The following is a 131,405-nucleotide window of genomic DNA, read 5'->3' on the forward strand; positions in this document are numbered from 1 at the left end:
AAGATCAATTTCACCTTGCCCTCATCAATGGAAATACCATTGTTAGAGACAATGAGCCCTAAGACAACACCATGTTTGACCCAAAATTAACACTTTAAAGGGTTTAAGGATATGCGATATAATTTAACACCTCTCAAACACCTTCTTCAAGCAAGCCAGATGTTCAGTCCATCGTGAGTGGGCACAAAGATCGTGAATGAATATCTCAAGCCACCTTTGCAAGTAGTCCTTGAAGGCCGTGCACATCAATCATTGGAAAGTTGCTAATGCATTAGTGAAGCTAAAAGGCATAACCTTATAATCATAGGTCCCCCACATCGTGTTGAAGGCCATCTTGTGTTGGTCTTCTTGTGTACCTGATTGTAGCCTAAAAACATGTCTGCAAAGCTGTAGGCTTCCTCACCTCCTACTATCCATTCTAATACATGCCCGCATATGGTGATGGGTAGTGGTCCTTCCTGGTAGCTGCATTGACCTTTTTGATATCAACACAAACTCTTAACTTACCATTCTTTTTTGGCACGATTACAATTGGTGATAGCCAATCTGTCTGCTCAATCTCATAGATGAAATCCGTAGCTATGAGTTTATCAATTACCTCCTTTATAATAGCTGCACATTTAGGATTCATTTGATAATATTTTTGCATGGATGGTCTCGATCCTTCCATGATTGGGATAGTGTGTTGAACCACCTCTAGTGGTACACCCTTAATTTTTCATATATTTCCAAGCAAAACAATCCTTGAACTCTTTTAGAAGAGCAATGAGTTCTTCTTCTTCAGCAAAACAATCCTTGAACTCTTTTAGAAGAGCAATGAGTTCTTCTTCTTCAGCAAAAATAGTTAAGTCATTAGCAATGTAGACAGGTTTGGGATCCTCCCCTAGCTCTGCAATGTCTACCTCCTTAACTTCTACTGGCCCATCGTAGGATGTGGATTGGTCATTTTTCTTTACTCTTTTGGCCGTTAATTGAACTACTTTCCATTCATCAATGGTGTAGGTTTTGAAATGGTCCAACATTGAGAGCAGGTATGGCTTGTCGTCCTCATCATCCTCTGTCTGAGAGCCATTGCCTTCCTTGCCTCTCACTCGGCTTCAACCAGAGCCTTATTTCGTTTTCTTCGTCCTACCTTAGTGAGTTTAGGCATACCAAGATTTTGAAGCGTAGCTTTCTCCTCTTGTTTTCCTTCCAAGGTTATCTTACTCAACTCCTCACCCCAGTTCTTAGAGAACTCATCGTGCACCTTAGTGACCTCGAGATATCTTAGCCATTGGACATCCATGGGTTTACTTTGCAATAGGGCATTGCGTCAAGCAATATACCTATTTTGTTTCTGCCACTTCCTGAGGCGTTGAGTGGCCATGCGGTTCAAGTACTTCTGTGCTTGAGGCTTCATCCTCCGTTTCCTCTTCCATGAGTTGCACATTCATTCTATGCACTGAGGTGGTGGAATCGTTCTCGATTCAACATACTTTGTTCCTCTAGGAGGCAACACATCTATGGTGGTAAGTACATGTATCTAGTTTTCACTAAAGTCCGGAGGTGGATGTTACCATATTATAGTAGTGATGTGTGTGAACACACTTAGGACCGCCGGGGCACTTTTTCCCTCACTAGGAGGTTTTTTCCCCCGTGCATTATATATACGCCCATTATCTTCTAGGGCTTGTAATCTTTCATTTTTGGCACTCATAATACACTACTGTGTTGTGCTCAAGCTTCCTCATCTTCTTGAAGTTGTGTGTGCATTCCTGCAACCCTAATTCCAACAATTGGTATCAGAGCAGGCTTCCTCCTCCCGGGCAGCATCACCGGCACTTGCCGCTTCATCTCCTCCGATTGCGACGAGGTTTCACGAGCGTCTGCAGGTTAGTATATGCCGTGGGAGAGCGCGTAGGGCTCGTTCGTTTCAGAATTTTGATCTGAAGTCATTTCGCCCTCCGTTTTTGCATTCCAAGTACTGCGCAGGCAAAATCGTACTACTGTGCAGATTTTCTGTCAAGATTAAAATCTGCAGGACAGGTGCCCATTCGTCTGTTTTGGGCTGTGCTACATAGCACAGGTCGATTTTATACAGGTTTACCTCTTACAGACAGCATTTACATCTAGTAGTACAGTCATTGGCCATGGCTGACAACAATGATGTATTCCGCATGTTGGCTGCTGAGGATAAGTTGGATGGCACCAACTATCCATTGTGGGCATATATGATGCGACATGTACTGGTAGCAAAGGGGTTATGGAACATTGTGCAGGGTATTGATGCACGTCCTATTGTGGCTGGGAATGCTGCAAACACATCAGAAACAGGTACTGTTGATGATGGTGCAGGCACAAGTGCTGTAGCAGCTGTTCGAGAACCACCACTTTCAGCAGAGCAGATTCGTTGGGATGGTAGAGATGCGCAGGCTCATGCCTTGATTGCGCTGTCTGTCAAACGTACCATTATCCCACATATTCGCTCCTGCAGGACTTCTAAGGATGCTTGGGATGTACTTGCCACATTGTATCAGGCAAGAAATGAGGCTCGTGTTGCTTACCTCCGAAAACAGTTGGAGAGTGAGCATATGAACGAAGGTGATTCTATGGATAGCTTTTTGACAAAGATCAAGGATTTCAAAGAGCAGCTCATTTCTGCAGATGAAATCCTGTCAGACAGTTCACTTGTGCAGACTGTTTTGAATGGTCTACCAGATTCTTATCAGGGTTTTGCTTCCACTCTTCGCTTGATGATGAAAGGCAATCCCAATGCCTTATCATTTGAGGAGTTAGTTTCTGTTTTGCTGCAAGAAGACCAGTCAAGGCAAAACAGGAATATTATGCGTGTCGCAGATCAAGCTTTCGTTGCTAGTCAGAGAAGCGGGAAAGGTAAAGCTGGCTTTTCTTCTAGTAAGCAGAAATCTGCAAATGCTGCGCAACCAAAGAAGGAAGACAAAGATGAGAAGAAGGGTGACAAACAGAAGACATTTTGCAAGTACTGTAAGGGAAATGATCATGTCATCAAAGCGTGTCCTAAGCTGGCTGCGAAAGAGGCTAAGAAGAAAGAGGCTGGTATGGCTGTTGCAGATGCCTCTCCTTCTAACAATGAATCTGCTAATGTTGTTCAAGATACAGAATGGGCATTCAATGCGCAGTGCAGTTATGACCCATCTTTGCATGACACATGTATGTCTGCAGTAGATTCAGATGTATGGTACTTTGACAGTGGTGCCACTAAGCATATCACCTCGCAGCGCAGTTTATTCACTTTCCTTGAGTCTGCTCCCACAGGGAATACTGTCACTTGTGCCAATAACTCCTCTTATCCCGTTAAAGGAGTTGGACAGATTGTGCTGAATGTTGCAAATTGTAACACCTTTACACTTTTTGATGCATTGTATGTGCCAGGGATCAAAAAGAATCTGCTGTCAGTCTCCGCATTTGCCAAAACAGGTTTGGTTGTAAAATTTGTGGATGACAGATGTACTGTTCATGATCTCTCTTGTGGTGACATCATTGTAGCATCTGGTTCACTATGTCGAGGGCTGTATAAGCTCAATATGGATGGCAAATGTGTAGAGGATTCAGCATGTGCTATTATGGATACGCAGGCTATTTCAAATGCAAAACTGTGGCATGCACGTTTTGGTCATCTGAATTTTGCAAGTTTGCTGCGCCTGCAGAAATCTGAAATGGTGTCTTCTTTGCCTAAGCTTGAGGCACCTGTCAAGCATGTTTGTGAGGGCTGCATATTGGGTAAAATGCAGCGTGCTTCCTTTCCCAAAGATGGATCAGTGAGAGCTGAACGCAGATTGCAGCTTGTTCACAGTGATGTTTGTGGTCCCATGCAAACTCCATCATTTGGAAACTACCTTTACTTCGTGACTTTCATTGATGATTTTACCAGGCATGCATGGGTATATCCTTTGAAGGCAAAGTCCGAAGTGTTTTTGTGCTTCAAACAGTTTTTGGTTATGGCTGAAAATGTGTCAGAAAGTAAGATGGGCACCCTCCGTTCAGATCGAGGGGGGGAGTATATGTCTTCAGAATTTAATGCATTTCTGGCTGAGCGTGGGATAAAACACCAATGTACAGTGCCGTATACACCACAGCAAAATGGTGTGGCTGAGAGAAAAAACAGGTCTCTCATGGAAATGGCAAGATGTATGGTTAAGAGTCAAAGTCTACCACATGGTTTTTGGCTTGAGGCTGTCATGTGTGCCACTTATGTACTAAACAGGTGTCCCACCAAAGCATTACAGGTTGTCACTCCATATGAGGCTTGGCATAGCCGCAAGCCATCTGTTGGCCATTTACGTGTTTTTGGTTGCCTGGCATATGCATTAGTGCCTGTGCAACATCGCAGAAAATTGGATGACAAAGCTGTCAAATGTATTTTTGTTGGATATAGTGCTGAGAGCAAAGGCTATCGTTTGTATCATCCACAGACAAAGCGCATTTTGGTTAGCCGTGATGTTGTATTTGTGGAAGATGCAGTTCAGCCCTTGGTTTCATGTACTAAGGAGACAGATATCAGCTCACGTGATGTCTATGATACATTGTTGCCTCTTTTCAGTGGTGCACAGTCAAGTGCAATACCTCATGAGGCAGTTTTTCAGCCTATGCAGGTTTTAAATGATGGCACAGATCAGCCTATATCTGATGCAGATGTGCATGATGCACTTGAGGATGAGAGACAAGAGATTGAGGGCTCTAGGAACATGCCTAGATGGCTGGTGCAGACTTTGCGTGACAGCAAGTTGGATGCCCCTTTGTCTAGTCGCACTCGTTCTGGCTCTCATGGTGCCTCTTATGCGTCAGATTGTTATGCATTGGCTGTTTCTAGTATGTGCGATGAAAGTGAGCCTGTTTCATTTGATGAGGCACAAAGTTCAGAAAATTGGATGGCTGCTATGCAAGCAGAATACGATGCTATTATGAAGAATAGTACATGGTCTTTATGTGACTTGCCCCCTGGCAAGAAGGCCATTGGCACTAAGTGGGTATACAAATTGAAGCGTAAGCCTGATGGCACAGTGGATCGCCATAAGGCTAGGCTTGTTGCAAAAGGTTATGCTCAAGAGAAGGGCATTGATTTTGATGAGACTTTTGCTCTCACATGTCGTATGACCACTGTTCGTAGCATCTGTGCATTAGCAGCTCATAATGGTTGGAATGTACATCAGCTGGACATAAAGACTGCGTTCTTAAATGGAGATTTGCATGAGGAGGTGTATGTATCGCAGCCTCGTGGTTTTGTTCAAAGAGGGCAGGAAAACAAAGTGTGCAGGTTAAAAAAGGCTTTATATGGTTTAAAGCAAGCTCCACGAGCTTGGTATGAAAAAATACATGCATATTTGACTGCACATGGGTTTCAGAATAGTCCAACAGAAAGCACTTTGTATGTTAAACGTGTGGATGGTGTACATCTAATCATTGCTCTCTATGTCGATGACATGCTGCTCACAGGACCAAATGAGAGTCATATTGCTGATTTTAAGGCTGATTTGAATGCCTCTTTTGAGATGTCAGATTTGGGGCATTTGCATCATTATTTGGGGATACAATTTAAGCAGTGTGATGGAGGTATTGCTTTGTGTCAGACAAAGTATATTGAAACATTGTTGCGTAGATTTGGCCTTGAAGACTGCAAGCCTATTGCTACTCCAATGGAGACAGGTTTGAAGTTGAGTCTTCATGATGCTGGAGATCACTTTGATGTCACACTCTATCAGACAGCTGTTGGTTGCCTCATTTATGTATGCATTACGAGGCTAGACATTCAGTTTGCAGTCTCACAGGTGAGCAGATTTATGCATAGCCCAGGCATTAAGCATTGGCAGGCAGTGAAGCGTATCTTTCGCTATTTGAGTGGTACTCGGCATCTTGGGTTGTTTTATCCCAAGGGGGGATCATTGCCGCCAGATTTACATGTTTTTTCAGATTCTGACTGGGCTGGTTGTTATGACACACGTGTGTCCACGAGTGGTTTTTGCCTCATGCTTGGAAGCTCATGCATATCATGGTTGAGTAAGAAGCAGCCTACTATGGCCACTTCTAGTTGTGAAGCTGAGTACAGGGCAGCTTTCACAGCTACGGTTGAGTGTGTGTGGCTCAGACGCCTTATGGCTGATTTGGGTGTTGGGCAGCCATCTGCCACCACCATCTTCACTGACAGTCAGAGCGCATTGGCAGTTGCGCGGAACCCAGTGTTCCATGCTCGTACGAAGCACATTGAGGTGCACTACCATTATGTCAGGGAGAGACTCTCTGCAGGAGAGATCAGTTTGGCTTATGTGCCAACACAGGATAACCTTGCAAACCTTTTCACAAAGGCTCTGCCTCGTGAGAAGTTCGAAGCTTTTCGCAAAGCTTTGGGCTTACTCCCTTTTGTGGATTCGTCCACATAGCTAGACACTTCCCTATACATGAGTGCTAGCTCTTGTTCACCGCTCACTCCAGGGGGGATTTGTTACCATATTATAGTAGTGATGTGTGTGAACACACTTAGGACCGCCGGGGCACTTTTTCCCTCACTAGGAGGTTTTTTCCCCCGTGCATTGTATATACGCCCATTATCTTCTAGGGCTTGTAATCTTTCATTTTTGGCACTCATAATACACTACTGTGTTGTGCTCAAGCTTCCTCATCTTCTTGAAGTTGTGTGTGCATTCCTGCAACCCTAATTCCAACAGTGGAAGTGATGCATACATCTCGTTCTCTTCCTATTCCCATGAGTGTTCTTTAACTGGTTGTTGGCAAACTTGTAAGGATATGGTTCATTTAGTTGGGACCGAATCATTCCCAAAAAATTATCCTTCCATGGGGTGTGCCTTCCATTATGGAGATCGATCTTCAGAATTTGTGATTCCTTTCGGATGTACACTTGGTCTAATGCCACCACTTTGGCTTCCCTCATGAAGGGTCTGTCCAAGAGAATATCATCTCAATCTGGTTGGCATAGAAAGTCCATTACAACAAATGTGTGATGGTAATGTAATGAAAAGACCTTAAGCCTGACGTGTTCCATCTACCATTTTAATGATTAGGTCCGCTGTTTCTAACTTTGATTTTTCCCAGTTTTCCCAATATCGCTTGGTGATAATGCTCACACCTACACCGCCGTCTAGGATAGCAAGTGCTTGTTGGTACCCATTACAGTGGATTGGAATTGTGGCGTTTGTATCATCATTCTCATAATACCTCCCTAATTGGACAGATATTTGGATGAATCTGGGTGCTCCCCTTTTCTCAGGTTCTAGGTTTTTCCTTGCCAGAGGTTGCTAAGGCTCACCCTAACCCTCCTTGAAACGCGTCCAAAAAGAGCTTACTTGGTGAACTGCAACTATCGTGAGGATCCCAATGGCTGAGATCGTAACCCTCAAGGTCTCCAAGCTCTACAACTCCTTGAGAAGCAATTCCGACGTGTCTCCCACGAGTGTTGTCACACTGCCGCATTGCACTACGGGTCCTCGTCCCTTCTCTCACCTCACGTCACTCACACACACTCATGCATTAGGGAGAGAGATTAGCAAGAGCAAGCCTCAATTGCACAATGGGAGAGTATATTGTATTATGAGAGAAATTCACTTATATACATGGCCATAAGTGTTCACACTCACCTAAACTATGGCTGGTCGGGCACTTTAGGCGCCTAATGCTATTACAATGACTACTCTCATAATATATCCATGAAGTACATCACTTAGGACTTCATCCTAACTTGCTACCACATGATCTTGAAGCGGATATCGCCATAAATACTCTGTCACACTATTACGGGTGCTTGTCCAAGTTGTAGCTTTGGACACTATTGCTTCATATCATGATGTATGACCCTTTGGTGTATCTACCTCGACTCCTTGATGTAAGATAATGGCAGTAGCTCTTTTTAATCATAGAATTAGATTAACATCCCCCCCTTCTTGATGAGACGATCGCGTCCTCGTGATTGTGTTGAAGATCTTTGTGATGGGGAGAATGAACAAGCTTTGTCGATGGCTTTGATGTTGAATGACGTTCAATGGTCTTTGTTCCTCTGGAAGGAATAAGAAAGGCTAGTTAATGAATGAACATGGTAGTTGTGTATTGGGAATTTCTAATGGGGTGGGGGGTTTTTGCGAATGATTGCATTTTTATATCTGTATGAGTTTTTTTTTAGCTCAATTTGTTTTTGGCAATCATCAGCAAGGTCACATGTGATTTTTGTTAGTGGGGACACTAAGAGATGTTAATAATGGGAGAGAAGAGAGAGAGAAGAATCTGGAGGAATATATACTTAATCATCAGAACGAGATGGTGATTCTCAATTTCTCATTTGATTAAGTATATATTCCTCCAGATTCTTCTCTCTCTTTTCTCATTTGATGTTAATAATGGGAGAGAAAAGAGAGAGAAGAATCTGGAGGAATATATACTTAATCATCAGAACGAGATGGTGATTCTCAATTTCTCATTTGATTCATTGAAGCGACATTCATCATCATTTGAAGTAATTGGCTTGTGATGATGTCCCTTTGTGTGGCAGGATTCTTGTCAAATGTTGTTGAGTAGGACCTAATCCTGTCTTCTTCTGCCCATGTGCTTTTTATGTTTTTATGTTTATTTAAGTGCTCTTAGAAGCAAATTTTCATGAAGTACAAGAATTGAGTCATATAGACTCTTATTGGACTGCTCTATGTTGAAGTAGCGACTTGTTGGTGAGGATTGAAAGAATTACGTCAACTTGTGAGGCTAATATAGATATCTTCACTAAGGATTGAAGATCATTGATTTGTGAAGATGGTGGCATCATTTGGAGAGGTTTGTATTTTGAAGGAAAATTTCAGGCGATGGGTTGTACCATTGACTAGGCTTCCGCCCACCATGGCCCCCCATCCAAAGATGTACCTGGAAGTTGTTGATGGTCAGGCATTGGTGCAAATGTTCTCCAGTGCATGAGTATGGATTCGTACTCATGGAGCAGCTGCTAATAGTAAGCAATAAGCTTAACAAATATATAGTGGCTATTGTGTGATATGGCTTAATCCATAATGAGACTTAAATCGTGAAAGTGCTAGTTCTTAAGCCTTGAGATGGAACTCCTTGAATTTGTAAATTTTGATCTCTTTTTTTTTCACGTGAACTGCTAAGACGTGAAACACTGAGGCGGCATGAAAGACTAGACGTGAATGTCATGACGTGAAAGAGCTGACGTGAAAGTGCAAAAGTGAAATTATAGACGTGAAATTACAGAAGTGAAAGTGTATACGTGAAAGTTATGACGTGAAATTGCAGACATGAAAGTCATGACGTGAAATTGTAGACATAAAAGTGTAGACGTGAAACTGTAGAGAACTGACATGGGCCGTGACTTTACAACTGTGTATTTGCACTTGCTTAGGATGGATCATTTATCATTTCCAGAGGGGTGACAAGAGCATTTCTATTTTGTTCTTGCTGTGCTCTTAAGTCTCCGTATTTGATCTTGAATTTGTTGCTGAAATGATGTCGAGGCAATACGAAAGACTGCTGATTGTTTGCTTTGAACAGACAAGCTCTTGTGCTGGATGCACGAGAGTGGTTGAGGGACTTGCTTGCTGTTTTTTGGGCCTCCATTCTTGTCAAAATATAGGTGAAGTTGTTGGGGTTAAAGTCGGTGGTGAGGTTTTCTTCACATTGTTCGATTTTGGCAACCCTATGATGGAATTACCATCATAGTATCCTTGTTGTTCAAGTACATGCATAGGCACCCATCTTTGATGAACACTGTAATTTGGTTGCCGATGTGCTTGGTGTTGAGGCTTTCTTCTTTGTGCGAGCTTAGGGGACTTTGTGATGTGCTTGGGGACCCAAGCTTTGGTATTTCTTTTAGTTGAGGTTTGTCGATGAAGATGCATAGGATCCGGGGCCTTTCCTTTGAGTTCCCTAGTAGAGATAGATGGTTTGGTTATGAGAATTTCTTCAGGAATAGATGTCGATTGCAAGGTCTTGGCATTGAACTTCGTAGGTGAGAATGGGATTGAAGGAGTAGAGGCTTTATCGGAGTCGGTCGTTGGCGCAAATGGTAGGTCATGGTGTAGAGGGGATTTGTGGATTATATCCTTTTGCGTTCAACATCATAGATATCCATTAAAGTTGGATCTTCTTCCTCGCAGTATGGTGCTGTCAACTTTTTCTCGTTGACCATCATGATGACTCTATCGCTAGCAAAGCACAGTGGTACTTGGGCAGCAATAGTCCATTTATGGCCCAAGATTAAATTTGCTTCCAACACATACTTAACCACAAAAAACTTACAAGTGAGGGGGTTAGTTTCAATATACATTGTATGTTCAAAGTACCCCAGACATGGCATGTTCAAGTGTTGTGTAAAGGTAATCCTTTCAGTATGGGCCGTAGTGTTAGTTGACCTAACAAATCCCATAGCTCTAGGATCATGAGATTGTGTTCTTGTGTGGATAAAGCTGTGCTTGATCTGTGGCGATTCCATTCGCAATTTCCAATCCAACCAAAATCCTAGGGGTCTTTTCAGTAAGATATGTTGGAAGTTCCAGCTCCTGCAAGGCTAGTAATTGTACATTGCATGCATGAGTGTTCAAGGTGATTGTTTGCATGGATTCATCTAGTGAATATAATGATTCACTTATCTAAGGTCTGCCAAGGATGACATCATACTCAAGGGGTGACATGAAATGTAAATTCCATATCGCCACCATCGATTGTTCGAGTAGTGTATCTAAAGTAGCCTGGAATTTTAATGGTTTGTTCATTGGTTCCTTTTGCAAGACTATTGCTTGTCGCGGTGAGTTTAGGTTGTCCCAATGACATCCAAGTGTCTATTGTCATGACTTGCTCGAGGGCTAATCAATGCATGTTTGCACTGAACATCATTTCCTGTAGGGAAATCCAACCATACAATGATAGAATCTTCCAAAGGAACCATGGGTGTTTCAGTTATTGTTTCAGCTTCAAATCTTGTGTCTATTTCATATTCCCATTCACTTTCATTCTTTGTTTGGGTCTCAGCTTTCTCAAGAGTACCCAATGCGTACAATGGCACACTTGGCCCTCTTACAATTCTAAATGAGGACTGTTTGGAAACTTGTGAATCTTGACATTCCTGGTTTATGTAGTTCGTTATGTCCTTATAACTCAGGTTGAGCCATTAAAGGTGCAAGTGTTGATATGATGCTAGCTTTATCATGAGAGAAGAGCATTCCTCCGAAAATGAGGTTTTGAGAGACTGTTTTAATCTTATAAGGGAATTATTGAATTCCTTACATGCTTTCTCAAGCCTATAGTTCATACAATTTGTCTCAAATGACTCTTCTGTAGAGAGTATGTCTTCTTCTTGAAAGGAAAAGCCGTACTCCTCTAGGCTTTGTATCTTGGTTGCTGGTGTAGGTTTGGCATTATGAGGCTCAATCACAACCGGTGACCCTGTAAGACATTCAACCATGCTAATCATGCACTCCTGAGCTCGTTTTTTTGCGTTCTGCATATGTCATGTGATCAATATTATCCATTTAGGGTGGTTGGGTGGATTCTAGTTTCTTGATTGTTCTATGTGGTGCACTGAGCGAAGAGTAAGAACTTGTCTCATCCTCACTTAGTGATATACTAGAACTTATTTCGTTCTCTGACTTTCTTTCGTTTGTCAGTTTTTCACTATGTTTACCCATGCGACGAGATCGAATTTTCTTTTGGGTTTTTGTATCTTGTGTCGCACATATGGGCGTTGAGGTTTGTGTGGTGGTCTTTGAGGTGGATGCATCTGCATCATGTATAGCTTTTGGCTCTTTTGTGTTTATGTCCCCTTTTGGATTTACTTCTACCAACTCCTTTTCCCTGTCTTTTACTTCGACTTTGGTTTTTGGTTGTTGTCCTTTGTTTTTCTTGGGTTTAGAAGGTTTTGTTTTCTCTTTTGGGTTTTGTTTTAAAGCATGTTCTTCTACCCATGTTGAGGTATCGTCTTTTACACTCTTGACTGTTTGTCGTGCCTTGGCTTGTAAGCATATAAGCACATTCAAGGGCACCGTGGCCAATTGCCCATTTTGTACACTTAAGATGTATTAAGAGTTGTATTTTGTGAGACAAGTTGCATTGAAGCAACTCGTCTTACATGTGATCAATGCCACACTATTCACACATTAGTCTTGTAAGGTGTTAGTGACTATAGGCATGGAAGTATTCCAAACTGTGCAGTCTGCCACCTTGTGAGGTCCACGACAATAGAAACATTGAAGAGTCTGATTAACTGCTTCCTGAGCAGTTTCTACCCTTTGGACTATTTCTGTTTGGTGCACGGGAGATGGAGGTTTTGAGTCCATTGTGGATGATGCATGACACTTTTTAGTATCATGGTGAAAGGTTTTACAATAGATGCAGTATAGAAAAACAGGTGCCTTGTATGCACAATGAGGATTGGGATGGTCGTAGTGATTGCATTCAACATAAGGCATTTTGCTCATCACTTTTATAGGTATTAAGGATGTTCGATTTTGAAGGTTTACATCCTCTCTTACAGATGCTGGCTGTAAGGTTTTAAACAAAGCTGCATAAAATTCTAAAAATGTCAATTCCAACATCGATCTTTCTTTTGCCATTAGTTCATTTGGTTTAGATGAGTAACATCTCGTAGCATGATCATTTTCTAGCATGTTGTCATCTAAACATATTGCTTCTTTGCAACATTGATCGAATGTTTCCGGATTGGATACGTTATGTAAGCTATTATTCTTTAAACCCATCATGAAACATCTCCTCAATTGAACATCGTTTAATTTTTCCCATGACTCACAACGTGAGTCCAAGAGTTTTATCCGCAGGATAAAATCTATAATGGATTCATTTGGTTGACATTCAATTAAATAGAGTTCTATTGTTGCACTCCACCAATCACCTTGTCTAGAAAAGCCATGTATAAAGGCTGATTTCAAAGTTTTGAAGTTGGTCTTGATCGTCGGCATCAATGCGATGAACCATTGACTAGCTTTTCCCTCTAAGCATAAGTTCAATACATACACCTTATTGGGACAGTTGGGATTTCCAAAGGCTTCACATCTCTGTTCAAACTTTTGAATGAATTGAAAAGGGTCTATTGTTCCATCATATTTACCCATTATTTTGGAAATTTATACGGTCGTATTTCTGTATGAGTCATTGAGACCGTATGTGAGTGCTCTTGTTGGAAGAGACTCACTAAGTCCTTGCGCCACCCCCCTTCCTGGACTAGTCAGTATGTCGAAGGTGTGGGCATCCAAGTTAGAGTTGGTACTTATAGGATTTGCAGAATTGTTAGGCAAAGGACCAAAGCCTGGTGGAATCGAAGTGACAGGGGGTGTAAAACCTAATGACACCCTTGTTATAGGCATGGTCAATGGCATGGAGAGGTGAATTGGTGGCATGGATCTCAATGGCTCGAAGATGTCAGCCATTGGATTCAATCCTTGTGTAATTGCAAGCAATCCCTCTATTGTGGTGGCCATGTCAGAGTGCTTAGATGCTCCTTAATGAGCAATCACAATTTTTTTTTATTTTTTTTGTTTTTTATACTTTCCCACAACCCGTTTATAGCCTCAAGAGACTTGGCATACTCTTCGTTGGATCAAACGGGTGTCCGTTTGCTCTAATTAGCTTAGGCGCTATACGTACGTGAACACCTTGAGATATTTTTTCAAAAAAAGCATATGATAGAAACTTCCCAGATGGAAGAGGAGGTCCTAAAACCTATTTTCCATCACTGTCTCAAGACCCAAAAAAAAATCGAGAATTTTTTCCTGCTTCGCAGCACGTTTTTTAGGGTGATCCAAAAGGAATTTTGAAAAACTCTGTATGAGGGAGTTGTAGTATTTTTGGAGTACTACAACTTTGTTTCCTTGATTTGTCTATGATTTTGTCGTTTAGACTCTCAAAAAGTAGCCTGAATATGGCTCATCTCGTCGTTTTCGTGCTGTTTTTTGCTATTTTTCATGGTTTTTGGACTGTTTTTTACCTCAATTTTTCGGGTCGAATTTAGAGGCTATTGGTCGGAGGCCAAAATGATCGATTTTAACTTCAGAACAAACAAGTCCAAAGTCGAAGAGCTTGATGTCACCTTTTCGATGAGCCCTAGAGTGCCTTCATCGGATATACGGTTTAGGAGATACGGTCCTCCAAATAGGGGTGGTTTCCAGAGTCTTTTCTTTTTTTTTGTGCCGCGTAAATTGGATTTCACGTGGAAATTAAATTTTAATATTTTTTATTTTTTATTTTTTTACTGCGTGATCTGTTGTTTCACGCCGTGAAACACTCTTCATGCGTGAATTGGATTTCACGTGGGATTAAATTTCAAATTTTTTTTTTTGCTGTGTGAATTGCTCTTTCACAAAGTGAAACACTTTTCACGCGTGAATTGGACTTCGTGTGAAAATTAAATTTCATTTTTTTGGCCCCGTGAGAGCTATTGTTTCACGCCGTGAAAAACTTTTCACGCATGAACCGGACTTCACGTGGAAATTAAATTTCGATTTTTTTTTGCGTCGGATTTTCGCTCACGTGATTTTTTCGTTCATGTGAGATTTTCGTTCACATGAGATTTCTGTTCATGTCATTTTTCCGATCACGTTAGATTTCCGTTTACGTCATTTTTCCGTTCACGTTAGATTTCCTTTCACGTCATTTTTCCGTTCACGTGGGGGGGGGGTTAATCTAGTGGGAAATACGAATTTTTCTTTTTGGGGGGAATATTTTTTGAATTTAGAATGAAAGGGATATGGGCATTTTCCCAAAAAAGGTAAGTGGAATCAAAAAAGTTAACCCTTTAATGACACACCTTACACCCTTCACAAATAACCCCCAAAATGGACAAATTGACAACTCATGAGCATCTTCTCATTGAATGCTCATTAGCCTTAATGAGTTATGTAAAAAGGTGATTAAGGATTAATCCATGATTAATTCTTTTACTAATCTTTCCCTCTTTTACACTAATTAAGAACTCTAATTAACCACTAATCCCTAATTAATTCACACAATTGAGCACACCATTGGATAGAGCAAGGAAAAACTAATCTTTGTGCATCAACAATTGTGTAAATTAATCTAAATTTGGGGATTAATTAGACTCCTAATTATAGTCTCCTCTTTAAGGTAAAATTAAGCAAAGAGAGTCAAATTTCTCCAATTGATCAAACAATTGATGTGATTAGGTGTTTTGATGCTAGATGCTCTCGAAACACTCAAAAACCCCAATTTCGACTATTTATATGATCAATTTAGACCCCAAGTAACATATTTTCTAAATTTTTAGCCTCTTTGAACAAGATTAATCACTTTTAATGACAAAAACCAGTCCATTAAAAGAGATTAGTCAAATTCAAGGGTTTTTTTATGGTTTTAAGAATTTTTTTGAAAGATTAAGCTACTCCTAATGCTTGCTAACACTCTAATCCAAAAAATTTCAACAAAAAACACACAATGAAACTAAAATTAATGATTATAGATCTATGTTTAAACTAAAGAGAGCTCACATTCACTAAGAAATGCATTCTCTTGCATTGTTTGATGCAATGGATGCAAACTAAGCCTAATACAAACTATGTGCAAGCCATAAGAACATGAAAAACCACAAAAACAACAATAAAAACAACAAATTAATCTAAAAATTAAGTTAAAAACATTCTTTTCAAAAACAAAAAAGAGAGCTATTCTATACCAAATCTCACACAAATTACCATCAAATCCACATCTTTTTCATGGAAAACCACTAATCAAGATAATAGGCAATGGGTTATGCGTAGATTAAAGACAAGACAATGGAAAAAGCCAAGGGATGGCTCCCCGGTCGGTACCAAAAATGTTAAGGCTCATCCTAACCTTCCTTGAAACACATCCAAAAAGAGCTTACCTGGTGAACCGCAACTGTCATGATGAGGATCTTTCCAATGGTCGAGCTCGTAACCCCCTCGAGGTCTCCAAGCTCTATAACTCCTTGAGAAGCAATTCCATCGCGTCTCCTGTGAGCGTTGTCACACTGTCGCGTTACACTACGGGTCCTCGTCCCTCCTCTCACCTCACTTCACTCACACACACTCACTAGCATACATTACGGAGAGAGATTAGCAAGATAAAGACTCAATTGCACAATGGGAGAGTATCTTGTATTATGAGAGAAATTCACTTATATACATGGCCATAAGTGTTCACACTCACTTAAACTATGGCCGGTCGGGCACTTTAGGCTCATAAGAGGCCTAATGCTATTACAACGACTACTCTCATAATATATCCATGAAGTACATCACTTAGGACTTCATCCTAACTTGCTACCACACGCTCTTGAAGTGGATATCGCCATAAATACTCTGTCACACCATTACGGGTGCCTGTCCAAGTTGTAGCTTTGGAGACTATTGCTTCATATCATGATGTATGACCCTTTGGTGTATCTACCGTGACTCCTTATTGCTGAGAGACTACCTATGACTCTAGGCAATATTGCTGAGAGACTGCCTATGTCTCTAGGTTCTCTAGCAAGTGAGGGCTCCTTCCATGTGTTTGTCTCATATTCAGTCTTAGGGAATGAATGGTTTGACAATTCCTAATCTACCTCTATAAACATTCTTGCCATCAAATCAGTATGAGCCCTTCCTTGGACTCTTATGGAATTGGAGTAAGCACATCCAATTTTCTTTCCTTTAATAGCTCATTCCGTGGATACACTGTATCGCTAGCCCTCAATTTGGCTTCATGGTTGCACTGACACTTCTCTACAAGGTCCTTAGCTTCCTCAAGCTTCTTTATTTTCCTCCTCAGCATTTGGATATTCTCCCCACCCTTGGGAGTTGCTGGTGTCTCTTTTGCATGCTCATCTGGCTTTAGCACTTGGTCATCTCCTTCCTTTGATTGGGTGGAACCGATGTCAATGGTATCTTCCTCGGATCCATCCTGAATTATGACCAAGGTGTCACCCTTGCCCACATTTTCACTCTTCTTCTTCTCCCAATCTTAGAAGTTGTAATACCTCTTGGGTTATGGTGGCATGGTTAGATGTAGAGGCATTGACGTTGGCTCAATATGGGTAGTCCTTGATTAGATAATCAACACCACACTTAACACATGAAAGAGTGGGCATGGCATTGGTCTGCATTGTTATCGGCTGAGTTTGACCAGCATTAGCCACATTTTTAAGAGGCCACTCCGCTACTCAATGAGGTCCATTACAATGATAACACTGCATGCGTCCCCTTCTCATAGTTGAGTTTATGTCTTTTCCCTTCCATTGTACCATGGTTTGGAACACTTGTACTGGCATGCTATTTTGTAAGACATAATACTCCGGTATGATCTCAGTTGGTTCCTCATAGTAGTTGTTATTCCCTTCTACTTCGCGCATAGCTTCCCCCTCTTCCAAGGGTTCTTCAATCAACACCTGGTTGATCTTGGCTTGTGGTGGCTGTGGTGGTAGAATAGGTCACGCGGCGGTAATGGTGACATGTCCTACATTCTGAACATTCCTCTTGGTAAGTAGGATGTATTTGACTACCTTGCAGCCACATTGGATTGCAATGGTGGTGCTGGTGAGGTTAGAGGCACTTTGGGTGCTGGCAATTGTGCTAAAGGCTGGATCCTCAGGTACCTACACATGGCAGTATCATGGTTTCCTAGTCTTTGACGGTGAGCACAATAAAGTAACTACCTCGGTCTTAGGTGAGGACATTTAGTGTTTGTATGATTTTGTCTACAAATTGAGCACCAAATCAAGTCTCTCCCCGGGGGTAGAGATGAGCATTTCCTAATGCTTCTGTCCCATCCCTGACTTTTAACTTTTCCAAAATGGCAGTGCTGAGTTCTTCAATTGTCATGTTGCCAACGTTCTTATTCTTGGATTCCACGTGCTGATGACTAGAGACTCGTGATGCTGCTACCACCCAAGCTGCCTTGGGTGGTAGCAGGAACTCAAGTCTTCTGGTTGCGACAACTCAAGCATGTTATCTTCATATTCAATGGCCAACTTACAGTACGTATCCAGAGTAGTAGGTCAGGCTACCACTAAATAATCATGCATCTTATGATCTTGGACTCCTCTCCGGAAGCATGGCAATAACTGGTCACATCAGTTAGCCTTTCCCTTACTTTGCATCTTGAGTTTAGGTGCTTGAGCCAAGAAACATAATCCCACATGGATTCATTTTCTTTTTGCTTTATGTCATGGAGTTGAGCCGCCACAGGACTCCACCTATCACCACTTCGAGCAAAGCTTGGTATGAACACATTCTTAAGCCATGTGAAATTGACTTTATCTTCGGCTTTATGGTTCAATACCATCTCGCCTTTGTTGAATTAAGAGTTCCATGCTCTGCAAGAAAGTGGGATTATTGATCATTTCATTTATCTCCTCTCTTGTGTAGAGCTGATTCTCTCCTTTGGTAGATGCCCTAGGTAGATTGTCGACTTCTTCTTGCAATTTGAGGTCTTCCTCACCCTTGGGCTCCTCATTTATAGGTTCTAGGGCTAGTATTCCTCCTTCTGCCATTCCCATCCCCATGTTACCGTGGCTTCTATAGATGTGTCTATTTCCTTGCCACGTGGTCAATAGATTCAAATTACCAATTTCCCTTCGTTCCACCATCATTCTTCACGTATTGAGCTCTTGCCTTTGTAAGCTTAGAATTCACATTTGATGCTCTGTTTCTATCATCTTTATGACAACTTCTAATTCCTCTCAAATGTGGGGAAGAAGATTTGCCCCATCTTGGTAGCATTTTCCTTGTCTCTCCTCACCTTAGGAGTCATTCCACTGGGTCTCAAAGGGTTAGTCTTCTTGGGTACAGACATTAGGGATGTATGTGTTGGGAGGTCCAGTTTTGGACCATGTCCCGCGCTTGTTGATGAGCCCATGCCCGTAGATTGTGCTTCATCTTCTCTATCGTGTTGAAGACCAAAAAATCCCCTGGCCAAATCAAAGATTCCACTGGACTTCATCGGAGAAGCTTGTTTCTCTTCCTCTCCAAATCTGGAGAACCTTAATCCTTCTTCCATAGATTCTTCACTACTAGTTTCTACAGTGGTCGGATTTCTCCAAGTTGTAAATGCTCAATTGAGTGCTCATTGAGAACAACCTGAACTAACAATTCTCTGGTAGGAGGAACCCGAGTGATTAGATGCACCGTCATTGGGGCAAGGTCATCTCCAATAAGTTTCCTTGACCTCAAGAGCATGAGAATACGATTCAACAAGCTAATCACTACTCCAACCGTTAAGCTCGTATTTCTATCAGACTGATGTTTCACGTCGTGAAATATCAGGCTACGTTTCACATCATGAAATGGCAGACTGTGTTTCCCGTCATGAAATGTATTTCACGCCTGTGAACAACTTGTGTTTCACGCTTTGAATTTCTGGTTTAGAATTGCATTAATTTGAGTCGAGGAGACTCCTACAATGCATGTATGACCTTCTCTTACCTCTGGTCTAACAATCCTTTACTTTGTGAATAACCCTTTTCATGTCGTGAAATAGCAGGTCCATGAAATAGCATACTACTTTTCACATCGTGAAATGGCAGATTGTGTTTCACATCATGAAATGTATTTCACGCCGTGAACTGTTTCGCTGCACTTTTTCGAGATAAGACTTTTCCATTTCCTGGTGTCAATTGTGTCAGGATAAGACGCACTAACTTTAGTAAGGCAATCCCAAAATTTTCGGCGCTAATGGCGGCGGTGTTTTATGTCATGAAATGCAATGCGTTTCACGCTCTGAAATGTATTTTTTCACGCTGTGAAAAAATGCTTTCCTGCACTTTCACGCATGAGCAGTTAAGTCAATAGAATGATGTTTTGATTGATTTAGAGTATAATTTCCCTACCCATAAGATCCATAAAGGTTGTGCCTAGCAAAAGGAATGTAATGCAAGTCAACCACACAACTAATGGCTCCTTATTTTTTTGATTTTCGTGATTTTTTGGAAAATATAGAAAAACAAGTGTTACCAACTGCTATCTCACGATAACGAAATCAACAAAATCAAAAGAAAATCCAAGTGTAGCTTTCCTTTAGGCAATACCAAGTACTAACCCACACTTCCACACATACAAATTTTCATAATTACTCTAATTTCTTCATTTCTACACAGTTTTTCACACTGCACCTTCTGAATGCAAAGGCAATAGTGAATCTTACATAATGGGAGTTGGAGCTCTAAGAAGATGGAAGAAACAATGGTTGTTTCCCTAGCAGAGTAGTGCCAAAAATGTTATGGCCTACTACACCTCCCAAGAGAACTCCACACATTCACAATCGAAAAAAGCAATAGACAACAACCATCGTGGGGTACTTACCAATGCTTTGAGCTCATGTACCTTGAGGATCTCTAAGCTCGCTTTTGGAAGCTCTAATCCTCCAATACCACCTTCACTCTTTCACCACCACAGAGTCGCTCACAGCACAATGCAAGGCAATCGTCCTCTCAATCTCCCATACACAAGCATAAAAGAGGCACATGCACTATAGTACACTCACTCTCCCATACACAAGCATAGAAGAGGCACATGAACTACAGTACTCTCTCTCTCTCTCTCTCTCTCTCTCTCTCTCTCTCTCTCTCTCTCTCTCTCTCTCATACACAAGACAAGACAAGAGCTCTCATAGCACAAAAGGGGGATTGTGTGTTTCCATTATGAGAAATTGCCTTATACAATTGGCCCTTATTCACACTTGGGCGTCCAAAACTTACTAAATAAAGCCTTGGCTGGCCAGTATCTCATAATGTACAGCCTTTATAGTGCCTTTACATAACACTTATTAATGTCCTCAAAAACAAAGGAGCATCTTTGTTAATCCAAAATGGGATTAACACTTGTGGATATGAAAGCAATTTGTACTAAGTGGTTTACAAAGTCAAGAGAAAGACTGATAGATCTCTATGGACAGTTTCAAGGCCATACTGGATTGATGACCCCCACCTCTCGTATGATCGCTATCAAATGTTTGACTGCTTTGGCAGACCACCATGGATGGAAAGTGCACCAATTGGACATCAAAGCATCATTCTTGAATGGTGACTTGTAGGAAGAAGTTTACGTGAGTCAACTGGCTAGATCTGCCCAACCTTGTCAAGAGAACAGAAGGTATATCAGTTAGATTTTCCCACCCTATCAAGAACAAAAGTTATACAAGTTGAAGATAGCTTTACATGGTTTAAGATAAGCCCCTAGGGCTTGGTACCAAAAGATTATGCCTATTTGACTGGACAAGGTTATCAAAATAGTCCTATAGAAAGCACTTTATATGTCAACATAGACAAGTAAGATTTGCTTGTCTATGTTGATGACATGAAACCAACAAGGATTTGATTAAAGCTTTTAAGGCTGACCTCATCTCAAATTTTAAGATGTCGGATCTTGATCTTTTGCACTACTACTACTTGGGTATGCAGTTTATACAACAAGTCGTATAAGAAATCTAGGTACATCAAGGCACTTCTCAAAAGGTTTGATATGGAAAGTTGCAAACCAAACTCTACACTAATAGAACCTTGTGTAAAGCTGACTCTAGGATCCCGGACAATCATTTGACATAACCACTTATGATCAAGCTATTGATGCCTTATATTTTTATGCAACTCACAAGCGATATTCAATTTAGTGTGTCCAGATTTCAAAGTTTATACATTACCTAGGCATTAAGCATTGGCAGGTAGTTAAACATATGTTTAGATACCTATAAGGCACTCAAGATCTTGGATTATTCTATGCCAAGGGGGGTGATTTAGAACTGTTGGCCTTCTATGATTTCGACTGGGCAAGTAACTATGATACACGACAATCCATATCTAGAAACTGCTTCTTTATTGGCAACTCATGCATCTCTTGGCTAAACAAGAATCAACCAACTGTGGCAAACTCATCCTGTGAAGTTGAATACATAGTAGCATTCATTGTGATAGTTGAATGTGTATGGTTGAGAAGATTGATGAAGGATATTTGTGTCTCAAAGATACCCCTAGTCCAATTCTCACTATATCAATCAAAGTGCAATGGCATTATGGCAACAGCCAATAATCTTGTCTTTCATGCCAAGACCAAGTCCATTAAACTGAACTATCACTATATTAGAGAGAGACTCTATGTAGGTGAGAACAATCTAATCTATTGCAATACACATGACAATGTGGTTGATCTTTTTACTAAAGTCTTATTATGTTCAGCAAAGCTTTGGGCCTCATCCCTTTCATAGATTTATTTGTAATCTCTATAAACCTCACATTTGTACTACAAGGGAGGTTTGTTATATATTTATGGTAGTACAGCCATGTGACTAGTATACACTCCCTTTCGTCTAACTAATGGTATTGATGTGGTAATGCCTATGGAATTCTTAGTTCCAAGCCTGTGTATTATGGTACAAGAAAGGCTTATAGAAAATGTGTTAGCCGTCGAGAGGTTGATTAACTTAGAAAAACTTGATGAAACCAAGTTTATTACATCACGTGGGCTTATGGTCGAGAAGTTACGGAGAAAACATTGATTTAACCATAACCTAAAACATAAATAACTTGAAAAGGGAGACCTTGTCCTCATGTATGGTGTTGGAAGCACTAAGAAATTGAAATTGAAATATAGAGGTTAGGACCTCTTGGAGTATCTGAAATCACCCCTCAAGGGTCAATCCGAATTGAAACCATCTATGGGGTGGAAATGGAGAGGTATATCAACGGATGTAAGTTGAAACAATATTATGGGCCCCTAACCTAAGAAATGCTCACACAAGAGCATCTTCTAAAACAAAAGAAAGAGCTCGCAAAGGAAAAAATTAGACAAGCTCAGGAGGAAGCCAAAACAAAATAGAGACTCTAAGAAAGAACACTACATGTAAACATGGCTTCACTCACCTTGCTTAAAGAGGATGACCTAGATATTGAGCCTGCATGCCTCAATGTATATATATCTACAAAGGGTAGTCAACAAAGAGCATTGCATTGATTGATATGGGATTAAGTCATGACTTGATTTCCTATGAAACATGAGTAGCTCTAAACAAACCCAACCTAGAGGAAACTAATGCACACATTCACAGTGTGCATCTATCGGTTACGCAAACAATGGGATTTTTAAATGTTAACATCTCCATCAGAAATAATCCCTTGATTGGGAAGGTATTTGTTATGCCTGCATGAACAATGGAAGAGGAGATGATTCAAGAAGGATCCTGGATTTGTGCTAGCAAACTGTAACATCCAATGGGAAAGACGGACAGTACAACTCAACGATGGCAATGACACCATGACGATGCCATTATGGAGTCCCTTGAATAAGGAAAACAAGAAGTTATATATGACATGGAGCCACCAATGCTAAGAGAAACTAAGGAATCCACAGAATAGGTGTCCTCCTCATAATAGCATCATCACTCAAGAGGACCACAACAAAAGCACTATATGTATCTAGTACGACAACAATGGGTTCCCAAATCCCAACTTCAAGCCCAAGGATACTATGATAATAGCAAAACCTCATAGGTGTCAGGGCGAAGAAAAAAAGCTCCATCCAACAACCACAAGAATCAAGCCAAGGAGAGAAAGCAGCAACCCAAGTGTGCCCGAACACCACTAGGCATTCAAAATAGGTGGATAAGGAAAGATTTACTCGCAACGTAGGGCTACTATCAAGGAATGACAAAAGTATGGGTACCAAAGGACAACACAAAGATCCAGTGTGACGTTTACCTCTAAAATAATAGAAGAAATCCATAGGCACAAGCAGAATCAAAGCCCAAATATTTCAAGTGTCAAGACAGCACCAAAATTGGTCTTGAGGAAGAAAGCCAATCACCCAAATGAATAAGGGAATGCACCCCACCAACGTCAACCCAGAAAAAGATCAAACATAACCAAATTCTGAAAAATGAAGTGAACCCACATGCATAGGTAACATAACAGGTTCATGAAGATTTCAGTAGATGTACTCCTCCACTGGGTGGAAGGGAAACTAAGGAGTTCTCACTCATAACTAAAGCATCTACAACAACACATACCCACAAGATCCAAAGTACCAACTTGGTTCCCATGGCAATAAGAAATAGGGAGGGATACAAAAAGTACATAGATACCAAGTTAATCACTTCAATTATTAATGGGTACAAGGAAAATGGTTAGGCGTTCACACTAATGCCTGCCCATTTCACGATGTGAAACAAGTTCATACATTTCACATGCTTCGTTCTACTCCTCTAAATATATATTCCTTGTTGTGAAATGTTTGAGCATATAGGACTCCCTAGGGTATCAACAATTTCATGAGGAAACACGTGCTATTTCACATCATGAAACACTTCAGGCATGTTTCACGTCGTGAAATACTCCAGTCCAGTTCACATCGTGAAACGGTCAAAAAATCTAGCGAATCGTCTCTAGCCACATGGCATGCCCAATTAGGTGGCCATCGGGCCAATGGCTAGAGCATAAATATGTTAATTTCCCTTTTTCGTGCACTCTTGCTCATCATCATCTTGTTCAACGGTCTTCTTCTCTCATAATTTTTACTCGTCATGTGCACTCTGTCATCCTAGCTTTTCGCCACGATCCATTCTTAGGTAGGATCTCTACGCTCTCCTTATGTGTGCTTCCATTCAATTCTCAATTGAAAAACTTCGATAATGCTTGCACAATATGTTTTCCAATAATACCATCCTTGTACTGGTATCTTTCATTTCCTTTTATATCTTTTTCCATCTCCCCTTCTTAAGACACATGCTACTACCTTCAACTTGATTAATGAATAAAAAATTGCACAACATGAAATCGTAGTCTACTATTTCATGACTTTAAATCAAGCCCTGCACTTTTGCGAAATGAATTCTCATACAAACACCTACTAACTAAAAGTCCCTTACTCATTAAAATATCACTAACTTTCTACCATCGTAAACTTTCACACCATGAAACAACAGTCTACTGTTTCACGGAATAACTCTTTCACAATTTCACAATTCACCCCGTGAACAACATTTTGCTGTTTCACAGCCTACAACTTTCACAATTTCACAATTCACCCCATGAAAAGCATTCTGCTATTTCACGTCCTACAACTTTCATGATTTAATAATTCACTCCATGAACAACATTCTGCTGTTTCACGGCCTCTCACGCATTAACTTTTTCACACTTTAACATTTCACGCCGTGAACAACATTCTATTGTTTCACGGACTAACACCGACGGGTGACGAGAAAGACTTCTTTTTCTAGTCACCCAACGTCCCCCCCATCTTAGGAGGGTTGACGACGACCACAATTCTAATTACATGGTACGCGCATCTCCAAGGAAGCAGATGCATGATGAACAGGGCCGCACGCATGCTTTAACCACAAAACAAGATGAAAGAGACAATGCTCATACCTAATTTGATTATTTAAGGGTTTATCCCTAAAAATGAAAAAACTAACTGTATTCTCCGACTGGATCTTGTATCCTAATGAACAAAGATCCCCTGATTTGTCAGATAATCATTTCACGCAAAAAACTATTACGATGTGAATTCTTCTAGTTCACAAAATAATAACTTCACGACATGAAGTTCCTTCTGCTAGTCCACGAACTAACTACTAAATATCTTCTAATTCACCATATCACAGCATTGTCCATGTTTCTCACCATACGAACACTCTTTCCATCATGCACAAAGAGCTCCTACCAGTCAGCGTGACTGGTGATTGCTTGCTAATATTACAGATGGCTACCACACCGAGGACTCTAGCCTGGAGTTCGAAGGGACCTCGGGCGTGACTCATGTTGGAATTAGGGTTAGGGTTGTAACAATGCACACACACACATGATAGAGAAGCTTGAGTGCACACAAACTCACTAGATTAGAATGAACAAATGTGCGCTAGATACAAAAGATAAGTACACACCCCAAAATGAGTAGATAAGAGGGTGTGCATACGCACGGGGGACAAAAACCTCCTAGTGAGGGAAAAAGAGCCATGGCAGTCCTTAGTGTGTTCACACACATCACTACCATGTAATGCTACAAATACTCCTTGGATTGATAATGTGAACATGTACAAGGTATGGCCGATCAATCCTGAAAAGGCAGTAAGCCCAAAGCTTTACAAAAAACTTTGAACTTTTCACGAGGAAAAGCCTTCGTGAATAAATATGCCATGTTGTCATGTGTAGATAGACCAAGCTGATCTCTGCTCTGCAGAGAGTCTTTCCCCGACATAGTGGCAATGCACCTCAATGTGCTTAGTGTGCGAGCATGAAACACTGGGTTCCTCTCGCAATTGCTAATGCGCTCTGGTTGTCAGTGAAAATCGTAGTGCTAGACGATTGTCCAACACCCAAATCAACCATAAGATGTCTGAGCCACACACACTCAACTGTAGCTGTAAAAGCTACCCTGTACTCAGCTTCACAGCTGGAAGTGGCCACTGTAGGATGCTTGTTTGCTGAGCCATGATATACATGGATCACCAAGGCGAAAGCAAAACCCACTAGTAAACACTCGTGTGTCATAACATCCAGCCCAATTTGAATCACTAAAAGCATGTAACTGTGACTCACCCCCTTTTGGATAAAACAATCCAAAATATTGAGTGCCCTATAAATAGCAAAAAACCCACTTAATAGCTTGCCAATTCTTCGTACCTAGGCTATGCATAAATCTACTCAATTATGAGACCGCATACTATATATCTGGCCTCGTGTTGCACACATAAAGAAGGGATCCAACAGCCTACTGCTGATACAAACTAGCATCAAAAGAGTCTCTTGCATCTTGAAGACTAAGTCGAGTACCTATCTCCATAGGTGTAGCCAGAGGTTTACAATCTTAAAGATTAAACCTCTTCTCAATAGCTTTTGTATATATTTAGACTACAGCATAACACAATGCCATCATTGCGCTGCATAAACTGAATCCCCAAATAGTAATGCACAACGGCCCCAAATCTGACATCTCAAACGATGACTGCAAATCAGTCTTAAAGTCTGAAATCTGATCTATATCGGGTCCCGTGACCAACATGTCATCAACGTATAGAACAATGACCAAAAATGTGTCCTTACTCCTCTTCGCATAGAGGGTACTCTCTGTTAGACTGTTGCAAAAATCATTTGTATATATGAATCTTCTCATACCATGCTCTAGGAGCCTGCTTAAGGCCATAAAGAGCCTTTCTCAACCTGCGTACTTTAGACTCTTCTCCTTTCACTACAAATCCAGGAGGTTACAATACATACACCTCCTCATGTAAATCACCATTCAAGAATGTAGTCTTAATGTCCAACTGATGTACATTCCACCCATGATGTGCTGCCAAAGCAATGAGATACCTAATGGTAGTCATACGAGATGTGGGTGGAAAGGTCTCATCAGAATCAATGCCCTTTTGCTAGGCATACCCCTTTGCAACAAATCTGGCCTTGTAGTGATCAATGCTACCATCTGCTTTGGGTTTTAACTTGTAAACCCACTTAGTACCAATGGCCTTCTTGCCATTAGTACTAAGTGGGTTTAAACTTGTAAACCCACTTAGTACCAATGGCCTTCTTACCACCATGAGGTAGATGTGTCAAATACCAGGTGTCATTCTTGAGTATAGAGTTATACTCATCATGCATAGCATGCATCCAATGATCATCATCCTGTGCTTCCTCAAAGGAAATAGGGTCCTCCTCATTACATAAAGTAGAAATGAGAACATGATCCACATGAGAATAACCTGTGTGATGAGAACCTGCACGAGTTCTTATAGGTAAAGGAGCTACCAACTTGCTATCCCTCAATGTCCGCACAAGCCATTTTGGCATACATCTAGATTCTTATGTAGCTTCTCTCCCCTCATCTGCTACATCCTCAATAATTGCCTCATCAAAAGATTGATTTACAAGTTGATTTTGCACCTACAAAGGCTGAATTTCAACACTTGGTTGAGCATTCAATTGCTCTACATATAGCTGCCCTCTATTAAACAAAGGTAGGAGCGAATCAAACATATCCTGTGAGCATACATTTTGTTTTTTTTTTGTATGAAAGCATGGGCTGAACTGAGTTTTCAACAAAAACAACATCTACTTACCAAAATCCGCTTTAAGGCCAGATGGTAGAGTCTATATCCCTTGCTTTTTGAACTGAATCCCATAAATATGCATTTAACAGTCTTATCATAAAGCTTACTACATTGTTGCTCAGGCACAAGAGCATAAGCAAGACAACCAAAAACACACAAATGAGCCACAGAAGGCTTCTAGTGCCATGCCAAGCTTCATAAGGAGTTTTAGACTGCAAGGCCTTGGTTGGTAGGGCATTTGTTCAACACATAGTTTGCGCCATAGTTGCCTCTAACCAAAAACCATGAGGTAAATCTTGGGCTTTCACCATACATCGTGCCATCTCCATGAGAGACCCGTTCTTCCCCTCAGCCACACCATTTTGCTAAGGTGTGTATGGCACTGTACATTGATGCCTTATGCCTTTTAGTCCTTCTTAGACTATATGGAGATGCCCACGGATGCAAGTACATTCCTCGAAGAAAGTATGGAGGTTCTTGACAACTTGCTACAGTTCTAGTTCCATGAAGCAGACAATTAAGCCTCTACCAGCTCATTTTTTTTGTCACAAGAACAAAGAGTGTGGGATGTTGTCACCTCCTTACCACTCATTTGCTGCATGACCAACATGCAGAATTATGGAAGTAGATCCAAGACAAAACAGACCAAGTGCAAGTCCTCAAAGTCCAATTAGCTACAAGCTGACACCACACACAGGGATGTCATCATTAAAAGTTTAAAGACTGCCTAAGAACAGGAAACAAGGCTGACAAACCATGGAAGCGAACAATCAGCTATTAAGCAAGACCATAGTTAGAACAACCAAGGAGAATGAGGAGGTAAAAGCTCAATTAGATCAAGCCAAGGAATAGCTTCAAAAGGAGGTGGCACACACACCAAAGACAAAGAGGTGCAAGACACACAACAGTTGGACACACATGCCACATTCCAAGTCAAAGAAGAGGGATACACAAGCCAAATCAGTGAGCTTAAGGAAGAAATTGTTACCTTGGAACAAAAGGTAACTAACCTCCAAACCAAATGAGAATAGCTGAGCAAAGCACATGCAAAAAGACTAAGAAATCTCAATGAGGTTATAAGTGCCAAGACAAAGGAAATGGATCAGATGTTGGTAAGCCACCAACAGGTTCTTGAGCATGTAAACCAACTCCACAATAGCCAAACCTTGGCACATGAGCGCCTATGATAAGTAGAGGAGGCTCAAGCTCAAGCAACCACCCATAGGAGTGCTAAAGAAGAAGCTGACCGAAGATACACAAAACTAGCAGCTGCTTGGGATGCACGTGAAGCAGCCATCTCCACACTCCCCAATGACAAGGCTTGCCATCCAAGAACTTCTTCAAAGGAGTGACCAAACCGACGAGCTTCGTCAACTCATCAAGCGTGCTTCAAAGATAGGCTCTTTGCTGGTGACTCCTCGGGCCCCTCCTCAAACTCTCACTTTGTTTTTATCTAGTGCTCAACATTTGAAGTTGGTGTCGAGTGTTATAACATTCTATCATTCTAGATGATAGTGTTGACAAACATGACCTGTTAATGCCAGATGACATGCTATCCACACCAGCCAACTAATAGGTTGTTACTTAAAGCTACCAGTGGATCATTAGCCATGGGTGGGTTGAAGTTTATGAGACACACCAATATCTAAATCTATCTAAATCAACCTTATATCATCCCCTGGGTATAATAAAACTATGTAGAAAGATACATAAACATCTAGAGGCAATGCTAACTAATGTTATATATGATTTTGATTGTGAACATATTGAATATCCAACTATAGTCCAAGAAGAGATCAAAGACCTCCATGAGTTTATGAAAACTATGAAACCCACTCAACATCTACCCAGATTAGGGGAAGGGCAAGAGGATAATCTAGGATCATCCACCTATGTAACTTACCCTGTGTTTACTTCCCTTTCAAGTAAAATGCTAAATCCCTATCCTAGTGTATCTCCTACTAACCAAACTGAGGCAAACTATATATTTTCTCGTTACTCTTCTACCCCTGTTGAATTTCCCACTAGCCCTCTAGCCCTCTAGCCCCTGTTGAATTTCCCACTAGCCCTCTAGCCCCCGAGGAGTTGCCGGCAACTACTCTATCTTAACCAAGGTAGCTCGATGAGGTAAACAATCTACCTCCTCTCATGATGATTTACAAGATTTTACTTATGAAAATATCATTAAGTCTTTATCAACTGTTGCAGAATACGAGGGCCTCATACGAGTAGGGAATCCCGTCCTAAAGCCCAAATTGATATTCAAGGTGCTGATGCATATTACACCCTTTGAGCTAACATGGAGAATCTTGCTAGAGGCCTACTCTACCATGGAGTCCAGGCGGTAACCATGTGTGCCATATCCTCTATGATCCCCAATGCCAGACTTAGAAGAGCTGCTACCAATGGGAGGTGATGGCACTTTGTGGGAAAATGTTGCAAGGCACACCAAACTGGCAAACCCACACTTGGTCAACCTATTGAAAATCCGCATCGTCGCATTTATGATCAGTTATTGTTTTTGCAGGTTGCGCTTGACTGGCGAAAGGAGTATCTCACATTGCCAAAGTACAGTTTTCAGTTCTAGTGCTCCACACCAACACAGAGATTGGACCCACTATACATGCCAATCAAAAGGTGGCTCACTCCTTTACAATTCCACGAAGCAAAGCAACAGGATTCACGCATATGCTACAACTTCCCTCAGTTCTCGCCATCAACATTTCAAGATGTAGCCAGTCAAAGAAATCAGATGCTGACATGGATACGAGTATGGTGCAGAATACCAGATCCCGACATAGTGGCTGCCATTAGATTTTTAAAGTTTATCTATTTTCTTGTCAATCAACCAAAAGAAAGGTATGATGGATATGATGGAGAGCAGTTATTCTTTGACATAAACAGAGGCCCGAATAAATGTGGAATAATGCTCTATTACTATCACCTCAAGTGTCTACTAGGATACATGAATGCCACATTCGAAGACATGGTAGGCACCCGATTCTGAAGATCACACTCAACATTTAGAAGAACCCTCAAACAAGCTTCAATCATGGCAAAACTTCTACAGACATAAGTTCGGTGTCCAAGTCTTTTGACCTAGGTAAAGGTTCTAATGATAGAACCTGCATCATGTAGGGGGGTGTTAATCCCATTTTGGATTAACAAAGATGCTTCTCCATTTGAGGACATTAATAAGTGTTATGTTAAAGGCACTATGAAGGTTGTACATTACATCATACTGGCCAGCTAAGGCTTTAGTTAGTAAGTTTTGGGCGCCCAAGTGTGAATAAGGACCAATTGTATATAAGGCAATTTCTCATAATGGAAAAACACAATCCCCCTTTGTGCTATGAGAGCTCTTATCTTGTCTTGTGTATGAGAGAGAGTGTGTGTACTCTAGTGCATTTGCCTCTTCTATGCTTGTGTATGGGAGAATGAGAGGATGCTTGTGTATATAAGGCAATTTCTCATAATGGAAAAACACAATCCCCCTTTGTGCTATGAGAGCTCTTATCTTGTCTTGTGTATGAAAGAGAGAGTGTGTACTCTAGTGCATTTGCCTCTTCTATGCTTGTGTATGGGAGAATGAGAGGATGATTGCCTTGCATTGTGGTGTGAGCGACTGCGGTGATAGAGTGGAGGTGGAGATTGGAGGATTGGAGCTTCCAAAAGTAAGCTTGGAGAGCCTCAAGGGGACATGAGCTCGAAGCATTAGTAAGTACCCCAGGATAGTTGTTATCTATTGCTTCTTTCGATTTTTGTGAATGTGTGGAGTACTCTTGGGAGGTAGAGTAGGCCATAACAACAAGTACCATTATTCTTAATGGCTTGAATTTCATTTTGTATGGCTTTAACCCAATTTGGATCTTGAGCCTCTTTAAAAGACTTGTTTTCATATACATTATTTAAAGAACTAAGAAATAAAAACTCAGTAATATTTGCTAAAGAGATAAATAGTTAAGAGTGACGTCAATCATTTCCTTGTCATCTCCTCAATGTTAAGAAGTCGATCTCTTAAGTCTTATAACTTAAGTGTTTATTCATGGATGCTTTTCTCATTATCAAGTTGTCTTTTGAGAAAAGCAACCTGTCCATCATTTTTAGCCTCGTACATAGTCTAATACATAGTCTCTAAAGTATCCCAAGCAAGTTTAGATGTTTTGTAATAATAAATATGTTAAACAATTTCCCTTTTGACAGACAAGTAATCAATACCAAAGCTTATGCACCATTAGAATCCCATCTTCTTTGATCAATAGTAATTTGAGGGGCATATGTCTGGGTTTATTGGCCCTAACCCCGTTGAGGAGTGGAGTGAGAAATTGTGCTAGGGCGGGGCTTGTCTCACCAACTGATAGACCATATAAACCCTTGGTAATGAGGACATTTCTGACCATGAAACTCTAGAGGGAGTAATTTAACCCATCTAACTTGTCTTCTTTTGAAAGATTACCAATCACTGAGTTATCAACCATACCTTGCTGCTATTGAATCTAAGAAAGAGAGATGTTAAAAAAGCTTAGAATAAAGTCACCATATGTTGATGATTGATCTGTCAGTCTGCTAAAAATCTACAATCTAATGAGATGATTAAAGTCTTAGATTAGACAATTAAAGTTTGCATTTAAATCAGATGATTGAAGTTCTGGATCGGAAGATTCAAGTTTACAGTTAGACCGAACAATTAAAGTTTGCATTAAAATCAAATGATTGAAATACTAGATTGGATGATTAAAGTATGTAGTTAAATCATATAATTGAAGTCCTAGATTGTATGAGTCAAGTTTGTAGTTGAATTGCATGTGATCGAACTACAATAGAATTAGGCAATTGTAAAATTTGGATCGTCGATTGAACCAAATCTTAATCAGTTATTACAAAGGTTGGATCATCGATTAACTTGGACCTGGATCAACGATTGCAAAGATTATCTACCATATGTTAAGTTATTTGTCGTGTGTCATCTCATGGTGAAGCAATGGCTTGAGGCATGATTAGCGACAAATGATGATTGTTAGAGACAGAGTTAGATGTTGTACAATGAATGAAAATGATACCTCTATTGGGAGAGTTGAAATTGCCAGCACAAAAGCTTACCCAGCTTGGTGATGCTGGTTGCAATGACTTCTTCAACAACTTTGCACCATTGTTACTAAAGCTCCAAATATGCAAGAAAGCTTTAATGGTGAATCCAAGAAATATTGCTTCTCTGATTTTGATTTTTGCTTCAATGGTTCAAAGGTATACAAGAAAGCTTCAATGAAAGCTTGTAAGGAATTCAAAGTTCCAACAAGAAAGCCACATCCCCATAATAAACACTCCAAAGCTCTAATACTATTGTTAGCTCACAATGGAGTTGAACTCATATACACACAATGCAATGGTTCAAAGATTGTTTCTCTCATTCTGAATGTTGCTTCAATGTTTTGAAGGTATGCAAGAAAGCTTGCAAAGGAATCCAATGCTCTAGCAAGAAAATCACATTTATAACAAAACCTCCATAGCTCTGATACCACTGTTAGCTCGCAATGGAGTTGAACTCACACACACACACACAAGGCTCAATGAGAAGAACACAAGGGTGTAGAGTGTGAGTGAGAATTGCTAGCTCAAAGGGAAGAGAGATGAAGCTCTCTACAACTACAAAGAAGAAAGTATAAATGAACCCTAAACAATGCATGTGGTTGCTTATATACTAACTAACCTAACCCTAAGGTGTATATCCACATGTGGATGGCCATGGGGAAAAACCTGGTGTGGGACAAAAGTTCCCATGGCATCAATACACATGGCCTCACTATAGTACTACCATAAATATCAAACACATCCATACATCTCCAATCCCAAAAATCTTCATCATCAGGATTGTGAAGGCTTAATTGAGGTATTTGTAGACTATTTGATATAGTTAGAGAATGCCTTATTACTATGGGTACCACCTTTGAGGATGCCATTTGTCCTTTGCTGACTAAAAAGATGAATTGTACACTTGTACCCAATCATCTAGACGTAGACAGGTTCATGCCTGGTCTTCGCATTCAAATTTCCCATAAGGCCAACAATTTGAATTTAAGGTTCGAAAGGTCACATTTCACTGGGACTTCATTGTCTCACCTCTTTTGGGATGTGATATGATTCTTGATATTCAGTGGTTTAGGGAGTATACACCCATTCTTGATTAGAGGCATGGCACTTTCACAATTGTTGAGGGTGTTCCTGAGCATGTCTTGATTTGCAAGGATAGAAGCATTCCTGGCTTTCCACTCATCTCGCATATCTAGGCCCAAAGAGCCATAAAAAAGGAGCTGAATGGCTTTGATTTATGTCCATCCAACACTGTGTTGTTCAACCAGCAAACCCTTTGATGCAAAGCCTAGATGGTCTCCTTGCATAATTTCAAGATATTATGCTAAAGGATGAACTATCGCCTCAGCTCCAACCTAGTCGCCTTGAGGATCATCACGCATTGAGTTGGTCCCAGGATAGAATTGCCCTGTAAGTTCACTTATCAATAGTCTTAAGCAAATATGTACACGAATTCCTTAGACTTTCCCTATTTAACATGAAGCTCATGGTAATGCCGTCTTAGGTGCTCGTTCTAGCACACCTTAGCGGCGATAAGACATGCATGTGAAACCATACTAACCAAACATACTCTCTTCTTAATGGTGACCATGTCATTGTGCCACCCATATTATTTTAATGATCTCTACTACATAGAGCTAGTACATACCATTTATTCAAACTCATCATCCTCATCCTCGAGGAGGTACCAAAGGACCCCAATGGACAAGTAAAGAATGCCTAGTCATTGACCTCAATGAAGGCCCAAATTTTTGCAAGCAAATAGACCTCTATGGCATGGTCAAATACTTTCACGACCACAAGGAGGCTAGATAGGTTTGGTAAATCTCACTGCTGCTATGCTAGGCCTTGTTTACTACTTTCACGACCACAAGGAGGCTAGATAGGTTTGGTAAATCTCACTGCTGCTATGCTAGGCCTTGTTTACTACTTTCAAATTTTGTATGGGCCCGAAGCTAGGGTGCTATAAAACCTTCATGACCTTGATTTCCCAAAATTAGGATAAAAGTTGAATTTTGTATGGGATCGAAACTAGGGCGTTGTAAAACCTTCATGACATTGATTCCCCAAAATCAGGATAAAAGGTGAATGTCAAAGAAGAAAGCAAAATTCAAAGTGTCAAAGAAAGCAGAGAGTTGGAGTTGTCACTCGTATGGAGGAGAATAGGCCATGCATGACACTTGCATTATTCGCAAGGGTTAGATTTACATTTTACAAGCATATCTTACATCCATAGGCCACTCACAATAGCTAACACCTACACCAAGCCTCATCATCATAACCATCCATGACCCATCTCTAGATAGGGGGCCATGGTAAAATCATGGTCCATAGTATGACCCACCATTTGGATCCTCTTCGAGTGTGCAAGACTCTCCAAATATCTTCAAAGAAAAAAAAACATTTTTTGGTCTTCATTGGACCATTTGCCTCTTCTTTACCACCACAAAAAAAAAAAACATGCAGCTCTAGTTTCACCATGTTCACCATGAGATCTAGGAATCATACCTTGCCGTGCCGATTGGAACCACCATCAGTCACATAAAGGCAGTCTTTCAAGGTCTTATTACCTATGTGTGAACAACCTCTAGAAGGCGTGTGTGTGTGAACCACCTCTTAGGGGAATCACAATAATATATAGATATTTGTGTGTGATGTGACATAAGAAATGATGTGAGGATAAAGGGATTACCTCATACTTTGACAAAGATAAATCTAGGTAATGGTTTCTCATGCTAGTTTTCAGGTCAAGGATAAATCACATGACTCTTAGTTTCTCATGCCATTAATGGGGTCCCTTGCTAGTAGTACACATAGGATCATGTCATTGATACAACTGAAAGAAAGAACACACAACACAACACAACACAACACAAGATCATGTCATTGATACAACTAAAAGAAAGAACAGACAACACATATTTTTTTGGACTTTAAAAAGCCCATTCATCCTCAACAAATCTGGCCTCCTGTGTGGAAGGCTCTATCTCCTCAATGATGTTGGCAGCTTCCTTTTTGTGGTAGCAGTACTTCTCATTGTGGTTGTTTTTCCCACAATGTTTGCACGGCTTCTTTAAGTAACAATCTTTTTCTATATGGTTGTTCTTGGCAATAGAGAGCACTTTACATCTTTGAAGTTCTTCTTTATAAAGAAGGAGCTGTCTCTGTGCTACTTGCTTAATCTTGAACTTATTTTTTCTTCTTTGAAGGAGTTGATAACTCCTTCTAGGGTGAGGTTTAGGAGGTTCTTTAGTGTGGTGAGTGATGAGGTTTCCGTAGGAATAGTCAGGCATTGATTTGATCAGGACTGCTACGGCCACATCCTCTTCCACCTTGGCTTTGAGTGCAGCAAGTTGGTTCATCGGGGATTTCATCCGGTTCACATGAGCATCAAAGCTCTCATGTGACTGCATCATCAGACCACCATAGAAATCTATTTGCAGAGATACTTTAGAGTTCTTACCATGCGCTCGAAAGAGCTTATCCAACATTTCATAGGCTTCTTTAGAAGTCGCGAGATCAGCAGCATGACAAATGAAGTTGTCAGACAAGCCTAGGGCTATGAGGCCAAAAGGCTTTATGATCTCGGAGCTTCCAAGCTTTGTGGGCTTCGCCTTCAGCTCTTCAAGCATCTTATCCTCCCCCTCAATGAAAGGCCAAAGGCCTCCTCTCATGAGACTAAACTTGAGTTTAGTCTACCAGGTGTGGAAATTTTTTCCAAATAATTTTTTAATGTAAAGATTAAAGGCCATGATTTAATGGATTTGGGAAGGTCTTATCAAAGGAGAGTATCCAATGTTAGTTTATAGTCCTGTACAAATAATTGGCTAGGAATTAGGGTTTCTATAAACATAGGGTTTTTTGAAATTGATGTTAAAGGAGGCTGTAGCACCCCTTCAATGCTTGGAATGCACCCTCATTTTTTTAAAAAATATGAAAAACTTGAGATTAATCCCTTGATTAAGCTAGATTTTCATAAAATGATTAAAAGCCCCAATATGATTTTACCACTTGTTGGAATGTTGAAGCTTGATGATGCAAACCATTGGAGCAAGCTTCCCCCTTTCTCAAGATGTGTGCTTGTTAATGTGGGCGGGTATCGGACTGGAGATGATTTGAGTTGTCACTTTTATGTTGCTCTTTGAAGCCTTTTAATAAGGCTTTATTAAGTCTTTTAAGAAGGCTTTAATGAGCCTTACACTGAGCTTAAGGCTTAAAGCCTTATGCTGGCGTATAGAAGCCACGCGGCAACATGGTATATCAGGTGGCAACAACATGTGTATGTGGACGATGTAATTAGCAAAGGTGGGCTCGGGCATGGTAGTGCAAGAGCACAGGATGTCGCATAGTGGTTGGCAACTTGCAGCAATCAATGGCATGTGTGTAGTAGCTGCAGCAATGTCAACAGGTACAATAGGAGTATAGTAGAGGAACCATGCTTTGATACCAATTCTAGGAAGCAGTGCTAGGGTTAGCCTATGGTGGCTCAAAGAGAAACATGGCTACGGTGTTGAACTCGACAGTGAGATAGAGAGAGAGGAGAAAACACAAGGCTAGAGTGAGAAGAAGTATACGTCTCAAATGATGTGATTGTATTAGTTATATTTCTTCGATGAAAGTACAAGACAAAGGCCAAAAGGTTATTCTCCTCACGTCGTTGCTTATGTCACATCACACACAAATATCTATATATTATTGTGACCCCTCTAAGAGGTGGTTTACACATAAATAAATAAATAAGCCTTTTAGAGGTTGTTCACACATAGGTAAGACCTTGAATCCCAATAGTCTTGGTGCATGATTACGCAAAGCAAATCCATGAGCCCTTTTTCCCCTTGTATGGGCCCAACCAACTCACAACACTAAAGATAAGGCCTCGCATTCAACCATTTTTTCCCCCACATTACACTAACACATGCAACCTTGACATGCTTCCTAGCTCAAGGGCCAACCAAACTTTTTCTCTAACAGGCCCAAGGCATGTGGATTGGTCTCATCATTGACTACATCTTAAACCATCCATACCATTAGGAAGGGGGGTATGTTAACCATTTTAACATAAGGCACTTTGCCATCTTACCTACGAGTATAACGAAAGCCATCTTTTGTAAGATGGTGCTGGACTTTATAAAGCAGCCTTACCTTGAGCTTAATGCTTAATTTTGTGTACATACTTGCTTAAGACTAGAATGAGTGGCCCAAGGCCATTTTTTAGTTTTGTCCGACCTAGTGTGAAAGCTAGTCATTTGTATATAAGGCAATTTTGACATTAAGCAATAGACATTCATTTCCTTGTAATAGAATTTTGACATTAAGCAATAGAATACTGAGCTCTCCCTTTTCTCTACTCTTTCTTGCTTATGTTTTGTTAAATTCGTGCACACTTAATGTTTTGGTTGCTTAAATAAGTTTAAGAACCCTCTCATTAGCTTCTTAAATAAGTTTAAGAACCCTCTCATTAGCTTCTTCTCCACCTGCCTTTTGTGAGAGAGAACCACTGTGAAGGCCATTCTCTTCTTGCCTCCATCTCATTGCCTTCTTCTCCACCCACCTTTTGTGAGAGAGAACCACCATGAGGGCCATTTCACACCCATAACCATGGAAGCATTCCAGTGTGAGGATGTGACAGGGAACGAGCTAGCGCACGCACAAGGGAAGTTGCATTTACTTCTCTGCCGCAAAGTATCTAATGTTACTTCTTTTGATAAAGGCTAAGGTAAGCTCTTGACTCAAATAAGTTGTGAACAAGACCTAACTGTGGGAGAATGGTAATCATACAGATAAGGGGGGGGGGGTTGGGTTGGGGGGTGTGAATGTTTATGTGTCTTCATCAAGCCTATGCATGCAAGCCTAAGTGTCCTTGGCAATATGGTGGTAGAGGAAGGCAGCCCCACCATCCATTCTACAAGAATGCCAAGGGTAAGCCCCTCTGTGGATTTCTTGATGCCCACATAGCTACTACTAATAAAGGTTGACTCCTCCACACCCACAGATTCCAAGGCCTCTTGTAAGCCCCAAAACCCCATCGTCTTTAAAGAAAATCCTTGTTGAAAGTATTTTCTATAAGAGGATGCTCTTGATAATTTGAGCAATGTAGCTACAAAATTGTTGTATGCACCTTACTTACTCTATTGATGGCCATGTTGCTCATGCCATCAATGTAGCTGTAGCTTGTTAATAACATGCATCATCATTGCTATTGAACCAAAACCATAATCACATGATAGGTTGTTGTTATTGTACAAAAGCCCTAGCCACAGAGTAGGGAATGCCAAGCTCTATTTGTTAGAATGTGAATTACTCTAAAAGGATTACGAACACGGTACCTTTTGTTGCTATTGCAAAAAAGCCCTAGCCACAAAGTAGGGAATGCCAAGCTCTATTTGTTAAAATGTGGATTACTCTAAAAGGATTATGAACATAGTACCTTTTAATGTTATTGAGCAAAAGCCCTAGCCACAAAGCAGGGAATGCTAGCTCTATTTGTTAGAACATGGATCACTCTAAAAGGATTTCGAACATGGTACGTATTTAGGGTAAGGATTAATAATATAATACGTGCTAATATTTAAATATGGCAAATTTTAGCTTGAAACTTAAATGAATACTGACTTAACAATGTTGCCACATTAAAATAAGACAAACCAGTCTTCAATTCAACACTCAAACAACAATTCCATACCTAAAATAAATAAATTGAAAGTTGAAAAAAACACAACCATTCGATCAATGAGAGGTTGACATTTAGAACATGGAAAGCAATATCCCCCCATTATTATATTACTTCTTCATTTTCACTATCTCCACTACCACATGTGGCAGCTCTCCCTCAAGCTACCACGTGGTAGAATAGGGGTTTGACTGAGAAAAAGAGATTTGGAGAGAGAGGGAGGACCCACCACGATGCGTAAGAAGGGAGAGTTAAAGCGTGAAGGATAAGCTTTGTTCCCATTTCAAATTTAAATTTTAGTGTAAAGAGGGGACAAAGCTGTAGGGAGGTCACTTATATGATGAAAACATATCTCTTTCTCTCTATCATTGTTTAAAAATAGAACACCCCACCATTATATGTAAGGTGTATCTATTTGACGATATAATCAAGTGAGCACACCTCACCACACATCTCCACCAATGAAAAAAAAAGTAAAAGCAACGATCATTCCTATTTTTGAAAAATATTTATCCTTAACAAAATTTCTGCATACATGCACAAAGACACACGTGTATCCACACACATGGACACACACCTCACCACACATCTTCACCAATGAAAAAAAAGTAAAAGCAATAATCATTTCTATTTTTCAAAAATATTTTTTCTTGACAAAAATTCTACATACATGCACACAGACACATGTACCCCCCCCCACACACACAAACACATGCAAGCATACATGCACATAGTCTTACACTTGGATATGCACACACACACACACATGACTACGCATACACGCACAAGTCACACACACTCACATGTGTGCACACAGAATCGACACACCCAATCACCCACATACAAGTGTGTGCACACACACCCACACAAGTGCACATGATGCGCGCACACACACACACACATACACACACACACTTGCACACACACACACACACACACACTTGCACACACACACACACACACACACATGTAAATACACATGCATGCACACACATACACAAATGCATGTGCTTACGCACACACATGCACGTATATACACACATACATCTACACACAGAGGCACATAGATGTGCACACACACTCTCTTTTTGTGTACGTGCACACAGAGACACATACACGTGCATACACAGGCACGCACACACACAAGCACACATACATGTGATTGTTGGCAAACATAATCATACATATGCACTCGCAAAGTCGACATGCATAGTTGCACCGTGAGGGCCGCGTTCATTAAGGCTTAAATTAAGAGATGAGGATGCACTCACACAGACATGTACGCGGCGTAGATACTATTGACATATAAAGGCACACACACTCGCATGCACGTGCGCACACACAAAGTTGGCGCCCACATACTCGACACACACATGTACGCATATACACATATACACTTCCACTTGTATCGACACACACATGTACGCATATACATATATACACTTCCACTTGTATGCATTCATAATCGACATGCACACTTACATACACACGTACATGCACACTCGAGCATGCACACATACACACATGCGTATAGATGCACACCCACACTCTCTTGCGCACACGCACACATAGACATACACATGCATACATATAGGTGCACACACACACACACCCACACATGTGCTCGCGCACGCACACACGTGCGCATGATGCACATATACACACTTGCACACAAAACATACACATGCAAATACACGCACATGCACATGCTTGAATGTGCACGCGCACACACACATGTGCACGTATGCATGCGCACATGTACACACAAGTGCACGTACATACATGCATGCATCCACACACATAGGCACACAGATGCACACACGCTCTCTCTTGCATACGCGCACATAGAGACACATACATGTGCATACACATAAGTGCACACAAACAATGCTGTAAGTGTATATACGATTTTTTATTGGCACACACAATCATACGCATGCGCACACAGAGTTGATACACACAATCTCAACATGAGGTAACGTGAGAGCTGTCATCATTAAGGCTTTAATACATAAAGGTGCACTCACACAGATGTGTGTGCACGCATTATCGACACATGGCACACATACTCGCACATGCACATGTGCATAAATAAAGTTGGCATATACACACTCAACACACATATACACATATACACTTCCATGTATGTCCACACATATAAACACATAGAACCGACACACGCACAATCACACTTGCACATGCGTGTGCACACACCCACACACATACACACACATGCACATGATGTGCATACACATAAAGACGCACACAAGTATATACACTTGCATGCTTGTGTGCACACTTGCACACACAGACACATACTCGCACATACACACACACTTGCATGCTTGTGCACACACATACTCTTGTGTATGTGAGCATATGCACACACACATACACACACACAAACATACACATGCACATGCACACACTCAAATGTGCACACACACACGCACGTATGCATGCATGCACACATAAGCATTTGTCTATGTGCACACACGTACACATGTACACACACATGCATGCATATATACACGTGCATTCACACACACACAAGTACATAGATGCACATTGGCCCACGTGCACAAACACACACATAAACACGGGGCAACACACAATCACACGCACACGTACATAGAGTTGACACACATAATCGACACACACACACACTTTGAGCATGAGGGTAGCATGAGCCACCTTTATTATGGCTTTACTACATGATTGTGCACTCACATAGACACATATGCACACACTATCGACACATAAATGCACACACACTCGCATGCACGTGCGTACACACAATCGACACATACATGCATATGTATACACATACATATCCATGTGTGCGTGTGCAAGCACACACACACATTGTCTGAGCACAAGGGTCTATACTACAACAATGTGTGAGAGAGAGAGAGAGAGAGAGAGAGAGAGAGAGAGAGAGAGAGAGAGAGAGACCTACACATGAATGTGCACACAAATGTACACATACATATTAATAGTAGTTTCATCCCAACAAAACATATGCACATCACACTGAGTATTCACACATATAGTTACATTCGAATATAAGCTCACAAGTTGGTACATAGTGCAATTGAAATATTATTGCTGAGTTTTGTTTCTACATTTGCATTGTAGCAAACAATAGCATGTGGGTCCATGACTTGCATGCTCTCTCCTTCCACATGCCTCTTCTACCATATGGAAGGAGGAGAGCACAGCCTCGAGGTGCCTGTGGCAAGAAAGAGGGAGAGCTACTATATTGAAGCATTGTAGATGACAACTGCTCCTAAATGCAAGACCAAAAAACGTGTTTAAAGGGGCTAATAGTACGTTTACAAACCATCACTCGGGCCAGCTTTTTATCCAGGCGGACGGCCGCGACGCATCCCGAGTTCCCGCCCTTTTATACACACATAGCTTACATAGAACTCGAACTCTCTCTCGTTCGCTCTCCTCGCAGGCATGGTTTCTCATCAGTCATCGTGCAGGAGATGGCGTGCCTGTCTGGCTGTGCACAACCTCGTGGACCCACGCGACGGCCGCTGCTGCAAATTGTCTAAGCAGTTTGGCGGTTTTCCTAACGAGCACTGGGAGAGCCTCGGCAGTTTCATCTCCGCCATGGGATCTACGGACTTGGTGCGAATTCTCTGTCTTTCTTGCTCAAAACAACCTATAATCCTCACTGAAACGTTTTGTGGGGCAGTTTTGGTTGTATTTCATCTCGGTTGAAACCTCTTTCGGACCAATTTACTTAGTGTCTCAAATTGTTGGCAGTTTTTAAGCCATCTGGGTGGTATTACTCAGTTCTAGGTTTAAGGTGAATGGCCGATCCAATTTGGGTGGTAAGATTCACCTCGAATATGTGGTCTTAAAACCACCTTTGGACCCTTTGGGTGGTATTATTTACTTATAAGCTTAAGGTTCGGTGGACAAGTGATGATGGCTTCGGAACCACTTTTGGTCCGTTTGGGCAGTAAGACTCATTTTTGGGTCAGACACATAGTGGCCAAGGGTTGATAGCTTCCATCATTTCTGATTTATTGGGCATTTATTTTGCAAGACCAATAAAATAAATGATGGAGGCCAAGCCTAGCTTGCTACTTGATCATTGTGGTGACGATAAAGGTACTGGCCAAAATGTAGAAAACGAGACATTTGTTCATGCACGGAAAGGCAAAAGGGAAATGGTCAGATTGGAGATGCTTTCAAATCTACTAGATTAGTTCATCTTCTGTGGTGACCCAAGATAGTAATTTAGATTAAAGTAAACTCTCAAGTAGAGGATGGGTGACAATCTGGAAGGCTTGGCCAAGGGCTAATAGGTGTTTTCAACATATCTATGTGGACATTTGGTTATTCGCTTTTTTCCCCACGCCTATCTCTAGAGGTTCTTGGTGGCAGATTTCAGTGCAGGAAGAGAATGAATAGGTCATCCGGATTGGTCAGCTAGGGTTGAGATGGTACTGTGGCAGCCGAGTTGCAAGTCATTGACAAATCACTTGGGTAAAATTTTAAGTTTAAGGTTATAAAATACTCAAAACAGCTTTGTGCTCAGTTGTGGTTTAAGGTGTCAGATGCATCCACAGCTGTATTATAGTGGGACTGCTTGAGGTGTAATTTGCTGCTAGGGGGGATGATTGGGTTGGTTGCTGTATTAGCATAGCATTGTAGGCTATATATAGGGTGAGGTGTAAAGCATGGTTTAGACACTTGTTTAGGTGGTAAATTACAATCTTTAAAGGAGTATTTATTTAAGTAGAGGTGTCTACATTAGCAAAGTTGTATTATCTTTAAGGAAGCTTTTTACAAGCAATAGATGGTCGTCAATTTCCATAGAGAATGCTAGAAGTTGTGAGATGGGTCACTGAAGCAGAGGTCCTTGGATGCCTGGCCATGAATTCAGAAGTGGGCTTTTGAAAGTCAGCACAGCTAAGAGCTTGGTGGATACTGAGAGCCATAGATTTTGGGCTTTTTTTGCTATTGTGGAGTCTGTTTGAGTTGGATTACTCTGTTTCAAGAGCCAAAGTGTGAAATTTTAGACAGCTCATGCCTATTCTAGATGTCCCCAGTTTGGGGGTATACACAAATTTATATGGTATTTTGATTTTGATGATAGACAAATATCAGATTTTGGAGAGTCTGTCCTTGAGGGGATAGAACTAGAGGCAAGGTCAGTACCTCAAAGTTCCAGAATTGAGGAATGTATGAAGCCATTTGGCTTGATGAGGGTTTCTTTTAGGGTTATTGAGCAGTATGTTATTTTTTTTGGGTGAGAGATCTTGCACCAGTGAATATTTCCTCGCCTGCAGGCGCGCAGAGAAGGCCCCGCCGGTAGGCATTCTAGAAACTTGTCAGTGGTGGACAGCGGTGCTCGAACCTAGGACCCTTGTGGTCCGAGGTGAGACCTTCAACCACTTGGGCTACACCTTTGTTGCGGTGAGTATCTGGCATTGTGGATGGACAACTTGCAAGCAATGCAACTCCCATCAACAAGCTTTTGACTTTCAACCCGCAACAAAGTAAGGTTCAAATTGATGAATCCAAGAATACAAAGTGATGGGATCGAGTTTACCATTATATTTATTGAAGTTCACCTTGAGTTGAGGAAGTCACCGTGGTACGTCCAGAGAGTTGGAAGGAATCGCTCGTGTTCCACGTGTCGTCTTTGGTCTTCTTGCTCGGTGACTTGAGCTGCTGCTTCACGGTCCGCCTTCATCCGAAGCTCCATCTCGCGCATCTGCCGGTCAATCCCTGAATGGGCCTGTTGTTAATCCCTCATTGGAGTTAGTAGAGGGAGGAATTGGGGTAAGATCTCCATGAGAATTGGCAAGAGGGGGGAAGTAGGAACGGGGGAAGAAGAGGTTGGAAGAGGTAATCGCTTCTCTAGGGACTGGATCATAGCTTGCTGTTCAAGCAATCTGTAACACGCGGAAGCTCTGGGAGTCTTCTTTCAGCCCTAAACACTCTTGGAAACCTTCTGATGCAAAAACGCACCATCTGATGCAAAAACGCAAGTAGAGAGAGAGTAGAGAGAGAGAGAGAGAAGTGCTGGAAATTCAGTATAATCTATGGTACAAAAAGGGTACATGTCTGCAGCCATGGGCTGCCTTGATAAAAAGGTGGTTAACACCAAAATCTGTCCCCTATGGGACCTCTAAGGATCCAAACCCCTAGTGGGATTGAATGACTACAACATAGAGCATGTGGCCCTATTTATATGGGTCTTTGGACACTCTTTATGCTGGCCGACTGCTGGTCGGCCAGTTCCATGTCCATACCAGCTATTCAGCGCTGCCCGACTTATTGTAAATACTGCCCGACTGGATCTACTACTTGTTTATGATGCGCCTGCTGCCCACACTCTGCTGACGTCAGCCGACAGCTCTTCTGGCAGCCAGCATCCTCTGTCCTGCAGCCGACAGCCATATGATCCATGCTTTGCTCCAAGTCCTGCTCCATGTCCACCTCAGATGCTACGCCTGAAGCTCATGCATTTTGGTTCTACCTATCTTCTACTGGTTCATGGTCTTTATCTGTTTGCCTCTTCTGGATCTAGCCCTGAGAATGTCCATGGCATCTGTGATGCACATGACATCCCCCTCTGCTAAACTTGATGACGGGAATCCAACCTGCTCTTGGATGACTGTCATCATCCCAATCCTGTCTCGAAGTCCCTCTGTAATCATCCATGCCTGGCAAACCCTTTTCTCTGAAAATCCGGTCTGTTCTCCAAACCACTCTGTCTCTGATGAAGATCTATGCATCTGGTCTTCCTCTAGTCCACAATCCATTCCTGCCCTGACTCTGAACACCGTCTTGGTCTTCATTCCTGGAACTGAGTCTGGCACTCTCACATCACCCTTGGAGGATCAACCTCCCTTGGGACCGTTACCTGAGAACCTATCTGGCTCACGGAACTGCCATCCCCATCTGGCACTGTGGAACACCACCAACAAACCTCCTGGGAGTTCTTCCCGCTTCTGTGCTCCTTGCCTTGGGTTTTGCATCTGTGTACTTTCCTGTACCTTGGACCTGTACACCATCATATGGGACTGAATCAGTGTTTAGCTTTGCTGAGCCTGATGCTCTGATACCAATGTAACACGCGGAAGCTCTGGGAGTCTTCTTTCAGCCCTAAACACTCTTGGAAACCTTCTGATGCAAAAACGCACCATCTGATGCAAAAACGCAGGTAGAGAGAGAGTAGAGAGAGAGAGAGAAGTGCTGGAAATTCAGTATAATCTATGGTACAAAAAGGGTACATGTCTACAGCCATGGGCTGCCTTGATAAAAAGGTGGTTAACACCAAAATCTGTCCCCTATGGGACCTCTAAGGATCCAAACCCCTAGTGGGATTGAATGACTACAACATAGAGCATGTGGCCCTATTTATATGGGTCTTTGGACACTCTTTATGCTGGCCGATTGCTGGTCGGCCAGTTCCATGTCCATACCAGCTATTCAGCGCTGCTCGACTTATTGTAAATGCTGCCCGACTGGATCTACTACTTGTTTATGATGCGCCTGCTGCCCACACTCTGCTGACGTCAGTCGACAGCTCTTCTGGCAGCCAGCATCCTCTGTCCTGCAGCCGACAGCCATCTGATCCATGCTTTGCTCCAAGTCTTGCTCCATGTCCACCTCAGATGCTACGCCTGAAGCTCCTACATTCTGGTTCTACCTATCTTCTACTGGTTCATGGTCTTTATCTGTTTGCCTCTTCTGGATCTAGCCCTGAGAATGTCCATGGCATCTGTGATGCACATGACACAATCGATCTCCCTGTTGCTTCATGAGTTGCGTGAAACTCTGCAACGTCACTGTCATCATGTCCCCATTGAGAGCAGTGCTCCCTGATGTTGCTGTTGTAAAAGTGACAATCTTTTCCAGATCTCTTGTTCTCTCTCATCGTCAGAGGTCGCCATAGCGGGAGTGGTCAAGGTTCTTCGTTACCGCAAACAAACCGTCCACTATGTGTGTAGGTGTCATGTGCATGAAAGATGCCATGGACATTCTCAGGTGCTGGTCCAGAAGAGGCAGCTAGATAAAGAGTATGAACCAGATAGAGCTAGGACTTGGAGCACAAGGTGCAGTGTTGTACTGGAGAATGGACTTGGATCCCTGTCGGCTATACCAGGAACAGAATAGGAGCTGTCGGTTGAGACTAGAAGGGCTGTCGGCTGAACCAAGACAAAGGCGGCTATAGGCGCATGATGATTAATGAATTTTTGTCCAGTCAGCTGGCCGACAGCAGTCGGCCAGCTCTCCATGAAGTTCTAGAGACTATAAATGGCAAGAGTTGCTCCTCATTCTTCTTATTCATTCCTTTATGGAGTGGATCTTTAGGGTCCATATTAGGACTAGACCTTTGGGTGTCTAACACCTTTTGTATGAAGGCAGCCTAGGGCTGCAGATTTAGGTACCATTTTGTACCATTAGAATATACTGAACTTTCCAGCATATCTCTCTCCCTCTCTACTCTCTCTTCATGTCTGCGTTTGCATCAGCATGTTTCCAGGAGTGTTTAGGGCTGAATGAAGACCCCTAGAGCTTCTGCGTGACTTGTCTGGTCGTGTTCCAGAGGTTGAAAACCAACTGTCCTTCTAGGGACAGGAGTCACGCGAATGGGGATTGCTTCCGATGTCTTTAAACCAAACACAAGCAATTTTTTTTTCTCTTGGCTGAATCTCTTCACCAAAAGGCAAATCACTGTAACATGCGGAAGCTTACAGACGAGGATTATACATTGCAATATAAACAGTTTTCAGCACCTTTGTTCTTGATGAAGTATAGCACAATGTAATGAGAATAAGAGTGCAGAGAGAGAAGAGAGACAATACATAGTGTTGGGTCTCAAATATCCTCTGTAGGGCTCCCACCACGTACAGTGTATTTGCTTTATTGAATGAGTAGAATGACTGACTCTCCTGGCTGTAAATACCCAGGATTGAACTGAGTCTGGGACCTTCACTTGGTTGAGGTAACTCTTAGCCTAGAGATGACCCTTGATCTTCACTTAACACTTCACAAGCGATTTTTTTTTTTCTCTTGGCTGAATCTCTTCACCAAAGGGAAATCACTATAACAACATGCGGAAGCTTACAGATGAGGATTATACATTGATAGACAGTTTTCAGCACCTTTGTTCTTGATGAAGTATAGCACAATGTAATGAGAATAAGAGTGCAGAGAGAGAAGAGAGACAATACACAGTGTTGGGTCCCAAATACCCTTTGTAGGGCTCCCACCATGTATGGTGTATTTGCTTTCTTGAAAGAGTAGAACGAGTGACTCTCGTGGCTATAAATACCCAGGACTAAACTGAGTTTGGGATCTTCACTTGGTTGAGGTAACTCTCAGCCTAAAGATGACCCTTGATCTTCACCTTGCACTTTGCCCTTGGCTCCTACTAGGCTGTCTAGGCCCTTGAACCCTTGGCACTAGCAGAAATATGAGATGACTTATGGACTGAACTGAAGGGCTGAATATATACTCTCCATATGCTCACTCCTATTGCTGTCGGCCAGGTCACTTTAGACAAATAAATGCCAAAAAATCGCATTAAATGCTGGTTGGCCTCTATGTTTATGCCCACGACTGGCTGGACAAGCAGACTATGCAGGTGCTTTCACACAAGTGTGTGTGCTGCATCCTCTATGCTGGCCGACTCGGCATTAAGCCCTTGGCTGGCCCTTGGTGTGACTTGGTTGAACACAGTGCTAATCAATACACTTAAATACACTAAGATTTGAAGGACACTTGCTCATATACAAGAAGTAAATTGCTGAATTGACAAGAGACACGCAATGAGCCGGAACGGCCGACCCCTCCCTTGAGTAAATTGTATTACTATTGGAGAAATTCAATACATAGCTTCACGGGCATCCATTGCCAAATCCTCCATGCCAATGCATATGAAATTCAGCATTTAGAAAACAATGGTATGTCGATGTAGATCACCAAGGAGCTGCCTTGATGCCCGGCCCGACTTCAGTGCCCATATTCTTTACCATTGGCTCTATGTTCTACCAAGCAAGGTAGCAACATCTGTTGGGTATAAAGTCCCAGTTTCGCCTCCGGACCTTGATCATCGCGTAGCTCTTTTTGAGAGCTTCGCGGCCATATATTTACTTGTACATTTGGCCCCCATTTGGGCCTTGTAACGGCATTCTTTGTATTTGGTCCGTCGGGCGCCCCATAAGTTGGGCGCCCGTCCATACCCTTGTATTACTATAAATACGAGGTCTCCCTTGAGCCTCAATAAGACAATCAAGATATTCTTGAGCATTGTGTGAGTTCTCTCTCTCTCTCACTCTTCTCTATCTCCTCTGCACTTCCTTGGCTGCAAGCTCTTGTGTTTGAGTCATTCTCTTCCAACAACTGGTATCAGAGCCATGGAGGGAAGCTGTATGCAGAAGCTATGGAGTTAGAGGTGTCTTCCACCAATTGACTACGGGATCGTCTGCGTTTTTTGCGTCAAACACCTCCCTTCTATCATCAATCTGGTGCGTTTTTTTTTAGAGTGCTGCTCTCTTTTTTTTTAACGCAGGAGACTGTTTTGCTGTTTTTCTTGCTCTTCCCTCTCCTGCGTTTTCTGCTCCACCCCTGCTGCCCTTCTGCTGCGTTTTTCCTCTCCCTTGCTGCCCCCCTTTGCTGCGTTTCTGCTGCTGCGCTGCTGCAATCAGCAGCGTTTTGCTGCCTTGTTCTCTGCCTTCTGTACGGCTGCCATCAGCAGCAGCCAACGCTGCTGCCAGCAGCCCCACGACCACCAGCAGCAGCTAGGGCTGCAGCCAGCAGCCCCACGACCACTAGCAGCAGCCAACGCTGCAGCCAGCAGCCCCAAGGCCACCAGCAAGCAGTCCGGGCTGCAGCCAGCAGCCCCACGGCCACTAGCAGCAGCCGACGTCGCCTCCAGCAGCCAGGATCTTCGAGCAACCCTCAAAAGACAGCAACATACTGCCCCTCGGGTCTACATCGACATTCGGTGATACTCTTCCGCCGTCTCCTTCACTTGAAGTTGTTTCATCAATCTACGAGCATCCTACATTCAACCCATATCTGGTACATAACATCTTGCTATTGCTTACTTTCTGAAGTGTCAGTTTGATAAGTCATGGCGTCTACAAGTGATCTTAAGGGTCTACTAGAGATTAAGAAGTTTGCAGGCACTGGGTTTGATCTTTGGAAGGTGAGGATTCAGAATATCCTCTATCTGCGGGAATGTGATACTGCACTTGAGCAGTTCAAACCCGCTGCTATGACAGATGATGAATGGGGAATCCTGAACAGAAAGGCCGTTGCCTATCTCCAGATGGCTGTTGCTGATGAGGTTCTTGTAGACCTCAAAGGGCTGACAACAGCCTATGCAGTTTGGGAGAAGCTGAGAAGCACCTATGAGATCACCACGCCAGTGAACCAGGTACATCTCATCAGGAAACTCATGAATATGCAACTTGATGATTCTAAGAATGCAGTAGAGCATATTACTACTTTCACAGGGGTGCTTAATCAGATGCAGGATTCTGGATTGCCTGCTTTTGATGATAAGTTGAAAGCTATCTTTTTGCTCACTACTTTGCCTGACTCTTGGGAAACACTTGTGGTGTCACTTGGGACAAATCCCAACCTAACTTTTGATGGAGTCAGGGGTGCTATTCTCAATGAAGATATCCGGAGGAAGACCTCAGAGACTAGCGGTTCTGCAAATGTCTCACGAGGGAGGACGACCAAGCGGGGAAATACTACTACCAATTCAAAGGGTAGAAGCAAGAGCAAGGGCCAGCAATCTGATGTTACATGCTACCAGTGTGGTCGTAAAGGCCACAAGAAGCCAGATTGCAAGTTTTACAAGATGGAGCAAGACCGGAAGAAGAAATCCAGTCATTCAAATGACAAAAAGAAGGAAAAAGAGAGTAATTCCAGCAAAGCAGAAGAGTTCGAAAAGGACAAGAGCAAGGCCAATGTGGCCTCTGGTGTTGTCATAGAGGAACTGTCTGACTCAGATGATGTGCTATGTGTTTTTTCTGCTAATGCTCTTGATGTTCATACCTTGCATGTCACAGAACCAGATGTTATTCATGCCTTGATGTATGAATCTGATGTGCTTTCACAGACTTGGATTATTGACACGGGTGCCTCTTTTCATGTAACTCCTATCAAGGAGTGTTTTGCAACTTTCACTGCAGGCTCTCGAGGAAAGGTGTTCTTGGGGAATGATCATGCTTGCAATATTGAAGGTATGGGCACCGTGAATTTGACTTTGCAGGATGGTAGTGAGTTTGTGCTGCCAAATGTGAGGTATGTGCCTGGTTTGAAAACCAGTCTCCTGTCTGTGGGCCAGCTTGATGCCTTGGGATACACGGCCATATTTGGAAATGGCACATGGAAATTGACCAAAGGCACAAGACTGATTTCAAAAGGATGCAAGAAAGGAACATTATATAGCCTTCATGGTCAGGCTTTGTCTGGTAAGTTTATTGCTTTTGCAGAGGTACGCTCCCACATGGAGCTTTGGCATAAGAGACTTGGCCACATGAGCCATAAGGGTCTCTCCATTTTGTCCTCCTTAAACAAATTTGATGCAAAAGGAAGCAAGCTTGATTTTTGTAATGATTGCTTGTATGGGAAACAGAATAGGAGTTCTTACTCCTCTCGTGCCTCTCGCAAGGCTGAAAAGTTGGACTTGGTCCACTCTGACATATGCAGCATGCCCATTAAATCTAAAGGTGGTTCAAAGTACTTTGTGTCTTTTGTGGATGATCACTCACGAAAAGTATGGATCACTTTGTTGAAATCTAAGGATGATGCTTTTGCTGCTTTTCAAAAGTTTTATGCATTTGTTCATACTCAAACTGGAGTGAAGATTAAATGCTTACGCACTGACAATGGGGGTGAGTTTGTTAGTACTAAATTTCAGAAATTTTGTGATGATAATGGCATTAAGAGGGAACTTACACCCCCTTATAGCCCCTCTTCAAATGGTGTGGCTGAAAGGTATAATCGTACACTGTGTGAAAGAATTCGATGCATGCTGTCCACAGCTAATCTCTCTCAGGATTTTTGGGGAGAAGCCTTGAAAACTGCAGTTCATGTTTGCAATCGATCTCCACACACAGCTTTGAAAGGTGGAATCCCTGAGGAGGTTTGGTCTGGCAAACCGTCCTCATATGACCACTTACGCATCTTTGGTTGTGATGCATATGTGCATATCCGCAAGGAAGACCGGAACAAGCTTGATGCTAAGTCCGAGAAGGGCACCTTCGTTGGCTACGGTGATGAAGGTGAGATGGGCTACCGTGTGTGGTTGCCATCAACCAACAAAGTGGTTCACAGCCGGGATGTTGTATTTTATGAGGCAAAGCTGCTCCGTAATGTTTGTGCCTCTCATGGTGATCAGAAAAAGGTCAAATTTCAGCAAGGGCAGCCACCCATTGATGCTGAAAATGAGCCCCAGGATGCTTCACAAAGGGCTGAACATAATGAGTCCGTGATATTTGAGCCAGAAGAGGTTGGACAGCCGCTTCATGCTCCTGGAGGTGTAGGGCAGCAACCCCTATATGCTGAAAATCAGGCTGTTCGTGAAAACCCGCAGCCTTTTGATGCTGAAATTATGATTCCTCCCGATATTGACCCCCAACCAGCCAATGATCATTGGGTACGGAGGTCTACTCGTTTTCGGAGGGAACCTCAGCGTTTTGATCCCTCTTTACAACATGTTTTGCTTACAGATGAGGGTGAGCCTCTTACTTTCAAAGAGGCTAAGTCTTGTGAACTCCGAAACAAGTGGGAGCATGCTATGCAGGAGGAGATTAAGTCTCTACATGCAAATGACACTTGGGATTTGGTTGAGTTGCCCAAAGGAAGGAAGGCTATTCCTAACAAGTGGGTGTACAAAGTCAAGACAGTTGACGGCCAGCCTAAGTATAAAGCCCGCCTTGTTGCTAAGGGCTATGCTCAGAAGGAAGGGATTGATTTTCAGGAGGTCTTCTCTCCTGTGGTCAAAATGACCACCCTTCGTGTTTTGTTTGCTCTCATTGCTGTTTTGGATTTAGAACTGTATCAGATGGATGTAAAGACAGCTTTCTTACATGGTGATTTAGATGAAGAGCTGTATATGAAGCAGCCTGAAGGCTTTGTCATTCCGGGCAAAGAAAATCTGGTTTGTAAGCTGAAGCGTAGTCTCTATGGGCTGAAACAAGCCCCGAGGCAGTGGTACAAAAAGTTTGATGCTTTCATGCTTAACCAGAAGTTTAATCGTAGCCATGCAGATCATTGTTTGTATACTAAAACTGATGCAGATGGCAGCCCAGTGATACTTGTGCTGTATGTTGATGACATGCTTCTTGCCGGGAAGAATAAGAGCGTTTTGGAAGCTCTTAAGGACCAGTTGAAGTCAGCTTTTGCTATGAAGGACTTGGGTTCAGCTGAACATATTTTGGGTCTTCGGATTAGACGGGACAGAGCACAGAAGTTGCTTTTCCTCTCGCAAGAGAAGTATATCCAGAAAGTCCTTGATAGATTTAACATGGCTGATTCTAAGCCTTTGGGTGCTCCATTGCAGCCCTATGTTAAACTATCCAAGGATGATTGCCCAAAAGATGATGATGCAGCCAGTACTATGCGTGGGATCCCTTATGCTTCTGCTTGTGGATCTCTTATGTATGCTATGGTTGCTACACGGCCTGACATTGCTCATTCAGTGGGAGTAGTCAGTCGTTTTATGTCCAACCCGGGCAAAGCACATTGGGATGCTATAAAGTCTATTTTGAGGTACTTGAAGGGGACACAGAAGAAATGCCTTATGTATGGTAAAGGTCCACTTGAGGTGCAGGGTTATTGTGATTCAGACATGGCAGGTGATTCTGATACCCGCAAGTCTACTAGTGGGTACATCTATACTCTTGCAGGTGGTGCTGTTTCTTGGTGCTCTAGACTCCAGAGGATAGTAGCACTTTCTACTACTGAGGCCGAGTACATCTCCGTCACAGAGGCTTCTAAGGAGGCCATTTGGTTAGCACGCCTTGTCACAGAGTTTGGATTGCCAGAGAGGGCTCCGGTCCTTGGTTGTGATAGCCAGAGTGCCATATACCTGGCTAAGAATGCCATGTTTCATGCTCGTACCAAACACATTGATGTACGGTACCACTTCATCAGACAGGTGCTAGATGATGGTTTGGTCAGTTTGGTCAAGATTGGCACTCATGAGAACCTTGCAGATGCTCTCACCAAAAGTTTGCCAACAGCACAGCTTGATATGTGTCTACAGCGAGTGGGAGTTACATAGCTTGGAGGAGCTTCACTGGCCCTTTAAGTGGGAGGTTGTTGGGTATAAAGTCCCAGTTTCGCCTCCGGACCTTGATCATCGCGTAGCTCTTTTTGAGAGCTTCGCGGCCATATATTTACTTGTACATTTGGCCCCCATTTGGGCCTTGTAACGGCATTCTTTGTATTTGGTCCGCCGGGCGCCCCATAAGTTGGGCGCCCGCCCATACCCTTGTATTACTATAAATATGAGGTCTCCCTTGAGCCTCAATAAGACAATCAAGATATTCTTGAGCATTGTGTGAGTTCTCTCTCTCTCTCTCACTCTTCTCTATCTCCTCTGCACTTCCTTGGCTGCAAGCTCTTGTGTTTGAGTCATTCTCTTCCAACAACATCTTCAAGAGCGCATAGGATAAGATAAATACTACACAGGGCGGCTAAACAAGGAGTCCTGTCCTTCTACTGAATAAGTAATGACAACACATTGTCCAATTAGCTTACCAGTCTTCATAGAAGTTGTTGCAAGCGGAAGCCTTCGCGTTGGAAGCTTTAGAAGTGTTGATATCTTCGATTTGCCGCAATCCTTCGCGACAAAAGTCTTCAAGAGGATGAAGGGAACCCTGGGAAAGCTTCCCCTATGGTTCAACTTGAGAAAGGAAGGCTGAAATTAGGGTTTTCAGCAAAAAGACCAGAAATTACAGCAAAAATGAGAGCTGTTTTGCTGAATTTCAGTCATTGGGAGTGAGTAGGAGAGTGATTAGCCCTTGGAAACACTCTTGGAAGCTTGGAAAACACCCTAGCAAGTTGGGTATGGCTATGGAGAGCTTGGAAATGGAGAGAAATGGTGGAAAAACAGAGTTTTCAGCCTCCATGAAGAGAAAACACAAATTTTCTCTTAATAAGTAAGTGAATTGGGGTCCAATTAGGTGAGGGGACATGGGGAGATGCCCATTTATGAGTAAAAAGGGAGGATCAGGTCCTGGACATTGAGTCTTGTTCGCCTCGGGACTTCAGTGAGTGTGAACTTGGAAGCGGTCATAATTTATAAGTGACTTTTGGGCGTCCAAACTTTAATGAAGTGGGAACGCACTCACTTATAAATATTGGCCAAGTCCTAAAGGCTATTTGAGCCTAGATTGGGTAATACTTACCACCTGTTCACATGCCACACAACCATGTTAGCAGACAGTTTCACACGCACAGTTCACGGGCGGGCGTCCCCTAGCCCGGAACTACACATAGGTCATGCAGGCATGAAAACAGCATGCAATTTCATTTGCAGGCAAGCACATAAAGATGCTATGCAATGCAGCATTGGCATGAGCAATTTCCGTTCATGAAACCATATAAGACCAGGCGTTTCCAGGCAAGTATATGCGATACCAGACCTAGTGGAAAGCCAATCCTCCAGGCGTTTCCGGGCATGTACACAAAGGCACAAGTCCCAGCGGAAAGCCAAGTCCTCCAGGCGTTTTCGGGCATGTACACAAAGGCACAAGTCCCAGCGGAAAGCCAAGTCCTCCAGATATTCCGGGCATGATAACATCAAGTCCCAGCGGAATATCATATCCAACTATACAGCATGACACGTGTCAATCACATGCATAGGCACATTCCATAAGCCATGGACACCAATCCAATATGTACATAGTGTGAAAGCAAGAGTGAACCATTCGGGTGGCCAAATGGTGACACTTGGTGGCTCTTGGACAAGCCCCAAATGGTGACACTTGGTGGCTCTTGGACAAGCCCCAAATGGCTGCCCATGTGCAAGGCTCTTCAAAGCCTATGTCTTGTGAACCTAGACTAGTGCCCATGCATCTAGCTAGAAGCCTAATAAATGTGTGGCACACCTCTACATCATTCCAAAGGGTTACAAAGACGTGGGGGACATGCACTGGTTTCATGTGTGGAACATGCACACGGGACCATGAGCATGTATGGGACCTGTACACTTGACCATGACGCTTTATAGTGGATCTCTGGCTGACGCATCTGGGTTACCACTCTTAAGTCTTGCACCTGTGGTCCTGTTGTACGTACAGATATGTCCACGTGGCATCCAAGTGCGGGAGGCACGTAACATCCCCTTTTGCTTAGCTTGACGGAAGCTACATAGCCTAAAAATAGTCCGTCAATAATGGTGGATAGTCTTCAAAGAAGTTCTTGTCAAGCCAAATTGCTTCATGTGCCCCAGGGTCCTGAAACTTCGTGAGGAATTGATGCTTTCTTTGGCCGAAGCCATGCTTGAAACAATGCCAAAGGATTTTTTCGTCGACAATATCTCGTTGTGGTTCATTTTGGACATTTGAGGGAGGAGGTTTGGCATAGTGCTTTAGCCAAGTGACATGAAATACACCATGCATGGTCCAACTGGAATGTAACTTCAACTTCATGGACACCTCGTCGATCTTCTTTAGGATGATAAAAGGTCCAACACTCTGACGACAACTTTGGGCATCGCTTGTCCACGTGTTTCAACTTTGCTTCATAATCGTGAGATATACTCAATCCCCTTTCGAGAATTTCACATACCTTTTGTCCTTGTTGACTTGTCGAGTATAGGCCTTGGCCAACCTATCCTTCACAGGGTCTAAAATCTTCTCGTAAGACTCCCTCAATGGGTTAGCTTCGGGCTTTGAAGACGGCTTCCTAGTCAACAATGACTAGAACGGTCGTCCACATGCTGTCTCATATGGAGTCCTGCCAATAGCTGAAGAATTGATAAATCTTTGTTTGGTTGTCTGTCTCTAGGTGGAATGCACTGGAAAAATTCAACTTAGTACCAAAATTACCAAATAATGCCCATGCCCTCCAAAAATGATTGGTGAACTTGGTATCATGATATGATACAATGGGCCTAGGAATACCACCAATTGGGTACCAATGCCGGATAAATAGTTCTACATGTTTGGCAGTAACATTAGCCTTACAAGGAATAAGCATATCAAACATGCTAAAACGATCAACTATTGTCAAACATTGTGTGTTATGCTTACTTGGATTGGGAGGTAAATTCATCGCAAAATCCATAGATAAGGTCCTCTCAGAATCGACAATGATTGTATCAAACTTACTTTCTTCCCATGCGACACTTTCAACTTTTGACAATCGGACAATGTTGCACATAAGGAACACGTCCCGCCTCATTCTGGGCAAATAAAATTGCCTCTCTATCTTCTCCAATGTTGAGTTCATGTCCCTATGACCACTAGTGTTGGCATCGTGGAAAAGAGTTATCCGAAACTATTTCGAGACACATAGTCGACTTTTGTAGAAAGGCTAGCCATCCCGCATCAAGAAATGGCATGGGTCCATGGCGTCTAATGCTTGTTGCTAGTGAGTTCCTTGGAATCTGCGTACTTGTGCGCACATGCGCCGGAGGGGGGGTCTGGCTGTGCCATCACTCCCCTCGGTGGCCGTGTCGTGATCCCCACCCACACCCCTTTCGGGCCGTGCCATGACCCCCACGCACCTCCCTTCGGGCCGTGTCATCACCCCCTCCCTAGGTGTCGGTTGAAAGACCTAGATTATGGAAGGTGCGGGTTGAGCACAGAGCGAACCATTCTTTTGCCTTTTACTAACGAATATCGTGTGCTCGGCAAGGGCCTAAGTTATGTACAAACAAATCATGTCACCTTTTGTACCATATTAAATACAAGAAAACTTGACACCAACTATCTCTCTTCTTCTCTCTCCTCTGTCTTAACCATGTTTATATTAGCATCATGTTCTTAATCAAGCTTAGGGATGTGGAACAATATAGCAAGGCTTCCGCTCATGCAACATCGGTATTAGAGCTGATTCTGAGATATTGTTGTTGCGCATGTCCCACCCACCCTTATTGCGTGCATGGATGAAACCATCACCTGGGTCTTGATCTTTTGGTGGTGTGGTGACTAGGCAACATTGTTTTAGCATTCTGGCTCAACCATTAAGCATAGTCCTCCCAAGGAGGTGCACAGGTTCATCGGAAGTGTTAGAATATTGGCATCTCAGTGTATTGGGGGTGTGTCCATTTATTGGGATTTTATCCATTTTTCTCCTTTTAGTAGGTCGTGGAGTAGTCGGCCAGCTTCATAGGGGCAGTCGGCCAGCTCCTTTATCACTATATAAGGGGCCTTCTCATTATCACTTGTTCCATCCAATCCTAGCACATTGCAACACTCTCTGTTGGCTATTGCTGTTGTAAAACCCTCATGCTATAATAAAGGTGATCTTGTCAACAAGTGCTCTCTCTCCTTTGCTCCCACTCCCTCCTTTGATTTGCTTCCGCATTGTGCAACTTTATCATGGTATAAGTCGCTTTGGTTTTGGCATCCACATCTCGTTCCCTCATGCTGAAGTTGGCGCTTTTGCTGCAAGAGGAAGCCTGTGTTTTTTTGCATCATCATCATCAGCAGCAGCAGGCTGCGTTTACTGCTTCATCGGAGGTGGCTGCGTTTTCTTCACCTACTGGTGGCTGCGTTTTACTGTTGTGTTTCCATCCAAGTGGCTGTGTTTTCATATCTGTGGCTGCATTTTCACCCTTTTTGGCTGTGTTTTCAGCATAGTGGCTGCATTTTGGTGGGTGGCTGTGTTTTTCTCTCCTTTCGCCATCTTCTTCATCAGCGTTTCTTCTTGTTGTTGGTGGTGTGTGGGGTGCGTTTTCAGCCTTGGTGAGCAGTTGGTAGTCTTCTTTGAGTGTGGAGTGCCCCTGACTAGGGGCATTAACAGCCTGCCTCTCCTTTGGCGGTTCTACCTACTTCGTGGGTGTTTTCCGGCAAGATTTGTGGGCTTGTTTGCTGCAGTCCCGTAGTCCCACTCTACCTAAGTTCTCAAAGGGGGCTAATCGGTCCTTTCCTTATGTGGCGTTGGAGTTTGTTGGAGAACTTTTGGAGATTGGTGGCTTGCTTGCAGAGGTTTGCTATTGCTGTGGATATGGCTCCCCCTTGTACGAACAAGGCGGACAAGTTGGACGGAACCAACTACGCCCATGGGAAGATGAATATGCGGATCTGGTTCATCCATAAGGGTCTGTGGGAGATTGTTCAAGGCAGTGAGAAGAAGCTCGAGCGTCCTCAAAACTCAAGGTGTTGGATCGAGATTCAGGAGGATGAATTCCTTGCGGAATTACAAGACTGGGAGGATCGTGATTCAAAGGTGTTCTCCACGCTTGTGCGGAAGGTCTCACCGATCGTGCAACCTCTTACCAATTCACATCAAGTGTGGTCCAAATTGGAGGATCTCTATGCTCGAGATTCATTGATGCGGGCCCTTACTTTGTAAGGGAAACTCTACGGTTTGTTATTTTCTATTGGTAGTTCTATGCCTTCATTCCTTATGAAGGCCAAGGTTATCGACGACTAGTTATTGGCATTGGGTGCTGCCTTGTCCTTTGCTCAGTTGGTTGCACATATCCTCATCAAGCTTTCCCCTGGAGTATGATGTGGTTTCTTGGGCTTTGAGGTGCCAAGTCACAACCACTCAATTGTATTTTTGATGTCCTCAGCTCCCTTCTCTTGGACGAAGAGTACGTCCAAGAGTACGTCCTTGTTTCTCAGTGTAAAGATCAAGGTGTCTCTTAATAGTTGGTTGCACATATCCTCATCAAGCTTTCCCCTGGAGTATGATGTGGTTTCTTGGGCTTTGAGGTGCCAAGTCACAACCACTCAATTGTATTTTTGATGTCCTCAGCTCCCTTCTCTTGGACGAAGAGTACGTCCTTGTTTCTCAGTGTAAAGATCAAGGTGTCTCTTAATAGTTGAGATCAAGCACTTGCTTCAGTATAGAAGAAAGATCGGAGTCGGTGCTTCTCGTGTGGGAAGAGGAGACATTTGTCTAAGGATTGTTTGTCCAAGAAGAAGGACAAGACCAAGGGCAAGTTTTCATCTCAGAAGAAGGGCAAAGACACAACATAAGACATGGATACAGATACTTCTAGTGACTCATCTAGGGCTCCTAGGGCTCTTCTAGCTCGGGAAGACCAAGATGTTCTTCTCTAGTATACATGAAGTTTCCCCCATGTGCTTCCAGCTAGATGAGGCTTGTGGGCGGGAGAGGGGGCTGGTAGCAGCTCCATTTTTTGGTGCATGGGAACCGTGAGTTGGAGTTCCAAGCATTAAAAATCTGGTAGGACAAGGTTAGCTTTGTTGTAGCATGTAGTAGAGACGAAGCTCATCATTCTATTCTTGGAGTTCACTGCACACTGGTGTGGGAATTCAAAGCCAAGAAGATTTCTTTGTTGTTCGTACTGGCATTGTGTTTTGAGGAAAAAGGTTGGCGGGTGCTCTCTTCGAGGTGATTCCGGTATTTGCAGTACTAGAGGGTCCATGGTTTCATCCTCACTAGCTTATCTTCTTCAGACTCTTGCACACACTGAGGTGTAGAGGGGGTGTTAGAATATTGATAATCTCAGTGTGTCCATTTATTGGGATTTTATCCATTTTTTTCCTTTTAGTAGGTCTTGGAGCAGTCGGCCAACGACCTAGGCAGCATGCGCCAGTCCATAGGAAGTCAGCCAGCACATGGGACAGTAGTAAAGTCAGCCCAGCCATTTATGCATATATTTTCAGGAATATTCATGGCCACAGCAGGCCGACAGCATTTAGAGCTGGCCAACCAGCACCTTAGCATATATATATATATAAGACCAAGCCATCATTTACATCAATCAAGTCAGTCATTCATCATTCTAAGTAGTATTCAGCAGTTAGCATGTAGAAGGGGCCAAGGTCAACCCCTAGGGGCTGACCAAGGGCCTAAGTTATGTATAGACAAATCATGTCACCTTTTACCATATTAAATACAACAAAACCTGACACCAACTCTCTCTTATTCTCTCTCCTCTGTCTTAATCATGTTTAAATCAGCATCATGTTCTTAATCAAGCTTAAGGCTGTAGATTAGTACAACAAGGCTTCCGCGCATACAACAAGAGGTGTCCTCATAGATGATGTCAAGATGGTGATGGAAATTGATGTGGGTGAAGGTGATGGTGGTAGGGGGTGTGGGCAGTAAGGTGGGGCATGAGATCGTGAAAGAAAGGTATGCATGGTCGGCTAGTATGGGAGGAGGGATGGTGAAGTCTAGGATGTGTGGTATGAGAGCAGGAGACCCCATTAATGCACCGTACTAGTACCTCTATGTAGGAAACATGTAGGGTTGTTTGACTGTGGCCATCTGGACACCTCGTAATATATAACCAACTCATGCATAGCCCCCATCTTCAAGAAGTGTCTAGTATCTACCATATGATGTTGCATTCTCCATGCCCCACATGCTTCATATTCTCATGTACTCCATGATGAGAGTCTCTTGTACTAGTGCTTATCAACGAGCACGACATAAGATAACTGCTCTATCAGTGGTGACTCCCTGGGAGCGCGGTCGGTGCCCTGATGGACCAATGGAGGAGGTATCAAGAGAGGTGTTTGGGCTGGGTTGCAGGTGCTGGTGTCGAAGAAATCTGTCAAGGTCCTCTGTCTAGGTACATCATGGCTCGGCCTCTTGTCTGCCAAGAGCGTCTCTCTGTGTCTCCTGAGCCCAAGTAGAAACAATCCTAGGCATCTCTGATCCTCAAACTCCATGACCTTGCATAACGGCCCAAAACCCTCTCGGAAGAGGTAGTGATATCTCCCTCCGATCTCATAATAGACTGTACATCGGCAGATGTAGTGTTCCTCTATCTCTACCTTCTGGTAGCATAGTTGACAAATGCGGTCATCCAAGATCTGATGCACATATCGCCCTGTCTCAATCTGCAGCTGGTGTGATGAGGTCCGGATCTGTCCAATGGCATAACATATCCCATGTGATAGGTGTACATCCATGTATGCCGGGCGGCGGGTGATAAAATCATCTGGTGAGAGGTGTAGAAAATGGCTCTTGTAATGAGTCATTTTCGTGCCTAAGGGCTCAAGGGGACTAGTCCATGTCCTCTCTGTGTCCACTCTGATCACGCGGTTTTGCTCTGAGCGGGTGAGATCCAAAAATGGACAATCCAGACTATACTGAAAGGGTGGTAGTGCCTCTATCCGCAAACCATGATCTCATATGAGCGTACCAACAATGAGTATCTCCATCCTCTGCCAACTGTATGGATGAGGTCAATGCCAATCGGGAGTACCTCTGCTGAGGGTCTGCTGAGGGAGCTCCCAAAGCTGCTGTAAAAAGCTAATTGCCTGGAATAGGGCCTCAGTTACTATTGGTGGGGCACCCAGCTCAGCCCGAACAATCTCATGTGGTACTGATGATTTGTTCCGAATCATGCGGGCAATCATCATAATCAGTGGTCTCTCCATTTGCCTCCATCCCTCATCTGTCCCACTCTAAGATCTGTGATGTATACTGGGCCCCCAAATTGGAGCTCCGTACAGGAGGGTCGGTGTGACGAGCGTATCAAATAGCCACAATTTGGTGCGTGGCTCCTGAAACTGTATGTGTGCACACTGCCTCTCAAGTGCCCCCAAGACTGCATTTCCTCGAGCTAATCTAGCTATTGCTGCCTCCTTCAGGGAGACACGCGGTCCTGTGAAAGTAACTCCCAAGTAGACATATGACTTGACGTACTCTACCGGCTCCCCTCGGAAAGTGAACTCAGGCTCTGATCTCGTCACCCATGCTTGTGTGGTGTGAAACACCATAACCTTGGTTTTCCTAAGGTTCACTGTCAGATCTCTATCCACACACAGAAAGCGTGTAATGCATCCGGGTGTCTCTGTAATCCCTTCGGAGAGTCTGAGATTAGAACAATATCATCAGCATATAACAAGATGGGTATCAACACCCCTGCCAGGCATGCCCCTGGACCTCCCAACCTGTCTACATAATCAGAGACCGCATGAATGTACAGTCCAAAGAGGGTGGGCGATAGCGGGCATCCCTGCTTCACCCCTATCGTGCTGGTCACCCTATCAGAAAGTTCGCCTAGAGCTCAGACACTGCCTATTCACAGACTCATACAAAGCATATATCCCCCACTGCATATCCTCGGGTATCTCAATGTCATGCAATCTGTGCATAAGCCTGGCACATGGTACGGTATCGGAAGTCCACAAAGCAGTAGTATATCCTTCTCTTCTCTGCCCTGCCCTCTTCAATAAGTGCCCGAAGTGTCAGTATGTGATCCAAGGTAGTAAATCCTCTCTTGAAGCCAGCCTGTCCATGTGCTCGATGACCGTGCCTCTCTGCCCATCAGCTCAGCTCCGACTCCAATATAGAGCCATATAGTTTGGCCAAGTAATGACCAATCATGATCGTCCTGTAGTTGGTTGGTACCATGGGGTCCCCACTCTTAAAGAGTGGTACAATGATATGATCTGTCCAGCTTGTTGGGAAACCCTCACAAATGGCATGGTTAAACACATGAATGATGAGCGGAGCCAAAGTGTCTCGTGCATATGAGAATTGCTCTCCAACTAGCCCATCATTATCATGTGCCTTTCCATTCTGTAACCTGTCTATCGCATCTAGCACCATCCGCATAGTAAAAAAGGTGATGCTAGCCGGTCTAGCTCCCAGTGGAGGGGGGGTGGGGGGCTGTCCTGGTGCATCATATAGCTCTCTAGCATAAGTATGCCATGCCTCAGGTGCAGTAATCGGAGTACCAGGCTGTTTCTCCTGAAACATCTTCCATGCCCTCTTGCTGTTCTTCCCCAGGAAGAGTTGGTAGATCTTCTCTAACTTAGTCAGATAGGCTAGTTTCTTAGTGGAGAAGAGAGCTCCAAGAGTTGTTGAAGAGAGAGAGAAGCATTAAGCTCCCCAAAAGTAGAGAATTTTTAAGGGATAATAGAAAATATGATTATTGTAATGTAATATTGGCATGGTAAGTAGAGGATTTTTAAGGGATAATAGAAAATATGATTATTGTAATGTAATACTGGCATGGTATAGCTCACAGATGAGAATACAAAGGAATGAGGATCTATTTATAGGTGAGGGAGGCCACTAATTGATTCCAACTGGGTTCTAGAACTTTCCAGCTTCAGTTTGACTGAATTTGGACAAGATTTGGACCAGTTTGGCTCCCTTTTTGATCCAGGAGAGAGGAGAGATAAAAATATCACAATGTTTTTGAATTAAAAACTCTCACACATGTGAAGGAGGCGCCTACCTCAAAGGTTTCCCTCTCCTTATCAAGGTGTCAAAAATTCATCATTTTTTCAAAATATCTCATTTTTTTTTAGTAATATCTCTTAATTTTTAACTAATAAACCTTGTACTCAGTCAACTCTTCATCTTATGTGAGCATTTACTCATTTTTGGATTGCATTTCTCCCTTCAATTGGACATATATCTCTTCCTTCAGCGTTTCGTATATCACTTTCCTTTGGGCATGCATGTGCTCGGTCCATTCCTTTTCAAGCTCCTGTCGCATGGTGTTTATCTCTGTCCTTATGTGAAGCTGTAGCTCCTCATAAAGGGCCTCATCTTGTCGGGCCATCTTCGTAATCCTTCGTGAGCTAGGGGACATGATTCCTTCCCTCAGTCTTCTGCGGTAGGCATTTGGTGCCTTCGTGGGGGTGTGAAAGGTTGTCTCACCATCCTATTCCCCCTCTAGGGGTTGAGACGTGTTTTTCCCTACAAGTTGCTGCCTTGGGGACCTGAGCAAGGTTGGGTGGGAGAAGGGGCCAGAACTGAGAACTGGCAATGCACCTTACTATACCTTTTGCCCGACTGTACCTCCTGCACCTTACTGTTTGCACCTGGGTGGGAGAAGGGGCCAGAACTGAGAACTGGCAATGCACCTTACTGTACCTTCTACTCGACTGTACCTCTTGCACCTTATTGTTTGCACTTGCACAGCTTGCCAATAGTCCTCCAGCCGTCTGCGGTTCTATCCGACAGTATTCAGAAGAGAGAGAAAGGGAAGTACAGTCCCTTCTGCGCTTTCTGCAACTACTTGCAAACCCAGGCGCCTCCTGTACCTCCTGCACCTTACTGTTTGCACTTGCGTAGCCTGCCAATAGTCCTCCAGCCGTCTGCAGTTCTACCCGACAGTATGCAGAAGAGAGAGAAAGGGAAGTACCTGAACAGTGCTGTCGGGTTGTTGAGCAGTAAAGTTGTGAGTAGATTCTAGAATCGCAGATTTACAGGCGGTAGAAGTCCCAGGTGACGTTTCGGCTTTAGTGCGTTCTCGCTTGGAAGTACATGTTAAGAGAGAGAGAAATGAAATGATATATTAACGTCTCTAAGAGGCCATAGTGGCCTATGAGACCAAAACTGAGAGTACATCTGAAGTTGGTGTCTCATCAAAGAGAACAAGACTAAAAAGTACAATAAACTGATTGTCCTACAGTTATAAGAACAAAACTGCAAGACTCCAAGATGATACTGAGTAGAAAATACTGGAAAATGTATATCAGGTAGATCCATGTATGTTGATGAGTTGAATTGTTGCCCTCTCCTTAGATCAAGTATCTCCGCCATGGAGCTGTCTAGAATGGAGAGGTCATAGAAGCGAGGTAGGCGTTAGAAGAGAGAGAGAGAGAGAGAGAGAGAGAGAGAGAGAGAGAGAGAGAGAGAGAGAGAGAGAGATATTAACGTCTACGAGAGGCCAAAGTCGGCCTATGAGACAAAAAACAATACAACTGTGTTCTTCCGGTCATCGGAAGAAAAGAAACAAAAGAAAAAGTGTGCATGTGTCTGGATACAACTGTGAATCATCATGGATCGGTGGAGCCCATATACAAACAATATAAGGGGGGTGGGGATGTGGCTGGAGTGCTAAGGCAAGATGCATCTCTATATGCTGAAGGGGTAGTACAAGCATGCTATGTAGATCTATGTCTAACTCCATCCAGTGCCATAAGAGGGATATAAGATATCATACATCGCCGATGCTGAGGCTGTGAATGGCATGAACATGTACCCTGAGTCTGAATGAAAGCGAGCTAGCCTCTCCTGTGTCTCCATCTGGTGTCTCATTCGGATAGCTGCTATCTCTTGGTGACGGAGTCGGGGTGCTCTATGTCCAGTCTGTCTAGGTCTCCTCCTGGCTCTCAATTCCTCTGCTCTCTGTGCGGTCACCCCACGTGGTACATCAGCTGGCACTGGCATAGCTCTCTGGAAGAAATCTGTGAGCTGGGACTGTCTCCCACCCCTACTGGGAGCGGGTGTCTGGAGGAGTCTCTCTCGAGAACTATGAAGCTCTAGTAGTAGTCTGCCAAGCTGTCGCTGGTCCGAGGCCTCCATCAACTGATGTAGTGAAGAATGTATCAAAGAGCCACCCCTTCGTGCGGGGTTCCTGAAAATGTGCCTGATGACACTGACGCTCAAGGCCAGCAAGAGCTGCATACCCTCGGGTCACTCTGTCTAGGACTGCCTGAGCCATGGAGAAGCGTCCAGCTGAGCTAGTAAATGTGATGCCAAGGTAAACATAAGAGCTCACCACCTCGACCCGCCCTCCTGCTAATGTGAGAGTAGTGTGGCTCCTGACTGCGGGTGAAGTGTGGAAGATCATAACCTTGGTTTTCCCAAGGTTCACTGTGAGCCCCTGCTGTGCGTAGAAGTCATCAAGAGCCACAAGGTGTCTTTGAAGCCCAACCTGCGTGTCGGATACCAAGACGATGTCATCAGCATAAAGCATAACATGGACAGTAATACCTGATAGCTCAACCCGAGAGCCTCCTCCCTGTGTGATGTAATCGACCACCTCATCAATATAGAGCCCAAAGAGCGTGGGGGAGAGCGGGCACCCCTGCTTCACACCAATGGTGCTAGCAACTGTGTCGGATAAGCCTCCTGGGCATCGGACTCTCCCAAAGACCTGCTCATATAGCCCGTATATGCCCCACATCATGTCTGAAGGTATGCCTAGTGTCTGTAGTCGCCGAATGAGGCGCTCTCTGGGCACAGTATCAAATGCCTTGCGAAAATCTACAAAGCAACAATAGAGCCGTTGCCTCCGTGCCTTGGCCTGATCAATCAGGCACCTCAATGTAAAAATGTGGTCGATGGTCGAGAAGGCTCGACGGAAGCCTGCCTGGCCTGCTGCTCTCAATCCCCCAACCTCTGCATGAGTGCTCAGCTCTGCCTCCAAAACTGCCCCGTATAGTTTGGCCAATATATGGCCAATCATGATGGTCCGGTAGTTCCCGGGGTCTAGTACATCTCCCGCTTTATGGATTGGCACAATAGTGTGCATCGTCCACTCAGTCGGAAACCCCTCTGACAGAGCTTTGTTGAAGAGATGAGCAAGAAATGGTGCCAATGTATCAATAGCATAGATGAGATGCTCTCCCTGTAATCCTGTATGATCTGTCGCCCGTCCATGTTGGAGTCGGCATATGGCCCTCCTAACCATAGGTGGGGTGAAGAAGGTGGAGACTGTGGAGCATGGCTCTGTGGGCTGTGGTATAGGGGGCTGTGCAGGCACATCATAAAGTCTCTCTGCATATGTCTGCCAGGTCTGAGGATCGGCAATAGGTGGGGGAGGACAGGGCTCTCTGAGTCTCCTCCAAGTAGCAGCAGCATCTCTGCTCATGAGCGTGTGATATGTGTCCCAGTACTGAGCCTCGTCATAAGCTTGCCGCTTACGGCGGGTGAGAGTATGCATCCTCCTGCCTGCCTGCCTCTGGGTGATCTCCCCGCGAGCCCTCTGCACTCGGAGACTGCGGTAAAGGTTTTTGCACTCATCATCATACCATCGGTTCTGGGGCATGCTCCCAGATGTAGGTGGCCGTCCTGTCTGTATGTGGTATGGGAAACTCCTCGCGGCTGCGGAGTGCAGTACATGTGAGAGCTGGGAGGTGAGCATGGCCATGGGTGCCGATGGATCTAAGGCAAATAGCTGATCATGAACATGATAGTCGTACACCTCGGCTAGGTCCTGAGTGAAGTGAAAAATAGTGCGTGGTGGCTGTATGATGGGTGGGTGGGTCTCCAATAAGCTCCTGAAAGTGAGGGATAGGTATGTATGATACGCCCCAATGGGGCATGGTGGTACGGTGAAGTGAGACACCATATCTGCTGCCTCCCGGGATCCCATCACATAATCCACTGTACTACTGCCGCCTCCCACTGGAAAGCAAGTCAACCCACCTGAATCTGGCCATTGAGTCATCCCGTTATAAATAACGAGATGGTGTCGGGCCCCAAGCTCCAGCAAATGTTGCCCATATCCAGTGCTGTTAGCTCCTCCATCAGCGGAGATCCGAGTGGTCCCTGTATCCTCTGTAGCTAGCGGCTTTAGTCTCAAGGGATCCTCAAAGTCATAGATCTCGCACTGTCTGCTCTGAGTCCGTGCATTGAAGTCCCCCATCAAGAAGACTTCTCCCAGTGTCGAATAGTGTAAGATCTCCTCACATAAGACAGAGTATGGAGACTCACTAGCCTCTCCTCCACCCGGCTCCTCCGTGGTGGCAAACCGCGACCCCTTCGGAGGAAAGTAGCAAAGGGCGATATAAATCCATCTGGTCTCCGAGAGGCGTAAGCTAATCCACATGTATCTCGCCTCCGAGTCTCGTGCTACGACTCGAACATGCTCATGTAACCCATGCCTGAAAAGCACTGCAATACCTCCTGAACCTCGGGAGGTGGCCTGTCTCATCCCCTGTCGGTGAGCTGACTATCCCTATAATGTGCCTTCTTCCCTTCTTTGCGTGCCGCCTTGATCTTCGGCATGCATAATCTTCTGTGCTCCAGTTGCATCCATGTGAGGTCATCATCGAAGTAGATGGGGTCCCTTGGCAAGCTCCTCAAGATAGCCCGTCTTCTCATAAAGCTCATCCTACTCTCCTCGTCCGGGAACTGTAGCACTAAGGCCTTGCCTTTGGTGGAGTCCTTTGGGGTTGTCCTCCATACTCTAGTGAATGGGAGCGGCTCATCCTCCTTTAGTCCTAGCTTGGTACATAGGTTCCGCCCGTCAATCTCGGGCGTGGAGGTAGTGCTCTCTGGTATCCCTGTGACTCGGATGTTGAGGCGCCGGGTCCGTCGCATCTTCTCTTCATCAAGAGTAGACTGCATCATGTGTACATCTTCTTGTACCTCCTTCTTGATGTTCTTCTTCATCACTTGTACATCTTCTTGCACCTCCTTTTTGATGTTCTTCTTCATCACTTCTACCCATCCTTCGCGGGCCGCCTCCATTTTCCCCTCGATTGTGTGGGTGAGGGTTTTGGTGATCTCTTCTTTGATTGCCTCTTTGTCCACCTCAAGAGTCTCTCCTTCCTCCCGTGGACGATCGCATAAGGATGCCACTTCGCCCTTCAAAAGGTTGATTTCCTCTTGCATGGCGAGCTTTTCCTTCTCCCACTCCTCTTGCATGGTAAGCTTCTCTTCCTTCCATATTTCCGCTTCGGCCTCCAGCTTCCCCATGCGCGTCAATAAGTCCTTCTTGATGGCGGTAATGGTGCTGTCCAATGTCTTCTTCTGGTCCTTGATAAGATCCCTAAGGATATGATCAAGCTGGCTGATTTTGTCATCTACAGACCCTCCCATTGAGAGAGAGAGAGAGAGAGAGAGAGAGAGAGAAAAGGGGGGGTGGGAGTATATATATATATATATATATATAATTATTATTATTATTATGAGAGAGAGAGAGAGAGAGAGAGAGAGAGAGAGAGAGAGATGAAATGATATATTAACGTCTCTAAGAGGCCATAGTGGCCTATGAGACCAAAACTGAGAGTACATCTGAAGTTGGTGTCTCATCAAAGAGAACAAGACATAAAAGTACAATAAACTGATTGTCCTACAGTTATAAGAACAAAACTGCAAGACTCCGAGATGATACTAAGTAGAAAATACTGGAAAATACTGGAAAATGTATATCAGGTAGATCCATGTATGCTGATCAGTTGAATTGTTGCCCTCTCCTTAGATCAAATATCTCCGCCACCATGGGGCTGTCTAGAATGGAGAGGTCGTAGAAGCGAGGTAGGCGCCTCCGATGCCGAGCAATAATGGCTCTGATCTGGCAATGGTGAGGATGCCGTGGTCGGGATCCTGGTGGGCGTGGCCGACGAGCACGACATAAGATAACTGCTCCATCAGTGGTGACTCCCTAAGAGCGTGGTCGGTGCCCTGATGGCCCAATGGAGGAGGTGTCAGGAGGTGTGTGGGCTGGGTTGCTGGTGTTGGTGCCAAAGAAATCTGCCAGGGTCCTCTGTCTAGGTACATCATGGCTCGGCCTCCTGTCTGCCAAGAGGGTCTCTCTGTGTCTCTTGAGCTCAAGTAGAAACAATCCGAGGCATCTCTGATCCTCAAACTCCATGACCCTGTGTAACAGCCCAAAACCCTCTCGGAAGAGGCAGTGATATCTCCCTCCGATCTCATAATAGACTGTACATCGGCAAATGTAGTGTTCCTCTGTCTCTACCTTGTGGTAGCATAGCTGACAAATGCGGTCATCCACGATCTGATGCACATATCGCCCTGTCTCAATCTGCAGCTGGTGTGATGAGGTCCGGATCTGTCCAATGGCACAACGTATCCCATGTGATAGGTGTACATCCATGTACGTCCGGCGGGTGATAAAATCATCCGGTGAGAAGTGTAGAAAATGGCTCTTGTCATGAGTCATTTTCGTGCCCAAGGGCTCAAGGGGGCTAGTCCATGTCCTCTCTGTGTCCACTCTGATGATATCCATCCTGATCACGCGGTTTTGCTCTGAGCGGGTGAGATCCAAAAATGGACAATCCAGACTGTACTGAAAGGGTGGTAGTGCCTCTATCCGCAAACCATGTAGGTCAAACCATGATCTCATCTGAGTGTACCAACAATGAGCATCTCCATCCTCTGCCAACTATATGGATGAGGTCAATGCCAAACGGGAGTACCTCTGCTGAGGGAGCTCCCATAGCCGCTGTAAAAAGGTAACTGCCTGGAATAGGGCCTCGGTTACTACTGGTGGGGCACCCAGCTCAGCCCGAACAATCTCATGTGGTACTGATGATTTGCTCCGAATCATACGAGCAATCATCATAATCAGTGGTCTCTCCATTTGCCTCCATCCCTCATCTGTCCCTCTCTGAGATCTGTGATGTATACTGGGCCCCCAAATTGGAGCTCCGTACAGGAGGGTCGGTGTGACAAGCGTAGCAAATAGCCACAATTTGGTGCGTGGCTCCTGAAACTGTATGTGTGCACACTGCCTCTCAAGTGCCCCCAAGGCTGCATGCCCTCGAGCTAATCTAGCTGCTGCCGCCCCCCTCAGGGAGAAACGCGCAGCCATACATGTCTTCAAAGTGCCTTTGTACGATGCAACCGTTGTGCCAATCTCTCGGAGCATGTCATCCTTCCATTTCTGCATCTCTTTTTTCATTTCCATGTGCATCAAGTCTTGGGCTAATTCCATCTCAACCCGTACTTGGGCTTGCATTTCTCCCTTCAGTTGGACATATATCTCTTCCTTCAGCGTTTCGTATATCACTTTCCTTTGGGCATGCATCTGCTCGATCCATTCCTTTTCAAGCTCCTGTCGCATGGTGTTCATCTCTGTCCTTATGTGAAGCTGTAGCTCCTCATAAAGGGCCTCATCTCGTCGGGCCATCTTCGTAATCCTTCGTGAGCCAAGGGACATGATTCCTTCCCTCGGTCTTCTGCGGTAGGCATTTGGTGCCTTCGTGGGGGTGTGAAAGGTTGTCTCACCATCTTGTTCCCCCTCAAGGGGTTGAGACATGTTTTCCCCTACTAGTTGCTGCCTTGGGGGCCTGAGCAAGGGTGGTTGGGAAAACGGGACAGAAATGAGAACTGGCTGCGCATAGAGCAGGTGCACGGGTCAACCCGCCAGCCGAAATGAGAACTAGCTGCGCATAGAGCAGGCGACAGAAATGAGAACTGGCTGCGCACAGAGCAGGCGCACGGGTCAAGCCCGCCAGCCGAAATGAGAACTGGCTGCGCATAGAGCAGGCGCACGGGTCAAGCCCGCCAGCCTTCTCACACCAAAAAGTCTTACCACGTGCAGTCCAGACCTGTCGCCAAAGAGAGAGAGAAGATTGTTTCTGTCCTGTGTGCCCAGCCGACCAGCGCGCATCTCCTCGCTCTCCCCTTTCGACAAGCTCACGGGAGGGCTTGCCTGGTTCATCGCCGCCAGCAACGTCGACGTCGATGAGAAAATGTGGGAGGGCTTGCCTGGTGCATCACCGCCAGAGAGAGAGAGAGTCGCCTGGTGCATCACCGCCAGAGAGAGAGAGAAATGAAATGAAATGAAATGTTACCTATGAGACCAAAGTTACAACCATGTGACATCTGATACACTGTCTGGAAAAGAAAAGAGATAGCCCCACAATACATCAGTAGGGGGGAAGCTAATGCTACTAGTCAAAATGGGAGAGAGAGAGAGAGAGAGAGAGAGAGAGAGAGAGAGAGAGAGAGAGAGAGAGAGAGAGAGAGATGATTTGAAAGCATATTGACATTCAAAAGAAACAGTTTATTGTTTTCAGGTCTTCAAAACAGAGGCTCTGCATCGGCTTTCACTTTTTCTCCTTTACTTGGCTCCAACTTCAGAGTCGTCGTTCACTTGTCCAGATGCTTTTACAATTTCCATCCACTTTAAAAATAAAGATCTTCTCTTGCCTCTGAAAGATATTCAGGTCCTTTATAAAATACTATTCTCGGAGCTCACAAGCTATACAGCTTGGTTATTCAGGCAGGAAGCTGGTGCAAAACAATCTGAATCCAAAGTACCCTCCAATTTTTGTAGCAGTGAATGTGATCGTGTACATTTGGTGCTAGTTGTGGGGGTCCTTCAATGCTGCATTCGAATTCTTCCTCTTTTGGAGTTTAACACTGGGTTGAGTCTCGTTGCTGCGGAGACTCTGATCTCAGTTTTGAAACAGTTGTGCTGCCCCACAAATCTTTGTCGGCTCAGTGCCAAGGGCTTTGATGATGTGGTAGGATGCTTCAGGAATCAACTGTTGAAAACATCTTCCGATAAAGTACAGGCTCAGAGGTATTTTGAAAATGGCCATGAGCAATCCGGTGCTGCTGTCCCATGGATTAGTTCTGTGGAAGCAAGTATCAAAGGTCTGCAGGAACACTTTTCCAGCCATAAGAACATGGAAACTCCTGCTTTCCACTTGTTTGGAGAAAATATTATGGCATGTTCCGCCCATGACACAAAAACACATACTGATCGAGCACAAGTTGCTTGTGCACTTCTTGAGGTCAACTTTAATCTCTTTTTGCACATACCTACTGTTGTCTTAACACATTGGGCTAAAAGCATATCCACTCAACGTGTTTGTTTTAGGTGTTTTTGTCAGCTAGTTTTTTCTTCAGATCTGGAGTATAATCTGGAGTTAATATACCTAGGTGCTTTAATATGCAATAGTTGGTAGTACTCTAGGCTCGTTTACATCCCAACCTCATTGTAGACAGAGGAGTCTCTGTGTAAGTATAGAGTTTGGTTTGATTGCAGGTTTTCATGGATGAGCTGCTACTTCAACCAGGCTTAGCTGATGTCTTGTTGGCCAGTAATGTAGATGCTGAACCGGACTCATCATCAAGTATTGGATTCTCCTGTGGAAAGCATGTACAACTGACTATGGAAGCAGCTGCAGTGCACTTCATCCTCTCATTCTCTGGGTTTGATTATGTCGAACTGTTGCAGGGAAATTTCAAATCTAGACATTCAGCCTATTACGGGTCAGGGATGAGTTTACCTTCAGCTGTGATGCTGTTCGACCTGTCAGTGGTTGATGCTGTGTGTGCTCCATACATGTTTCTTGTGCATATCGTGAATACTCTAAGAAGATCATTGGATAGTACTTCATGTTTAACACCCGAGTTGCCTAGAGAGATGGTTCTAGGTTTAGCTGCATCAGTGCTTGAAAGTGCAGTGAATCTTTACTCTAGGTTCTGGACATCTTGTCCCTTGCCTACACACTACAATGAGCTGCAACCTGGTGAACTTATTAACTCTCTGTGTGATAAGTTCTGGGCACTGTGTGATGGAGACAATAAGAAGATTGCTTCAGTACTGGAGTTGCTATTTGGTGAAGAAAGCTGTTCAAAGTCTGGGCAGCAAGAACGCAGATCAACCCACCCTAATGCCAGTTTTTCCTGTGTAGCTGATGCAACTTTTGTTGGGGATGAGAGGTTGGAAAGCTCCTGTCATGTCATTCAGTCTGCTTGTTTCCACACAAGACAAGATGCAGCTTCCATCTACAGTGATCAGGAACAAGAGCAGATCCTGCCTACACATACCAACTGTTTCTCTCCTTCAGGATCTACTTACCTTGTATCAAACACAGCTCTGCTGGTTTCTGTGCTGCAGTTGATGAGTGCAGCTTTGCTTCGTTTGGTTTCAGAGGCCAATAAACAGGACCCGAGATCAAAGGCAGCCTTGCTTGAAAGGGGCACTCAAGAGGCTCCAGATGGGGGCCACCCTTGTGTGAATGCAGAGCTATACATTGACAATGCGAAGGAAGCATTCAAATTTTGTGCCTCAATGGACAGGGATAAAATGTTTGAGGATCTGAAGCTGGACAAGCAGCTACCAAAATTATTCTATGAAGTAGATGAAGTGACTGGACATGCCTTCACATTTTTTGTTGAGAGGCTTCGCTTGAGTTTTAAGCAAGGTTCCCCGAAAGCTTTATGTCAGGCATACTTGGATGTTCTGAAGTCTTTGATAACTCTTCTTGTTTTTATGGAGCAAAGGAGAAAGAGGGAAAATCCAGCATATGACACACATTTGTGTGAGGTAAGATCTTCATCTTAATTGTAAAGTTTTTCAGTCTGGGTGTTGAAATAGAATGACCATCCTTTTATACTCATGCAAGTGTAATGGATCTCAACAATGTTAGCCTAATTAAGGTTCTGTAGGCTTTTTTAGGTGTACATAAGCTTTCTATTTGGGGCCAATGGGTAGGGCTCTGCACATATAATGTCATGTGGTACAGACGGCTTACTCCTAATCATACATGACAACATGATCACTTGTAGCCCCTCTATGCTCCTCCACCGATCCTTCCCTAGGCGTGGCCCCCAGAAGGCTGCACCATACATAGCTGCTGGTTGTACTAAAGTGTCAAAGAGCCAACACTTAGTAAGGGGCTCATGGAAATGTGCCTGGAAACAGTCTCTCTAGACGATCTAGAGAGGCATGCCCCCGTCTCGCTAGTCAGTCAGTGGCAGTGGTGGTCATGCAAAACTAGGGGCCTATAAAAGTGACTCCAAGGTATGTGTATTTTTGCACAATCTCCACTGGGGCCTCTCTGTATAAGAAAGATAATCGTGAGGTGACCGCATAAGATCTGTTGAAGACCATAACCTTGGTTTTGCGCAAATGGACTGTAAGGTCTCTCTCCCTGCAACATCTGTCCAATGCATCCAAGTGTTTTTTGCAAGGGTCCATGAGAGAGAGGGAGGGGAGAGAGAGAGGAGGTAATATTAATGTCTATGAAAGACCCCAAGGTGATACAATGGTACCATGGATATATAGAGCCATGGAAATTGAAAGAGAAAATGTCCAACACTAGTGTATGTACATGTAATTAGTGTGGAGCTCAAACAGGATGAGCCCTAGGCAGTACTGGTTCGGGAAGTCAATGATCTTGGAAAGTGGGCCAAATCTCTGATGGAACAGATAGTGAAACCTCCTGTGGATCTCATAGTATACTGGGCACCGACATATGTAATGCTCCTCTGTCTCAACCTCTGTGTGGCATAATTGGCAGATCCTCTCTCCTTGGGTTTCTGTATGAGCAAAAAGAGAAAGAAAGAAAGTTATATTAAATGTCTTCAAAAGACCCAGTGGGTCTATGAGACCAAAAGTTATACAATAGTGTCCATGTAATCTCATCATGGTACAAAAGAAAACAAAGACTAGAGCTATGAGCTGGGAATGTCAAATCCGAGCCATTTGATACAAAGTGGGACCATCATCTTCACACAACCCATGGAGCTCACCCCTCGGTAGGGGGAGGGGGCCATCAAGGATATTGAGCATGACGTTAGCCTCTAGAAGGTTGTGCAGATCTGCTGGGCGTGGAAAGGTGGTTCCTGTGCCTCTCCAAGATCTCCTCAAGCTGGGGCTGATGTTTGTGTTGTTGGTGAGGTCTAGGGAGTCTGGGGCGTCGGGCTCGCTGTAGTGCTGTGGCCCGGTCTAGAGTCGCACCAGAGTGGGGTTTGGCGAGGGTTTTGATAAAGCTGTGGGTATTTCATCCATGGCTGGTGGGACGTCCTCTCATGGTCAGAAGAATTGAGTGATGGTCTCCTGGGGCCGGGGTGGATGTCTCCTCCTTTGACTCGGCGTCCTTCTGGCACATAGTGCATATCCTGTCTCTATCCTCAAGCGGTGCGATGACACCCTCAACTGGCCCACTGCAATCGGCATGGCATGTGACATGTATATGTCAAGGTATCTGGCCCTCAGTAGGAAACCATCCTCTGTGAGCCTCATGAAAGTATCCATGTAGTACTGCTGTTTGTGTGAGAGTGGCTCATGTGTTGTGATCCAAGTATCCTGTATGTATAGTCCTAATAAATCATATCTGATCACCCGGTTTTTGTCATCCTGAGAGAGCTTGATGAATGGGGAGTCCGGGTCATACTGGAGTGGGGGGAGGGGATCCATCTTGAGTTCCTGCCTTGTGAACCAGGTGCATACTCGGCTATACCATGACTCGTGCCCATCTGCTGCTAGCTGCTGGGAGGATTGTAGGTGTCACGACCCTGTGTTTATCTCTTGACAGTATGCAGGTGTCCACGGGGACATGGTGGACAGTGTGAATGGCATCAGTTTGGGAGTTAAAAAAGCCTCAAGGTTTTAACAAGGTTCTTTTTATATAACCCCATGTGAAAAGGGAGGGGACAAAGGTTATTAAAACCATTAAAAATAAAATAGCACCCCTTTTTGAAGATCGTGGCACTTTTGGGAGGGGTTACACTATTATTTGGGGGAATGCTTTGGAAGGTTGACAGGCTGGTCGGGCTGCAACTCTCGCCCTCTTTTTCTTTGCAACAAACCGGAAGGCTGCCCAGCAGGGGGCACAGAACTGAAGTGCGCTCTCTCTCTCTTAAAAGTCCCAGGCATCTCTGGTCCGGGAAGTCCATGATCTTGGAAAGTGGTCCGAACCCAGCCCGGAAGAGGCAGTGGAACCTCCCCCGAATCTCATAGTATACAGGGCATCGGCATATGTAATGGTCCTCTGTCTCGGGCTCTGTGTGACAGAGCTGGCATATCTTGTCCTCTGGTGCGGCCGCCCTAGGCCCATATCTGGCAGTCTCCACTCTTAGTTGGTGGGACGAGGTGCGGATCTGGCCGATTGCACATCTCACCCCAAAGGATAGGTGTATTTCCATGTAGCGTGGACGGATGATGAACCCATCCTCTGTCCGGCATAGGAGGTGATCTCTATAGAAGGCCATCTTCGTCCCCAGTGGGACGACTAGGTGAACTCCATGTCCTCTGAGTATCCAGTTTGACAATGTCCTTCCTAATAAGTTGATAACCCTGTTCCGCTCTGTGCGGCTGAGAGCAAATGATGGGGCCTCTATGCTGTACTGGAACGGGGGGAGTGCCTCCATTTGCATACCATGCATGCCAAACCAAGTGCCTACCTGTGCATACCAGCACTCTGTATCTCCCTCAAGTGTCAGCTGTCTCGAGGACTCCAGGGCTAGCCGGGGGTATCTATCAAGTGGAAGCTCCCATAGCCTATGCCAGTATGTCATTGTCTGGAATAGAGCCTCTGTCACTATCAGTGCAGCCCCATCTCTGTCCGTACAATCTCATATGGCACTTAAGGGAGCCCTTAGTGAGATCCAGATTAGCTGTACTTGCTCGAGGACCAGCACCACAGAGAGCTCTCACCGACTTTTTCCATACCAGCACTCCGAGGGCCGATCCACCCATCATACCCAGACCACAGGCTAGTGTAGGAGCTTGGCCGAGAGGTGTGACACTCGACAGAGCCACTGAGTTATGCAGAGCTCGATGCCCCAGACCCCATGGCCCTCGCCCACGGCCACGCCACCATAGGAGGATCCGGGCCATCATCTCCCATCATCGCAAGACCTCGCGCTAGCTCAGTTTTACCACCTTGAGCACCATGTCACGGCGGCCCATGAAGGATGTATTAGGGTGATATGAGAGCACTTTGCTCATGTATCTAGATCAGATTTTAAAGTTCTAGATTTTTGTTATCTTTCTTTATTACTATTTTGCATCTAGGATGATGTACCTCATGGATATGATCTAACCTTTTGGTCTCATAGGTCATTTTGGCCTTTTGAAGACATTAATACAACTGTCTTTCTTTCTTTCTTTCTCTCTTTGAGAACTGACGAGCTGGACTGCAGGGAGCACAGGGTTGGACTGCGGGTTGTCCCTCGCTTCGCAATACAGCAGGACACGTCTTTTTCTCTCTTTGGGTTATGGAAAAAGCATAGGGTTTTACTGTGGTTAACAGCCATGGTTTAGGCACCGTGCTTGGATGATATATCTATGGTTTTACATGGAAACATGACATTGGTTCTCGAGAGGAAACATGACTTTGATTTTTGGGGGAAACAGGCCTATGTTGTATGGGATATAGGTCTATGGTTTCAAGTGGAAGCAAGTCCTTGGTTTCATGAGGGAACATGTCTTTGGATTCATGGAAACATGTTTGTTTTTGGTTTCTCCAGGAGATAGGTCACATGTAGGCAGTGGGTACAGGAATGGACACATGTTTGGTACAGCCTTGCTGCTGATGGGTTCGAGAATCCATGGCTGAGATGGATAGTACCCTTGTAAGGTAGAGAGGGTTGGTACAGGTGTGTCGATTGTATGGTATGCTATGCTGTGATGCAAGTTCTCTTTTGGGAAAGAGTTTGGAGTCTTTGTTGTGATGTCAGAGCACTGGATGTGTCAGGGTGTGATGTTGTTCATAGGGTGAGAGGCTATGGATAGTTGTGGCAGCCTTGATGATGGGAGAAAGCTTCTATATGCAGGACTCAATGTGAAAGAGTCTTTTGATGTGAACGATAGCTGGAATTGTTTGTGGATGCTGAGTGAACAAGAAGCCATGATGGAGGATCTTTGCAGGCTTCAAGAGTTCTATTGTGACAGTTGAGTTTCCAACCTTATTGTAATCAAGTCTCTTATAATCAATTAAAGAAATACCGCAAGGGGCGCCACTGCGTTTTGGGGCCAATCGGTGTTTGCGTACTGTTTGCAGGAGCACTCTAGCTCCCCCTATTTGTTTTCCTTTTCTAGGTCTTCAAAGGTGTTGAAGTGTTTTGTGTGCGAGTGTTTGTTTTGCACCGCCCTTTGGTTTTGTCTGAAGACCAAGGCTGGTTTACAGTAGGGCGAGCTTCGACAGTCTCAAGGGGGCCATGGCACTGATCCTGTGAATGTATGTGACTGTCTGGAAGAGTGCCTCTACTACCATGGGTGCTACAACAAATTCTGCTAGGATAATATCACCTGGGACTGATGGTTTGTTGCGTATCATACGGGAGAGCATCATGACCTGAGGCCTCTCTATCCTCCGCCATTTGGCCGCTGTAAGATTAGGCACCCAGAAGGGTGCTCCATAAATCAATGCCGGAGCGACCAAGATGTCAAATAGCCACATCTTGGTCCTCGACTCCTGGAAGTGGGCGTGGAAGTAGTCTCTTCATGAGAGCAAGAGAAGCATACCCTTGCAACAGTCTAGCCTCTGCAGCATGGCTCATCGAGAATACCGGTCTTGTAAAAGTGACTCCCAAGTACACATGAGTGTGCAATCTCCACTGGGCTGCCCATGTAGGTGAAACTCAATCGAGATGTGAAAAGAGGGGATGTGTTGAAGACCATAACCTTGGTTTTCCCAAGGTTTACTGTGAGATCCCGCTGTGCACAAAAGTTCTGTAATGTGTCAAGATGCCTGTGTGGAGAGCCTCTGAAGAATCTGCAATAAGCACAATGTCATCAGCATAATGTAGTATGGAAACAAGGATGCCTACTAGTGATATGCCTCCCCCCCCTCCTCTATCAATGAAGGCCGAAATCTCGTCGATGTAGAGAGAGAGAGAGAGAGAGAGAGAGAGAGAGAGAGAGAGAGAGAGAGAGAGAGAGAGAGAGAAATGAAATGTTATATTAACGCCTTCAAAAGGCCATAATGACCTATGAGACCAAAAAGTTACATCATGGTGGATCTGATACAATGTCTGGATAAAAAACCCAGAAAAGAGAGAGAGAGAGATGAAATGATATATTAACGTCCTCAAAAGGCCAAAATGACCTATGAGACCAAAAAGGTTACAACAATTGGTGGATCTGATACAATGTTTGTGTAAGAAAAAGCTAAAACAACTAAACAACTAATTGAAACTGAAACAACAACTATAAGGAAAAGTAAGGTACTAGGAGCTCCTAATGGATAACATCTGGGAAGGAAAACTCCAGCAACAAAGGTAAGCATCATATACATCACTATCCAAAGATGTCTCTCATCGGTCGATGGCGGATATCCTCAGTGTCCTCCATGGTGAGTACTCTGACTGGAGGTCTCCCATGCCGTGCTAGTATGGTCTTGATCCTCTGTTGTAGTCTCCGTCGGTGTTGGGATGGGCCTCTCATCTTGGGGCGCCTGGACTGCCCCAGCTCTATAGGTATCATAAAATACTGTTTGGTTATGGGCGGTCCTGGCATTGAAGTCCCCTAGGAGAATGATGTCACCATCCCTGGAGAAGTCCCAAATGTCATCATCCAAAATAGAAAAGGGAGACTGGCCGCTAGGTGATGCATACACTGATGTACTAGGAGCAAAATAACATATAGCAATGTAGAGATATCTGCTCGTCTCTGCCGTCAGTCTTGTTGGGGTAAAGGCATTATGCCCACCCTTATAGTGTGTAGTTGTTGGGGTAAAGGCATTATGCCCACCCTTATAGTGTGTACAAGCCCATAAGTTTTATAGTACATAGTACACTTAGTACTTTTAATGTACTAAGTGCACTATGTGCACTAGAGCAAATATACATGTGTGATAGGGGAGTCACACACTCATACTTTGTGAGTTGACTTATCCCCAAATCTCTCTCTCTCCCTTCTTCTCTGTGTGTGTCTCCCACATGAAACCCTAATTGTTTCAGCTGAGCTTCTTTAGCTCCCTTCAACTGGTATCAGAGCTGCGGTTGTGTCCGTGTGTGCGCTTACAGGTGTGCGTGTTCAGGTCTTATTGTTGTGCTCTGTGAAGCTTTAGGTTTGGATACGCTCGCGCAGCTGCAGCGGGGTCGCCGTTTGCTCCACAGGGCAAGGCCGCAGCGTTCTTCCCCTTCTCTAGCAGCAGCGGCAGCACAGGCGTTTGACACCGCCATCAGCACCCCCAGCACTATCGGCAGCGACGAGGTATCTGACGACATGAGAGGCGGTGGCACAGGAGAGGCGCCAATGCGTCAAGGCAAACGCCCCGTTTCCGAGGCAAATCGCATCACCATGGCAGAGCGCCTAGAACAAATCCGAGATTGGGCCCGATTAGAGGTAAAGTCGCGAGGTACTCGCCCAGACCCGGGGTGGTAACCAGGAGCTGACGGTAAGCTTGGCGGTTCGCCTCTGTGTTGTCAAGTCCAATAGATGCAAGTCTCTTGCCACAGGTAGCGTTGGACTCGTCCATCGCCAGGATACCCCGCCCACGAGACGCCACCGAATTCGCGGTCTTGATGAGCTCATCTGCATAGGCTCCCGCGCGGATGGTGAGGGGTGAATATTGCTGAGTTGTTGCAGAGAGGTCGCAGGCTTCAAAGACAACAGTACATAGCAGTTTTCAGAGCTCCTCTGCTACCGCCCACCTGCACGATACAGCATCCGTACCTGCACAGCAACAGCAGCATCAGCACACGAGTCAGCAAATACGACGCTCCCCCCTTTTCTGCAACAGAAATCAGAAATTTTCAAAGGTATTTGCTTCAATTTTGGGATTTGCATGTCCATTATTATCAATTGAGCAGGTACAAGTCCTAATGGCTCAGATTTGAGCACAATTGGCAACATTGGGTGACATTGGTCACATTCCGGGTCAATTGGCAGGAAATTGGGTGTTAACATTTGGGGCTTTTGATGTAATTGTGCCATTGGGCATTCATACATGCTGTATGATGTGAGCAATCTCACATTCGGGGCTAAATTGCAGGAAATTGGAGTGCAAATCAAAGGGCTTTTGTGCCAATTGGGTTGATTTGCATGCAGGCACTGGCATTTGATGCTTTGGGCAATGTGTTGATGCCTGTCAAGCACTCAATGTGCCAGTAAATCAAGGGGCTTTTATGTATTGGATGTATATGTGGCCAGGGGGAAGCATTGTGAAGACTCTGGATGCCTTCATGTGCATTAATGTACCATTCATGATCAGAAATTGATCTTGAATCAAAGGGCTTTTCAAGATTTTGTGCTTGTTGAGCTTGGCAAAGCAGCAGGGAAGATTTTTATGCCTTGAACCCTCAGAAATCCACTTGCAGTCAAGGGGCTTTTGCCCAATTTCTGTCCGGGACTGTTGTATGCAGTGGTGGGGACTGTCAAGGTCTGATTTTCACTCATTTGGACAGCCAGGAGAGCATTTATTGCTACTGTACTTGCTGGTACAGATTTGGTACAACTTTGTACAAGTTTTGGCATGGCTGTACATTGATTTGTGTGAGGAAAAGGCTCATTTTCAGCTGCTGTACTTGCCGGTACAGACTTGGTACATCATTGGTGAGCACTTAGTACTGTTGTACAGTATTTTGGAAAGGGAACAGAGCGCATCTAAGGTGCTGTCATAAATCTGCAGCAACCAGATTTTGGTGATTTTATCACATTCAGTGGGAGGAGAGTTGCATTCGTGCTTCCGCAGTGGGAGATAAACTTTGGGAGAACAACTGTGAGCACTTTGTGTGCTTTGGTGCAGTGTTAGCACATCTTGCAGGGTGTCAGGCATTGATTGTGTCAAAGGTTGCATATTGCTATGGCAACCACAGGTGAGAGCTCTTCATTGCTTCACATCAAGAAGCTTGAAGGCTCACATAATTATGACATTTGGCAAACCCAGTGCTATAATGTGTTGCTCCAGAAGAAGCAGCACAAGTCCATCAAAGAAAGGGGTGTAATGCCCGCTTCTCTTACTGCTGAAGAATGGGAAGATATGGATGAGCTGGCAAGATCCACCATCATGTTGTCTGTGTCAGACTCTTTACTTTTCAGCATACGTGAAGAGAGGGGAATGTGGCAAAGATTGCAGGACTTGTATGCCCAGCAAAGTGCCTCAAGCAAAGTGTATTGGTTGAAGAAACTCATAGGTCTTCAAATGAAGGAAGGGGCGTCTATGACAACCCATCTAAATGAGTTTAATGGTGTTGTCAGCCAGGTCATCAATCAAAAGTTGGCAATGGACGATGAGTTCAAAGCCACCTTTCTCTTATGCACTTTGCCAGAGAGTTGGGACACATTGAGGACAGCCACTAGCAATTCAAATGCTATGTTGTCATATGCAGATGTGGAGGGTGCTCTCCTTCAAGAGGAGATGAACAGGAAGAACAACTCTGTTGGAAAGTCCAATGCAATGAATGCACGTGGGAGATCCCAGCAAAGGGGTAAAAGCCAAGAACGGGGAAGGAGCAAGTCCCGCTCCAAAAAGGACTTGGAATGCCATTATTGTGGCAAGAAGGGACATTTCAAAAAGCAATGCTACAAATGGAAGAATGATCAAAAGGAAAAGGGCAAAGGAAAAGACAAAGACAAAGATGCAAAGCCAAAGGGCAAAAGTGGAGTCAAGATTGAAGAAGTCAATGTGTCACATGCAGGTGACAGTGAGGATGAAGTCCTATTCATGTCTTCACTTGATGCCCATTCACTCCATGGAGGAGATGGTCATGGTATGCACTCATGGATCATTGATTCAGGTGTCTCCTTTCATGTCACAGGTTGCAGAGACTTGTTTGTCATGTATACTGCTGGCAATGAAGGAGTAGTTTATTTGGGTGACAACCACGCATGCCAGATTCTTGGCAGAGGTGATGTGAGGCTTGTGTTTTCAGATGGCTCACAGCTTATGCTCCATGATGTCAGGCATGTGCCTGAGATCAAGAAGAACCTGTTTTCTACTAGACAGCTTGATGATGTTGGTTATGTTACCACATTTGGTAGTGGAAAGTGGAAGATTAGTAAGGGCTCACTGGTTGTTGCCGAGGCTCTAAGGTGGACACTCTTTACTTCATGCATGCTGGTGTTTGTCACCATGCTAATGTAAATGCAACCGAGCTGCCGGAAATCTCTATGTGGCATAGCCTGTTGGGACACATGAGTGTCAAAGGAATGGAGCAATTGTCTCGTTTTGGTTACTTGCCTTCTCTAAAGTTCTCAAGTTTTCAGTTTTGTGAGCATTGTATATATGGAAGGTAAGTAACTCCAGTGTCCCCACAAGAAAGCTCTTGGACAGAAAGATGCTCAGTTAGAGCTTGTGCATACAGATGTATGTGAGATGCCTCGGCTTTCTTTGGGAGGGGCAAAATATATTGTGTCTTTTATTGATGATGCCACACGCAAGAAGGTGTGGGTTTATCCTCTTCGTTTGAAGAGTGATACATTCTCAGTGTTTGAGAAGTTTGTTGCTCATGTTGAGAATCAAACTGGCAAAACACTGAAGGCTTTACCTTATCTACTACAGAGGTCGAGTATATTGCAGCCACAGAGGCTTGCAAGGAGGCATTATGGCTATCTCGGTTAGTGGTTGATTTGGGTTATACAGGGGATATTCCATTGTTGCATTGTGACAGTCAGAGTGCCATCCAGTTGGCAAAGAACCCTGTCTTTCATGCAAAGACGAAGCATGTGGATGTGAAGTATCACTTCATCAGAGAGGTGATAGAGAACAAGCTGATTCAGCTTGTCAAGATTCATACGGATGACAACCCGGCTGATCTGTTGACAAAGAGTTTGCCACCAGAGCGGTTTGCTCATTGCAGACACTTGATGGGCATTGGATGAGGCCAGTTTCAGCCTTGATATGGCCTTATATATTATCATGTACATGTTGAATTTTTCTTTTCCTTCACTTAAGGGCACATTGCCTTTAAGTGGGAGGTTGTTGGGTAAAGGCATTATGCCCACCCTTATAGTGTGTAGTTGTTGGGGTAAAGGCATTATGCCCACCCTTATAGTGTGTACAAGCCCATAAGTTTTATAGTACATAATACACTTAGTACTTTTAATGTACTAAGTGCACTAGAGCAAATATACATGTGTGATAGGGGAGTCACACACTCATACTTTGTGAGTTGACTTATCCCCAAATATCTCTCTCTCTCTCTCTCTCCCTTCTTCTCTGTGTGTGTCTCCCACATGAAACCCTAATTGTTTCAGCTGAGCTTCTTTAGCTCCCTTCAAGTCTAACCCACATGTACCTAGCCTGCTCATCTCTGCGGACTATATGTATCAGTGGCTGTAGCTCCTCTCTAAACAATACTGCCACTCCTCCTGAGTCCCGTCCTCTATGCTCTGAACGAGTCTCCTGTCTACAAGCTGTCTCCCATCGGTATCCACTAACATGTGGCATGGACTGTCCAGGAGCCTAATGCGTCTCACAATAGAAGATGATGTCCCTCCCAGTGAAACTATCCTCAACAGCCCCTACATCAAGGCGAAGAGATCCATTACAATTCCAAGTAGCAACTTTGAGTGTAGTCCCATAGGTCTCGCGCCGTCATGAAGAGCGCCTCTCCATAATCACCACTCTACCATCTCTATAGAAGGCCACTTTCCCTTTCTCTCGGGCTGCTCTTATCTCGGGCATAACTTCTTTCATGTGGGCAAGTTATGAGAGTGTGAGGTCATCTCCAAGAAATATTCCCGTCTTCTTGAGTGTAGGACGTCTCGTCAAGAAGTCCTTCTTCGCTTCCATGGAGGGGGAACGAATGATAAGCGCTCTCTCCTTAGAAGATTCGCCACTACCTTCTCTCTTCTTTCCCACTCTCCATGCCTTTGTGTGTGTGGCTTCAATGCCCATCATAGAGAAGAGCTCCTTGGTTTCCCCTTCCGCATCATCACGGTCTTTTAGACCGGACACTCGTACATGTAAGGCCCGGGTCTTCCTCCTTTGCTCCTCTTCAAGGGTCATGTTGATGATGGTGGGAGTGGGGATGGGTGGCGATTCTTTACCTTTCCCTTTCTTGGCGACCTCGATCCATTTCTCCGCCTCGTCCATCTTCTTTTGTGTCTTTGTGATCACCTCCACCCATGAAGATGTCTTCTCTTTATGTTGCTCCTCCTCCTCTCGAATGATCCTCATTTGTTCCTTGATGGTATTCAGCTCTTCAATAAAGGAGGGCTGAAATTTTCCATCCTCAAGCTTGCCTTTTGAAGTGGCTTCCAACTCCTTTTTGAGGGCTGAGATTTCAGCCGCTTGACTTTTAGCATGCAATTTGGCCTTCACTAGTTCCTCCTTTAAGGCTGAAATCTCAGCCTCTTGCTTGGATGTTCTCTCTTCGAGCTCTTGGATTTTGTCAAATCCCTTCTCGAGTTTGGAGAGACAGTTTATGATTGCGGTAACGGAAGAGTCGACCATCTTCTTGTTTTCTTTGATAATTGTGCTGAGCTTGTCCTCCACCTTCACGAGCTCCTCTTTAACTCCGGTCTTGGCCATGACTTTTTGCAAAACTTCCCACAGCCAATGGTGGACTGGAAATTAATCCATGATACCTGCGCGCAGCGCTAAACAGCTGCAGCAGGGGGGGGGGTTCAAGCCATGTAGGGAAAAGAGAAAGAGAGAAGAGATTCAGCAGAGAGAGAGAGAGAGAGAGAGAGAGAGAGAGAGAGAGAGAGAGAGAGAGAGAGAGAGAGAGAGAGAGAAATGATATATTAACGTCTTCGAAAGGCCAAAATGACCTATGAGACCAAAAAGGTTACAACAATTGGTGGATCTGATACAATGTCTGTGTAAGCAAAGCTAAAAACAACTAAACAACTAACTGAAACTGAAACAACTATGAGGAAAAGTACGGTACTAGGAGCTCCTAATGGATTACATTTGGGAGGAAAACTCCAGCAACAAAGGTAAGCATCATACACATCACTATCCAAAGATGTCTCTCATTGGTCGATGGCGGATATCCTCAATGTCCTCCATGGTGAGTACTCTGACTGGACGTCTTCCATGCCGTGCTAGTATGGTCCTGATCCTCTGTTGTAGTCTCCGCCGATGTCGAGATGGGCCTCTCATCTTGGGGCGCCTGGACCGCCCCAGCTCTATAGCCCAATCAATTAGTTTTAACGTCTACTAGAGGCGGAACTCGACCTATGAGAAATCAATGTACAATTGTCAATGTCTTCTGGATGTCCAAAAAAAAAGGGACAAAATGAACATGAAATAAAGTATGAAAGTACTGAGCTAGTGGGGGGGTGTGATGGATGGAGCACTACTGCTAGAGGCTGAGTATGCAACCTATATGCGTAGGGTATACAAGAATGCAATGCAGATCTGTCTAGCTCCAACCAGTACCATAATGGGGGTGTAATATGTGATACATAGGCGATGGCGAGGCAAAAATACCTCGGAGCATGATCTCCGGGTGTGAGTGTAAGTGAGCTAGCCGCTCCTAGATATGGTGCGGATGTCGAGCCCGTATCTCTGTGATCTCCCTCTGATGTAGTCTGGGAGTCCAGTAGCCTGGTGCTCTCGGTCTCCGTCTGGCTTGGAGGTCCGCAGTGCGCTAAAGTGTAACCCCCTTCTGTGTCAGGGTAGGCAGTGGGATAGATCTCTGGAAGAAATCAGTGAGCTGGAGCTGTCGCCCACCTCTCCCTGTGGTAGGAGTCCGTATCAGTGTCTCTTTGTGGCGCTGTGTCTCTAACAAGAACTGGCAAAATCTGCGCTGGTCTGCAGACTCCATGATCTGGCGAGTGAGGGATTGTAGGCATATGCTCACTTATGGTAGTGCTATGTGTGAACAGGGCTTAACCAAGGGCATTTTTTCCCATGTGGTTTTTCCCCTTGGACATCAAGTGTGAAAGGACATATAATATTTTGTACTTCTATATTATATGGATGTGGCACACATGCAAGGGTTGACTTGCATTTTGTGGATACCACACTTTTGGCTCTCTCTCTCTCTCTCTCTCTCTCTCTCTCTCTCTCATTTCTATGTGTGAGCTTCTCTTCCCTGCACCTAACCGTAATGTGCAGGTTTGTGTGTGTGAGTGTGTGAGTGCAACACCCAACAATTGGTATCAGAGCTGGGAGTTGACCCTGAAATTCTGCTGCTGGAAGAAAGCCTGCGAAATTCCGTCGACACTGTGTTTTTTCGTCGCCCTGCGAACTTCCGTCGTCGTCTGTCCGTGGATTCCGTCCGACGGTTCTGTCGCTCGCTGCTCCACCGTCTAGCCACGAGAAACGGGAGCCCCCCACTGCCGCTCAGCTCGCGGGCGGCTCTTCCCTCTCCCGCCGCCGCCCAGTTCCGCCTGTTGTCCGGCGCGTCGCCTCTCCGTTCTGGCTGTCGCTCCTTTGTTCCGACCACCCTCTCTGCTCCGTCTCGACCTGCCGTCGCCGTTCCTACACCGGCTGCCGCATGCGGCCGCCGTCCGTCCTGCGCCGACGACACCAGGTCCCCGCGAACCTGCTCCGACCTGCGTGCTAGCCCTCTCTGCTCCGTTGCACCCGCCTTCGCTTTTCCGATCCGGCCGGCCGGAGACTCTCGCCGTCGCTGCTCACGTCTGCAACCGTTCGGGTCGGGGTGCAGCTACGCTTAGCGCCGCTTCCGCTTCCACTGTTCGCACCCTCCGACCTGAGCGCTCGACACCTGCAGCTCTCCTCGACACCTGTAGCTCTGCACGGCTCCACTTGGCTGCCACGTGCATGCACCCGCTTGCAGCTCTAAGTGGTGCCTGAGCCCCGTATGCAGCTTTGTGCTCTGTGCTCCTCGATAACAGCTGCAAGCCTCTCGACTGTGTGCTCCCCGCCTAGCAGCTGCTTCCTCACACGTGCTGCCAAAGGTATTCTTCCTGCACATTTTCTTCCGAATACAAATACAGATTTTGCAGCCATTCCAGTGTAGGTCATATGCAGATTTTGCAGACACTTCTGTGCAAGGAAAATTACAGGTGCAATTTGGGGGATTTCTCAATTTGAGGCAAAATTGAAAATTGCAATTTGGGGGTTTTCAAAATTGAGGTCAAAATCAGCAAATTGAACCTCTTTCATTTGCAGAAATTTGGGGCTTTTGTGAAAATTGGCCAATTAGATGCACATTGAAGCGATTGGAGTGCATAAAAATTGGGGATTTTCTGATTGGAGCATGTAATTGGGCATTACAACTGCGATTTGTCGCGTATGTATACACATTGTGTGTAATTGGACAATTTGGTACAGGTTTACACTTGCTTTGGTTTGCAGGCATACATTTGCACAGGACATTTGGTTGCCTGGCAGTGCACATTGGTGCTTGGTTTGCTTGCAGGTATATTTTGTTGACATGGCACAGAATGCTACAGATGTATTTGGTGTGCTCACCTAGGAGGACAAGCGGGATGGATCTAACTACTCCCTGTGGAGTTTCATGATCCGTAATTTGCTGGTAGCCAAAGGGCTTTGGGGCATCATGTGTGGTGATGACACACGCCCACTTACCATATAGCTAGCCATGCCTCAAAGGGGAGGTGCTCAAAGAGCTCCTGATGTAGAACCTGCTCCCACACAAGAGCAGAAGAGATGGGACTCTAGAGATGCACAGGCCATGTAATTGATAGCCCTTTCAGTGAAAAGGACTATTATTCCGTACATTCGTTCATGCAAGACATCGAAGCTTGCATGGGACACATTGGAAGCAATGTATCAAGTACGCAACGAGGCAAGAGTTGCCTACTTGAAGAGGCAATTGGATCTTCTTTCTATGGATGAGGGTGACTCCATGGCAGATCATCTCACCAAAGTGAAAGATTTGCAGGACTAATTGCTCAACATTGATGAGGTTATCCCATACAGACAGATGGTCACCAACACTCTTCATTCTTTACCACCTTCCTACTTGGGTTTTCACACCTCTCTCAACCTCTCAATGAGAGGAGGTGGTGATCCTGATGAATGCAACGCTCGAAGAAGAGGCTAAATGGCGAGCCAAAGCCCTACATGTATGGGTTGCAAGGTGGGGGGAGAAAGGTACTCCTCAAGAAGATGCTAAGACACTGAGTACAAAGATAGGGGCCATAGAGATTCCTATAGCAGAGGCTTGGAGAGTGGGAAAGGATGCCACCAGAGCACGAGCATTGATATTGAAATTTGCAGATATGGATAAGAAGAAGGCCTTTCTCGCTAGAGGACCGCGCTTAAGGGAGAGAATTTATCTAGATGAGGATCTTACGCCGGCCTATGTAGCACACCAAAAGGAAAACATGCCTCGAGTATTCGAAGCCGTAAGGAGGGGAAGTGGGCTGTATATAGAGATGGGCAAGTGTTCATCTGGGAGCGCCGGTCATCGTGACGGGGCGCGGCCTATGGGACTTTGAAGTTATCGGTGTGGAACTGCAATGGAGCCCTACGGGTAGATGCAGGGTACTTCGAGGACACTTTCAAAGGCTGGGATATTGCCATGTATACAGAGACACACCAATGTGCAGGGAGTAAATTACCAGAGGTTCCTGGGTATAGATGGGAATCAGTATGTCGACCCCAACCACGCATAGCAGGGGGGGACTAGAGGAAGTGGGGGGGTAGCAGTACTGTTAAGGGAGGACTTACGGGAGGCAGTACATGTGATGCATAGAGGTGTAGACGCACGCTACATGTGAATCAAAGTGAGCACAAATAGACCTCGGGACATTTACATTGCAGTATGCTACTTCCCACCGACACATTCCAGATACGCTACGCCGGGAGAATCGCCATATATGCCGCTGTACGAGGACATCATGAGATTTGCGAGCTTGGGAGATGTACTACTAACGGGGGACTTTAATGCACGTACAGGCCGGGAACAATCAGCTCTCTATGCTACGGATGAGCCCATGTACCGCAAGCTAGCAGCGGATGAGATAGGGATGCAGAGATCTGCCCAGGACATAGGAGAGGTGACAGAATATGGGAGACACTTCCTAGCTTTGGGGAGTGCACATGGGCTAGTTATCTATAATGGCCTATCCCGTTGGCCAGGTTCAGATGCTCTCACATGTTGGAACAAAAAGGGAGGAGCTAGTATAGTGGATTACCTGATGGGCTCACCTACCTTGATACATGATATACAGGATCTCTCCATTTCAGGCAAACCCATTGGGATAGCAGTAGACCATGCATATTTGACATTTTCTGTGACTTGTGGATATGTTAGAGGCACACCACCCTCTAGTCATACGAGATTCCCAAGATATCACTTTACTCGGGAGACCTCTGGGGTATATGGCAGTGCAGTATATGATGGTCTGTTCGCTCTTGACGTGAGCAGTCCACTTGATGAGCTTACGAAAGAGTTGGCAGATGTATTACATGGTTCAGCAACATATGCTTTCCCGTATACGCCCCCTCTTTCTACCCCTCCTCGCCCTGCAGCGGGAGATCACCCTTGGCATCCACACACATAGACAAGCCAGAACGCTCTTCAAACGCCTTGTGCGGAAGAAGAAACGGGATTACCTGGCACTTTGCTGCTGAATATGCGCTGGTCTGCTGCCTCAAAGATCTGGCGTAGGGAATGTGGCTCTGAATAAAATGGGATATCTCTGAATAAAATGTGGCTCTGAATAAAATGGGATATCTCTCTCCGATGGCTGTATATGCTCTGCATCTGCATACATAATGCTCCTCACTCTCCACCTCCTCTCTGCACAATCTGCATACCCTCTCCTCTCAGGGGATATCTCCGAATAAAATGTGGCTCTGAATAAAATGGGATATCTCTCTCTGAATAAAATGGGATCTCTCTCTCTCATGGCTGTATATGCTCTGCATCTGCATACATAATGCTCCTCACTCTCCACCTCTTCTCTGCACAATCTGCATACCCTCTCCTCTCAGGGGATCCGTGCTGCTCTGCCAGTCTCAATCTCCAATCGGTGTGATGAAACTCTAAGCTAACCAATAGCCACTCGAGAGCCGTGTGGTAGAAAGCCCTCCATGTATCTAGGCCCCTCTATAAATCCATCATCAGTGATACTCATGAAGTGATCTCCGATCCCCTCCCTCTCAAGAGACCCTCTCTATGTCTACGCAGCTCCAGCAAGTATAATCCGAGGCATCTCTGATCCCTGGTATCTCATGACTCTGGAAAGTGGTCCGAAACCCTCTCTGAACAGAGAGTGAAAACGGCCTCGTATCTCATAATATACTGGACAATGACATATGTAATGTAACTCTCTCTCTAGCTCCATCTGGCACAACTAACAAATCCTGGCCTCAGTTTGGTACTCCTCTGAATCTGCCAGTCTCAATCTCTAGCTGGTGTGAGGATGTGCGCATGTGACCAATAGCACACCGTACCCCATGAGAAAGATGAGTATCCATGTAGCTGGGTCTAATCACAAATCCATCCTCCGTGAGCTGGAGAAGATGATCTCTATAGAAAGCCATCTTCGTACCAAGCTCGTGTGTCGGCTCTATCCATGTCCTCCTAGTGTCCAGCTGAGTCAAGTCCTCCTAGTGTCCAGCTGAGTCAAGTCCTGCCTGATAAGTCTGGTAATCTCTGCCTGTGTGAGAGAGAGGGACGGTGCATCTAGCGAGTACTGAAACGGAGGTAGCCTGTTCATACTAAAGCCATGTAGTTGGAACCAAGCTGTCATCTGTGCATACCAACATGATCCGTCTCCTTGTGATGCCAACTGTCGTGAAGACTCCAGGCTAAGAGAGCATATCTGTCTCTAGGGAGAGCCCAAGTGCTATGTATAAAGGAGACTGATTGAGTGAGTGCCTCTACTACCAATGGGGGGGCAGTCATCTCTGCATGGATAATATCATGTGGTACGGAGGCCTTGGCCCTAATCATCCGGGAAATCATAGAAACCAAGGGCCTCTCCATACATCTCCATCCATCAGTGCTACTAGCTCGGCTGTGGTGATCCACTGAGGGTCCCCATATCTCCACTCCATACAGCATGGCTGAAGTGACCAAAATGTCAAAGAGCCAGAGCTTTGTTCGAGGTTCCTGAAATTGAACCTGCGAACACATCCTCTCTAGTCTCCCCAATGCTGCATAAGCTCTGGTCAATCTGGTCTCCGTTGCTCTCCTCAAGGAAAATAGTGGGCCACTAGAAACCACACCAAGGTAAGTATATGCATATGTATACTCCACTGTCTCCTGACCATATGTAAAGCTGGGTATTGACCTCCTAACCCACTGTGCTGTGGTGTTAAACACCATCACCTTGGTTTTACCAAGGTTAATAGACAATCCACTGTCCTGTGCAAACGTGTGCAATGCGTCCAAATGACGCTACATCCCCTCTGGAGAATCCGAGATCAGCACAATATCATCATCATACAATAACAGCGGAATCCATGTCCCTGCTAGCTGCGCTCCTCTGTCACCCTCCCGCTCTACATAGTCCGAAACCTCATCCACATACATCCCAAATAAGGTGGGAGAAAGGGGGCAGCCCTGCTTCACCCCAATAGTGGAGTGAACCATCTCAGATATACCCTGAGTAGTACATACCTGCCCCACAACTGTCTTGTATAAAGCCATGATTCCCCAAATCAGCTCTGTGGGCACTTCCATCTCCAGTAGTCTGCGCATCAGTCTGGCTCTCGGTACTGTGTCAAAAGCGTTGCGGAAATCCACAAAACAACAATAAATCCTCTTGCCATAGAATCTGCCCGCCTCAATAATAGCTCTGAGTGTCAAGATATGGTCAAGAGTGGAGAAACCTCTCCTGAACCCTGCCTGCCCTGATGCACGTATGCCCTCTCTCTCTGCCCATCTACTCAACTCCTGCTCAAGAATAGATGCATATAATCTAGCCAATGTGTGACCAATCATGATGGTACGATAATTCCCAGGAAGCATGGGATCCCCTGACTTGAAGATAGGCACAATCGTGGACATATTCCAAGTCTGAGGAAAAGCCTCACACATGGCTCGGTTAAACATCATAGCAATAAGCTCTGCAAGCATATCTCTGGCATGAATAAAGTGCTCTGCTACCAAACCATCATGATCATATGCTCTCCCAGTCCTCATCCTGTCAATAGCTTTCCTTACCATCTCAGCAGTAAAGAAAGCACATGTCTCTGGGCATGGCTCCGATGGGTCTGGCAGGGGCAGCTGTCCTGGTGCTGTGTACAGGGATGCTGCATACTCACCCCAAATCTCTGTGGAGGTAATGGCTGGTGATGGTGAATGCTCATGGAATAGTCTCCATGCCTCGTGACTCATAAATAACTCATACAAATCCCTCTCTAACTGAGCAAGATAAGCCCTCTTCTTCCGTTGCACTAGGCGCCGGAAGGTAATCCGTGACTGTCTGTGAGTGGTAACACTCATGAGCACCTCTCTCTGTAATCTGATCCTCATCTCTCTGCACTCCTCATCATACCAGCTGTTCTGGGGCATGTTCCCATATCGTCTCCGTGTAGGCTGACTATGGGGATATGCCTCTGATGCTGCAGCATGAAGCGTCTCTATCAATATCTGAGTGAGCTCATCTAATGGCCGTCCCGGCTCCTCGGCACATAAGTGTCTGTATATCTCATCCGTGTACACGGTGTCAGTCTCCGTCGTAAAGGTGTAACGAGTGTGTGTGGAGACCTGTCCCAATGGAGCTGTGTTGAACTGAAATGTGAGAGTGAAGGACAAGATAGCATGATCCATTGCTACTCCAACCGGCCTAGTGCCTACCATGAAATCCTGAAAAGAGGGAATGAGACTGGGCTGAGCCATAACATAGTCCACTGTGCTAGCACCATGCCGATGTGGAAAGCTAGTGAAACCGCCCGTTGTCGGGAATCTCTGTAGGCCATTCAGGATAGAGATAGAGATAGAGATAGAGATAGAGATAGAGATAGAGATAGATATATATATATATATATATATATATATATATATATATAGAGAGAGAGAGAGAGAGAGAGAGAGAGAGAGAGAGAGAGAGAGAGAGAGAGAGAGAGAGATGTATTAATGTCTTCTTGAAAAGGTTTAAATGACCTATGAGACCAAAAGGTTACATCATATCCATGAGGTACATCATCCTCGGTACAAAATAGTAATAAAGAAAGATAACAAAAATCTAGAACTATAAAATCTGAACTAGGTACATGAGCAAAGATCTCTCTTATCACCCTAATACATCCCTCATGGGCCGCTGTGACATGGTGCTCAAGGTGGTAAAACTGAGCTGGTTCGAGAAGGTCGTGCGATGATGGGAGATGATGGCCCGGATCCTCCTGTGGTGGCGTGTCCATGGGTGAGGGCCATGGGGTCTGGGGCGTCGAGCTCTGCATAACTCACAGAGAAATGAAATGATATATTAACGTCTCTAAGAGGCCATGATTGCCTATGAGACCAAAACTGAGAGTACATCTAAAGTTGGTGTCTCATCAAAGAGGACAACCAAATGAAACTGAAAAGTACAATAAACTGACTATCTTACAGTTATAAGAACTGTAAGTAACTGAGAGAGAGAGAGAGAGAGAGAGAGAGAGAGAGAGAGAGAGAGATTCAAAACATCAGTCCATGAACTCTTTTTTCAGGATTTGCATACGTGTCCACATGATGCTACCATGACGAATACCAATGAGGAACAAAATTGGAAGAAGCCTTGTAATAGCAGAAGTGAACATAATGTGGTGGAGTTCATGTCTTCAACATTAAAAATGACAAAGAAATATCAAATTAAACGTAGATGTATCATATCAACACAAAAGAATTCGCGAAGGCAAGTCTTTTTTGTAGTTTTCAAATTTTTAAACCTGGAAAGAATTTGAAAAATGCTTTTGAATGCTACTCATACTGGTAAAAAGGGACATGGGGGACTTTTGCAAGTCATAGATCATGAAACAGAGTTCTTTCTTACCACAATTTTCAGATGATGTGACTTGGATGTGACGATATGCATCGTTTAATACTGGAGGAGATTCAGTTTGTAACTGTTTTGTGGAGGTACGAGGTTGCCTAGACTCGGGTGGCATAGACAGTGCATTGTGTGGGATGCCACATGGGGGGTTTGAGGTCTTTACCGATCAGCAATCGCTTTATGGATTAGCATTTAGCACAAACTCTGTTACTGGAGCACTGTTTGTCTGTCAAGGTGGTAGAGTTTAGTGAACAGTGTCTTGCTGGCCACAATGCGCTATATAACTTTTTATAGACCAGATAAGACTTAAAGCACTGTATTTGCACAAAACGTGACTATGTACAATGATCATTGCAGATCCAAATCAGATCTGCAAATGCATGCTGTGCAAATACCTGCTATTGTGCATGAACTAGAATGACGTACTGCTGTCTTCCACTTATGCATGAGATAAACGCTCATGGAAAGGGCTGCCTTCTTGTTCAGATGTTGTGTATGCTGTCTGGGGGACTGGTTGCAAACCTTGTCTCTGAATATGCAAGATCATGCATGAATGACCCTGAATATGCCTATAAATAGGCACCTGATATGCTGGTCAGTGCGGCCAGCTGTCATGTGCATGCACATGGACATCCCTAAACCAAGGCTAATCCCTGGTGGTGGGCAGCAGATAAACATTAGATTTTGGAGCAGCAGCAGCTGTCACAGGCATGAGGAGGCATGATGTGTAGACTGGGACCATGTCGGCAGCAGTTTAGCATTTATCTGATGGAGTTGCCAGTATATAGATTCATACATGTCCATGGAACCGGCTGACAGCAGATCGGCCAGTTTATTATTCCTCCTAAGGCCTATAAAAGGCATGATGTGTAGACCGGGACCATGTCGGAGCAGTTTAGCATTTATCTGATGGAGTCAACAGTATATAGATTCATACATGTCCATGGAACTGGCCGACAGCAGATCGGCCAGTTTATTATTCCTCCTAAGGCCTATAAAAGGCATCTCCTTGCTCATTGTTGGTTCTCTCTCCCATATGGAGTTTGGTCATAGATAGGACTTTTTGAGGTTGCTAAAGGCAGCCAGAATACATGTACTTTTTTGTACTATAAAAAATATACTGAAATTACAGCACTTCTATCTCTCTATTCCGTGTCTTTGTTGATTAATCTTGCATCAAGAGTTCCTATGCAGTGCTTAGGGCTGAAAGAAGACTACCCGAGCTTCTGCATGTGACACCAGCCCTTTTCAGACCCAAAAATATCAAGGTCATGAAACATGTTTATATTGTGTCCAACTTGTGTCCCATCATTGGTGCACTTTGTGGGAACCTCTTGGCATGTTTGGATGTCAAAACTGTCCCAATCGATTCGAAGGTGGCTACAAGGGGGATCCATGTCCATGTGCATCCTGCTTAGGGCATGCATGTGACATCTCCTCCTACTAAAGATGAACCTTTGCTCCACTTGCATTGGGCTGTGTCACTCCCCAAGGATGGCTCGTGGCGCGTGTATGTCATAAACTAGAGTACACACACATGGTGGCTCAAAAATCAGCATACCGACCATGACATGCCTAGCGATACTTTGGTTGTCACAATTTGCAAGTGCAAGTGCAACTCTGTAAACGGAAGGGGCAACTGAACACGGAAAATCTAATCAATCATGAAATCTGAAAATACACATATGCATGGCATATAAAACAAGAGTACACCACACTAGGGGCCAGAAGATGGGCTGAACCCCCCCCCCCCCTCCCTTTATGGTTAGATTACCAAAAAGGAGTCTGCTTCCAATACAACTTATGCGGGTGCCCAGGGTTCACCACTGGCTGCACCTGTTTCTTCCAATACAATATGAAAACAAGAATACATCGCAAAATCTGAATTTGATAACAATTTTCAGCACAAGTGAGCATTCCCGGCATCAAGCACATGCAGGACAACTATGAACAGTCCATAGCACTCCCACATCAGCCCGGGACAACTCAACATCTTCATCTTCTTTCTGTCTGGCTCATAGGGTAAGTCGACCAGCCCTCCGAGGCTGTTTTCAGCAGTCAACCAGCCCTCAGTAGCCACAGAAGAAAGCGACGAGCAGTTGTGCGCAAGCCTGCACACCTCTGGTCGGAAGGAAAACTATCTAGAAGCCCACGACCAGCTCTTCCTCCCTGTTTTTAACTCTGTTTAGCCTCTATTCAAGCTGTAGATCAGCCGCCCAGCAGTGGAGAACATGCAGCAAAAGTCGGCCAGCTTCTCCCATGCATCCGGTGAACTTCAGTCGCGATGGATGGCTGTAGAAACTTGCCAACAGGCTGAAAACCAGCCGACCAGCCCTCATGCACTCCTGAAAAGCATGCACCCCCCTCAATCTGGAGTTTTTGTTAATATTGGAGGCTCCCCTACTGAAAATAGCCCACACATGTGCTTTTTTGGTCCAGAAAGGGGCGCCTACATGAAGGGAGTCCAAATAATGTCTAGTGCCCGGTCTTTGGCCGCCACGTGTATTAAATAAATCTTTCTCAATGTGTACTCACTTATAAGTTGTCTGGTCACTTATAAGTGAGTGTGAACCTGCACCCATAATTATTAACACGTGAACTCATAAAGCTGTAAATTGAGTTTTTGGGAATACTTACCACCTGCAAAACACATGTAGACCACCTGTCAGTCCCAAACGGGTGTGCACATACATGTCCACAAGGTGCCCAGGCGTCCTCGGCCCCATGGACAACACAGGCTGAAATCTCAGGCATTGTCTAGACAAACAAGACAAGTCATCCAAAGATAAAATCAAAGTCATGCACACACATGAGTGCAATTATATTGGAAGAAACACCCATCTGCTCAGTTGTATCCGATAAAATGTCCAGGGTTCATGATCCTTCCGGAACCTTCCCAGAACATAAATACACAAGATCTCCAAGATAGCTAGTCCCAGAGACTTTCATGTCAGACTCCATGGCCATACATGTACACCATGTCAGGCCCCACAAGCCACACATATACTATCAGGTCAGGCTACACCAGCCATACATGTACTGTCATGATAGGCTCCATATGCCAAAAGATGCTTGGTATGAAAAGATTCATGCATACTTGGTTGCACATGGTTTTTGGAACTATGTCCAGAGGACTTAGGATATTTTTCTTGGTCATCATCTTGTACATTGGAGACATGTTGCTCACAGGCCCTAATGAGGAACAAATTTCAGCTTTCAAAGATGAATTACATTCATCATTTAATCTTTTCTTAAGCTCAAGAGTGCCATTACATCAGGACCAATTTTGGTGATTTTGGATTTACAAAAGCCATTTAGTGTTGAATGTGATGCATGTGGCAATTGCATAGGAGCTGTCCTAAATCAAGAAGGACATGCCGTTGCATATGAGAGCAGAAGGTTACATGATGCCGAGCTTTCTCTTAGCATCTATAGAAAGAGCTATTGGCTGTAATTCATGCTCTTAAAGTATGGAAACACTACTTATTGGGAGCTGAATTTACAGTCAAGACCGATCACCAAAGTTTGCGGGTTTTTCTAACGCAAGCCAAGCTTTTAGAGAAGCATATGAGGATAGCCAATTTCGTCTCTGTGTTTCATTTTCAGATTTTGCACACCCTTGGCACGAAGGATGTGGTTGCAGATGCTCTATCACTTCCACTATGTGCATGACGAGGTAATCGAAGGCTGGCACAAAGTGCGCTGTGAGAGTGTAAACCCGTGGACAACACCACCAAACACGTCAATCATGCCTTCTCCTTCATATCAACACACAAGAAAAGCTCTGCAGTTGCGGTAGCTATACACTCACTCTCCTTGCTACCAGTTTGTCGGTGACAAAGCAAAGAAACACCTCTGGCAATAAAGAGCAAGATAGCCTTCATAACAGCTCCAACATATTCACGAAAACGGCCCAACAATAGTGGACTGCTAAACAGCCCACAATTCTTCCCAAAAACCAGTCTTCAAAGCTTCATGATGAGCCACCAACAATGGCTCAAATCCCCCACAAAATACCCTGAAAATAACAACCATAAGATTTTTGTTTTGTTTTTTTCTCTGCGTTGAATGGCTGCGAAAGAAATCGTTGAATCCTTGTGTGTGGGGGGGGCAACACCAGCCCCACGACCTGTATAAGCAGCGCAAGCATTACGCTATTTGAGGTGGGGCAAGAGCACCCTAAGCGCCGTCTGAGGGGCTTGCGTTGAAGAAGTGGTCGTCGTTTGTGTGGGCGAAGAGCTGCGTGAAAAGAATGGCTGGAGAAGACCGCTCGCCTGCGTTGTGCAGAGGGGGGGGCGAAGACCAGCCCCAGGCCAGCCAGGCCTAGGCGGCCAGCTAGGCGGCCAGCCAAGCGGCCAGGCCAGCCAGGCCTAGGCGGCCAGGCCAGCCCCAGCGGCGGCGGCCAGCCATGGGCGGCCAACCAGGCGGTGGCGCCGGCCAGCCAACGGCGGCCAACCAGGGGCAAGAAAACCATGTGGCTGCAATTTCAGTTGCCTCACATCAAGACTTATATGGGATGCAAGATATGTATCATTTGGATGCTGAATTTGCAGATATTTGGGCTGATTTGATTGCTGGTCATGCACACGCCTTGTACGTAGTGAAATATAGCTATCTTATGAAAGATAACTACCTATGTGTAGTTTCAAACAGGAGACAAAAAGTTTTGGATGAATGACAGTGTGTATCTACCGTGTGCTACACGCACACAAGACTAGCTTCGAGGTTTGGGGAAGCTTGGAGCTAGGCAGGCTGATTGGCGAGCTGAGTTAGGGATAGACTAATGGGCGGGCACCCAAGTGTGGACGCCCGATGACCGGCCAAGAGCCTATAAAAGGGTGGCCGGGGACAGCCAAGACTGTGGGCTTGCCCACGGCTGTCATGGTTGGGAGGTGAGTCAGGCTTGCACCCCCATGTTATTTGTTTGTTTGTAGGTTTCGACTCTCGTATCAGGAGCGTTCACGAGGAGATCCGGTGGGGATTTGACAGTGGTATCAGAGCGTGCCTCGTGAACGAGCAAGTCGGTAGGTAGAGAAGATGAGGTCGAAGAAAAGGTATGAGTTCGAGAAGCTTGCTGTTTTTCTGTGCATATTACTGTTTTTTTCAGTCAGTATGTGCTTTTTCATCGAAGAAATCCATGAAGATGGAGATGGTGGTCTAAGAAGGGTTGGTTTGTTTGCAAGAAGAAGGCTAGATTCTTGTTTGTGCAGTTGCATGAACTAAAGAGAGAGAACAGAAAAAAAGCATGTTCCTTTTTTTTTTTGGTTGAACACGAGAGGGAGAGCGAGCGAAAGATGCGCAGTCGGATGCTTTTCGGGTGCTGCTGGTCACGTGTTGCAAGCGCAAGTATGCAGTCGGCCAAGCCTACATACAGGTTAAAAATAACAAATGCAAAACATTGGACGAGGCCATTCATTCAGCTCGTATCTATGATGATACAATGGTCTTTTCCAAGTCGAAACCCATTACCGAGCAGGGGAACAAGCATAAAAGAAAGTTCTCTGCACCTATGGCCAACACGACTGAAGGAAAGTCTTCGGACCAACCTTCGAAGAATTCAAGTTCGACACTAGTGAAGAAGAAACGACTCCTTAAAGCTTTGAAGCTCAAGAAGGAGGGACGTTATTTTATCTGCGAAGAAAAAGGACACATGCGTAACGAGTACCCAAAGCAAAAGGGTGCAAAGACCAACGCAGGACCCAAGGCAAAGGAAGCTAACCAGTTGTCTTTGACAGGTACGTCAGTTACTGTACTTTCTCGCCCTAGTACATGTTCTGATTGTTTGTTCAACTCTAAAGTTTTTGGCTTGCATGATCTTCTCCGAGTTTATGGAGAAGTGAATGGTCATAGAATTCACATTCTTCTAGACCCTGGCAGCTCACACAACTTTGTTAACTACAAACTTGTGCAGAAATTGAGTCTTGATACGACACCCAGCGATCATACCTATGAGGTACGCCTACTTGCGGGAAGGCAGGTATGGGATCGAAAGGTGGAAATGCTTCCAATCCAAATTCAAGACTACAAAGATACTCTGGAATGCTATGTTATGCACCTAGAAAATGTAGGCTTGTTATTCGGGATTGAGTGGTTTAAGACTCTTCAAGTCCAGATAGATTGGTCTAGTCATATTTTTTCTTTTCAGCATAGGCACATCCAGTATAGTATTTTAGGTGATTGTATTCATCCCTCTCAGGGACCTCTTGTAAATACAATTGATTTTGAAAATATAATGGATTCTTCTTTATATACCCCTTTTCCTTTTGTGTATTGATTCCACTTTCTTCCTTTCTCATCCCTTCCATGGATGTAAATGAATTAAGTGTGTTTGAAAGCAAAGAATTACAGAAGATACTTGATGTATTTCCTAAGGAACTGCCATCGGGTTTACCACTTGAACGGGCCGTAGATCATCGTATTTGATCCCTGGTGCTCATCCTGTCAGTATTCCACCTTACAGGATGAGCCAAGTTGAGGAAGATGAGTTGGCTAAACAACTCGAAGATTATTCGAGGATGGGCCAGATCCGTCCAAGTAAATCACCTTGGGGTGCACCTGTGTTGCTTAGAAGAAAGAAGAACAACACCTGGAGAATGTGTATAGATTATAAGAGATTGAACAAGCTGAGAACCGTTATCCTCTCCCTAGATCAGATGACCTGATTGACCGGTTAGTAAGAGCAAAATATTTCACGAAGATAGATTTACGTACTGGCTATCACTAGATACGTATTCATGAAAGGCATGTCGAAAGAACCGCCTTTCGGACTAGGTATGGCCATTACGAGTATCTCGTATTACCTTTTGGGCTAACCAATGCTCCAGTCACTTTCCAGCAAATGATAAACGATCTTTTTCGTGAACATTTGGGAAAATTTGTGGTGGTGTTTCTGGATGATATTTTGATATATACTCGTACTCTTGAGGATCATGTTAGACACCTCACGATTATCTTATCTATTTTAAGACAGAATCGACTATATGCTAAGTTAAGTAAATGTGAGTTTTTTATGACAGACATCATTTACTTGGGACACAAGATCACTAGAGATGGATTGAGCATTGACTATGATCGAATTCAGAAGGTTTTGGACTGGCCTATACCGGGAACAGTGAAATAACTTCGTTCTTTTCTTGGTTTTGTTGTTTTTCTTCGGAAATTTGTGCGGGAGTACTCTCAGCTCACACTATCGATGTCCGACTTATTGAAAGGTTGTGGACGTAAGTCAAATCAGCCTATCACTTGGAATAACGATTTGGATATTGCCTTCAGATAAAGTCAAGGAAGCACCTATCTTAGCATTACCTGATCCTAGTCGGCCTTATGTTCTTGAAACTGATACCAGTAACTATGCCATCGGGGCTGCTCTATTTCAAGATGGTAGACCGGTTGCTTTTGAAAGTAAAAAGCTAGACGACACGCAATCTCGTTGGCCAACCCTTGAGAAGGAGCTTTATGCTGTGATTCATGCTCTCAAGGTTTGGAGACATTATTTATATGGCTCCAAGTTTGTGGTATTGACTGATCATCAGTCTATTAAGTATGTGTGATGCGGATGATTTGAGAGGAAGGAAAGCTCGTTGGGCTGAGTTAATGCATTTTTTTGCAAGATATACAAGAAATGTTACAAGTTGCGAAAGAATCTATTAGAAGTGCTCAAGATCGAGACAGATTTTATTCTAATAGACATCGTTCACCCGGAGAGTTCTCTGAAGGAACGATGGTGTATTTGCGAGTTCTGAAAGATTCCGAGACTTTACGGACAGGTCGGTTTCCGAAATTATCCCCTAGATACTGTGGACCATTTTGTATTACATGAAGGATTGGTTCAGTTGCATATGAATTGGATTTGCCTTCTCATGTGAAAGTTCATCCTGTATTTCATGTCAGTAGACTTAAGGAAGTACTGGGTGGAACAGATCAGTTAGTTACTCCTCAAGAAATCATAGATGTCGAGGACATGACATTTGTTCTGCACGAATTTGAAAAGATTCTTGGATTTCGTGAAAGAAGATTGCGTAATACGCTTATCATGGAATACAAGATCAAGTGGAAAGAAGATTGCGTAATACGCTTATCACGAAATACAAGATCAAGTGGAAGGATCGTGTTGAGGAGGACGCTACATGGGAAACATTGACTACTCGTCAGAGAGATTACCCTGGCTTTTTAGTAAGCTCAGGAGTGAGCTCTTAGAGGAAGGGGAGTATGTCATGTGCACAGTGTGTATCTACCGTGTGCTACACGCACACAAGACTAGCTTCGAGGTTTGGGGAAGCTTGGAGCTAGGCAGGCTGATTGACGAGCTGAGTTAGGGATAGACTAACGGGCGAGCACCCAAGTATGGACAGGCGGGCACCCAAGTGTGGACGCGTGACCGGCCAAGAGCCTATAAAAGGGTGGTCAAGGTTAGTCATTAGTGATATAGAGTCTCGCGTGATTTGTGAGAGCTCTATGGTCTGGAGCCTGGATCTAGTGCAGACGTGCACCTGCTTTATGAAGCCGAGGCTGGCAGCAATCTCGAGGCCCGCGAGGGTAGCTTCGTGGCGGTATGGGACGTCGCGAGGTGGAGATTGGTCGGTAGGTCAACCTAGTTAGCTTAGCTCGTGGCTTGGTGGGGACAACCAAGACTCTGGGCTTGCCCATGGCTGTCATGGTTGGGAGGTGAGTCAGGCCTGCACCCCCATGTTGTTTTTTTGTTTGCAGGTTTCGAGTCTCGTATCAGGAGTGTTCACGAGGAGATCCGGTGGGGATTTGACAATTGGGCGCCCTCTCCACTTATGGGAGAGGTGTGACTCCTGTTGAGGTGGTCCAATGGCCACCCATTATTTGTATGGAAAGGTTTATCCTCTCCCTCCCTTCTAGGAAAATAGGCACCTTTTTCATGAGGAGGTGAAGGAAGACAATTTTCAGCATAACCAATCCATACACATACTTTTTGGCATGGTTTCTTGCTTCTCCAACTCTTGGATCAGTCGGCAAATTAGTGCTACAGTGCTGTCCAGCCCTTGGGAGTCCTTGTTAGCTGCTATCTCTTGGAAATGTACCTGTTGAAAATACTTTAGAGTATTTCTATTGCCGACAATTTGATCAAAAGCTGATTTCTTCTCTCAAAATCAATTCAGCGGTAAGAGCTTATTCAAGTTCTCTTTACCTACTTTACATCTGCATGCTTGACCATTAAGATCTCCTATGACTCGGCCAGCACACACATGCTTGTGTATGGATGCCAATGAAGCATAGTTGTTTGTGGCAAGACACTGGGGATTGGGGAGTGAGGTTCTTTGCGACAAAAGCTTTGGAATCAGCCCTGACTTCGACAAAACATGTTTACAAAATGTTTTCATTGCATGGACATTAAGGTAGTTTCAAACGTACGAAACGACATGAGTTTAGTACGTGGTATAGAATGTGGCCAACCGATAAAGTAAGTCAAAAACGTTACGTACTTTACAATGTTAAAATCATATATATGTGTGTGTCTGTGTGTGAGAGATTGGTCAAGAAAGGTCGAAGTCTATATCTAATATCCTTTGATAGACAAGGAGTGATGTGTCAACACATGTCACATTCTAGCATTTCAACCTATCTAAGAAATTCAAAATTAGCACTCACAACATAAACAATGTCTAGACATACCCAAATACATCATGATTGGAATTTGACAATTCAAGTGATAGTAGAAACAAATGATAAATCAAAAGCAAATGACAATGTCACTGTCATGAGCTTAAATGGGCTATACAAAGCAATAGCTGAACATAATAAATAGAAAAAAGGACACGGGAAGAAATCAACACACAAACGTTTTTTAAGTTTGAAACGTTTGGAAGTCCAAAAAGTACTAAATAATAAAAAAGGGCTTTAAATGCAACCTTGATGGACGTCATTGGAAATCTGGCATGTGATGCCCATGAAGCTTCTACCTTGAGAAATCCTTGATAATACAATCATATTAGAAGGGGGCGTCCTTTCAGCCCTATTGCAGTGCCATTTAAATTTCAACATTGTTATGTTATTTGGTTTTGTGCCATTTCATCTTGTTTAATAGTATTAATAGTTTAAGTGTGTTTCAAGATTATGCTCAACTCTTTTTGGGGTAATTACACCCTTAGTGAAATATGTGCATGGGCAATGGACGGAAGGTGTGTCCCATGTGTGTACTACTCCAATCTCAAAGATTTCTCCACAACTCAACCGCTTTCTTGGACTCTCTTTACTATCCTCAACATTAACTCGACATCCCTTTGCTTGGGGAGTCAAGATCATGAGATGCTGATGCGTGGCAGTGGACTTTACATAAAGCTACATTGGAGTTGGGTGGTGTCTCTTGCTCAGTTGATTTGGCATTATCGAGCACTGGGAATATAGGCTATTTGGATCAATGAGTGGTGTGGTGGAAGAAGAGGCTATGAGAGGTTCCTGTTGATTTGAGGAGGGTCCATGCGATGGGTCGTACCTTACACCCGTCATGTTCCCTCCATCAAGAAATATATTTGGATGATTGTTGACGATGAGGCTTAGTGCAAACTTGAGATAGCGGTGCCTATTCGTGCTAGATGTGTCTACTATAGGCAGAGCCCATGTGTTGTGCATGGGCATGGTAGAGTGTGCAAAAGGTTCTTAGGTTCTAAGGTTTTGGGGCATCTTGAGGAATATTCTTGGGTGCTCACTTTTATGTACTTTTGGTGCCCATAAAAGGCTCAATCATTCTCACTTGTGATCCTTGGTTCATTCTCACTTTTGCCGTTCATGTGTGTTCAACTCTGCTACTCTCATTAGTATTAATCATATTCACTAGCAATGATCACCATGCGTAATCACCACTTGTTTCCACTCTCCAAATCCTAATTCCAACATGGTATTGGAGAAAGGTCTATTACAGGAAGAAGCTCTAGCCCAATGTTAAGATTTTGAAAGCTCCTCGTCTAAGAAAAATGCAGCTTTCAATAATCTACTTGTTTCTCACTCCTTACAGCTTCTCTTCGAAAACCAAGCATAGGGTGTTCATGCTAACTCATAGGGCTTCCCGCCACATCAAAGGGCTCAGCCTAATTCAAGCAAAAAGGGCTTCAAAAAATAGTTTTTCAGTGCGGAAATGCAACAGTAGAAACACAAAATCAATGCATGTAGTTTGAAATGATCAAATTCCTTTTAGCCATCAACAATTGGGTGTACAAAGAGTTGGCACACCAAATCTCGAAGCAAAGTATCCGTCGGTTGAGGAGAACCAAGCGTTTCACTTGTTTCAGCCCATTGTCATGAAGCATGTGATTAGCACTAATCATTTTGAGTTTTTTGGTGTTTCAAGCTTCAATTCACAAGTTTATGAGTTGCTCTTACTCTGATTTGCATCATTTCTCATAACCCCTCTCCTTTGATGATGCATGATTCTCATTTTCCAAAACACACTAGTTTTTTGCCTATCTTTTTAAGGGGGAGATTCGCACTAATCATCATTAAGGTGTCATTACCTTTGTTGTAAGGGATTAGACACTACCATTGAAGCTAATCTCAATTGGTAAGACCTTCCCATATCAAAAAATGGCATCTCATTCCATGATTTTTTGGATAGTTTTGATGGCAATGTTCTCTATACTTTACCAAAGGAAGATCGAGTCTTTCACTCCAACAAAAGCATCAACAAAGGGCTTTCCAAGAGTAAAGCCTAATCATGAAGAAGAAGATTGCTCCATCAAAAGGAGATCATCATCAACAAGCAATCCAAGCAATGACGAAGAAGCGGCCTTTAAAGAAGAGGCCAACCTCATCAAAAATTATGAATGGGACCTCTAAAAGGCTTCCTTGAACCAAAGCCACTTACATAACATCCCTACTCTTTTGTAAAGCCTCGCCTTGGCTAAGTTCGTGAAACCTAAGCCAAAGATTGCTAGGTAAATCCAAACATGTCAAAGGCTAAGGTAAAGCCGGAGATTGCTTTGTAAATCCACATGTGTCTAGAGTAATAGATAATCATTCGAGCAGCAAGAGTGTTAGAAATAAGCAAATAATTATCCATCAACACTGTGCAAAAGGTTCTAAGGTTTTGGGGCATCATGAGGAAGATCCTTGGGTGCTCACTTTTATGTACTTTTGTTGCCTATAAAAGACTCATCCACTAATAGAGAAAACACACTTGTGGTCCTTGGCTCATTCTCACTTCTGCCATTCATGTGTGTTCAACTCTTGTGCTACTTTCATTAGTATTAATCATATTCATTAGCAATGATTACCATGAGCAGCTTGTAACTGCTACTCTCAACTTCTTGCCAGACTCCTATCTCAGTTTTCACACATCCATCAACCTATCTATGAGGGGTGATGCAAACCCTTTATCTTTTGATGAGTTGGATTACTTCTTCAAGAGGAGCATATGAGAAAGAACAAGCTTAAAAGAGGGGAAGAACAAGATTTTCTCTCTAAAGGCAAGGTGGATTGTGGAAGGGGAATGCTAGGAAACATGTAGTGGTGTAATGTGCACACATAAAATATTGTGTGTTAGGGATAGTGCACACATGCACATAGCACCTTTATTAGTATTGATACACATAAGTGCACATCTAGATGCACACATGGCATGAGAGCATTTAGTTGCTATTATCTTTTATACATACATGGCATATATTTGGTATATGGTCCTAAGGCCATAACTTGTAATAAAAGGAGGCATAAACATAAATAGTAAACATGCTTTCCACAAATCTTGACAACTTCTCTGTAGCTTTCCTAATCCCCTTGTACTCCCGATGATTATCTCTTGGCTGATCTCTCCTGTCACCTTTGTGCGGGACCAACCCAATGTACACGAGCTCCGTGGATTTCTCGGCCTTACAGTCTTGTATCGGTGTTTTGTGGAGCATTATGCCCGGGAGATCAATCCTTTGAGAGATGCTACAAAGGAGGATCGGGTATTTTGTTGGACTCCGATTGAGCAAGCTTGTTTTGAGAAGCTTAAAGTGATTATGTCATCTACTCCCATTCTCTGGTTTACCGGATTCGGATGAGCCCTTCATGATTTTCTGTGACGCTAGTGGAGGGCGCCTTGGAGCAGTGTTGCAGCAACATGGGCACCCGGTTGCCTATGAGAGTCAAAAACTTGGTCGTGTTGAGTTGTGGTATTCCACATACGACCAGAAGCTGGTTGCGGTGGTGCACGCCCTTCGGAAGTGGCACCACTATTTGAGTGGTTCGGAGTTCCAGATCTGTAGGGGATCACGAGTTTCTTAGATATTTGTTGACACAGTCACAACAGGACTTGTCTCCCCGCAAATTATGGTGGTGGCATTTTATCTCACTTTACCTTTCATATTGATTATTTACCCGGTAAGGAGAATGTGGTAGCTGACATGCTGAGTCGAAGGCCACATCCGGGGCACACTGTGGAGAGTTGCCATAATGATTATTTCATGCCGATGAAGGTGATGTATGTTGAGGATCCGGATTTCAAGGAACCTTGGAGCAAATGTGTGAATAGCATTGCTTTAGAATACACCATTCGGGATGGGTGGTTGTACTACAATTATCGACTCTGCGCTATCAAGGGCAGTGATTTCCGCAAAGTGCTTCTACATGTGGCTCTTGATGTTCCTGTTTCAGGACACCGTGGCAAGGGCCCGACATTGGAGAAGTTACTCTGTCTTTTCTTTTGACCTCGCATGAAGCAAGATATTCATCAGTATGTACAGTTTTGCCAGGTTTGTCAAAAGTCAAAGCCAGACACCAAGAAAGCTGCTCGTAAGCGTCACCCATTGCCAGTTCCAGAGTTGCTGTGGGAGGACATTTCCATGGACTATATGGTTGGATTGTCGAAGAACTGAAGGTTCCAGAATGATTGTATTCTTACAGTCGTTGATCGGATGAGTAAGCAAGCCCACCTTATTCCTTGCAAGGCAGATGTAGATGCTCAGGAGGTGGCCATGCTTTTCATCTTGGATGTGTTCCGCTTACATGGACTTCTGAAGAGGATTGTCTCAGATACGGATCCAAAATTCAATGACAAACGGCCAGATCGAGAGCATGAACAAGACTATGATCACAATGCTGCGGTGTTATTGTCAGGGGCATCAAACTCTATGAGAGGAGTTCTTTCCATTGGTGGAGCATGCCATCAATGATACAAAGTAGGCATCGACCAAGAAGACTCCCTTTAAGGTGGTATATTGTCGTCCGATTACGACTCCGATGACCCGAGCTCTCGAAACTTCCATAGGGAACTATGGTGCAGACGAGGTGGTTTCGGATTTGGACCAAACTATTGCAACAAGTTCGGGAAGAAATACGGAAGGTGCAGAAAAAGCAAGTCTGATAGTACCTTCAAAGAAGGAGATTGGGTTTATTTGAGGATTGTGAAGTAGAGACTCAATCAGTTCCAAGAAGTTGCTTTCAAACTAGCTCAGAAGAAAGGCCCATTCAAGATTATCAAGAAGCTGAGTGATGTAGTCTTCAAGCTGGAGTTACCAAGCCATTGGTGGATGCATCCGGTGTTTCATTTGAGCAACCTTGTAGAGTATCATGGGCCAGAGGTGAGCTGCTTCTCGTCGAAAGCCGCTCCAGTATCTCCTCAAGTTCAAGGGCTACCCAATCCAATAGGCAGTCTCCCGCGTTGTTTAGAGCTTATCAAGAGGCCATGCAGCTGTCCTCAGCTGCGTTGTTAGTAGGGCAGAATGTGACACGCCTATGAGTATGTAGGGCACAACTGGACATCAGATAGTAGCTGACAGGCAGAGTAGGCAGACATCATAGATGGCACGTGGATGCGAATTGCTAGCCAGGAGTGTACAATAGGTCACAGGGCTGTGCTTTGATGTCTTGACTCTTTATTCTCAACCACATCTTGTACTTGAATTTCAGTTGTATTACTTCTTTCTTGTACATAATACAGAGCAGTAGTTTAGGGCTATTGTATGCGCTATATGTGTGATACCGCTGCACTCTTCTTTCTCTCTGGAAAACCCTAGTACATAGGCACCAGTGTTCTACACTTCCTTTGGCAGCTTTCCTCAAACAGGGGTTTACACTTATAGCTTGCATGTGATGGTGTGTTCCTCATGTTGTATTGGTCCTGCCTTTCCTTCTAACAGCTTGTCCTCGGTCTCTTTGCTTTTTGGAGTTGTGATTTTGAAGAAAGAGGACGGGGAGAGAGAGGAGGGGGGGGGGGGGGGGGGGGGATCTCTTGCATGATTTTCCCATCTTTGGAAAACTCGACACTGCCTTGGAATACCAGAGACTGCAGTGTGGTGGTGGTGGGAGATCCGTTTCATGGCTAGAGCAGTTTGAGGCGTCTCCAGGTAGTGCAGTGATGGGTGCACTCCAGCACTATCAACTGCCACAACCTTGCGCCCAAGAGTCTCTCTCTGATTTAGGATAAGAACAGGAAGTAGTATTGTGGCTGCCTTGGAAATCAGAAGGTTGACCAGTGCAAGGTTGAACGGGAATGCACTTTTATGTTCCTCCACAAGGGAGAGGTCACGACAATAATGAAGGCCAGCCACCATCTTTGTCCTCAAGTGCAGAGGGCTGGAGCAAAGCGACTTTGAGTTGTTGGCTCAAGTAAAGATAGTTAACTGTTCGTGAATGCTGTCACATCTATTCTAAAAGTGAGGGATAACACACAATTTACTTGCGTTGTTAGTTGGGAAGGTATTCTATTTTGTTTCTATGTTGCCATATTCCCGTCACTCCTATTATTTTTACTGTACCAGCCCTTTTGGTTTCAAGCTTCAGGCCTGTGCATATGTGCTTCATTTTTAATACAATTTTCACTTTAACCATACAGGCTGAATGAGGCAAGGCTTTCAGCTGAGCACAAACATGTTGGTGGTGTTTCAAGTCCCCTGGAACTTCAAGAAGAGGTAAGCTTCAGAAGATGTAAACCAGCTGTGCAGAAAAATAGCATGTCAAATGATGGAAATGCCTACATTGAGGAGATGATAGCAAGTGAAGGTAAAGTGGACGGGGAGGGCTTCAATGATCTGAGTGACTTCATAGTGTGCAAGGAGGGCAGGGATTATTCCAAATGGATACAATCTATTTACAAAAAGCGGAAGAAGAAGCTCCGAAGGACTTACTGGGAAAGGTTGAAAGCAAAGAGGGCATTAGTTTCTCTTCTAACGTGTGAAGGTCAAGGTAATGACCATTTTTAGCTCTCGAAACAATGTAACTGTAATCCCCTTTTTCCATTCGTTTTAATGTGCACTGCAGGTTGTAGCATCTCCTGGCTATACACGTAAAAACTTGCTTTGTGCAAGTAGGTATTGATCTCCAATGCTCTTTATCTAGAAGAATGTCCAACAGACTTGTTTTATGTAAGAACGATAAACATAAGAAGTAAATGGTGAGAGGCTAAAACGTCACGGAGAAGATGAGCATGTGCACTTGAGACACATGTGAGGTCATAGTATACAATCACAACATATGCCAGAAGAGTGGAGGTAAAGTGATGGGGTAGTTCCTCTCGAAGAATCATAAAAGTTCCAGTCAAAGAGTTCAAAAATCCTTTTGAAGAATCATAAAATCAAGGTAACGACTGCTCAGGAAGATGCGTGCATCGTGTATCAAAATGCTCATGCCATATGTTGTCGTTTACTAAGTCAATTCTCCTCGATCCTCTCTTTTCAATCGTCATGGGGAATCATGTGATTTTATCCGATATAATTCACTGTGCAAGAAGTTTCTCAGGAATGAGCACTATACTTGGAGCATTGAAGGAGCTATTTAGCAAGGGTGAACTCAAGTCTTAATAATCTAAAGGTATTGATCTCCAATGCTCTTTATCTAGAAGAATGTCCAACAGACTTGTTTTATGTAAGAACGATAAACATAAGAAGTAAATGGTGAGAGGCTAAAACGTCACGGAGAAGATGAGCATGTGCACTTGAGACACATGTGAGGTCATAGTATACAATCACAACATATGCCAGAAGAGTGGAGGTAAAGTGATGGGGTAGTTCCTCTCGAAGAATCATAAAAGTTCCAGTCAAAGAGTTCAAAAATCCTTTTGAAGAATCATAAAATCAAGGTAACGACTGCTCAGGAAGATGCGTGCATCGTGTATCAAAATGCTCATGCCATATGTTGTCGTTTACTAAGTCAATTCTCCTCGATCCTCTCTTTTCAATCGTCATGGGGAATCATGTGATTTTATCCGATATAATTCACTGTGCAAGAAGTTTCTCAGGAATGAGCACTATACTTGGAGCATTGAAGGAGCTATTTAGCAAGGGTGAACTCAAGTCTTAATAATCTAAAGTAGTTAAATAGTTGGAATTAAGCCATTGTTAGTGAAATCTTGATTGCTACTTAAATTTCAGGGATAGTAAGAGCGATGAAACTAATCTTGATACAGTACTAGTTGAATTTAACTAATCAACTCACAGTTGTATTGAATCCAAAATCTAGGTGATGAAGTGTACTTATTAAATTGTCAAGCTTAGTAGCATAAATAGTGATTGCTCATTTGAGTCATTTTAACTTAGATTGCTATTGAAACTCAATGGACGGAGTAGCAAGAAGGGGAGTATAACCACAATTAAGAGTGAGTATCAAGTTTTTGAGTTGATCTTTAGCCTAACACTTGGGTTGTCAATCCACTAATAGCCATGTGGAGTAAATCGATTAAAATCAGGGATAAAATGAACGACTAGGGAGTAAATTAGTGATGAGCACATCCAGTTATTGGATTCTAAATCACTCTTGATTATGAGGTGAATGAGTCAGCTCACTATTTGGAGATTAAGGAATCCATAGTCTCCATTGTCCACACTTAAAAGCCTTCGGTCATCCTAAATCTCCTTAAATGAATCTCCACCTTCCACATAGGAAGATCAACCACTCTAACACTACTCCACTCCACCCCACCCACGACACATTGCCATGTCTACTGGAGCTTGGACACGTACGATGCCCAGCCTGCGTGTGCCACTTCTCACTCCATCTTTTGTGTGGCATGCATTTGCAATAGTCATTCCCTTTTTGTCATGTATAATCCATCTGCATCAACCGAGTGCCATCTCTCGCAAATGTAAGGCTCTTATGTGGCCAAATATACAGAAAAATAATGAGTCCTATATAGGATTGAGTGTTGATATGTAAAAGGAGAAGTTAGGTGTAAGCTTGTGTGGGAAATCTTCTTGTCTCGCATTGGTCTCTCTCTCTCTCTCTCTCTCTCTCTCTCTTGATGATTGGAGGAACATCATTGTACTACTTGTTTGTCTCATAGGCCAATTTTTCCCTTTTGCAAACGTTAATATATCTTTCTTTCTTTCTTTTCTTTCTCTCTCTCTCTCTCTCTTCGAACCTATCACCCCCCCCTCTCTCTCGTCGAACCTGTCGCCTCTCGCCTGTTGCCCTCTCTCTCGCCTGCAGCCACACAGTCACCCAACTTTCTCTCTTTGAACCTGTCGCCTCCCTCTCTCTTTGAACCTGTCGCCTCTTGCCTGCTGCCCTCTCTTCTTCCTGTTGCCCTCTATTTCTCTTCGAACCTCTGTCGCCTCCCTCTCTCTCTTCGAACCTGTGTCGCCTCCCTCCCGTCTGTTGACCCTCTCTCTCTCTTCGAACCTCTGTCGCCTCCCCCTCTCTCTTCGAACCTGTCGCCTCCCTCTCCCGCCTGCTGCCCCGCTTGCTGACTCTCTCTCTCTCTCTCACTTCGCTTCCTTCGCCTCGTCTCCTTCGCTCTCGTGTAGCCGCATTTGGCCTCTCTCTCTCTGGGAAGCGTTGCAGACATGCACAGAGCTCTTCCTATGGCCAAGGGTTAATTAATATTTAACTCGAAACCAACCTTTTTCAGCCCAAGACAAGATGGAGAGGATTGACATTGAAGACCTGATCAAGGTAGCCATCCAACAACACAAGAAAGAGACGGACAATGCAAATAATATGGTCAACCGGAGCCTTCTTGACAAAGTCAAGAAACTTGAAGCGCACATAGCAGCCCCCCAAGATGCAGAGATCGCAAATCTCAAGATAGAGATAGAAGAAGCATGTGCTCAACATAAGCTCGAGGAAGGTGAAATTTAGCCCGTCATGATGGAGGAGCTGAACACCATCAAGGCCCAAGTGAGAACAAGTAGATGAAATGGAGAAATGGATAGAAGTGGTCAAGAAAGGTAAGAACAAGGAGGCCGAAAGCACATCTACCTTGAAGATTATCAACCTAACCATTGAGCAGGAACATAGAAGAAAGACAAGGGACCTTCATGTGCGGATCACGGGGCTTAAGGACGGTGACAATGTAGAGGAGGAAGCCAAAGATTTATACACATGCATGGGCATTTCGAGGCCTACACACACGGGGGCTTGGAGAGTGGGCAAGAAAGACAGGAATGGAGGAGAGAGCTCTCATTTTACTACGCTTTCCCACCTTGGAGGCCAAGAAGGATTTCTTGGCCAAGGGCTCTGCCCTTAAGAAAACGGGCATCTTTTTAGGAGATGACCTCACCTTGGCATAGCTAGCACATATGAGGGAGTGCATGCCGGAGATTAGGGCAGCCAGAGAAAAAGGGAAGCTAGCATTTTACAGAGGAGGCAGAGTGGTGATACTAGAGAGACGCACCACCTGACGGTGCGAGACCTATGGGACCAGTTTGAGACTTGCAGTATGGAACTGCAAGTCAACGGAGCATTGAGACTGGATGTGGGGGCCTTTGAGGACAGCTTCAGAGATAGGGACATCATCTTCTACTCGAAGACACATCAGGCCGCCGAGGCAGCACATTACCGAGAGTGGCGGGATACAGATGGGAGACGACTTGTAGATAGGAGGCCCGTTCGAAGCATGGTGGTCGCGGATCTGGAGGAGTCGCTGTTCTTTTTAGAGAGGTGCTTCAGCCACTCATCCATGTTATGCGCGGTGATGAGAGCGCGGGTACATGTGGATCAGAGTGAGGGCAGATGAGGTTAGACTCCTATACATTGCTATATGTTACTTTCCACCCAGCACATCTCATTATGCAGCGTCCAAGGGGCAATCTCCATATATGATTCTAGATGAGGACATATGGGAGTTCTCCAGGGAGGGAGATGTTATTATACTTGGGGACTTTAATGCTCGAACGGCTCAGTACCAGACCTCTTTCTTCGACACTTCGGAGATGTTGAGAGAGATAGATGTGGAGGAGATGTGTTTGACCCGGAGATCACAGGATGAGGTAGAGTGTACTGAGTATGGGAGATGCCTCTTGGAGATGGGGACTGCACATGGGCTGGCCATTTTGAATGGCCTAGAGAGGTATCCACTTGCCAGTGGATTTACTTGCTTTCCACACAGACATGGGGCCACCACAGTGGATTATGCTCTAGCCTCGCCAACCTTCATCTCGAGTATCTTGGATTTTACGATTGGCCCCAAGCCCATCGGAGTTATAGTGGATCATGCACTTCTCTCCTTTACGGTGGATTTCCACTACAGTACCCGCCAAGTTGGGCAGTCCTCCTATCACTCGAGATATACCTTCTGTAGAGAGACTGATGGAGTATACATCACAGAGATCTACAGCTTGTTGAGTGCAGAGGATCCACAGAGGCCATTAGCAGAGCTCACATAGATCCTGACAGAGGCTTTACAAACAGCTCTGCAGGGCGACGGCCTTCCCACACGCAGCCCACAGTACGACCACGTCCTGGGAGCATGCCCCAGAATAGTTGGTATGATGATGACTGTAGGGAGCTTAGAGCCCGGCTACAAAGAGAGGTGGCCACAGGTGTTACTACATATAGACAGTCACGCATCATCTTCTGATCCCTCATTCGGCGGAAGAAGAGAGCATTCTTAGCTCGGCTGGAGAGAGACATCTATCAGTTGTTTTTGAGTCAGGATTCTGGGGAGGCTTGGAGATTGCTTAGAGAACACCCCCCGCCTCCGGCCATTACCTCTCCAGATACATGGGGCGAGTATGCAGCCTCCCTCTACACAGTACCATGGCAGCCACCACTATCGAACCCTCCAGAGCCTTGTCCACCCACTTCTACCTTCTTCACAGCAGAGATGGTGAGGAGGGCCATCAACAGATTGCATATAGGGAGGGCACAGGATCATGAGGGCATTGTAGCTGAGCATTTCATACATGCTAGAGATATGATTGTAGACTTGCTAGCTCTCATGTTTAATAGAGCCATGTGTGAGGGGTTTCCTGGGACTTGGAGTTCCACGATTGTGCCGGTACTCAAGTCTGGAGATCTAAGCCTGCCGACTAACTACCGCACCATTATGATTGGTCACTCGTTGGGGCCAAGATATATGCCTCTATTCTTGAGTAGGAGTTGAGCAGATGGGCAGAGAGACAAGGGGTCCGAGCTCAGGGACAGGCCGGTTTCAGGAGGAGATTCTCTACTTTGGATCATATCTTTACCCTCAGGGCTATCATTGAGGAGGGCAGAGCACATGGGAGGAGGATCTACTGTGGCTTTGTGGATTTTCGCAAGGCCTTTGACACAGTGCTGCTGCCCAGAGCTAGACTGATGCGCAGGCTGCAAGACTTGGGGGTTCCATGTGAGCTCATTTGGGGTATTATGGCACTTTATGAGACAGTAGTTGGGCAGGTGTGGACTTCAGAGGGTCTCTCCCAACCAGTACACTCCACTATAGGGGTGAAACAGGGCTGCTCGCTCTCTCCGACTCTATTTGGACTATACATTGATGAGATCTCTGATTATATTGGGACACGAGGGGACAGAGGAGCCCAGTTGGCTGGCACTTGGATACCTCTGCTCTTATATGCTGATGATATTGTGCTTATAGCAGACTCACCAGAGGGTATGCAGAGGCACTTGGATACTTTACATGCTTATGCACAGGACAATGGCCTCTCAGTTAACCTTGGTAAGACCAAGGTTATGGTGTTTAACACTACAGCTCAGTGGGTTTGGAGATCAGCGCCTATTTTCACATATGGGCAGGAGACAGTGGAGTATGTTGACTCATACGGGGGGGACCCTCCATTGTCGCCTACGGATCGCGGGTTCTCGAGGGACCAGATTATCCACTTCCAGGGAGGAGAGGTGGAGGGGCATGACTTCTTCTATTATTATGGTGCACCTGACGAGGGGGCCCAGCCCTCATGAGTACCTATATGGCATGACATGCTTCTCATGATGTACACTTATAGCATGCTGCACAGTTTTTTGATTTTCATTTCAGTTTCAGTTCTAGTTTCACACATTTCAGTTTTATTATGCTTTACGATGAGGCTCCCGAGCGCATCGACTTATGTATTCATGTATGTTTGACATGTGTCTCATGGACCCGTTATGGTCCTTCGGAGACAATAATAAAATTTCATTTCATTTCTCAACTTCATGCTTGAAAAGCGATCCTCATACCTGAAGGTAGACATGGGTGTGTTATCATCCAGTTGGCAAATGGTCCAAGAAGGGTCTCCACAAGGCCATTAGTGGACTTGAGAAGCCTTTAAGTTAAACCGAAGAGCTTGTCGGTTGGTCAAATAGTGTTATTTTAATTTAATACATGGCTTCCTATGATATAACAACATCAAGAAATCCTTCGTATCATCAAAAAAGCCAGTAAACACTCTGTTTCCCAAGAAGGAAGCCCTCTTCTAAATTCTTATGAAGACCAAATTTGTTCCTAGATCTCTATGTCAACCTTAGGGGGGGAAAAAGCCACGTGTTTGCAAATATGACTTTTGCAACTTATGGAAAGAGGCGGGGTAGTAATTTGACGAACTTTATAGCATATAGCTAAATTGGTAGCACTTCTATGCAAAATACTATGGGAAGCTCTTGGAATACATCAACACTATGGTGTTCACTTCAAGGAAGTTGAAAGTGTCTTGGTTGAATTGCCATAGCATTGCGTGCCTGATGACCCTTCATGGCTTATCACACACCCTTATGGCAAATATAATTGGTTACACCCACAAGAATGGCTCAATAATCGTCGGACCACCAAGGAAGGAAACGGTCAAAGTTTGGGAGAAAATGAGAAACATCTACAACTTTTAAATATTTGGGAGAAAATGCAAGATTGGTAATTTCTAAACATGGACATGCATGTATTTACAATCAAAATAATCAATCCACTTAGTAGTATGAACATATGGTCAATCGTAACTTAAGGTTTCTTTTATGACTTCCACGTTTCACAAGAATGAGTATGCTTGCAATAAGGGACATTCCTCTCATATCATGTCTCCCGATGGTGAGGGAAAATGTGAAAAATGGATGGAAAGCTCTTGTTGTATAGATCAATTTTCTTCTTTACAACCCTCACCTATGGCCAAGTGAAGTTCACTTAGATGATGTCTAGTAGCTAGGGGATGGTTTTATGTGATGAATGCGAAGATTTCTTTAGGATATAAAACTCTAATTTTTATTGCATGTCAATCCTAGCCTCGGATCTAAACTTATAAGGTTTTGTAATTGCTTCATCCTTGGTTGTGAAATTGATGTGCCACATGATGATAGGGAATGTGGACATGTGGTGCAAGGAGATTCTACCATGTGATTCAAGGAAATTTGCAAGTGGCACAAGGAGATTCTTACCATGTGGTGCAAGGTGATTTTGACATGTGAGATGAAAGGAGATTCTACCAAGTCGAGTAAGGAGATTTTGCTATGTGGCCCAAGGTTGATTTTGGGATGTGTCACAACAAGCACATTTTGCCAAGTGGTGTTGGAGATTCCATGTGATGTAAGGAGGTTTTGCCAAATGGTGTAAGGACATTCTTCTATATGGCCCATGGTTGGTCTTGTCATGTATCACAAGCCAAGTGGTACAAGGAGACGTGTAAGGTGGTTCCACCATGTGGCATAAAGAGATTTTGCCAAGTGGTAATTATTTGAGGGTGGGAGGGGTGGAGATAAAAACAATCCAAGGACTAAGATTTAATGTGTAATTAGATATTAGCTCACATTAGAGAGAATCAAATGGGCATTAAACCTTGCCTCCTTTGGTTTCATCACAAAGGAGCTATGCACTTGGGTAGAGAGCGAAGAGGGAGAGAGCTATGGAAAGCTCTATCTCAACCTCAACGCCAATGTCAATGCAAGCATGGGAGATGGGGGAGATGGAGATGGCGATGGCGATGGCAAAGGAGGAAAGGGAGAGGGAGAAGAGGGTAGCAAGAATAATCACTCATACTCACTAGCAAGTAAGCATGCATCAAAGAGAGGAAGCAAACACACAAGCAAGCAGCGCCACAAAAATACAAAGCTAGACTCAATTGTAATTATAGATTATATGTTTTCTCAATAGTCAAAATGATTGTCCAATCATCCAAGTCATGTTCGAGGGTCCAAAAGCTAGAATAAGCTAATTCTCTAGGCTTTGTGTATATATTCTACTAATGTTACAAGCTTAATATTCGATAATCACACGTCGTAAGCTCGTAGACATGCCAAAAATCTTATTATATGAAGTGCTAGAATGGATACAAAAAGATGTGACCAAGAAAGGTGATGCCACACGTCCGGAGTAATGACTAGTAGAACTATCACTAACATTAATTGTTGATGGAATCAATAAATGAGAAATAAATCATGGGATTTAAAACAAACTTTTCTCACATTTTGAATTCTTTGCATGATTATCTTGAAATTATAATAATTAATTGTTAAGGTAAAATTAAGTAACTTTATTATTAATTAGTGTAACAATGGAATTATTTGTATTTGGAAAGTGAATTAATCGTTAATTAATTTATTAATTTGAGACTAAATAAATACAACTATTAATTTAACTTCTTTCAATCATTGATTATTCATTAACCTCATCGATCAGACTCAACTCTTACCTTTAAGCTTTTGATGAATGTAAATCATTGCCACTTATTAATCCATATACAGAGTAGCAAGTAACAATTGATTTATTTCATTATTTTGCTTACTTTCTTAGAAAGATTCTGAGTTTGTGTGTATTTAAACATGGAAATCAAACTTGGCATTTTTAATCAATTTAAAACTTCAACCACCATAAGGCTCACGACTACTTTCATAAAATCAAGGGTTTCTAACTCTTCAAAAAACAAGAGATGTAGGTGCTTAGGACCCTCATGTGTGATGCTTATGTCTATCAATTTTGGATAGCTTGAACCTTGAGGATTCTCATTGTAAGATTTGGCTAATAATTATCTAAGATATACCTCTATTACTCAATTGTTATCATTTTCTTTATGTATCAACATAAAAAAGTAAACTCCGTGTAGAAATTTTTTCCATTGAAACATCATATAAATTACTCCACCCTTCTAAGAATCCTTCCTCTCACTTGGATCATCTTGAGAAACATTAACTCCCTTTATTTGTTTAATTTTTCTCTCTTGGATTCACCAAAAAAATTATGCATTTATAAAGGCGCCCTTCAAGGGATTTCAGTCTCTTTCTTAAATCAAGGAGAAGTGTTAAAAAAAGTTTTAAAAAATATGCAGACTCTCTCTTCTTTTAGAATCTTTTAGAAAATATTTAAATAGATTAACCCTTGTTTATTTGTCAAAGTGTCCATTTCCAAAACAAGACCCAATCTTGGTAGAATCTAAAAATATTAAAAATTACTTATCTATATATAAACAAAAAAATGTATATTTTATTTGAATTGAATTCTTAGATCAACCTCCTACCTGTGCTCCATTATTATGATATAGATTTGAGCTTTTTGTGCTTGTAAAGGTACAATATTTGTAAATCTATCATCTAGAAGTTAAAGTTTGATTTTTCTTTTATTTGCACACTTTTTAATGCTTTTAGATTTAATTCATTTCAAATAAGAAATATTTAACTCTGAATAAAAATCTTAAAGTATGAAAAAAGACTCTAAAATGTATATTTTATTTTCCTATTCACTTGTTAGTCTCTTTGGACTAGCAAGCCTTATCAAATATATATGTGAGGGTAATCATGGTTTCTTGGGATACACTAGAAGGCTTGTTGATTAATTATATAATGTATTTGTATCTTTTTAAAGTTTGGTACATAATAATGAAGTAAGAGTTAGACAACTTGTACAAGAGAAAGGGAAGGAAAGAGAGTCTGATAGTTTATACGATGTAGTTTATAAAGTGCAAGTTTAAAAATGTTTAACTATTTGGTGAAGTTGATAATAATATCGAAAAGAAGTATCATAAGTTACAAATAAAATTAAGTCATTGCATTTCATTTGGAAATCATGAGCGTATAATCAAATAAAAGCTTATAGGTTATTTATTACCCTTTCTTGATACATCATTACATGTTAAAATATAGTTTGTAGCATGTATAATTAAAAAAACATGCTAGGGATATTAAGTAAATATTTTGAGTTTAGATAATAGTATGGATTATAAAATTAGGAGGATATTAACAAAAGATGTAATACAAAAATCTGCACTCCAATACCTTAAATTTAAGTCAATAAAGGTTTCTACCTCTTTCACGGCAAAACTATGGCACTTAAAAGATGCAAAGGTCTTAGAGCTTACCAAGAACTTTTTACGCACATCTATAATACACACACTTATAGGTCATTCCTAAAGGACTGCACAAAATTACACATATATAGTCTTTAAGCTTAATGAATTAAACAACTTTGTGTTAGATGTTCACAAAGAACAATAAGCAATGGTGAAGTTTTATAGCATGATCACAATGGAGTGTGGTGATGTACTTAAACTTGTTGTGAAATTAGATGAAAGTGAAGTGATAAAAAGTCAAAAGCTTGAAAGAGTTAGCTTAACATAACATTCGATTTAAACATCTCAAGCAATCATCAAGACCACTTCAATCAAAATGAAATATTGTAACTTGTTGCATTTGGGGTAATTTCAAGCAACTTGTTGCATTTGAGGTAATTTGGAAAGGACTAAATAAATAGTTTTTATGTAAAGTTATAGAGGAGGGTTTTTTAATTCAAAATCCAAACAAGTATTTTTATAGAAGGGGGAAAACAATTTGTGCAAAAAAGGAAAACAAAAAACAAAAATAGAGGTATTTTAAATGCATGCACATGTGCTATTAGGGTTTTACCCTAAGGAACTAATTAAATCCTTCCCCTTTTCTAAGACCTTTATGCCTCACAGAGTTGCACTTATCTCTTTAATAATTATTTTCAATCACAAGTGTCCAAAAGATCATGAGGTTTTGAAGCTTGTTATTATATCAAACAAAAATCCTTTTTGTGATAAAATGTTAATCAGAAATAGTGAATTCCTTAAGGTTGAAGACCATATAAGTATTCAATTTAATAGCAGATAAATGAATGTTTATTACCAGATCCAATGGTTGAAACACAAAACTTCCTTGCTTGTATTTAGCTTTATGCTACAATCCATGTGTTAAAAAGCGGACATATAATTTGTTTTGATATATTTTTTTTGTTTATGTAAATACTTTTCTTTAAAGTGTTGGTTAGAGCTTATGCAAGCAAATATTTTATCAGAAAGGGTCTATAAAAAAGGTGGTAGATGCCTTGAGCAAAATTGGAGATGTAACACTGATTCGAGTTGAGCTTTATAGCTTAAGAGCTTGTATATTAAGGAGATAGATTTTGTAATTAAATTCGAGATACACTCTAGGTTGGGATGACCTTTTGTAGCTTTGAGTTATTCTTAGAATTGTGGACGTCTCTTTTTTTACTTTCTTGATCTCACTCTAGGCTGGGATAACCTTCAGCAACTTTGAGTTATTCTCAGGATTGTGCTCTTTTTAGTTTCTTAAGCTCAACTTCTACTTGAAAACCTTCTCATTTGCTGCTTGAAGTTGTTGTTGGGAATGGTTAAGCTTTCAACACTCATATTAGATAAACTTATCCGAACACTTCATGTCATACGGACACTTCATGTCATTTTAGGAGTACTAGTGGCATGACCCGTCCTCCCTGACGGGGCAAGAGTAATCTTGCATGTATAAAAACAAACAGCTCGTCCTTGTCGATCGCCAATTAGTACAATGGAGAGAGATTGTTGCCCGAGATTCAAAGGTCCTTGAAGGGTGAGTAGAGATAAGCCTTATATATATATATATATATATATTTAAACGCCTGTCCTTGAAGGGTGAGTAGAGATAAGCCTTATATTTGAAGCCCATGATGGACCTCATGGTCCTCAACTTGCCAACCTATATATGAACACATTATGCTTGCCATATATATCCATATAGAAGCTCCTAAAGCACCAAACTTTGCATATAAATATACATCTAACATTCCAACCCAATAAATGTTGGCAATCTTAACACACTTGAACATGGCTTTAAAACAATCTTCGGGCAATTGGATTATCTCTCCTTGGAAGCCTATACTCCTCGCCTCCATCTGGCAAAATATATTTAAGATAAAAACATTAGCTATTGAAGATATAATTTTCAAAGAAAAAAAGAAGGATAAGGATAAAACCTCACAATTGGTGGATCAATATTTGAGGCAAATGGTGTTTGAACACGTTTGTAGAGACAGCAAATCGAAAAATTTTGTATTGTCCAATGCCTATGCATCAAAAATCTAACTTATTAGGCTTTTCATAGTCCACAAACATTACACATACATGAAGTTGACCCGCAATCTTAGATTGTAAATTCCAAGGAGCCCAAAGCTCTGGTTGTAAGTGTCTTGACCATACAAACCTAGCAATAATCTGAGTTCTAAAAAATAAAGATATTTCCTGTTGCAAAAAGAATTTATCCAATAACAATATAAATGTATCAAATAAAACATAAAAAGCTACATAAAAAGGAAGTTTCTATATATATATCGTAAAACACCGGTGCTCTCTAATAGTTCGATAATTAGAGATGTTATTGCTTGTCCTTCCCAAAATGGAGGGTCTATAATTCAGCCAATATTAAATAGATTTTCAAAAACAATAATACCTATATTATAGCAACCGTTAAAAAAATTACCTTCAATATCTTGTCTATCACCATAAACAAATGAAAATGATCTCCTTGCCACATCCATCCTAAGCAATGTACCCTTGATATCAAATATAATACTCATTACACTAATCATTTACATAAGACTTTAAGGTCTCTCTCTCTCTCTCTCTCTCTCTCTCTCTCTATCTATATATATATATATATATATATATATATATATATATATATATATATATAGTTTTGTAAGAGGTCTTGCATGTGCAACAAAGCCTGATTCTTTGCTATAGAATGATAAACACCAACATCCACACACCCTCTGCTACAAGGAATGGAAAAAATCTTTTGAAAGTTTCATGGAGAATTTGTTCCAAAGCTGTCCAGGGTATATAGGCTCACAAAAAACCATTATAATGACAAACAATTGACGTAGTTGAAATCCTGTATTCTGAATTATAGCTTCTTGGAGACACATATACCAATCCACATCACTCTTCAGCACCCCTTTGGCTTCACATGCAACCTTAAAACAGGGGTACAAATGTGCATTCACTTTTCGCAAATCCTCAAAAGATTTACACCCTTTGCACACTGTGAGTAGCATGCGTAAGTAATATTACTCACTTGCACTTGGACTAACATTATACATACGTCCGATCATATTTTCCCTTTCCCTTTTAGTCCATGAGTGAAGAGCAGAATTCCACATCCACTTGCAAGGGAAATCAACATATAGTAAGGTATTTGCATCTGCATACAATTGATTGGCTCTGAACCATTCGGTGAGAGATGTTCTTTGGTTTCTGTCACAACTAATCACATCACGCAAATCATCTTGGTCATTAAATAGCACATTATTGTGCATCCGGAGATGAACATGTAACCTTTGTATATCAGGCTTTTTATCATGCAAATCATATTGATATATGCGCCAGCATGCCTCTGATGCAGAAACGTACCGTGCATCCGGAGATTGACTAACCTCATCAATAACCCCATTTTATCTTGCAACTCTATAGTAGCTCTATCATGTCTTTTGTATATATACTTATGCAAATACTTTATAAGTGTAATGGTAGAGCATACTTCTATGTTAATATGGGATTTGTACCTCATAAAGAGAAAAGGGTTATATGGAACAACCCATAGACTATCCACCGTATGATCCTTTATTGTCATCAATACTAGTATTCTCGCAAAAATTCCGAGGGTACCGATGTTTGCAACTCCCATTAACCATGCAAGGAGATTACATATTTAGTTCACCATATGTTCCATGGACATTACAATGACTAATTATGTTGTGCAATCTAGGAAACATCACCTTGTTCAGGAAGTTCAGCACAGACCAACATATCATAGTGAGCAATCTCAATCGATTTACATCCACTTTCCAATATTAATAATATATGTGCATGTGGCAAGCCTCTTTTTTGAAATTCAATAATAGAGAAATCTCGATATCCTTCCAAATATTGATTTTTTCACCAATAATTGCATCATGTCCTTATGCTTCTCTTAAAAGACCCGTCCAGTCAAGTCGGGTTGATCTTGGGCAACTTGACCCAAAAATAAAGCATTGGTTATTTCATCCCACTTAGGATTGCAAGTAAAGGTAATAAATAAGTCAGGTTTATCCATCTTCCTAACAATAGCCATTAAATCCTGGTACAATTGATGCATATGTCTATGCTCCCTAGTATATGTAGATGGCAGTATTACCCTATGTCCAGCAATGCCTGCAGAGACTCTATTGACCCCATCGCTTAAATTTACCATATCTGCAAGACCTTGGTATACTTCAGCGCGCAATGCTTTGTGGTTATATTGTATCCACACTAATCTGGATTCTTTCATGCTACTATGTACTATTGTGCAAAAGTTGACCACTACGGAGAAGACATGCATTTGTATCTTCCCCTTATTTGTAGTCTATATGCATAATATTATCGTTGAGTTACGGTCTTTGTCTCCTCATTTGAACCTTTTCTATTCCTACCATTGAGTGGAATTCCAACATGCCAACCATCCTCTCCTTGAGGAAATAGAAGAACATATAATAGAGGCATATATGAGCAGTGCAAGTTAGATTTTTTTTTGATAATCATGTCCTTGACCCGGCATGATAGCTTTTACCTCAGTTCCTGTAGGAACCAAGTATTGCCTCGAGGTTGATCGCTCTTCAGTTTGATGACCATTCTCAAATTTGCATGTGGACTTGACAGCAACAGTTCTCTCATTGAATGAAGTGCACGGGCATACGGATTATGTCCATACATCATTGTTTGTAACCTTTCAAGAATGTTATGATTTAAAGACGGCATCCCATGAAGTCTATTCTCTAATTCATGCTCTGTATCATACACATAAAGTTGGGCAAATCAAGGAGCCACAACTCGTGTTTCATCAGGTATTACAGAACCAACACGATGATAGGTGGTACGATGGATTCAAAAATTGAATTGAATACTCCTCTTCCCTAGCGAACTGACTATCCAAGTGAGCACCCAGTGAAAAGAATGCCAAGGAATTATTATAAGAGCATATATTCTTTTTGTATTCCTTACTTGCATTATCACTACCAAAAGTAACAACTTAACTATTGTAGGAGGTGGATTTTCCAAAGGTAGTAAAGAGACCTTCCCACTTCCACAACAGTGTTTGCCCACATATTATCCAAGCTTTCTTGACGCCTCACATTTCCAAATTATTGCACCACAAAAATGACACTTATAAGAAAGGGATCCTAACGAGTGGAGTGCAATCTCTAGAATATACCACCATAGTTGCTCTAGGTGCTTAACATTCCGAGGAAATGAAAGCACCCACCTAAAGAGTGGCATTCAGATTTAATATCTTTCACATCACCAACGACACAGGTTATAGAATGAAAATTATCATCCATAGGCAGCTCATTTAAATCAAATGAAAAAGGGCCTCGTGCCATATGTCTATGTGCCTGAGCATTCTGATATTCATTGATAGATTCTTGAAGAACCATAGCATTGGCAATTACTCTGTTACTTGAATCTAAGTGGATTCTGCCATGGAGTTCTCCATGCTCCTCCTCATTTTCAACCCTTTTAAATGTTTCAATTCCACTTATGTTAAAGTAATCCGTTAGATTAGCAACATTTTGTTTTCGAATGCAAGCCCTTGTCTGTGAGGACCGATTACGGTGAGTCACGCGTGTTGCATCCAAAATTCAAAGCTGACGAACTTGGTTCGAACTTAAGTATGTATAGCTCCTAACCATTTTTAATCTCCTTCGGAACACAAAATAACAAATACTATTTTTCTTAACTTCAAACAACAACATAATAGTGCCTTATTATATTTATTCTACTTCAACAGCCATTATCACATGTGACCCTACTCCGGATAGACTCAGCTCATAAAACAATGTAATTCTTAGAGAAGTTTATAATAGATAAGTGGGTGTAACGTATACAATCCATCTTCACATAGATAAGGGAGTTTAACAAATACAATCCATCTCCGAAGAGAGAGCAGAGAGGAGAGAGAGACAATGACATAGAGAGAGAGAGAGAGAGAGAGAGAGAGAGGGAGGGAGGTAGGGTGAGATAGAGAGAGAGAGAGAGAGAGAGAGAGAGAGAGAGAGAGAGAGAGAGAGAGAGAGAGGGTGAGATAGAGAGAGAGAGAGAGAGAGAGAGAGAGAGAGAGAGAGAAAGAACAGAAACAAAAAACATGTTGAGAGATAGAAAAAAAAGAGCACGAGAACAAAATAGAAGAGAGAAGTATTGAATTTGAGAAAATAGAAATTTCATATATATCGCCAAAATGGAGAGCCAAATCTAAAATTTGCAATACAATTTGTCCCTTGAGCAAAAACATCATTGGTCTCACAAAGTCTCTAGGAAACTACCCTGGTTTCTAACACACGGCTCATCTTTTTTATAATTGCATTGAGTCGATTAACAGATATCTTTAGACTCAATACCTCCAAGCCTAATGTACGCACTTGCTCTTTTAGAGAATCGACTTGTTCTTTACATTGCCCATTACATCCACCTAGACGTTCTCCAATTTCAATATGTATGTTCTCCATGAAAGAAATCATGTCTAGTTGGTTTGCCTCCATTCGACCACTACTATCAAGGACACGATGGATATGATGAGTCAACTCATCTCTTAACGTATCTCCCCGTTGGCTGCCACTTCCATGGATCTCATCCCAAAGGGCATCTAAGTACTTGTTGCAAGCAACCAAATTTTTCTTAGTGCGCTTGCATATATCCGCAATAGTTTGTAGATGTTTAGAGCTTGTTTGTTTAGATGGAGACCTTGACCGGGCAAGGTGTTTTGCAGCTGGAACATTCATCAACTCAGGCGAGGTAGACAAAGTTACTTCTTCATTGCGAAGAATCATTCACAGCCACTACAGCTTTGGAGCGGTTGTTATCATTTTGAATCTCCATTTGCTGAAATAAAAAATTAATATCTTAAGGCTTTACAAATATCTCAAAGTAACTTTACCAACATATAACTAACCCTAATAACCTACATATATACCAACACTATATACATGAAAATGTCTCCTTGACAAAAAAAAGTACATAGTGATACATATAATTGTCTATGAAAAGGTTTTTTGTTTTTTTAAGAACATTTCTTAGTAGTTAATATAAGACTACTACACATGCATATATTCTCCAAGGCTACTATAGTTTGTATATTCTCAAAGACCCATTTATTCTATACAATCTCAAAGGCATTAGTCTAAAAAATAGAATGTTTCTAGCATATCAATATTATACTAACATTTGCAATACAAATTATTAATAATAAAACACTCATAAGATAGAAAGAGATAAAAAGAGTATTTTGATGTGTACACTCCTCTCTCTCTCTCTCTCTCTCTCTCTCTCTCTCTCTCTCTCTAGCTAACCAAACATATGAACAAAAAAAATTCCTTTATTTATGCATCCCTTATTGACAACAAACACAAAAATAGACAGAGATAAAAAAGGCATTAAAAAAACTAACCTCAAGTTGAAGAGAGAATTGTACTCGAAAGCACCAACTTTGATTTGAATGTCCTTGTGCTTGCTTCTACACAATCACACAGAGGCCCAAAAAAAATAACAAACTTATGATTTCTCTATTTTTGTCACCCTGTCCTAACTACATTTCACACCAAATACAAAATAAAGGGCAAGAATAATTATTGGTGTATATCATGTGTGTGTGTGTGTGAGAGAGAGAGAGAGAGAGAGAGAGAAGAGCCATCCATCAATAATCTTAAAGCCTATTACATTATCTTCACCAACTTCCTTAACGGAATGCACTTCAATATTTACCTAAAAATGAAGCATTTTTCCTTGGAGCTTCTACATCTACTACACATAATGTAAAAGCCATCTAGTAATCCCAATGCCTCTTTGATTAAGAGGAGATTGAGATTGTCATCTAGCCTATAAGGGTCTAAGACTATATAAATATATCGAGGATTAATGTCATCCCATCCATCAAAGCTAATAACTTTCCATATTGGGCTATGCTGGTATCCAAAAAGCCCAATTGTGGCATCTCCTCAAAGAAGATTAAATCCAATAATTCATTATTGTTATAGGTCAACTTCAAGATATTTAATGACATGTCTTTGCATGAAACATAATCAAACTATACATTAATAACAATCATGATCTTTTTTATATTTAGAGAGAGTAAGAAAGAATGAAAAATACCAAAAGCAATCTA

General features: G+C 43.4%; 1 protein-coding gene across 2 annotated transcripts; it reads left to right on the forward strand.

Annotated features, from left to right (window-relative positions):
- Positions 1-43,099: 43,099 nt before the first annotated feature.
- On the forward strand, positions 43,100-113,245 carry LOC147628000 (uncharacterized). 2 transcript variants are annotated; one of them, XM_086814970.1, is made up of 5 exons: positions 43,100-43,417; positions 73,408-74,130; positions 74,385-75,671; positions 96,571-96,755; positions 112,669-113,245. In XM_086814970.1, exons 1-5 carry the CDS (start codon positions 43,244-43,246, stop codon positions 113,033-113,035), a joined length of 2,736 nt encoding a protein of 911 aa, XP_086671096.1. In that variant the 5' UTR covers positions 43,100-43,243; the 3' UTR covers positions 113,036-113,245. The 2 variants fall into 2 exon arrangements, with proteins under 2 accessions (XP_086671096.1, XP_086671097.1); XM_086814971.1 differs by having other exon boundaries at positions 43,143-43,417; positions 73,394-74,130.
- Positions 113,246-131,405: the final 18,160 nt, after the last annotated feature.

This window comes from Cibotium barometz, chromosome 20 (genome assembly GCF_041138505.1).
Source record: "Cibotium barometz isolate CiBa-2024 chromosome 20, ASM4113850v1, whole genome shotgun sequence".
Classification (NCBI taxonomy): Eukaryota; Viridiplantae; Streptophyta; class Polypodiopsida; order Cyatheales; family Cibotiaceae; genus Cibotium; species Cibotium barometz.

Bases quoted from the DNA above. Each gene is read 5' to 3' on its own strand.
- LOC147628000 (XM_086814970.1), top strand. From the start codon at position 43,244: ATGGTTTCTCATCAGTCATCGTGCAGGAGATGGCGTGCCTGTCTGGCT. The intron at 75,672-96,570 runs GTAAGATCTTCA...CTCTTTTTTCAG, and splicing joins ATGACACACATTTGTGTGAG to GATTTGCATACGTGTCCACA. The intron at 96,756-112,668 runs GCAAGTCTTTTT...TTAACCATACAG, and splicing joins ACACAAAAGAATTCGCGAAG to GCTGAATGAGGCAAGGCTTT.